At 51.3% G+C, this 139531-nt stretch overlaps 2 protein-coding genes across 2 annotated transcripts; one reads left to right on the forward strand and one right to left on the reverse strand.

Annotated features, from left to right (window-relative positions):
• Nucleotides 1-22503: 22503 nt before the first annotated feature.
• Nucleotides 22504-97281, forward strand: ENPP1 (ectonucleotide pyrophosphatase/phosphodiesterase 1). The gene is made up of 25 exons (XM_054393189.1): nucleotides 22504-22692; nucleotides 41270-41342; nucleotides 44575-44691; nucleotides 47920-48045; nucleotides 48191-48251; nucleotides 55901-55998; nucleotides 58682-58761; nucleotides 61062-61181; nucleotides 63090-63199; nucleotides 67229-67294; nucleotides 67585-67657; nucleotides 71741-71849; nucleotides 74313-74444; nucleotides 76763-76794; nucleotides 78607-78734; nucleotides 80901-80970; nucleotides 85270-85357; nucleotides 87954-88129; nucleotides 88600-88651; nucleotides 89895-90049; nucleotides 92510-92645; nucleotides 94225-94305; nucleotides 95459-95591; nucleotides 95947-96103; nucleotides 97019-97281. The coding sequence occupies exons 1-25, from the start codon at nucleotides 22504-22506 to the stop codon at nucleotides 97184-97186; spliced, it is 2730 nt and encodes a 909-aa protein (XP_054249164.1). The 3' UTR covers nucleotides 97187-97281.
• A 34514-nt stretch (nucleotides 97282-131795) lies between these two features.
• On the reverse strand, nucleotides 131796-133720 carry CCN2 (cellular communication network factor 2). The gene is made up of 5 exons (XM_054393049.1): nucleotides 133670-133720; nucleotides 133351-133573; nucleotides 132971-133222; nucleotides 132526-132737; nucleotides 131796-132189 (listed from the first exon to the last, which is right to left on the reverse strand). The coding sequence occupies exons 1-5, from the start codon at nucleotides 133718-133720 to the stop codon at nucleotides 131893-131895; spliced, it is 1035 nt and encodes a 344-aa protein (XP_054249024.1). The 3' UTR covers nucleotides 131796-131892.
• Between the last annotated feature and the right edge of the window lie 5811 nt (nucleotides 133721-139531).

Here is a 139531-nt window from a genome sequence, read left to right on the forward strand (position 1 = left end):
GTACACTGCCTCATTCCCCAGGTGATTAACAGAGGTTGAACACTGCTGGAGCCAGGGCAGACCATCTGAGACTGCTCAGACATGGAGATGGCCCCAAGGCTGCCAGGCCAACCAGGCTCCATCAGGAATGCTTTTGGGAGCTGATGGGTTTAGTTCACAGAATCACAGAATGCATTGGGTGGAAAGGGACCCTCCAAGGTCAGCTTGTCTAACCCCACTGCAGGCATTTCCAACTGGATGAGGATGCCCAAGGACACATCAAGTCTGACCTTAAATATCCCCAGGGATGAGGCTTCAGCCACCTCTCTAGGCAGCCTATTCCAGTCTCTCACCACCTTCATGCTGCAGAACTTCTCCTCATGTCCAACCTGAATGTCCCTGCTCCAGTTTATTTCTTGAAGAGAACTGTTCTTGGTGGCAGAACACCAGGCTGTGGTTCTGTAGGCATGATGAAAGAGTTCCACAGAGTCACAGAATGTCAGGAGCTGGAAGGGACCTCAAAAGCTCATCCAGTGCAACCCCCTGCCAGAGCAGGATCACCTAGAGCAGGTCACACAGGAACACATCCAGGCAGGTCTTGAATATCTCCAGAGAGGGAGAGTCCACAACCCCCTGGGCAGCCTGGTCCAGTGTTCCATCACCCTCACAGAGAAAAGATTTTTCTTCATGTTTCCATGGAACTTCCTCTGGCTCAGCTTCCACCACTGCCCCTTGTGCTGGCATTGGGCATCACCCAGCAGAGCCTGACTCCAGCCTCTGGGCACTCTCCCTGCACATCTTTATCACCAGCAATGAGGTCACCCTCAGGCTCCTCCTCTCCAAGCTACAGAGCCCTCAGCTCCCTCAGGCTCTCCTCATAAGGAAGTTTTTTCCACTCCCTTCAGCATTTTCATGGCTCTGTGCTGGACTTTCTTAAACAGTTCCCTGAAGTCCTTTCTGAACTGAGGGCCCAGAACTGGACACAATATTCCAGCTGTGGCCTCAGCAGGGCAGAGCAGAGGGGCAGGAGAACCTCTCTGACCTACTGACCACAGCCCAGGCTGCCCTTGGCCTTCTTGGCCACCAGAGCACATTGCTGGCTCATGGTCAGCCTCCCACCCACTAGGACCCCCAGGTCCTCTTCCCTTTCACTGCTCTCCAGCAGCTCAGTCCCTGCCCTTCAGGTGTGCCAGGCTGTGTGTGAGCAGCTCACCACTGCTCAGCACAGGTGTGACCTGCAGCAGCTTCTGTGAATAGAAAATGCTCCATCTGAGCAACCCAAACCCCTTTTCCTAACAGCCATGGGAGGTAGCAACCTTTTTGTGCTTCTCTTGACATCACGAGCAGGAGGTGGCACAGAGCTCTCTCTGCAGCCTCAGGAGGAAGCAGTGCTGCAGGGGGAGAGAGAGCACTGCTGGGGAATGGCTGAGGAGACACAGAGTGGACAGGAAGGCAGCCAGGGAATGCCATTTCCACCTCTCCAGCCCTTCTGCTTTGGAGCTCTTTATTCCCACTGCTGCTTGTCTCTGGGAGGCAAGCTGACAGAGCTGTGTCTGCCCAAGCTGCAGCTGTGAATGCCATCTCTATCTGCTCCAGGCCACCTGCAGGGTGCCCTCACCCACCAAGCATGCACAAGTGCTTCAGGAAGCAGAGCTGCCTCTCCTTGCTCCTGAGGAGTTTCTCCTCAGTACCAGGCGAAAGGATGAGTTTGCTGCACCTGGGAGCAGACTGTCCTGCAGCAGCAGATTCCAACAGGATTGCAGCTCTCCTTCCCCTCTTGCCTAAGGGGCATTGTCCACATCTTCTCACCTCACCACCTTATCTTCCTCCACTTCTTCTGTTCAGATTAGAGATGCAGGGTGTCTCCCTAGCACCCTTAAGCATTTCACATCAGCTTCCAGTTCCAAGGGGGAAGAAAGGCAGAGAAAAAGCTCTGGCAGAACGTTCAAGCTTCTATTTCTTGGAATTTTGAAAAGCTCAGCTGCAGACCCATGGGAAAGGTGAACTCAAACTGTAGCTGCCTCTCATTCTTTCCACAGCACGAGAACTCTTGCCTCATTTCCTTAGTCAGGAGCTGGAGCACATTTCATGTGCTATGAGACTGAGTTTTATGAGCAGTGCAGAACTCTGGGAAGAGTTTTGCTGCACAGACACAGGAGCTGTGCTGGACAAAACCTTGTCTTCAGTTTGGTTCAGTAGATTTTCCTTTATGAACACTGACAGCAGCTTTCAGGCTCTGCTTGCCACACCAAGCATGCTTCTGCTGGCTTGGCAGCAAATACCCCCCTGCAGCCATGGGTCTTACAGGCACAATGTCCTTATCAATGACCTGGGGGAGGGAATTCAGGGCACCCTCAATCAGTTTGTGGATGACACCAAGTTGGACAGGAGTGTTGCTTGGGGGGCAGAAAAGTTCTGCAGAGGGGTCTGGCCAGGCTGGATCCATGGGCTGAGGTCAGTGGGATGAGGTTCAACAAGGACAAGGGCTGAGTGCTGCACTTGGGTCACAACAGCCCCAGGGATGCTCCAGGCTGGGGGCAGAGTGGCTGGAAAGTGCCCAGCAGAACAGGACCTGGGGGTGCTGGGTGACAGCAGCTGGAGATGAGGCAGCAGTGCCCAGGTGGGCAAGAAGGGCACCAGCAGCCTGGCCTGGGTCAGCAATGGTGTGGGCAGCAGGAGCAGGGCAAGGATGGTCCTCCTGTACATGGCACTGGGGAGGCCACAGCTTGAGGGCTGGGTTCAGTCTTGTGCCTCTCACTCCAAGAAGGACACTGAGGGCTGGAGCAGGTCCAGAGAAGGGCAACCAAGCTGGGGAAGGGTCTGGAGAACAGGGCTGGGGAGGAGCAGCTGAGGGAGCTGGGGTTGCCTAGTCTTCAGAAGAGGAGGATGAGGGCAGAGCTCATTGCTCTCTACAGCTCCATGCAGGGAGGTTGTAGCCAGGTAGGAGTTGGGCTCTGCTCCCTAAGTCTCAGGTGATAGAAGGAGAGGAAATGGCCTGAAACTGTGCCAGGGGAGGGTTAGGTTGGAGATGAGGAAAAATGTCTTTGGTGAAAGAGTGGTCAGGGGTTGGAAGAGGCTGCCCAGGGAGGTGGTGGAGTCCCCATCCCTGGAGGTGTTCAAGAAATATGTGGCCATGGCATTTAGGGATGTGGTTTGGTGGCCATGGTGGGGTTGGGTTGCTGGCTGGACTGGATGCTCTTGGAGGCCTTTTCCAAGGCAGACAATTCTCTGGTTCTCTGGAGTGACAGCAAACAGCAAGCTGCCTGGTGGGAAGGCAGAGAAGGAGCTGTAGGTGAGGCTTGTTTCAAAAGGGCCTGGGAACATTTCCTGGGAGGCTGTGGAGGGCAGGACTGGGCAGTGACTCCTCTTTGGAGCTGCCCCACAGTATCTGAACTCTTGTCTTCAGCTTCTGCTCTTCGGGCAGTGTGTGACTGGCTCTAGCTGCTGCCCAGCATCCTCCCTGTCCCATGGCTCCTGATTCTCATTTCTCTGACTGCTGTGTGTGCCTTTTCCTCCTCCCAGCCTCAGCCACATTGCTCCCCAGGAGCTCTGCTCTTCAGCTTCTCCAGGAAAGAGTCCCCAGCCCTTTCTCCAGCTTCAGCACTTAGCTCAACTGGTTTTGTGCCAACCAACCTCCCTAAAGGATTACTCTGGAGTCAAAGCAGTGTGTGAGCTCCCCACTCAGTCTCTGGGGCTGTGACCACAGCCACCCAAGGCTTTCTCAGGTCACAAGCCATGCTCCTTCTGCACTCAGGACCTGCAGAAGGCTGGGTGTAAAAGTGAAGGATTTAGTCCTCAAACTCACCTTACTTCTGCCAAGAGAGCAGGGTGAGCTATGGGAAGCCCAGAAATCATCATTTTCAGTAACAAGAGCTTTGACAACACTGTGACTGTGCTCTGAGCTACTGACATCACCCAAAAGTCATTCTGTGGGTGAGACAACTGCTGGCTGCTGGTCTGAATGACTTATGGGTGAGAGCTAAGTGAAGCTCCTTGTAGGAGATGCCATAAAGCTGGATGGGTCCCAGCAGTATCTGTGCTCTTCAGTATCTTCATGGATTACAGACTCATAGAATCACAGCATGGCTCAGGTTGGAAGGGACCTCAGAGATCATCTACTCCATCCCCCTCCATGGGCAGGGACACCTCTCAGACAGACTCAGCTGCTCAAGGCCTCATCCAGCCTGGCCTTCAACACCCCCAGGGAGGAGGCAGCCACAGCCTCCCTGGGCAACCTGTGCCAGAGTCTCACCACCCTCCTGCTGATGAGTTCTTCCTCAGCTCCAGTCTAACCCTGCTCTTCCTCAGCTTCAAATCATTCCCCTTTGGCCTGTCTCCAGACACCCTCAGGAAAAGTCTCTCTGCAGCCATTGGAAGGCAGCCAATCTCCCCTGCTCCAGTTTAAAATGACTGTCCCTTGTCCTGGCACTCCCAGCCCTTGTCCAAAGTCCCTCCCCAGCTCTCCTGGAGCCCCTCCAGGTACTGGAAGGCTGCTCTAAGGTCTCCCTGGAGCCTTCTCCAGGCTGAACAGCCCCAACTCTCCCAGCCTGTCCCCACAGGGGAGGTTCTCCAGCCCTCTGATCATCTCTTTGGCCTCCTCTGGACCCTCTCCAGCAGCTCCAGGTCCTTGCTGTGCAGGGGGCCCCAGGACTGGAGGCAGTGCTGCAGGTGGGGTCTGAGCAGAGCAGAGCAGAGGGGCAGAATCCCCTCCCTGTGCTGCTGCTCTGCTCTTTCAGCCCCAAATGCTGGAACACTCCTGATGAATGGCAAAGGCAAAAGGGAATTTGTCTAACTCACTTCTGGGATATCTCAGGCCCTTTCTGAACCTTACTGTAAGAGGGAGTTTATTTCTCCACCAGAAGAGATTCTCTCTGCCCTAGGCTGTTTTTATCCTGTGATTAATGCAAGATAACTGCAGAGGGGACTGGCCCTGACAAACCTGATGTGCTCTGGCTCCAGCCTCTGCTGCATGAATCCCTGAGCCCACAGCCCACTGCTCCAGCCAGGCTGCACAGCTGGGAGACAGCTGCAGCATGGGATGAGGACACCTGGACATGGCCCTGGTGTGTTGTGTATGCTCAGGGATGTTGCTGGCTGACATCATGGACTGTTTGCTGAGGGTTGGGGTTAAGTGAAGAAAACAATGATTTCCTCCTGCTTTAAACTGCTCCCTCTCATTTCCCAGCTGTTGTCCACTTCCACCTCTGGCATCGTGGAATCCTAGAATGCTCTGGGTTGGAAGGGACCTCCAAAGCTCATCCAGTCCAACCCCCTGCAGTCAGCAGGGACATCCTCCACCAGATCAGGTTGCCCAGAGCCCTGTCCAGCCTCACCTTGAATATCTCCAGAGATGGAGCCTCAACCACCTCCCTGGCAACCTGTTCCAGTGTTGCAGCAGCCTCCTGGTGCAGAACTTGTTGCTCACATCCAATGTTTTGTGATTTGCTAGCTGCAGATTCCAGCTGGAAATTAGAAGACAGATTCACAGCAGCAAGCTCCTGGAAGAGTTACTAAATGGAAACTGCAAGGGATAAACAAAAATACCTTTAGGAAAGAGCTTGGTCAGGTGTGAATCAGCCTGAACTCCAAAGTCAGGATAACAGGAGATGCCTCAGTGACTCACCTGGATCTGTGTTGTTTTCCTCAATGAATAATGACTACATGAAAGGCAAAAAAGGAAGGGCATTTTTACTGTAGCAAGGTCATGCAAGGTCTGGCCCATGGGACAGTGCTCAGGGAGGTTTAGCAGACATGGACACCAGAAGGCCTCATGGCCAGAGACTTGAGAAACTTCCCTGGCTTGATTGCAATTGAGATAAAAAGTGTCTGTGCTGTCAAGGCTGTGTGAGCCCAGCTCCTGCTGCCATGGAGCAGCTCTAGATCCCACTCTGCTATCACTGCCTGGGAATCATAGATTCATGGAATCACAGAATGGGTTGGGTTGAAAGGGACCTTAAAGCTCATCCAGTTCCAACCCCTGCCATGGGCAGGGACACCTCCCACCAGCACAGCTTGCTCAAGGTCTCATCCAGCCTGGCCTTGAACACCTCCAGGGAGGAGGCAGCCACAGCCTCCCTGGGCAACCTGTGCCAGTGTCTCACCACCCTCACTGCCAAGAATTTCTTCCTCATCTCCAGTCTCAATCTCCCCTCTCCCACCTCAAAGCAATTGTCCCTCATCCTGTCACTCCCAGCCCTTGTCCAAAGTCCCTCCCCAGCTCTCCTGGAGCCCCTCCAGGTACTGGAAGGTTGCTCTAAGGTCTCCCTGGAGCCTTCTCTTCTCCAGGCTGAACAGCCCCAACTCTCCCAGCCTGTCCCCACAGGGGAGGTTCTTCAGCCTCTGATCATCTTGGTGACCTCCTCTGGACCCTCTCCAGCAGCTCCAGGTCCTTCTTGTGCTGGGGGCCCCAGAGCTGGAGGCAGTGCTGCAGGTGGGGTCTGAGCAGAGCAGAGCAGAGGGGCAGAATCCCCTGCTGAACACTGGCACAGCCAAGCTGTTCCCTACTTGCTTCCCATCCAGCTGTGTCTGTGAGGTTGGGCAGTTGGTGTGTGGATGCCTGAAGCCAAAGGCTGTGGGGGGGGGTGGGGGGGTGGGGGTCCTGTATTCCAAGGGTGAGTTGCAGTGCAGCTCATCAATAGCTCCTTCCTGTACTGACTTTGGTGACTGTCTGCAAGGCACTAGCAAGGATGTGCCAGGGAGAGCCTCTCTGAAGTGTAGGGACAGGAGATGCCCTGCTGAGCCAGAAAATGTCTCTACAAAATGTCTTGAGCAGTCAGGGGGAAAAGGGCATGGAGAGAATTGGTCAGAAAAAGCTTAACAAAAGTGAGCTGGGGTTCTGTTCTTGTTGGGTTTGTAGGAGTCAGTCAGCTCCCTGCCAGGAAGTCATTTTGCCAAGGCTGAATCTGCTTCCAGTGGTGTGCCAGCACAACCTTGGCAGCCAAACAGTTTCCAGAAGAAGGTTAGATGCCAGGACATCATCTCCATCACCTTCCTTCAGGCTTCTCCTGAGCTGACAACCAACCTGAACTCAGTGAGCCCTGGCTGACAGCCAGGCTGCTCTGTGGCCGAGCTGACAAAATCCAGGGCTGGGGCAACTTGTGGGCACAAGCTTGGGGCTGGGTTTTGTACAGCCTGAATGAGTCTCTTCAAAGCCAACCTGCTGCATGTTCTGTTGCCTTTCTGTCTGCCTTCTCTCCCCATCTGAAAGGTGGCTCTGACTTGGTGCAGAGTGTGAAATTCTGAAGCACTAAAAATTCTCCAATGACAAGAAATTTTTTCCAGCACAGCATTTCTGTCCTGACTTTCCCATTCAGCACATCCAAAACTCTTGCTGTGGGCCTTGTTCTCTTTGCCAAAAGCCTATTCCAGCTCCTCACAGAAAAGAGATGTGGATTCCAGTTGGAACACGTACAGAGACTGGGGCAAGGTACCCTGAATGAAGAAGGGGATGGAGGCTGTGGTAGTTACTGGAGCTGCTCAGCTTTCTTTGCAGAGAAGCTGCCTTGCAGGTCATTCCCATCTGAGCAGCCTGATCTAATGTGAGGTGTCCTTGCCCGTGGCAGGCAGGTTGGAACTCGGTGATCCTTGAGGTCCCTTCCAACCCTGACAATTCTATGAATCTGTGATTTCTATCCATGGAGAGCAGGCAGTCAGAAGGTGCAGCAGAAATGCAGGAGGCCAGAGGCAATTCATTGTTTCATGGGGAGCTAGATGTGAGAGCTGCTTGACCGAGTGACTATTGCATGGCTGTCATTAGAATCACAGAATGGGTTGGGCTGGAAGGGACCTTCAGGATCATCCAGTTCCAACCCCCTGCCATGGGCAGGGACACCTCCCACCAGCCCAGCTTGCTTAAGGCCTCATCCAGCCTGGCCTTGAACACCTCCAGGGAGGGGGCATCCACAACCTCCCTGGGAGGACAAGAGCTGGGTCCCTGCCTCTGTGTTGCTTTGGACATAGAGTGCAGCTGTTGAGCAGCAGCACCATTGTCTCACCAGTGGCAGAAGAGCACCAAGCTGCTATGCTGGCTGCTGGGAGGCCCTGTCTGCCTCTTTGAACACTGGCAGTCTTTAAGAGTAGGTGGAAAAAAAATTCTACCTTTGTGCCTACCTTTCCATCATGTAGGGGACACACAAAGAGGGACAGGGATCTGCTGGAGAGCGTCCAAGGGAGGGCTCCAAGGATGCTGAAGGGACTGCAGCACTGCCTGGGGAGGAGAGGCTGAGAGCCCTGGGGGTGGTTAGTCTGGAGAGGAGAAGACTGAGAGGGATCTGATCAATGTCTATCAATAGCTGAGGGCTGGGGGTCAGGAGGGAGGGGACAGGGACAGGCTCTGCTCAGTTGTACCCTGGGACAGGACAAGGGACAATAGATATAAACTGCAGCACAGGAGGTTCCACCTCAGCATGAGGAGGAACTTCTTCTCTATGAGGATCCCAGAGCCCTGGAGCAGGCTGCCCAGAGAGGTTGTGGAGTCTCCTTCTCTGGAGCATTTCCAGCCCTATCTGGATGTGTTCCTGTGGGACCTGTGCTGGATTCTCTGGTCCTGCTCTGGCAGGAGGGTTGGACTGGAAGATCTCCAGAGGTCCCTTCCAACCCCTCACCTCCTGTGATCCTGTGTAAGATAAACATCAGTGGCTGAGAAATAAACTGAGAAAGAGAGAAGTTGGTGCATGTGCTTGAGCCCATGCATGAGCTCAAACTGATGTGCTTGAGCTGGGGATTTTGATACCATAAAGGGGAAGAATGAGCAAACTAACTGCCTTGTAGCCTTCATCAAACTGTTATTCCAAACACCTTTCCTGTAAGCCTTGTAAAGATTTGGCATTTGCATAGTCAGGGCACAATTAATGATCACTTGTAGGTGCTCTTCACACAGACCTGAAAAGCAGGTGTCTGGCATGCACTGGGAGCCTTCAAGCTCACACAGAGAGGAGCAGAGCAACAATCTCCTTGCATGCTGAAAACCCTTTCCACAGAGATCTGTCTGCCTACAACTGGTGCAGAAGCCAAGCAACACCAGGATCTGGTGACAGGTAAGGGTTTGGGGAAGCAAAGCACAGACTGAAGGGAATACAAGGCTGAGGTGCTGGTGGGATGTCCTCTCAGTGCTTGGGATTCATCTCACCTTGTTACCAGCACCAACTGAGCAGTTTCTGTTTGGAACTGGTGGCTGTGGGCAGAGCCCAGGTCACAGTGAGAGGCCCAGGTGTGGATCCTGTGTAGCAGGCTCCTCTTCCTGATTGATCTGAGCATTGTTGAGTTGGATTTCCTCCTGTTAGAGAGATGTGAGACAGGGCTGGGGCTCCTGTACTACAGATTGTGGTAGTGAAGAGGGCTGTGACAAAGGCCAGGGGAAAGGTCTCCGTGAGGCATTGGCAAAGAACCTCTGGCTTGTCTCCAGAGGAACCCAATCTGTGCTTCTGATCTGCACTTACAGAATCCTCCCTTTGCTTTCTAAGAACATCAAGAGGAGCAGGGAGCTCTGCCTGAAGTGTTCCTTGTTTCATCATTGATTGTCCATGCTCTGAAAGCCCACAGGGCATGGTGGATTGCTAAACCAGAACATGGGCAATGACTTCTGTCAACTGAAGTTCACCACTGCTGCATCTTCAGGAACTGTTTGCCCTACTCCTGTCCTCCTTGGAGAGCAATTCAAGGCAAAGCACACAGGCTACATTAAAAACAGGATTTGAGATGCAAAAGATAAAACCATGTCTAGCTGTTGGAGTCATGGTTTAACCATGCCACAGAGCTTTGCTGTGAGCCAGCTTGCTGTCCATGAACATCACCATGGCTAGCAATACAGAATCACAGAATCCATTCACTTGGCAGAGCCCTCCAAGCTCATCCAGTCCAGCCCTCCACCAGCACTGCAGGGTCAACACCAAACCATGTCCCTAAGCACCAGCTCCATGCTGCTGGAACACCCCCAGGGATGGTGACTCCAGCACTGGCCTGGGCAGAACATTCCAATGTCTGAGAGCCCTTCCAGTGCAGAAATATTTCCTGAGATCCAGCCTGAGCCTCCCCTGGGGCAGCTTGGAACCATTTCCTCTGCTCCTGTCCCTTGCCACCAAGGAGCAGAGGCTGCTCCCTCCTCACTCCAACCTCCCTTCAGGGAGCTGTAGAGAGCAATGAGGTCTCCCTCAGCCTCCTCTTCTCCAGCCTGAACTCCCCCAGCTCCCTCAGCCCCCTCCTCCAGCCCAGGGGCTCCAGGCCCTTCTCCAGCCTCACTGCCCTGCTCTGCACAGGCTCCAGCCCCTCAATGTCCTTCCTGCAGTGAGAGCCCAGAGCTGAACACAGCACTCGAGGTGTGGCCTCCCCAGTGCTGAGCACAGGGAGAGGGTCACCTCCTGTCCCTGCTGCCCACCCTGCTTCTGACCCAAGCCAGGATGCCTTTGGCTTTCCTGGCACACCAAACAAGTCTAGAGAGTTAACTAACAAAGAAATACCTTAGCACAGCTGCTTTGCCATGGTCCCAATATCAGCTATCAGGGCTGTTCAGGGGCTTTCTCTGAGGCTTTTCTCTGGTGCAACTCAGAATAAGAGCAGAGTGACCAAGTGCAACAACCCCAGGGCGAGTTACCAGCCTGGAATTGGTAGATACCATCCAAAGAGAAGCCATTCAGGAGCTTAACCAACTAGTCTGAGACAACCTGACTTACCAGTAAGTTGCAAACTCTGTGGCCAAATGATCTGCTTCATATTGCTCTTGGAACATGCCATGAAAAAGGAACCCTAGACAAAAATAAACATTCACTAAAAATATGCCATGGCTCCTTCTGGGGAGAGGATAAAATGACTTTTAGACACCACTGACATCCTGGTTGAGTCAATTCAGCCTCCCTTAAAATACAGAGTTTGGGTGAGTTGAACATACTAATTTTTAAGTGGTGACAGTCCAAGGAAACATCCCTGTAAGATGTAAATTAATAGAAAAATTGACAGACAAAATGAGCTTCACAGCTTTTCTCTGGAGTTCTTTGCCTGCTTAATTTCATCCTCTTGCCTTTTGTGCCCTTTACCTTTTCCCCAGCTTTTTGTTCCTAGCAGAAAGAGAAGATTTGAGAAGGCAGCACTGGTCCAGAGCCTGCATTCCACATCCTTTGGTGTGTGATGCTCAGCCAGGAGGTGCTGAGTAATGCAGACTTCCTCCTGAGCCAGGAGGGACTGCTGAGAAAGTGCACAAACAAGGGTTGGCAAGGGAAGCAAATGCTGCAGGAGCAAATCTGCCTCTGACAGCTGAGGATCATCTGCTGGTGGCTGCTCCATGGGAGGGAATTGTTGATCTAGTTTAATGCAGAGGACTGCAAACCAAAGAGTTTGTTAACACTCTTGATGGAAATGATCTGGGAGCTTTATAAAGGACAATCAGCTCTGCTCCTCAGAAGGTTATTTGCAACCCCAGCTGAAACAAAATGTAGGTTGAGCAGTGAGTGAGCTGTGAGGCTGCTGCATGAAAGCCCTGGAGCAGGCTGCTCAGAGAGGTTGTGGAGTCTCCTTTGCCAGGGACTTTCCAACCCCACCTGGATGTGTTCCTGTGTGCCCTGCCCTGGGTGACCCTGCTCTGGCAGGGGGGTTGGACTGGATGATCCCCAGAGGTCCCTTCCACCCCCTTCCCCTCTGTGATTCTGTGAACAAGGAGCAGCTGCTCTGTTTGGCTGTCCCTGCTGGCTGCAGGGAGGTTGGACTGGATGACCTTTGGAGGTCCCTTCTGGCCTGGGCCATTCTATGATTGTATCAGGGCCATGACCCTGCTGCTGGTGACAAGGTCATTTGCTCAGCAGTGCAGCAGGGAAAAGTCCCTGCCTGGCTGTAAAGTGAATTATACAGATGAGAGAGAGACCACCAAGCATGAGGTACAGCCACATACACACAGTGTATGGTGTGGACAGCAGGGAGATGAAGCATCCTGTCCTCCATCAGTCCCACCACAGAACACACACAGAACTGAGCTGGGACTGCCTGTGTCTGAGAAAGGCCTGGGGCTGCATCTGGAGAGGCATGGGACACCTCATTGCTCTCTACAACCACCTGAAAGATGGTGTGGAGGGGTTGGTGCTGGGCTCTTCTCACAGGGCATTAGCCATAGAACAAGAGGGAACAGCCTCAAGCTGCACCAGGGCAGGGTTAGACTGGACATTAGCAAACATTTTTCCCAGGAAGAGTGGTCAGGGACTGGAATGTGCTGCCCAGGGAGGTGGTGGAGTCACCAACCCTGGATGTGTTTAAAGATGGTTTGGATGTGGTGCTTGGGGCTATGGTTTAGGGGTGAGCCTTGCAGAGTAGGGTTCTGGGTTGGACTTGGTGATCCTGAGGCTCTGTTCCAAGCTGAATGTTTCTGTGATTCTGTAACCCCCCTGGTGCTGTTACTCTGCTTCTCCTTCTCTTAGGGGCTACAGGAAGGTGTGGAAGCAGACTGGGAGGACTGCTGTATGCACTGTGCCTTCACACTGACTGCAGGACCATCAGTGACTAACTCACCATGTGTCCCTCCTTCAGGACTGGTTTAGCAGCTGGTCCCTAGGGTCTGACAACCTCAGCTGCAGACCTCAGCTCTCCTTGGCCACCAGCTCTTTGTCCATCAAAACCATTATGACTCTTCACAACACTCAAATTCTGCTCTGAAAGCAGGGCAGGGGCTTAATTTGGCAAGATGGCAAAGTACAGCTTGTGATGGTGGAGAGCAACCATTTACAAGGGCCTGTGGTGACAGGATGAGGGACAATGGCTTTGAGCTGGGAGAGGAGAGATTGAGACTGGAGATGAGGAAGAAATTCTTGGCAGTGAGGGTGGGGAGATGTTGCCCTGGCAACTGGCACAGGTTGCCCAGGGAGGCTGTGGATGCCTCTGTCCTGGAGGTGTTCAAGGCCAGGCTGGATGAGGCCTTGAGCAAGCTGGGCTGGTGGGAGGTGTCCCTGCCCATGGCAGGGGGTTGGAACTGGATGAGCTTTAAGGTCCTTTCTAACTCAAACCATTCTGTGATCTTCTGGGCTTCTGATCATGCCTAGGGCACCTCATATAGGCTGTGAACCAAGCTGGGAGGAATGCACTCCCTGGCATTCCCTGCAGCCTGAATTAGCTGCTCTTCCTGTTCTTGGCTGTGCCCAGCTCTGGTGAACCTCTGAACAGTCCTTTGATGATGACTGGGTCAGGCATGATACCCCCAGGCCAAAAAGCAGCAGGGATTCAGCAGCAGAGACCCTCCTGGAGGCTTCATGCTGGTTCTCAAAGAAAGGGCTGAGTGCAGTGCCCTGCACTGGTGATCACAGGCTGGAGAACCTCCCCTGTGGGGACAGGCTGGGAGAGTTGGGGTTGTGCAGCCTGGAGAAGGGAAGGCTCCAGGGAGACCTTAGAGCAACCTTCCAGTACCTGAAGGGCTCCAGGAGAGCTGGGGAGGGACTTTGGACAAGGGCTGGGAGTGACAGGATGAGGGACAATGGCTTTGAGGTGGGAGAGGGGAGATTGAGACTGGAGATGAGGAAGAAATTGTTGAGAGTGAGGGTGCTGAGATACTAGAACAGGTTGCCCAGGAAGGCTGTGGATGTCCCCTCCCTGGAGGTGTTCAAGGCCAGGCTGGAAGAGGCCTTGAGGTCTAGTGGGAGGTGTCCCTGGCTGTGGCAGGGGACTTGGAACTGGATGATCTTGGAGGTCCCTTCCAAGCCAACCCATTCTAGGATTCTATGATTAAAATGTCTATGTGGGTCTTGTTCCTGAGCAGTGCTTAAGCTTTCAAAAGTCTTTGTGCACAGAGATGTCAGGATGGCAGTGAGGGTTGTGATGGGCAAGACACCAGAAACATGGAATATTTGTTGTGGTCATGCCTCCCAAGCAAAGAAATTGCACAGCTATTGAAATTGGAAGCTTTGTGAGTGTCCTTTTATGGAGGAGACATCTGATCAAAACAACAAAATGTTTTCAGCAGGTGTTTGGTCCTAGTGAAACTGATGAAAGCTGCTGCAGGCAGTGGAACATCTCCTGTGAGGCCAGGCTGAGGGAGCTCTGGGGCTTGGAGCTGGGAGCAGAGGAGCCTGAGGGCTGCCCTCATGGCTGGGGATAAAGATGTGCAGGGCTGGAGCCAGGCTCTGCTCAGGGATGTCCAAGGACAGCACAAGGGGCACTGGGGGCAAGCTGGAGCAGAGGAGAGGTTGTGGGAACAGAAGGGAAAACTTTGTCCCTGTGAGGGTGCTGGAGCCTGGAGCAGGCTGCCCAGAGAGGTTGTGGAGTCTCCTTCTCTGGAGACTTTCCAACCCCACCTGGATGTGTTCTGTGTGCCCTGCCCTGGGTGACCCTGCTCTGGCAGGGGGGTTGGACTGGGTGATCCCTGGAGATCCCTTCCAACCCCTCATGTTCTGTGATTCCTCTACCATTTGGAGGAGGAAGTTGTCATCTCTGCAATGCAGGAACATCCTGGATTGCTGGTGCCTTGCTGTGTTGTCCCTCCAGCAGATGTCAGGGTGGTTGAAATCACCCATGAGGACCAGGGCTTGTGACCTGGAAGCCACTTCTGTTTGCCTGTGGAGGGCCTCATCTGCTTGGTTCTGCTGGTCAGGTGGCCTGTAGCAGACCCCTACCATAACATCTCCTTCCCCTGTCTTGCGTTTAATCTTCACCTGTGCCCTCTCAACCAGCTCATCAGCCTTCCCCAGGTGGAGCTCCACTGATTCCAGCTGCTCACTGATACAGAGAGCAACACCTCCTGCCCTCCTGCCCTGCCTGTCCTTCCTCAAGAGCTTGCAGCTGTCTGTCCCTGCATTCCAGCCATGCAATCCCCCCACCAACTTTCACTAGCAGCCTCTATGTCCTGGCTGTCCAGCAGCACAGTGCCCTTAAGTCATGGTAGTAATGGTAAGATTAATGATGTTTAATGGTAATAATGGTAAGATTAATGATGTTTAATGGTAATAATGGTAAGATCGATGATATTTAATGGTAGTAATGGTAAGATCAATGATGTTTAATGGTAATAATGGTAAGATTAATGATGTTTAATGGTAATAATGGTAAGATCGATGATATTTAATGGTAGTAATGGTAAGATCAATGATGTTTAATGGTAATAATGGTAAGATTAATGATGTTTAATGGTAATAATGGTAAGATCGATGATATTTAATGGTAGTAATGGTAAGATCAATGATGTTTAATGGTAATAATAGTAAGATTGATGATGTTTAATGGTAGTAATGGTAAGATTAATGATGTTTAATGGTAATAATGGTAAGATCGATGATGTTTAATGGTATTAATACTAAGATAAATGATGTTTAATGGTAATAATAGTAAGATTGATGATGTTTAATGGTAGTAATGGTAAGATTAATGATGTTTAATGGTAATAATGGTAAGATTGATGATGTTTAATGGTAGTAATGGTAAGATCAATGATGTTTAATGGTAATAATGGTAAGATTGATGATGTTTAATGGTAGTAATGGTAAGATTAATGATGTTTAATGGTAATAATGGTAAGATTAATGATGTTTAATGGTATTAATACTAAGACCAATGATGTTTAATGGTAAGATCAATGATGTTTAATGGTAGTAATGGTAAGATCAATGATGTTTAATGGTAATAATGGTAAGATCAATGATATTTAATGGTAGTAATGGTAAGATCAATGATATTTAATGGTAGTAATGGTAAGATCAATGATGTTTAATGGTAGTAATGGTAAGATTAATGATGTTTAATGGTATTAATACTAAGACCAATGATGTTTAATGGTAAGATCAGTGATGTTTAATGGTAGTAATGGTAAGATCCATAATGTTTAATGGCAATAATGGTAAGATCAATAACGTTTAAACTCCTGTCTTATGCCTTCACCATTTTTCTCTGAAGGCAGTAACAAGTCATGCTTCTCTCCTCATCCTACTCTGCTGTTGCAGGGAATCTCTTGGGCAACAGCAGATGTTACACCACCAGATGTTTCCTGTTAAACAGACAACAAGTTCCTGGATCTCTTGTGCTCTGTTAAAAGACTGCAATAAACAACTTGCACTGTGACTATCACAGCCTTTTTCTGTCTCATTATTATTTTTCTGCCAGTTCAGAGCAGCCAGTCTGAGAGCATCATTCTGAGTAGTTTTCAAAACTAAAGATACTTTCCTGAATCTTTTGATGACATTTTAATATGTTCATATGGAATAGATGTTGCTCCAGCAGCGAAATACAAACGTGGCCTGCCATGCACTTGCTTCCAGGGTTGGGTGCTGAGCAGCTGCCCAGGAGCCAGCAGTGCCCTCCTGCAGCCCAGCAGGCAGCTGTGTGCTGGGCTGCAGCCAGAGGAGTGTGAGCAGCAGGGCAGGAGAGGGGATCCTGCCCCTTGACTCTGCTCTGCTCAGACCTCACCTCCAATCCTGCCTCCAGTTCTGGTGTCCCCAGCAGAAGAAGGACACAGAGCTGCTGGAGTGAGTCCAGAGGAGGCCACAGAGATGATCCAAGGGCTGGAGCAGCTCTGCTGTGAGGCCAGGCTGAGGGAGCTGGGGGTGTGCAGCCTGGAGAAGAGAAGACTCCAGGGGAACCTTAGAGCTACATGAAGAGAGCCTGCAGGAAGGCTGCAGAAGGACCTTTCCTGAGGGTGTCTGGAGACAGGCCAAGGGGGAAAGGTTTGAAGCTGAGGCAGAGCAGGGTTAGACTGGAGCTGAGGAAGAAGTTCTTCAGTAGGAGGGTGGTGAAACTCTGGCACAGGCTGTCCAGGAAGGTTGTGGATGTCTCCTCCCTGGAGTTGTTCAAGGCAAGATGGGGTCAGAAGAGGGTTATGCAGGTTATGCTCTTTGCTGCAGACTTGCTAACAAACAGACATTTGGTGGAGACTTGAGCAAGGCAAGGGAAAAAAAGTGCAAAGTGCTGCAAGCTCTGAGCTGCAGCAGTGCAGAGCACTCCCTGTTTACCTTTCTCTCCAGTGACATCACTTCTGTTTGTGTGCTCTGCAGCTGTGACACTGACAAGCTAAGCTGAACGGCAGGTTAAAAGGGACCATCCCTGATGAGTCCCTTCACAGCCCTGGCCCTGCAAACACGAAGCTAGTGTCACCTCTTGCTCTCCCTTGCCATTTGGTGAGGCAGTGTGATCCAGCCAGGGCTGGAGCTGGCAGCTGTGCTGGCAGCAGCTCTGCCTTCCTCAAAAGCTCCCTTGCTCTCTGTTGAGCTGGCCACAGCCATTTGGAGTTTGGATCTGCAGCTCCAGTAGTGCCTGCAATGAATTCATTGCACAACAATGTCCCTTGTCACCCATTTGTTACAATGGCATTGGCTGCTCTTGAGCCATCTCCTCCCAAGGAGAGCAAGCTGCACATTTCTGAAGGTTCAACACTGGAGATGTTTTGTCACTTAGAACCACAGAATGGTTTGGGTTGGAAGGGCCCTTCAAAGCTCATCCAGTCCAACCCCCCTGCAGTCAGCAGGCACATCCCCAACTAGATCAGGTTGCCCAGAGCCCTGTCCAGCCTCACCTGGAATATGGCATGGGGCCACAACAACCTCCCTGGGCAGCCTGTTGCAGTGTTCCACCACCCCCATGGTAAAGAACTTGTTCCTCACATCCAATCTCAATCTGCTCTGCTCTCATTTCAAACCATTGCCCCTGGTCCTGTCCCTGCAGGCCTTTGCAAACAGTCCCTCTGCAGCCTTCTTGTAGCCCCTTCAGGCACTGGCAGGCTGCTATTAGGTTTTCCTGGAGCCTTCTCTTCTCCAGGCTGAACACCCCCAGCTCCCTCAGCCTGTTCCCACAGGGGAGGTTCTGCAGCCCCCTGAGCATCTTCCTGGCCTCCTCTGGCCCTGCTCCATCAGGTCCATGTCCTTCCTGTGCTGAGGGCTCCAGAGCTGGACACAGCAGTGCAGGTGAGGTCTCAGCAGAGCAGAGCAGAGCAGAGGGGCAGAATCACCTTTGTCCATCTCTGCCCATGCTTCTTCCTCTGGTATTCACCAGAAAAGACTTTTCACCTGATTTCCTCAGGGTCAAAACTCATTCCTCTCTGGTTTTCCATCCTTCTCTTGCCTGCAGTCCCTTGACACCTGTCTGTTGCCAATATGAGTGTACTCCTCACTGGCAAGTTAATTATTTTCCTTGCTGGTTAATTATTTTCCACACTTAGGCTGCAACACCTTAACTGTTGGTATTGACACAGAAGGGAATGACAGACCTGAGGGTGTTTCATGAATATTTGTGCATAGAGAAGTGACTGTTAATGAAGGGTTACTGGATGAATAACTCCAAGGTTAGCTCAGGCTGCACAATATCCTTTCTCTAGAAAAAAAAAAAAAAAAGGAAAAGCTGTTTTTGTCTGTGATGTAGTTATCCATAATTTCCATTGAATCATCAGCCACAGAGTGGCTCACTCACACAGCACGAAAAGGAGATTTCTAGTGGACTTATTCCTAAAATTAAGCAGAACATTTCTTTCTACTCATAACATGAAGCTGAAAAATCAAGTTTTCATTATTAGTAAAACAAAAAACCTCAAAACTTTTAATTTTCTATGATTTTTATGATTTGATTTTTTTTTTTTTTTTGGTGAAGGGAGAAGGCATTTGCTCTTTGGCCAGCGTGACTGGAAGTAAGGCAAAAGACTAATTTAAAACAGGGCATCAGCAGGAGCTTTTAATTAAAAGATAAAGAATTATCATGGAATGGCTTAGGCTGGAAGGGATCTCAGAGATCATCTACTCCAATTACCCTGCCATGGGCAGGGACACCTCTCAACTAGACTCAGCTGCTCAAGGTCTCATTCAACCTGGCCTCCAACACCCCCAGGGAGGAGGCATCCACAGCCTCCCTGGGCAGCCTGTGCCAGAGTCTCACCACCCTCAGACTGAAGAACTTCTTCCTCAGCTCCAGTCTAACCCTGCTCTGCCTCAGCTTCAAACCATTCCCCCTTGGCCTGTCTCTAGACACCCTCATGAAGAGTCCCTCTGCAGCCTTCGTCTAGGATCCCTTCAGGTACTGGCAGGCAGCTCTAAGGTCCCCCCAGAGCCTTCTCCTCCCCAGGCTGCACACCCCCAGCTCCCTCAGCCTGGCCTCACAGCAGAGCTGCTCCAGCCCTTGGAGCATCTTTGTGGCCTCCTCTGGGCTTGCTCCAACAGCTCTGAGTCCTTCTCCTGCTGGGGACACCAGACCTGGAGGCAGCATAATAATAACTGAATAAGCATAATAAATAAAAATAAATGAGGTTGTCATAAATAAACATGAGGTTGTGATAAATAAAAATAAAGGAGGTTGTTATTTCCTCATTCAATTAAACCCCTCCCCATTTGGCCACTTCACTTCTCAGGAGTGTTATAAAATTACCAGTTTACATTTTTTCAGCAGTTCAAATGTCCCAATCCTTGCCTGTGCAATAAGTCAGCTGCTCAGCGGGGCAGCTGTTGGAAATGCTGCATCAGAGGGAGCTGGACAGGCTGCAGAGCTGGGCCCAAGCCAACCTCAGGAGGTTCAACAAGACCAAGTGCAAGGTCCTGCAGCTGGGTCAGGGCAATCCCAGGCACTGATACAGGCTGGGCAGGGACTGGCTGGAGAGCAGCCCTCAAGAAAAGGCCTTTGAGATGCTGGGGGAGGAGAAGCTCACCAGGAGCCAGCAGTGAGCACTTGCAGCCCAGAGAGCCAAGCAGAGCCTGGGCTGCATCAGGAGAAGTGTGGCCAGCAGGGCCAGGGAGGGGATTCTCCCCCTCTGCTCTACTCTGCTCAGACCCCACCTGGAGCTCTGGGTCCAGTTCTGGAGCCTCTGTTCCAGGCAGGATCTGGAGGTGCTGGAAGGTGTCCAGAGAAGGGCCACAAGGATGAGCAGAGGGCTGGAGCTGCTCTGCTCTGGAGACAGCCTGAGAGAGTTGGGGTTGTGCAGTCTGGAGAGGAGAAGGCTCTGAGGAGACCTTCTTGTGGCCTTCCAGTGTCTGAAGGGGGCTCCAAGAAAGCTGGGGAAGGACTTTTTAGGATCTCAGGTAGTGACAGGATTGGGGGGAATGGAGCAAAACTAGAAATGGGGAGATTGAGATTGGATGTTAGGAAGAAGTTGTTCCCCATGAGGGTGGTGAGACACTGGCACAGGTTGCCCTGGGAGGTGGTGGAAGCCTCATCCCTGGAGGTTTTTAAGGCCAGGCTGGACGTGGCTCTGGGGTTGGAACTGGATGATCCTTGAGGTCCCTTCCAACCCTGACAATTCTGTGATTTTATGATCAGTGCAATGAAGGAGACTCTGGAGTTCATTTCTCACAGCTTTTGTTGCCTCTTTCTTGTGATCAGGTGGAGCAGTGCAGAGGTTCTGCAGACTGCACCTGTGGATCCTCCTTAGCTGACACCAGGCAAGTGCAGGCAGCCCTGCAGGAAGCTGCCCCAGGCTGTGAGGAGGCAGAGCAGCAGTTATGCAGATGCCACACTTAGACAAGGATAAGTGGAGTGGCAGCCTGAGTGTGCAACTCAGCTGAGACAGAAAACAGAGCAACACTTGGACAGGGACCAAAGCCACTTCAAAAGAAATATGGATTCTGTCAGAAGCTATGCAAATGCCACTGAGAGTTAAAATAAATTTATCTCCTCAAGCCCTAGGAAATCAAAATCATCATCACATTATAGCTGAAAGACTCAGCCTGGCAATGCACATTGCTCTGCACATTACAGCACGGTAAGAAATGGAAAAGGAGGTACTTTAAGCAATTTTAAGCTTAAGCACACTTTGAGAGTCTTGATGCTGCTGAACACTGAAGCTGGGGAAGGGTCTGGAGAACAGGGCTGGAGAGGAGCAGCTGAGGGAACTGAGTGTGTTCAGTCTCGAGGAGGCTGAGAGAAGAACTCATTGCTCTCTACAGCTCCATGAAAGTAGGTTGGAGCCAGGTGGGGGTTGGTCTCTTCTCCCTAGTCTCAGGTGATAGAAGGAGAGGAAGTGGCTTGAAATCGTTCTAGGGGAGGGTTAGGTTGGAGAGGAGGAAAAATTTCTTTGCTGGAAGAGTGGTCAGGGACTGGAACAGGCTGCTCAGGGAGGTGGTGGAGTCACCATCCCTGGAGATGTTCAAGAAAGGTGTGGCCATGGCACTTGGGGCAATGATTTAGTGGCCATGGTGGGGTTGGGTTCCTGGTTGGACTGGATGGTCTCAGAGGGCTTTTCCAAGTGAAAAATTCTATGATTCTGTGAGGCTGGAGAAGGGCTTGGAGCACAAGGCCTATGAGGAGCATCTGAGGGAGGTGTGGTTGCTTAGCCAGGAGGCTGAGGGAAACCTCATTGCTCTCTACAGCTCCCTGAAAGGAGGTTGGAGTGAGGAGGGAGCAGCCTCTGCTCCTTGGTGGCAAGGGACAGGAGCAGAGGAAATGGTTCCAAGCTGCCCCAGGGGAGGCTCAGGCTGGATCTCAGGAAATATTTCTGCACTGGAAGGGCTCTCAGACATTGGAATGTTCTGCCCAGGGCAGTGCTGGAGTCACCATCTCTGGGGGGGTTCAAGCAGCATGGACCTGGTGCTTAGGGACATGCTGAGCCTGCAGTGCTGGTGGAGGGCTGGACTGGGTGAGCTTGGAGGGCTCTGCCAACTGGATGGACTCTCTGACTCTGTGACTCCCACATCTTTCACAGCCACCGTGCCTGCCCAGATACAAGGAGACTCAGAAGTTTATCCAAACATGAATCACACTCTAAAGCACCTCCTGCCCTGGCAGCACTCAATCCAAACTCACCCCAGATGACATAGGACCAGAGGAAATGACCTCAGGTTGTGCTGGGGGAGGTTTACATTGGGTATCAGGAAAAATTTTTACACTGAAATGGTTGTCAGGCATTGGAACAGGCTGCCCAGGCAGTCATGGAGTTCCCATCCCTAGACGTGTTTAAAAGCCGTGTAGACGTGGTGCTGAAGGAAATGTTTTTCAGTGCTGGGCTAACGGTTGGACCTGATGATCTGAAATGTCTGTTCCAATCAAAACGGTTCCATAAATGGCCCTGGGAAGGGCGTGAAGCCGCCTCCGGAGCTCCCGCTCCAGTGTGCGGGCACCCGGCTGGCCTTAGCGCCTCCGGCGGGGTTTCTGAGGGCACTCGGGGGACGGGAGGGGAAACCCGGGCCTGGAAAAGGCAAAGGCTGGGAGAGCAGCACCTACAGCCTGCGGAGACAGAAGCGCTGGCGAGCAGGGCTCAGGGCGCAGACGCCGCAGGGGCTGCCTGCCTCTGCCGGCACCCTACACCTCCAGCCGGGACTGCCCCGGAGCCGGCCGCGCCGCCGCCCCCACTGGCTTCCCGCGGCGGGGCCTCGGCAGTGGAAACTTTCCCCGCGCTCCTTCGTAAACAGCGTCGGCCGCCACCGCCGGCTGCTGTTTCGGAGCTGCCCGGAGTCAGGACTGGCCGCCCGCTACCGCCCTGCCCGCAGGGACACCCACCTGCAGCCAGCGGGAAGCGGCCGGGCGGGCACCGGGGCGGGCACAGCCCCTCCGCTCCCGGCCCCGGGGATGCCCGGCGGCGGCCGCGCTGCCGGGCGGGGCGGGGCCGGGCCGCCACGTTATTAATAGCAGTGTCCGCGGCGGGCGCAGGGCAGAGTCGCGGGGATCATGCAGGGCAACGGGCAGCAAGCGGCGGCGAAGGGCCGTGAGGGTCACCGCGGCGGCGCCGAGGCGGCTGACGGCGGGCTGCAGGCTGCGGCCGTGCCCATGCTCCCGGCCATGGAGGTGGCCGAGGAGCCGGAGAAAGCCCCCGGCGGAAAGAGCAAGGATCCCAACACCTACAAAGTGCTCTCCCTGGTAAGGGCCGGGGCTCCGCGGCGCGCCCCGGCCGCCCCCTGCGTGAGGAGGCGGCGCGGCTGAGGGCAGGTGGTTCTCTGACGGGGCTCCGGCTGTGCAAGCCTCTCCTCAGCCCCTCGGGGATCGTGGCAGTGTCTTCAGAGCCTCCCCCGGAGCATCTGCTGGCGGTCTGGAGCCGCTTCGGCAGCGGAACCCGCGCTGGGCTCCCGCAGCCTGCCGGCTCTCGCCTTCCCGCGCCAGGAGCGGCGCTGAGCGGAGCTGGGCGCCTGCGCGGCCGCAGTGCGCGGAGCACCCTCTGGAGAGGAGGGCTCTGGACTCCACCGGTTGTTTATTATGCTCTGCTGACAGCGCCCGGGGTGGAATCACCTCGGCCTTGCCTAGTGTCCGTGGTGTCCTGTCTTCGTCAAGCGGTGTGAGCTGTTTGGGGTGGGGACACACCAGGGAAAACAAATCAGGGGAGAACAGGGAAGTAAGGCTCGGAAAGCTAAAGCGTTCGAGAGCCAAAAGGATGAAGTACCAAAACTTGATTTTCATTGAGTTTGAAGTTTGTTTGCAAGTGGTGCTTGGAGCCACGCTCAGCATTGGGCCCCAGCAGCCAAGTCCATTGTTAGCAGGTAGGTCACTTTCCAGTTTTAGCCAAGCTGCTGTATTATAATTATCCTCCCTGCAGAGATGGGAAAATAAAGACCTTCCAGACTGCCTGGAGTGATCATTATGAGGCTAAAATCGTTATCAGGCTGCAAGCACTGTGGCATTCTTGTGAGGAAGTTCATTGGAACTGCAGCAGGCTTTATCCTGTCTATAGATCCATAAGCTGTCCTCACCCAGTGCATGAGCACACAGGCATCAAGCTGCCTTCTCACATTCACCTGGAGCTTAATAATCTGCTTACTGCTCCATAGGAAGTGTTCACCATGTCATAGTGACTCTGTGTGGCTCCTGCTTTCTGACGTAAGGGGTGGTAGGCTGCAATGGAGACATTGAGGGGCTGGAATGTGTCCAGACAAGGGCAGCAAAGCTGGGGAAGGGTCTGGAGAACAGGGCTGGGGAGGAGCACTGAAGGAGCTGGGGGTGTTTAGTGTGGAGAAGGGGAGGCTGAGGGAGACCTCATTGCTCTCTACAGCTCCCTGAGAGGAGGCTGAATGAGGTGTGGGTTGGTCTCTTCTCCCTAGTCTCAGCTGATGGAGAAGAAATGGCCTGAAATTGTGCAGAGGGGGGGTTAGGTTGGAGAGAAGGAAAAAATTCTTTGCTGCAAGAGTGGTCAGAGATTGGAAGAGGCTGCCCAGGGAGGTGGTGGAGTCCCCATCCCTGGAGGTCTTCCAGAAAGGTGTGGCCACGGCCCTTGGGGATGTGGTTTGATGGCCATGGTAGTGTTGGGTTGCTGGTTAGACTGGATCATCTCAGAGGGCTTTTCCAACCCAAGCAATTCTGCAATTCTATGATTTCCAAGTTTATGTCAACTCTGCTGATGCAAAGTCTCCTTAAAGGTAGTGCTTTGTAGCTTTTGTTATTTTGTTGTCTTCTGGGGAGGTTGGGTTCTGCCATAAAAGCCTTTTCTAGTTGGATAGTGAAAGCAGCTCAGCTTCTTTCAGGCTTAAAAATAGACACTAATAGTGGGAAACAATCATACTATTCCAAACCTAATGTCTTTACTTTGAGCTCTTCAGTCTCTAATACAACAAAATAATGAGAAATATATAGCCACTTAAAGAGTGCCTTCTGCAGTGTGCTGAGGTCAGCTAGAACTTGTATAGCACTATAAGTTAAACCACTCTTCTTTAAATGAAAGGCAGTGTAACTCTTAAGTGCTCTTACAAGCTGCTCTGTGTTTTTCAGCTGGTTCCAGATGCAGTGAGATGCAGTGCAATATAAGTGGCTGCTTTCCAGGAGGTTAGGACAAGGGGCAATGGATGGAAGCTGCAGCACAGGAGGTTCTACCTCAACATGAGGAGGAACTTCTTCACTGTGAGGGTCACAGAGCCCTGGAGCAGGCTGCCCAGAGAGGTTGTGGAGTCTCCTTCTCTGGAGCCTTTCCAGCCCTGTCTGGATGTGTTCCTGTGTGACCTGTGCTGGATTCCATGGTCCTGCTCTAGCAGGGAGCTTGGACTAGAACATCTCTAGAGGTCCCTTCCAACCCTTAACATCCTGGGAGCCTGTGGTTACTTTCCCTTTTGGACAGTTAGTGAACTCTCCATCAGCCTGAGGGCTAAGGCAGTGGCTGGGACAAGGCCAGATAATGATCTGTGAGCTGAAGGCAGTGAAGGAGGCTGTGATAAAGATGGCCTCTCTGGGAGCCTCTGCACAGATCCTGGTTGTCTTTTTATCTAGCAGTGGAAGTCAGATATGCTGACTTGGATCCAGGGACAGGTAAACCCAGAAAAGATTCTGTTTGTTGTGGGTTTTTTCCTATACTCAGCACTTGTTAGCTCCCAGCTGGAGCACTGTGTCCAGGCTGGAGCCCTCCACTACAAGAAAGATCAGTTCAGCTGGAGCATGTTCTGCACAGTGTGCCAGGATGGTTTGGGGCTGGAGCTTTTCTCCTGTGAGGAGAGGCTGAGGGCCCTGGGGTTGCTCAGCCTGGGGAAGAGATGGCTTGGGTGAGGAACACCTAGCAGCAGCCTTCCCATGTCTCTGATGATGGCAGCAAGAAGATCCCACTTGGGCATATTTAGCAGTCTTGTCCCTGCAGTGTGTCTTGCTGCTTCAGTGTCACTCAGCAGTTCCCAAAGCCTCAATCCTTTCAATTTCTCAGGGGGTTGTAGCTTTCCCTGCCCCTGTGCCTACCATTCAGGCACCAGGTCTTTTGTTCCTGAAGCAGATTTTGCTTGAAAACATCATACTTGTGACTTCCCTTGTAGGGAAATTGGAGTCCCCCATCTCTGCAGGTGTTTAAAAGGCAGAGGTGTGGTGCTGAGGGACTGGTTTAGCACCAGGCTTGGCAGAGTCAGAGGATGGTTCAACTCAATGGTCTTACACCATTCTGGTTCTGTGGAGCCAGGCCTGGTGGTGATGTGCACTGCAGGAGAACGAGACCTTCGCAGTAAATTGAAAGAAGAGAAGTTCTTGCTGGGTGCAGAGGGGGAAATCTCCATGTGGATGGCTAGGTGTTGGAACAGGTTGCCCAGAGACATGGTGTTGTCTCTACCCTTGGAAATTTTCAAGGCTCAGCAGTATAAAGCCCTGAGCAGCCAGGTCTGAATTCAGTTTTGACCCAGCTTTAGGCAGGAGGTTGGACTGAAAACCTCTTGAGGGCCCTTCTAGCCTTGTGATTTTATAAAGCTGTTTTCAGTTGTCCATTGGTCTCTGTATTGTTCAGTGTGTAAGACCGGGATCATAACTCCCCAGAAATCATAAGTAAGGCAGTCTTGGCCCAGGGGAGAGGATCTCTTGTCAATTAAAGTCATAGAATCAGAGAATGGTTTGGGTTGGAAGGGACCTTGGAGACCATCTATAGCAATCCCCTGCCATGGGCAGGGACACCTCTCAGCTAGACTCAGCTGCTCAAGGCCTCATCCAGCCTGGCCTTGAACACCCCCATGGAGGAGGCATCCCCAGCCTCCCTGGGCAGCCTATGCCAGAGTCCCATCACCCTTATACTGAAGAACTTCTGCCTAAGCTCCAGTCTAACCCTGCTCTCTGATTTATTGCCTTGACTTACATTGAACATAGAATCCTAGAATGGCTCAGGTTGGGAGGGACCTCAGAGCTCATCTACTCTAACCTCCTGCCATGGGCAGGGACACCTCTCAACTGGACTCAGCTGCTCAAGGCCTCATCCAGCCTGGCCTTGAACACCTCTGTGGAGGAGGCTTCCACAGCCTCCCTGGGCAGCCTGTTCTCATCACCCTCATATAGAACCTAATTCTACTCTCTTCCAGTTTAAAGCCATTGCCATTATTTGGTGGCATGGCAGCTCTGCCATTGCTGCAGTCAGGAGAGAGTCTCACTAGAGAAGAGTTCTGTTGCCTTCCCAAGATCTTTTCTATGAGTCCTGAAAGTTTTGCATCACTGTCTTCCAAAACAGCCTAGAGCTGATGACTTTCTGCTCCTACAGGGAAGGATGGATGTGCTTGGCCAGGATTTTGGAGGCAGCTATAGGTTTGTTTTTTGGTTCTTGGGGTTTTTCTGTTGGTGGTTTTTTTTTTTTTTTGTTTGTTTGTTTGTTTTTCTTCCCCCATGGAGATGAAGGTGTGGGAAGAATCTTTGCTTCTGTAGATGCCTGGAGGATTTCACATCTGTCTGGTTGGTTTCATGCTTGTGGTTTTCCTCCTAAATATCACAGTACTTTAGAGATTGGAAGGGACCTCCAGAGATCATCCAGTCCATCCCCCTGCCAGAGCAGCATCACCCAGGGCAGTCTGCACAGGAACACATCCAGGTGGGTCTGGAATGTGTCCAGAGAAGGAGACTCCACAACCTCTCTGGACAGCCTGCTCCAGGGCTCCAGCACCCTCACTGTAAAGAAGTTTCTCCTCATGCTGAGCTGAAACCCTCTCTGTTTGTCTCCATTGTTCCTTGGCTTATTGCTGTGCACCACCCAGCAGAGCCTGGCCCCCTCCACTTGACACCCACCCCTCAGCTATTGATAGACATTGATCAGATCCCTCTCAGCCTTCTCTTCTCCAGACTAAACAGCCCCAGGGCTCTCAGTCTCTCTTCACAAGGGAGATTCTCAAGTCCCCAAATCATCCTGGTGGCTCTCCCTTGGACTCTCTCCAGCAGGTCTCTGTCTCTCTTGAACTGAGGAGCCCAGACCTGGACACAGGACTCAAGGTGTAGCCTGACCAGTGCTGAGTACAGGGGAAGAATAACCTCCCTTGTCCTGCTGCCCACACTATTCCTGATCCAGGCCAGGATGCCATTGGCTCTCTTGGCCACCTGGGCACACTGCTGGCTCCTGTTCAGCTGCTGTCACCCAGCACCCCCAGGTCCCTCTCTGCCTGGCTGCTCTCCAGCCACTCTGTCCCCAGCCTGTAGCACTGCTTGGGGTTGTTGTGGCCAAAATGTATAACCCTGCCCTTAGCCTTGTTAAATCTCATCCCATTGGCCTCTGCCCACCCATCCAGCCTGTCCAGGTCCCTCTGCAGAGCCCTCCTACCCTCCAACAGATCAACTCCTGCTCCTAACTTGGTGTCATCTGCAAACTTACTGATGCTGGACTCAATCCCCTCATCCACATCATCAATAAAGATATTGAACAGGATGGGGCCCAGCACTGATCCCTGGGGGACACCACTGGTGCCTGGCTGCCAGCTGGCAGTGGCACCATTCACCACCACTCTCTGGGCCTGGCCCTCCAGCCAGTTCTTGACCCATTTCAGAGTGAATCTGTCCAAACCATGAGCTGCCAGCTTTGCCAGGAGCTTCTTGTGGCAGACAGCGTCAAAGGCTTTGCTGAAGTCCAGGCAAACTACATCCACAGCCTGCCCTGCATTCACCAGCTGCTAACCTGATTGTAAAAGATCAGGTTGGTCAGGCAGGACCTGCCCCTCCTAAGCACTGGACCAAGGGCTATACCTGAAGCCTTAGTTTGGGACACCTGGGCACCAGGTTCAATCTTCTAACCATTTTTTGCCTGCAGCAAACAATTGCACTTCAGCCTGAGTTGTGCTGGTTTGCTTTCTGCCTTGCCTTTTTGTCCCTTTCTGAGGAAGGAAGAGCAGTCCTGGCTGAAATTATTTGCTCCTGTGAGTGTTGGATTGAGCTTGGAGGGGGCTTTTGTCTTCCAAGAAACTCCACCCAGCTTAACAGCAATATTAAAGTGACTGCAGAGTGGTTTCTGTTTTTTATAGCATAAAACATTCTTTGGTGAAATCAGAAGTGAAAACTACCAGGGGAGGGGTTATCATAGTTCAAGTAAACTGGGAAGTGCTTTTGGTTCAGAAATATTAAAGCAGTTCTTGGCCAATCCCCAGCAGTTTAATGTTTTCTAGGAAACTATTGCTATGGGAGGAAGCAAGGCTGCTTTACTGGAAGTGCCTTGCCTGGCTGCCATCAGCACTGCCATTCTCCAGCTCCAGTGGTGGCTTCCTTGGAACTGAAGACACAAAAACTGGTGCTTGACAAAAAAGCTTCTTTATTTTGGATTGCATTTGCTGGTGACCTTGTTTAAATGCATCAAATGCGAATGCAGCCCTTAGTGAATAAAATACACACAACAGAATTGTTTCAGTTGGAAAACATCTGCTGGAGAGGGTTCAGAGGAGGCCACAAAGATGATCAGAGGGCTGAGGACCTCCCCTATGGGGACAGGCTGGGAGAGTTGGGGCTGTTCAGCCTGGAGAAGAGAAGACTCCAGGGAGACCTTAGAGCAGCCTTCCAGTACCTGAAGGGGCTCCAGGAGAGCTGGGGAGGGACTGTCCAGTAGGGCCTGAGGGGATAGGACAAGAGGCAATGGTTTGAAACTGGAGCAGGGCAGATTTGGGTTGCGATCAGGAGGGAGTTCTGCACAGTGAGGGTGGGGAGACACTGGAACAGATTGCGCAGAGAAGTGGTGAAGGACTCATCTCTGGAAACTTGATGTGTCTCTGGGCAGCCTGCTGTAGTTGGAGGTGTCCCTGCTGCCTGCAGGGGGTTGGACAAGATGCCCTTGGAGGGTCCCTTCTATGCTGATGCATTCTGTGATTCTCCTTTCAGCATAGACACAGCAGTGTGGGGGTTCAGGACAAGACACTCTTCTGTGGCTGAGCTGGAGGATTTCAGCCATCTGGGAGGCTTTGGCCACCCTCCAGAGTGCAGTGTGAGTGCTTCTGGCTTCCTGGCCTCCAGCTGGAGTGCAAAGCTTGGAGCAGGCTGAAGTACATCCATGTGTGTCACTTGTGTGCTCCTGGCAATACTGCTGGCTGCTTGGCTGCCTGAAAGCATCCAGGTGGTGCCTAGGCACTGAAGTGGAGACTGTCTGCTGGTGGATTAGGCTGTGGTGGGCTAGGTACAGCCATTTGGTCTGCTCAGGCCAAACCAAGGAGTGATATGGGGCATGAGTAGTGTCCTATCTGCTCAGACTCCCTGCAGGGGCTCTCAGAGCTTTGACTCAGTCCATACCTCAGGGTTTTCATTACCTGTCTTTGATTTTGCAGTTACAGCCTTTGACAGCAGATGAGGGCAAACAGTGCTGAAAGAGAAGATGAAACTACCCAGGCATGACCACAAGGCAGACACAGGCAGTGGGTTCAGTGACCAGGATAGCCTCAGCATACCTGAGCAGGTGAAGCACAGCAGGTTTGGGGCTGCTGACAGCTTCAGCCAGAGTCTAGGCTGCTAGATGAAGACATGGCCAAGGAAGGAAGTAGAGTCTGTGAGCTGTGAGGGTCAGTAGAGTGCTTGGCCAGGAGGAACACCAGTCCAGTGTGGCTGTGACACAGCTCAGGCAGGGGACAGAAGCAGAGCTAAAACAGTGAGGGGTGACTGCTGAGACTCCTCCTGAGGCTGGCTGAGGATTTCCCAAACAGTGCTCTCACTGAGGCACCATCAGGGCACTGCCCCAGGCACAGGCAGCCGAGCTGCTGGGACAGGGAAGTGTGCCTGTGGGCTGAACACCTCCTCCACCTGGTTCTGCAAGGCTCTGGGTGCTAAAACAAGAAACACTGAAGAGTTTCAATGGATGCTATTGCTGTAGAGATCATTATCAGCTGGAATTCAGTAGAGTTCAGTTAGTGTGCTCTGCTAGATCCTGATCAGGCAAGGCCAAAGATGCACAGATTGTGCAGGGCTTCCTTCCAGCTCCTGCTCTTCATATTTTGCCCTTGGCATTCTTTCACCAGTATCAGTAGAACTTCACAAGGACTGAATTGTTCTTCTTTGACCTACCGTGGAAGCCACATTTCTGCTGCTTTCAACTGCAAGGAGTGGTGGAACAAATTAAAGGCTTGGAAAGCATGAAAGGGTTGCAAAGTTTCTCACTTGGGCACTGGTACGAGAAATTAATACATTGGCAAACAGAATTGTGGCATCACAGAAGGGTTTGGGTTGGAAGAGACCTTAAAGATCATCCAGTTCCAACTCCCCTGCCATGGGCAGGGACACCTCACACTAGATCAGGTTGCTCAAGTCCCCATCCAGCCTGGCCTTGAACACCTGCAGGGAAGGGGCATCACCTCCCTGTGAGGCCAGGCGGAGGGAGCTGGGGCTTGGGGCTTGGAGCAGAGCAGCCTGAGTGCTGATAAAGATGTGCAGGGCTGGAGCCAGGCTCTGCTCAGGGATGTCCAAGAACAGCACATGGGGCACTGGGGCAAGCTGGAGCAGAGGAAGTGCCACAGGAACAGAAGGGAAAACTTTGTCCCTGTGAGGGTGCTGGAGCCTGGAGCAGGCTGCTCAGAGAGGTTGTGGAGTCTCCTGCTCTGGAGACTTTCCAACCCCACCTGGATGTGTTCTGTGTGCCCTGCCCTGGGTGACCCTGCTCTGGCAGGGGGGTTGGACTGGGTGATCTCTGGAGGTCCCTTCCAACCCATAACATTCTGTGATCCACAGCCTCCCTGGGGCAACCTGTTCAAGTGTCTCCTCACCTTCACTCTCAAGAATTTCTTCCTCATCTCCTGTCTCCATCTCCTCTCTTCCAGCTCAAAGCCCTTGTCCCTTGTCCTGTCACTACAAGCCCTTGTCAAAAGTCATCCCTGTGGCCATCCCCTCTGGGCTGTGGATAAATCCTGCCTTTAGAGGAGGTTCTGTCTGGCAGAATTTGCCTGCATCCCCTCAGTGTCCCATGGGGATGAGGCAGCCGTGCATTTAGGAGTTTTAGAGTCATCCATAGTGCAATGGTGTTTTGAAAGCAGGCCAGGAGCTCTCTCCAAACAAGGTAAGGGTACCCTGAGTGCAGTGAAATGCAAAACCCCACCTTGCTGCACAGGTATGGCACAGGGCACCTGTGTCAAGAGTGTCCTGTAAGGATACTTGAAAGTCAGTGAATTTCCTTGTCAGTGGGATGTGGGTTCAAGTGGGTGGCTTTTGGCAAGTGGGCTGCTGTGTAACTGTTCCATATGGAGCAAGTTAGCTGAGGAGAAGAGGGAAGTAAGGAAGTCATTGAGCAGAGTGTGGCTGGCAGGCTTAGGGAGGTTCTCTTCCCCCTCTACTCTGCCCTGGTGAGACCACGTCAGGAGTACTGCATCCAATTCTGGGCTCCTCAGTTCAAGAGAAGCAGGGATGGACTAGAGAGTGTCCAGGGGAAGCTACAAGGATGCTGAAGGGCCTGGAACACCTGTGTGAGGAGGAAAGGCTGAGAGCCCTGGGGCTGTTTAGCCTGGAAGAGAAGGCTGAGAGGAGAGCTGATCAATGGTTACAAATATCCGAAGGGCAGGGTAGAAGGATGGGGCCAGGCTCTTCTCAGTGGTGGCCAATGGTAGGGCAAGGGACAATGGGCACAAACTAGAACACAGGAGGCTCAACCTAGACATGAGGAGAAACTTGTTTCCTGAGAAGTACGGAGCAGCTCTGGAGCACGCTGCCCAGAACGGTTGTGGAGTCTCTCTGGAGAGATTCCAAACCCACCTGGGCACATTCCATGCGGCCTCATCTAGGTGAACCAGCTTTAGCAGGGGGCTGGGCTCGATCTCCAGATGTCCCTTCCAACCCCTATCATGCTCTGATGAGAAAAGATGAAATATTTGCCTTTCTGAGGAAGGCAAAGCAGGAGCCTTGGCCCAGTTCTGCTGTGCAGTGGCCGATTGGCAGCCCACAGAAATGCCTTCTAATACGTGGCAGTGTTTGGGTCCAAGCTGCTGCTCCAGCTGAGGTTTTTGTTGTCCATGGAGTAACAAAAGATGAAGTTGTAATAGCTGCTTGCATGGAAGCCACTAATTGAACCCAGACATGAATCTGTGTTGTGCTGTTTCCTTCTGGCATGATCAGGTGGGGCAATTCTTGGGTCCCTTTCTGGCTGAAGTCTGTTTCCATGCTGCAAAGCATCAACATTTGATAGTCTGCCTTTTGTTTTCTGAGGGTCCATGTTCAGAGAGTGCAGAATTCTGTCAGCCCTGGCTTTTGTTTTGGGGAAATGACCAAAGGATGTAGGACTAAAGCTGTGCCTGTGGTTGGTATCTGTGAGCTTAGTCAAGACCTGTACTGAACTGCTTTGGAACCTGATTTGTCCAAGCTTCTTCCCATACCACTTTGTGGAGATTTTTTGCCCTCCTTGCATTCTCACTGTGTCAGAGACCTGTTGGGGTTGGAGGAGACCTTTGAGATTACCAAGTCCAACCTCTCCCCCAGAGCTCACAACCCCACCCCTGCTGCTGAGCCACTGCCACTGCCCCACGTCCCTCAGCACCACATCCATGCAGCTGTGAAACCCCTCCAGGGATGGGGACTGCAGCACCTCCCTGGGCAGCCTGGGACAGTGCCTGAGAACCCTTGCTGGGAAGAGATTGTTCCTAATCTCCAACCTGAACCTCCCCTGGCACAGCTTGAGGCTGTTTCCTCTTGTCCTGGCACTTGTTGCATGTAAGATCAACCTCCACCTGGCTCCAACCTCCTTTGAGGTAGCTGTAGAGAGCACAGAGCTCTCCTCTCAGCCTCTTCTTCTCCAGACTGAACACCCCCAGCTCCCTCAGCTGTTCCTCATAGGACTTGTATACAAGGCTGTCCACCAGCTTAGTTGCCCTTCTTTGGATGCACTCCAGCCCCTCAATGTCCTTCTTGTAGTGAGGGGCCCAAAACTGAACCCAAGTACTCACCAGTGCTGAGCAGAGAGGAGCAACCACATCCTAGACCTGCTGTCCACACAGTTCCTGATCCAGGCCAGGATGCTGTTGGCCGTCTTGGCCACCTCAGCACACTGCTGGCTTGTGGTCAGCTCTTTAAGTCTTCCTCCTCAGCCTAATGGTGCTGCCATGATGGCAGCAGCACCATCATCTGCCATGGAAACCTGGAGGTGAATGTAGGTTTGCTTGGCGTATCTGGGGGTGTGCCCAGGAGAAGCAGCCCCCTCCTTACACTGTTGTCACAGCTCCCATGACAGCACTGCACATGGGAACTGCTTTAGTTTATGGAAAAGGGAGTTTTGGACTGGGAAGAGCATGAAGGTGGATTGGGTATGGAGGGGCAATGGTTTGAAACTGGAGCAGGGCAGAGTGAGGTTGGGCATCAGGAGGAAGTTCTGCACAGTGAGGGTGGTGGAACACTGGAACAGGTTGCCCAGGGAGGTGGTTGAGGTCCCATCCCTGGAGATATTCAAGGTGAGGCTAGACAGGGCTCTGAGCAGCCTGATCTAGTGGAGGATGTCCCTGCTGACTGCAGGGGGGTTGGACTGGGTGAGCTTTGATGCAACCTCATGCAGTCTGTGAATCTGTAGGTTCTGTGAAGGCTCTTTATAGGTCTTACGCTTGAGCTTGAGCTACCTTTCCAACATTCTTGTCCTTCAAGTGCCCCTGGGTGATAACAGTGATAACAGTCTGGAGAACATCCAGAAGAATCTGCAGGAGCAGCCGACTTGGCTGCTGCTCTGAGAAGCAGACCAGCACTGTGTCAGCTCTGCAAGGCTTTGCCTGTAAGCTCCAGCTTTCCATCCTCTGGCTTCAGGATAATTCAGTCACCTTCAGTGTTTCTGGGTAGCCAGGGCTACTCTCCTCCAGAGCTCTAGGTGTGGAATGTGGGAAGCGAGTTTCTGAAGAGCACAGAAGTATTCATGAATGTGGAAAGCAGAGATGAGTGGTGCAAGGAGCAGCTGGTGCACTTGTTTGAGTGCTGATGGCTTGTCTTTTCTGGGTGGTTTATTTAGGTGTGGAGCTGTGCTGGTGTGAGTGAGCAGCCAGCTCCTCGCAGCTTAGGGAATGTCACTAAAGATCCTCTGCTCTTGAATGAAACTTGGCTGTTGAGGAGGGCTATCCCTTGGTAAAAATAACTCCAGACCTTCTTCCTTATGGGCAGACCTGACAGAACTGTGAGAGTGGGAATGGGAAACCACTGCTTTGCATTGCTGCCTGGTTAATTACGGAGTCGCTGGTGGATGTGGCTTAAACCTCAGAGTGCTAAGTTCTGCTGGGCATGGAACAGCAGGGGTGAAGAAAGGAAGATGAAAATCATAGATTGACAGAATGGTTTGAGTTGAAAAGGACCTTAAAAACCATCCAGTTCCAAACCCCTGCCATGGGCAGGGACACCTCCCGCCAGCCCAGGTTGCTCAGGACCTCATCCAGCCTGGCCTTGAACACCTCCAGGGAGGAGGCAGCCACAGCCTCCCTGGGCAACCTGTGCCAGTGTCTCACCACCCTCACTCTCAAGAATTTCCTTCTCATCTCCAGTCTGAGTCTCCATTCTCCCAGCTCAAAGCCATTGTCCCTCATCCTGTCACTCCCAGCCCTTCTCTAAAGTCCCTCCCCAGCTCTCCTGGAGCCCCTTCAGGTACTGGAAGGTTGCTCTAAGGTATTCCTGAAGCCTTCTCCAGGCTGAACAGCCCCAACTCTCCCAGCCTGTCCCCACAGGGGAGGTTCTCCAGCTCTCTGATCATCTTGGTGACCTCCTCTGGACCCTCTCCAGCAGCTCCAGGTCCTTCTTGTGCTGGGGGCCCCAGAGCTGGAGGCAGTGCTGCAGGTGGGGTCTGAGCAGAGCAGAGCAGAGGGCAGAATCCCCTCCCTGTGCTGCTGCTCTCCCTGCTCTGGATGCAGCTCAGCACACAGCTGCCTGCTGGGCTGCCAGGGACCATTGCTGGCTCCTGGGGAGACTGTCACCAACTGACACCCCCAAGGCCTTCTTCTCAAGAGTGCAGTTGAGTACATGGTAGGCAAAGAGTGAGGAAGATCAACACAGAAAGAAACTTAACTGGGAATGGTTCTTCCTTAGAAGAAAAATCAATGCATTGTTTGCTAGAGAGGAAGAGAAGAGTGGAAGTGGGGAAGAGGAGAAGAGAAAGGGACAGTGGTGTAAAGGGACAGTCTGTGTAAAGGAAGAGTAAAATACGATAGCAAAAGACAGGTGTCAGTGGCTGAGGCTGCTGAGAGGTTTGTGTGTCACAACCTGTGCAGTGGATCTGTCTGCTTGGGGTGCAGTGGCTGCAGCCTGTGTGCTTGCAGGCTTTGCTCAGCCAGCAGCTCCCCAAAACCACTGCTGGAGAACTCTGCTCAGGTGCAGCTCTGGAGCTGAGTGAGGGCAGAGATTCTGTTCTCTGACCACGTTACCCTATTGCCATCTGCCCAGCCCAAAATAAAAGGCTGTGGAAATGGTTTTTGGATTGCAGTTTTCCAGACACTCAACCACCTCTTCCCCAGCCGCTGGAGTGTTTACAAAGCTAAGCTTTAATTGCTTCCTCCCACGTCAAGGAAGCAGTGATGGGGCAGATTCATCCCTAGATGACAAGGGTTCTGCAGTCCAAAACAAACTTGCTAAAAAATATTTTTGAAACAAAAGAGGACACTTTCTGCTCTGCACTTGTTACTGTGTTGATCTACAGCCTGTCCTGAGACACTGGATTAACCCCAAATCTGATGGTTTGGCCTGGCAATAGCCCAAATTACAGACCATAAACAGTTTGTCTGCTGCCTCTCTGCAGAAGGAGACCAGCTGCTTTCAGTTCATTTGCCTTCCTCCTAGCTGCCGGAGTCACAAATCCTTTCTGCAATGCACCTTTATCTCAATTCATAGCCTCACAGAATGGTTTGGGTTGGAAGGGACCTCAGAGATCATCTACTCCAACCTCCCTGCCATGGACAGGGACACCTCTCAACTAGGCTGCCTCATCCAACCCAGCCTTGAACACCCCTAAGGTGTTCCAGAGTCTCACCACCCTCAGACTGAAGAACTTCTTCCTCAGCTCCTGTCCAACCCTGCTCTCCCTCAGCTTCAAACCATTCCCCCTTGGCCTGTGTTCAGATACCCTCAGGAAGAGTCTCTCTGCAGCCTTCCTGTAAGATCCCTTCAGCTATTGCAAGGTAGCTCTAAGGTTCCCCATGAGCCTTCTCTTCCCCAGGCTGCACACCCCCAGCTCCCTCAGCCTGGCCTCACAGCAGAGCTGCTCCAGCCCTTGGATCATCTTTGTGGTCTCCTCTGGACTCACTCCAGCAGCTCTGTGTCCTTCTTCTGCTGGGGACACCAGAACTGGAGGCAGGATTGGAGGTGAGGTCTGAGCAGAGCAGAGCCAAGGGGCAGGATTCCCTCTCCTGCCCTGCTGCTCACACTCCTCTGGCTGCAGCCCAGCACACAGCTGCCTGCTGGGCTGCAGGAGGGCACTGCTGGCTCCTGGGGAGCTTCTTCAGCCTGTCAAGCTCCTTCTGAATGCCATCCCTGCCCTCCAGTGAGTCCAGCTCACCACTCAAGCGTGGTGTCATCAGCACACCTGCTGAGGATGCACTCAGTGCCTCTGTCCATGTTGCTGACAGAGATGTTAAAGCAATTCTGGCTTTTTGCTTTGAGGGCAAGAATGTGGGGGAGAGAGAGGGGAAAAGATGTGGTGCTGGGCTTTAGAAAGACAGAGTAGACAGGCAGGCATTAGGGTGGCAGTGTGGTTGTAGGGAGAGATTTGAGTCTGGTGCTTGCAGCAGGATGCTGCAGGGCTCTACTGAGGTTCTGGAGAGTAACTCTTACACTACACATGCAGCTGTTTGTTTATACATAGGTGTAACCTTTACACAGCAGACCTCAGCATCCCACACCTGAGCTACTTGTCAGGGAACTAAATATTGGTGACCTACCTGTTGCAGCAACAGCAAGAAACAAAGTGGGTTAGTTCACAGCTGGGCTGCAGCAGGGAGATGACTTTCTGTACCTGGGCAACCTTGAAACCTGGCTTGAGTATTCCTTGTCATCTGCAGAGCTGATCTGAGAGCCTTTGCAGTGAGAGCAGATCAGCTGTTGGTGTGACAGCTCTTGCTGTGCCTAGCCAGGAGCGCTGCTCTTGGCCAGCATTAGTTGTTCCACATGGTGCCAGCTGAACCCCTGATCAGCTGTGTGGCTGATCCCCATGTGGCTGGAGTAATTCAGGCTCCAGATAAAGCCTTGGTTGAAAGCTTTAAAGATTAAGCTGCAATTGCGTGGTGGAGAGCACTAGATTAGGGCTGGGTGGCAAATGATTTACCTCTGAGTTTACCAGGTTTGTGAGGGTTCTTCATTGAATGTGAAAGAGGGGAAGGAATGGATTTGGGAGGAGGGAAGGAAGGAAAAGGAGGAGACAAAAGGAAGGAAAAGGAGGAGAGAAGGAAGGAGAAGGAAGAGGGAAGGAAGGAGGGGGAGGAGGGAAGGAAGGAGAGGGAGGAGGGAAGGAAGGAGAGGAAGGGGGGAAGGAAGGAGAAGGAAGAGGGGAGGAAGGAGGGAAAGAAGGAAGGAAGAAAAAGGAAAGAGGGAGGAAGGGAAAAGGAAAGAGGGAAAGGAGGAAGGAAGGAAAAGAAGGAAGGAGGGAAAATGAAGGAAGGAAAAGAAGGAAGGAGGGAAAATGAAGGAAAGAAGGAAAGAAAAGAGGGAAAGAAGAAAAAAGGAGAAAGGGAGGAGGGAAAGAAAGATGAAGGAAAGAGGAGGAACGAAGGAAAAGGGATGGAGGGGAAGCTTTAGTATTTTGCAAAAATGTTTTTAAGACTAAACTTTAAGCTGCTGAGCCTCATGTTAAGAAAAGGGCTTGAATGTAATTTCAATTCCTTGTAGGTGGCTGTAGCATGCCAGGTAAGGACCTGGCCCCCGTCTTCTCTTGTGTGTATAGAAGAAATTGGAGAACAGAAGTGGTTTGTAGTAGAGACTCAGCATTTGCTGTGGTTTGTGATACTGAGGTTTTCCAGAGGGCTGCTTGCAGTAAGCACAGGTTGCTCTGTTGCAGCAAGCAGCAGTCCCATGTTGTGGTGTTCCCTACCCAAAAGAACGTTCCTGTGCCTCAGTGAACATAATCCTCCCCTGTTGGGGCTTGTTCAGATGAATTATAGTCATAGATGTATAAAACAGAAAATCTGCAGAACAAAAAGCTCTGAGTTTGTAACATTTGGTGCCAAAGTCTCAGGAATTCTTTCTGAGAACTTGAGTGAAGCTTTCCCAATTTTAGCTGGGAAGTGTTGCAGGACTGCCCCTTTGCAGGGGCTTTTAGTTGCATTTTGTTTTTTACATGGATTTGGTGGCACAATGAAATTTCTGGGTTGTAAACACACCTGACCTACACTGAAGCTCCAGAAGGGACTGTGAATGCTCCACTTGGTGACACTGCAGTGTGGTGTCCCTACAAGGCTGCTTTAGGTGGTGTGAGTCCCAGAGATCAGGTAGCTGTTTGACAACATGTGAGTAAAGCTCCTCCAGCTAGAGCAGCTGTGGGTTGATTTGTTTCACAGCCTGCTTGTGGTGACATGTCAGGAATTGATCAGATTAGATCCCTCAGGGGTGGGTGCTGGGACCAGTGCTGCTTAACATCTCTGTGGGTGACATGGGCAGTGGGATGGAGGCAGCCTCAGCAGGTTTGCAGATCACACAAAACTGTGTGGTGTGGAGGGAAGGGATCCATCCAGAAGGACCTGGGCAGGCTGGAGAGGTTGGCCCAAGCCAACCTCATGAAATTCAACAAGGCCAAGTGCAAGGTCCTGCAGCTGGGTCAGGGCAATCTCAGGCACAGATCCAGGCTGGGCAGCCTTGGGGAGGAGGCCTTGGGGGTGTCAGTTGGTGACAAACTCCCCAGGAGCCAGCAATGGTCCCTGGCAGCCCAGCAGGCAGCTGTGTGCTGAGCTGCATCCAGAGCAGGGAGAGCAGCAGCACAGGGAGGGGATTCTGCCCCTCTGCTCTGCTCTGCTGAGAACTCACCTGGAGAAAAAAAATTGTTATTATCCTTTTAATTTATAGATTATTTGGAGATTCCATTTGCTTTTAAAAAGCCAACTGGAGAACATTTTATTTCACATTGATAATATATTGTCCTTCCACTTCCAACAGGTCCTGCTACTAAGAGCAGAGTAGAATTCATAGAATCCTAGAATGGGTTAGGTTGGAAGGGACCTTACAGCTCATCTAGTTCCAACCCTCTACCATGGGCAGGGACACCTCCCACCAGCACAACTTGCTCAAGGCCTCATCCAGCCTGGCCTTGAACACCTCCAGGCAGGAGGCATCCACAGCTTCCCTGGGCAACCTGTGCCAGTGTCTCACCACCCTCACTGCGAAGAATTTCTTCCTCATCTCCAGTCTCAATCTCCCTTCTCCCAGCTCAAAGCCATTGTTCCTCATCCTGTCACTCCCAGCCCTTTTCAAAGTCCCTCCCCTGCTCTCCTGGAGCCCCTTCAGGTACTGGAAGGTTGCTCTAAGGTCTCCCTGGAGCCTTCTCTTCTCCAGGCTGAACAGCCCCAACTCTCCCAACCTGTCCCTATAGGGGAGGTTCTCCAGCCCTCTGATCATCTTCATGGCCTTGTCTGGATCCACTCCATCAGGTCCAGGTCCTTCATGTGTTGAGGACTCCAGAGATAGACACAGCACTGCAGATGGGGTCTGAGCAGAGCAGAGGGCAGGATCTCCTCTCTCCATCTCTGGTCAAGCTGCTTTGGATGCAGCCCAGGCTGCCCCTGGCCTTCTGTGCTGCCAGTGCCCATTGCTGGCTCCTGTCCAGCTTCTCATCCATTGCTTGAAAGCAATTTTTCCTCAGAAAACAATGACTGGAAAGGTGACAGCTACGTCCTCTCCTCTCCATACCTCCCCAGTACTTCTGAATAGGATGGTCTGTGTTCTAACACTGCCTCTCTCAGGGCTTTGGCAGGGGTTTAGGACTTACCATGTTCTCTGCTTGTGTAGTGCCATCCGAAGTGCATTGCTGCTCTCGTGGCCTCCTCATCGCTGTACAGACATGGGTAATGTGTACTGTTCTTAAAAGAAATGTGTGCACCATCTCCAGTTCTTAATGAGGTTGAAAGGAATCTTCCCCTTGTTTTGGCAGGCATAAGATCTTACTACCAAAGTGCTGGACAAGGCCAGGATGGTGCTTGTCTGATAACTTCAATCCCTTCAGCATCCAGACTAACCCTGGCCATACTGTCTGCTCAGTGTAAGACTCTATGGTCTGTCTGATGTCTCACAGTTGCTTCCCATGGTATAGACCAACCTCTCCTATGAACTGGATACTAGGAAGTGGGACAAGGTTTTCCTGACTAAGAAAATTATAGGTACCGCTCAAGGACCATGGCTTCTGTTTGTTGTCTGTGGTCAGTGGCCAACCTTCACCTTCTTATAGCAAACCTAGGAGGAAGGAAGAAGGGAGCAAAGAAAGATTTCTATATAATGGATGTGGGTAACCATAAACATCTTCATTTTGGTTCGTGAGAAAGAAATACCTTGTCATGTCTGCACTCAATAGCTTGGTAAGATACTCATGAGGCCTTGAGCAGCCTGGGCTGGTGGGAGGTGTCCCTGCCCATGGCCAGGCGTTGGAGCTGCATGATACTTAAGGTCCCTTCCAGCCCAGCCCATTCTGTGAATCTATGAAATAACACACAGGGCCAGTTTGGAAAATGCTTGTGGTCATGCACCATAACAACATAACTACTCATGAATGAGAACTACTTCTGAAAGCCTCCTCATTTACAACTTTCTCAACTTTGGGACCTTTCTGTAGCATTATGGAGAGAAAAAAAAAAAAAGGGGGTGGGGGGTTTGAAACCATTCACTGCTCATTTAAGATTGATTTTTTTTTTTCTTTCCTGTCCCACAGGTACTCTGTGTCTGCATGTTAACCACAATCCTAGGATGTATATTTGGCCTGAAACCCAGCTGTTCAAAAGATGGTAACTGACAGGCCTTGCTTTTAGCAAGACTGCTGAGCAAATCCTTTGGGCTCCTTTGGGTTTTGTGGTGGGTTTGGTTTGGTTGGGGTTTTGTGTGTGGGAGAGGGAATTTGGTGTTGTTTTCTTTGGGTGTTTCTGAGTTGTTCATATTTGTTTTGGCCTTTTTTGGCCATTCTGGGTTTTGGCCTCTCTGGGTTTTGGCCTTTCTGGGTTTTGGCCTCTTTTAGCCTTTTGGGTTGTTGGCTTTTGTTGTTGTTGGTTTGGTTTTGTTTTGTTCGTTGGTTTTTTTCTTTTTGACCAGTTTGAGTTTGGGCCCTTTTTGGGTTTGGGCATTTTTGGCCTCTTTGGGGTTTGGGCATTTTTGGCCTCTTTGGGGTTTGGGCCATTTTTGGCCTTTTTTGGTGTTTGGTCCTTTTTTTTCAGGTTAGGTCTTTTTTTGCCTTTTTGGTTTCTTTTTGGTTTTGTTTATTTGGTGGTTTGTTTTTTGCTGTTGTTTTTTTTTTTTTCCCCTTTTTGGCCTTTCTGTTTTGTTGTTCCTTTTTCCTAAACTAGCTTTGCTACCACCACCCTTTCTTGCTGGAGGCAGAGGACTGGAACTCTGCTGCTTGAAGCAGTTAGAGCTAGAGAGCCCTGAAGATCCTGGGAGCTAAAGCTGTGTTGTGCTCAGCTCTTGTGTGTGGCCATGGGAGAGGCAGACTGAGCCCAGCACTGTCTGCTCTGGCAGCTTCCCTGCATCCCAAGTGTCACTGTGGTGATGTCACAGGGATGGCTTTTCTCAGTTCACTATCCACACACAAAATCCAAATAACCCCCCCCCACCCTAACACCAACGTTTTTTATTTCATGTTGTCCTCAAACCTTTTTTTTTTATTATTATTATTTTTTTCAATTTTTCCAGTCAATTATGAGGGGGGGAAAAAAATAAAAGTTGTGTTTTTATGGTTAGAATTGTAGTCTGAAAATGTTCCTTGTGGAATTTCTCTGGCTGTTTTCTGTCCTGAAAAATATGTGGGTTTTTTTTTTTATACTGGTGAAGTTTCTTCAGGTAGAAGGTTACAAAAGATATTTTAAGAAATGAAGTTTTGCCTTTGGGAACAGCTGTCTAGAATAATTTTGAAGGTGAGCTGTTTAACAAGCAGGCCAACCATGACCTTAAAATGCAATCCAGATTATTAATTCCCCACTATAATCTTTTTTTTTTTTTTTTTTTTTTTAGGGTTTTCCTCACTGTTACAGCTTTGCAATTTTGGCTCTTTACTATCTCATCTTCCTAATGCCATACGCTAAAATTCTTGAGAAAAGGAGCCAAAGATGTTTTTACCTTACTCCCTTCTGTTGAGACCACACCGGGAGTGCTGTGTGCAGCTCTGGTGCCCCCAACACAAAAGGGACACAGACCTGCTGGAGTGGGTCCACAAAGATGATTAGGGGGATGGAGAACCTCTGCTATGGGGACAGGCTGGGAGAGTTGGGGCTGTTCAGCCTGGAGGAGAGAAGGCTCCAGGGAGACCTCAGAGCTGCATTTCAGTATCTGAAGGAGACCTAAAGGAAGCCTGGGGAGGGACTGTTCAGAAGGGCCTGTGGGGATAGGATGAGAGGCAATGGTTTGAGATTTAGGTTGGACATCAGGAGGAAGTTCTGCACAGTGAGGGTGGTGAAATACTGGGACAGGTTGCCCAGAAGTGTGGTCGAGGTCCTGCCCCTGGAGACATTCAAGATCAGCCTGTTCCAGTTGGAGATGTCCCTGCTGACTGCAGGGGGGGTTGGAGAAGATGAGCTTTGAGGGTCCCTTCCAACCCAATGCAGTCTGGGAATCTGTTGATTACAGAGGATAAGACTGATCAACTCCTTAAGTTATGTTAATCCTTCATGCCACCAATAGTACATTTTTATTTCAGGCAACCCCAGACCTTTTTTTTTTTTTTTTTTTGGAAATAAGGCTAAACCAAAAGGAAGCCAGGGAGCAGTGTATTCAAGTTCAGGTCTTCCTGTGTCTGGGGTGAAAAAGTGCTTGCAGCCCAGAAGGCCAAGGGCAGCCTTAGCTGCATCCAAAGCAGCATGGCCAGAGATGGAGAGAGGCGATCCTGCCCCTCTGCTCTGCTCTGGGGAGACCTCACCTGCAGTGCTGTGTCCAGCTCTGGGGCCCTCAACACAGGAAGCACATGGACCTGATGGAGCAGGGACAGAGGAGGGCCATGAAAATGATCATGGGGCTGGAGCTCCTCTGGTATGGGGACAGGCTGAGGGAGCTGGGGGTGTTCAGCCTGGAGAAGAGAAGGCTCCAGGCAGCCTAATAGCAGCCTTCAAGAGGCTACAAGAAGACTGTGAAGGGACTGTTTGCAAAGGCCTGCAGGGACAGGACCAGGGACAACGGCTTCAAACTAGAGCAGAGCAGATTGAGATTGGATGTGAGGAACAAGTTCTTTACCATGAAGGTTGTGGAACACTGCAACAGGTTGCCAGGGAGGTGGTTGGGGTCCCATCCCTGGAGATATTCAAGGTGAGGCTGAACAGGGCTCTGAGCAACCTGATCTAGTTGGGGATGTCCCTGCTGACTGCAGGGGCATGGGACTTGGTGACTTTTGGAGGTCACTTCCAACCCAAACCATTCTGTGATTCTATGTTTCTTGAAAGAGTATTTCAGCCATGGCACAGCCCCATGGACTAGGGCTTCTCCAGTTCCAATGATGTGTTTGAAGACAGTGCCAGCAGGGCATGAGCATGTGGGAGCTGCAAGCCTAGCCACTGCAGTCTAGATTCTAATGTTTAATTATAGTAAGTGGAACGCTGTCAGACCCTAGATAATCAGCACTCTGCCAAAGCATCCAGGGCATCCTTACTGGAAACCTGGTTTCGGATTGCCTCCAGTACAGCTCTTCTGTGTTCTGCATGACTGCACCCCTGTCTTCTGGAGATAGAGAAGGGCAAGGACAGAGTTGGAGCCTTCTGTTTTCACTTGTTTCTGCCAATAAGGAAACACCACATTCCTGCTGAACCAGAAAAGAACTCTTTGTTCAATATGATCAAAAAATATTTTTGTTCAATAAGAGAAAATAAACAGTCAGTTGGATCAGGACTTGCCTTTTCCTTTGGCTGCCACTGCTTTTGCAGCCATCCTGTAAGCTGTGGGCTGCCTAGCTGTGTCCTTCCCCAGGCTGACCTGAGTAATTTCTTTTCCATGTTGGGTGCTCTGGCCTCAGCCACTGACATCTGACACTGTCCTCTGTTACAGTGAAAACCTGCAAGGGGCGTTGCTTTGAAAGGACCTTTGGAAGCTGCCGTTGTGATAGAGACTGTGTCAAGCTGGAAAACTGCTGCTTGGATTACCAGGAAACATGTATCCAGCCAGGTGAGGATGGAGAGGAGCTGAGGGAGGTCCCTGTTGTGGGACCTGGGCCAGCTGTGCCTGTGTGAGCACTGCGGTACTCTGGGGCTGTCACCCCTGGCTGCTCTCGGATGGGCTGCAAGCAAAGGCAGCTGCTGGTGGTTCTGTTGCCAGTGCTCTCCTCCTCTCTGAGCTCCCTCTGTTGCAGCCAGTGGTGATGGTGGTACTGGGAACCCCCGTGGTGCAGCTGCTGCTGTGGACAAGCCCAGCTTGTGTTTCAGCCAGCTGCCTGCAGAGGAGCTGCCATGGCAGCAAGCTGCCTGGCCTGTGGGGAAGGAGGCTGCCTCTGCCCTCTGCTGCTGCCCTCTCCCTAGCAGGAGAGGAACAACTGGAGGTGCCAGCCAGCCCTTTGTTCTGCCAGGGGGTGAGAGAACAGTGCCCTGCATCGTGCCTGGCCTCCAGAGCAGCTGCTGGGCTGTCAGGCCAGCCAGGAACAGAAATGCTTTCTGTAGTTTGGTGTCATCATCCCCTGAAGAGGGGGCAGGATGGAAGTTCTGAAAGCTGCTGGCTTTCCTTACCCAGCTACTCATGCCCTCTGCTTTGGAACTCCCTAGCCTGAGTGTGCAGCAAGGGTCCTGTAGTGGGCCTGGGACAAGGCAGGATGACAAAACAGATTGCACTGGTGGAGACAGTTGCAAAGTGAGAAGCAATTCTCACAATTTAGCAGAAAGCAGAGATGTGAAAAGTGCCATGGAGCCATTTTCCAGGGAGAGCTGCAGGTGGTAACATGAAGGCCAGAGCCTGGCTGCTTCCTCTACTTCAGTTTTGCCCTAATCCTTCATATGCAGCATTCTTTTCAGTTAGCTCTTTATTTTCACTCTCCTTTACATGCATTCCTAACATTTATCAGTGTAGTTTCATCCTGAAGTGAAAAATTCCAGTGCTGACTCAAAACTAACTGATGAAACTGAGCTCAGATTTCTGCTTCAGCTGGCTGGTACTGAGTGGTCCTCTAAATTGCACCAAGATTTTTGCTCATGGAGCAGTTGCATGGGATTTACTCTCCACTTTGCTTCATTGCACCTGGTTTAAGAATTCTTTAAAACCAAACTGCTGTCTGTCTCAGCACCAAGAATGAGATTTCACTCTTTGATGCTGTTTCTTTAAATTGATGAACCTTAACAGTAGTATCCTGTAACTGGAACCATAAGAGATGCTGCTGTCTCTCACAGTAGAGACCTGATGTTGGGGGAGTTACTGAAGTTAAATATTCATGAAAGTGAGATTCACATCCTGAGAATCCAGACTGGGTGCAGAGTGGGTTGAGAGCAGCCCTGAAAAAAGAGGCTTGGGGGTGCTGGGTGCTGAGCAGCTCCCCAGGAGCCAGCAGTGCCCTCATGCAGCCCAGCAGGCAGCTGTGTGCTGGGCTGCAGCCAGAGGAGTGTGGGCAGCAGGGCAGGAGAGGAGATTCTACCCCTTGGCTCTGCTCTGCTGAGACCTCACCTCCAATACTGCCTCCAGATCTGGTGTCCCCAGCATAAAGAAGGACACAGAGCTGCTGGAGTGAGTCCAGAGGAGGCCACAAAGATGCTCCAAGGGCTGGAGCAGCTCTGCTGTGAGGCCAGGCTGAGGGAGCTGGGGGTGTGCAGCCTGGAGAAGTGAAGACTCCAGGGAGATCTTAGAGCTGCCTGCCAGTACCTGAAGGGATCCTGCAGGAAGGCTGCAGAGAGACTTTTCCTGAGGGTGTCTAGAGACAGGCCAAGGGGAAATGGTTTGAAGCTGAGAGAGAGCAGGATTAGACTGGAGCTGAGGAAGAAGTTCTTCAGTCTGAGGGTGGTGAGGCTCTGGACCAGGTTGCCCAGGGAGGTTGAGGATGCCTCCTCCCTGGGGGTGTTCAAGGCCTTCCAACCCAAACCCATTCATGATTCCAATTGCTAGTGCTGAATGAGGATCACTGATTGTCCTCTTCTCAAAATCTCCTCTGAAATTTGGCGTGGGTGACTTTCTCTGAATATTCACTCAGGTGATGAATTCATTTATCTTTATCCTCACTGACTTTGAAGGATCAACTTGTGTTAAGAAAGCGAGATCACCTTGGAATCATGAGATGTGCTGCAAATCAGTGTCATTCAGGAAAACAAAATAAATCTCTACTAAAAGCCCCATGGAAGCTGAAGTCAGCAGATCCTACTGTGAGCTTCTGCCTCTCAAAGAGTGGCAGAGTAATGCCTGTGCCTAAGAGGTGCTGAAAGGGGCTCAGGGCCTGGTGGTGATTTGTGAAACCCAAGTGCAAGTCAAAAGAAGTCACTGCTGCTCAGTGGCTTTTAGGCATTCCAGATTCAAACTCCAGTTTGATTGTTTGGAGATGATTATTTTCCTTCCTGGGAGCTGCTTTGTGGTGTGCATTAAGCACCCCACAGAACTGAGCATATTTCAGGAGGGCTGTGAAGGACTCTTTCTGCTCTGTGACCTTTGTGACTCTGTGGCACGCAGTCCTGCTCAGGTGGCAGTGCACTTGGCTTGCTTAGCCATGGGGGTTGCTGTTTTCCCGGGTGCCAAAGCTTGCAGTGTTGTGCATGTTGGAGTACCTCAGTGTCCTGCTTTTGAGCCACGAGCCACGAGGGCAAATGGGCAAAAAGTATTCTACCCCCAAAGGGGAAATAAAGACACTTGGGTGTTAAATGGAAACGCTACTTACAAAAGTAAATGGAAAATACAAAAGATATAAAGGAAACTACAGACACTGTATGCAGCAAGTCAGAAGCAGCCTCAGCCCTGTTCTCCAGTGGGGCCTTGCAGGCATCACTAGGCCAAAACCATCCCAGACCAGGCCCCAGCCAGGCCAAGGCCTTCAGCCCGGGGTAGGCCCAAAGTTCCCCCCACACTAAGCCTCCTAGGTCACAGCATCCCCCTTCCCCACAGAGCAGAGGCAGGAGCTGCTGTAATGCCCAGAGAGAGCAGGGAGAAAAGGGCAGAGCTGGCTGTGAAAGCAGCTTACATCGGGGAAGGCAGTATTATGGGATGGGATGGCAGTTTGCAATATCCTGTGTCCACCCTCTGTGCACCATCTGCCCCCTCAGCACTCTCTGGTACCCTGGAGGACTTATCTCTGTGGTCCTCAACCTACACCACTCAGGGCTGTTTCTCAGTGAGACACACATTTGAGACAGAATTTAACACTCAGCTTACTAATTCTGCACTTAGCACTGGTATTAACCATTGTGCTCCCCTTCTCTCCTCTCTGTTTCTTAGCCCACATATGGACCTGCAATAAATTCAGGTGTGGAGAGAAGAGGCGACCAGAGTACCACTGCTCCTGTTCAGATGACTGTGTGGAAAACCAGGACTGCTGTGTCAATTACCAGAGTGTTTGCAAAGGTAAATACCCTCAGCAAGTCTCTGCAGTCCTTCCTGTACCCATATATGTATGAAAGGAGCAAGAACATGATACAGCTTTAAAAGCATGCACTAAAATGACTCCCCCCTTGCATTTGTCAGTAAGAATGTGCTGTCTTGTTTTAAGGAGAGGCAAGCTGGGTTGAAGAAGAGTGTGAGGACATTACTGAACCCCAGTGTCCAAAAGGGTGAGCATTCTGCATCTTTGCATAGCTCTGCTCTTTGCTTATGTGCCGTTTTGGAAACTGTTTGCCCTTCTGTGCCTCCCTAGGGCCTGCTTGCCTGCCTTCCCCACAGCAGGAGCGGCTGGCAGACAGGGCACACCTGCTCAGCCTCCTCTGGGGATGCTCACTAGTAGATCAGGTTGCTCTGTCCCAGTAGCACCTACACTTCCCAGTTCTTGCCTGAACCCTGCTGCCTCACAGATTTGTGTGTTCTGGGCAGCTCTGCCTTCTGCCACCCTCACTGTTTGCCTTCTGCCACCCTCACTGTTCTAAATGTGCTCCAGTACTCCCTAAGATTTTTGGGACCCGTCCAGCACTCTCAGGCTTCTAAGGCTGTCTCCCTCCCCTGTCACTTCTAAAGACCCTTCTACTTCCTTGCCCATTCCAGCCCCACAGTTGCAGAATGTGGGCAGATCACTGTGCCAGTGGGACAGCATTCGAACCAGAGGACTGTTTTGATTGAAAGAGACCTTTTAAGATCATCAACTGTTAATCCAGCACTGCTCTCACGTATAAACCGTGACCCTAAGCACCACGTGTACACATTGGATAATCAGTGACACAGAGAGTGAGAGTCCTGCATCCTTGGCTGGGAATGATGAGACTGAGAGCAGCCCTGCAGAGAAGGACTTGGGGGTGCTGGTGGGGGAGAAGCTGGACAGGAGCCAGCAATGGGCACTGGCAGCACAGAAGGCCAAGGGCAGCCTGGGCTGCATCCAAAGCAGTGTGGCCAGAGATGGAGAGAGGAGATCCTGCCCCTCTGCTCTGCTCTGGGGAGACCTCACCTGCAGGGCTGGGGCCAGATATGGGATCCTCAACACAAGAGAGACACAGACCTGATGAAGAGGGTCCAGAGGAGGCCACAAGAATGATCAGATGCTGGAGAACCTCCCCTGTGGGAACAGGCTGAGAGGGCTGGGGTTATTCAGCCTGGAGAAGAGAAGGCTCCAGGGAGACCTTAGAGCAGCCTTCCAGTACCTGAAGGGCTCCAGGAGATCTGGGGAAGGACTTTTGACAAGGGCTGGGAGTGACAGGGTGAGGGACGATGGCTTTGAGCTGGGAGAGGGGAGATTGAGACTGGAGATGAGGAAGAATTTCTTGGCAGTGAGGGTGGGGAGACACTGGAACAGGTTGCCCAAGGAGGCTGTGGATGTCCCCTCCCTGGAGGTGTTCAAGGCCAGGTTGGAAGAGGCCTTGAGGTCTAGCGGGCGGTGTCCCTGCCTGTGGCAGGGGGTTGGAACTGGATGACCTTTAAGGTCCTTCCCAATCCAAACCATTCTATGAATCTATGAATCAGCCCTCAGGCTCAACCAGTACAGCAGAGCTCCCAACCAGGACCAAACCTGCCTTGTTTGTGCTACTTTTGCTGCTAGATATTGACTGCACATTCTGGTTGTGTGTGTAAGTTATTAATGGAAGTGACTTAAACAGTCTTGCTGGAAAAGTTTTGCACTGGAAAATGGTTTGTAGCTATGTTGTGGGGATGAATTCAATTCAGTTATGTTCTTGCCTGAGAAGTATCAAAAAAGTATAATCAGAAGTGTTTTCATTTTGCTTTTGGAATGATGGTGTGTTTGGGATAGTTCCAGTAAAGGAAAACTGGAGTTTTGTTCTCTCTCAGGGCTTTTTTGACTTAAGCTGTTTAAGTTGTGCTGCATTTATTCATTGCAGTTATAAGACTGTAGAAAAAAAAAAAGAAGCAAACATTTTTTTAAATGTTTTTACTCCAATTAAATATTTCTCAAACTGATTCATAGCAAATAACAAACATTGAGACTTCAGAGCCTTCATCAAGAAAGAAATAGAAGCTTCTGTCCAACTTGGAGTCTGAGTCTTCTGTAAGCCACCATGTAGGGCTGTGGTAGTGAGGCAGTTCTGGGAGGTTTTGCCACTAGCTCCTGTTCTGAGGTCAGAGCTGTTCAGGACTATGCTCCAAGGTCATATAATCATTCAGGTAGGGAAAGACCCTTGAGATCATCAAGTCCAACCACTGACCCTACTCTGCAAGGCTCACCCCTAAACCATATCGCCAAGCACCACATCCAAACCATCCTTAAACACATCCAGGGTTGGTGACTCCACCACCTCCCAGGGCAGCACATTCCAATCCCTGACCACTCTTGCTGGGAAAAATGTTTACTAATGTCCAGTCTAACCCTGCCCTGGTGCAGCTTGAGGCTGTTCCCTCTTGTTCTATGGCTAATGCCCTGTGAGAAGAGCCCAGCACCAAGCTCTCCACACCTTTCTTTCAGGGAATTGATTTCCTCAGTGTAAGATCAGGAAGCTGTTCCTCCCAAGGACTGGCTAGAAAAGCAGAAGCCTTGTGCAGCTCTTCAGTCCAAGCTCATGGAGCTGATGGGGTAGGGCAGCTCCTGTTGTTCCCTGCTTTGTAGGGCTTCTTGTTATTCAGAGCCTGCTTCAAGGACATAGAGAGTAATTCTCCTGAAATTGTTTTAGTCCTGGCAAAGGCAGAGATGTTGCAATAAAAGCCAAGGCAGGAAAGGATGATGTGTGGTCAGAATTGAATCAAACAGTGTTGACTGAGGGCTCATCTCAGACTGTTAGCACACAAGCCTCTGCTAAACTACCAGCTCAGTAAACAGTCTCCTGCTTCCTGTGGTGGGGCAGGCAGCAGCACAGGTAACTATAGCTCAGTGCTCTTTGTGAGCCCTCACCCTCCAGCTGGGACTCAGGAGCACAGCATGCTGGCTGCAGTCACCTTGCTGGGGTGGCTGTGCAGTGCTTTCAGCTGGCTTTGCTCTGGTGTAGGGTGGGCAAAAGGCAGTGCAGTGTTCACTGAGAAATCCTCCTGATCGCAGTGAAGCTGAGCCAGGGCTTAACATGGAGTAGACACCTAAGGCTCTCCAGGGTTCTGTTACTCAATAGGATTTCATCTTCCCAGGCTATAAGATTTCAGGGAAGGGCTCTTCCCAGTGTGCTAGACGTGAAATACTACTCTGAGAGTTCAACCCTGCTTAAGCACTTTATCCCAGGGCTTAGCTGGATGGTTTTCCTGGTGTCTCAGTGTCTTCTGCTGTACTTCAAGCTCACTGCTGTTTATTCTGTTGTCACTGAGCTGGAATTGCTGCTGATTCCTTTCCTCTTGTATTTGAGGATTGCTGCTATGCTTCTAGTTGAGGCTTTACTCTGCTCTGCTGAGACCCCACCTCCAATCCTGCCTCCAGTTCTGGTGTCCCCAGCATATGAAGGACATGGACCATTGGAGTGAGTCCAGAGGAGGCCACAGACATGATCCAAGGGCTGGAGCACCTCTACTATGAGGCCAGGCTGAGGGAGCTGGGAGTGTGCAGCCTGGAGAAGACTCCAGGGGGACCTTAGAGCTGCCTTCCAATAGCTGAAGGAATCCTGCAAGAAGGCTGCAGAGGGCCGTTTCATGAGGATGTCTAGCAACAGGCCAAGGGGGAATGGTTTGAAGCTGAGGGAGAGCAGGGTTAGACTGGAACTGAGGAAGAAGTTCTTCAGTCTGAGGGTGGTGAGACTCTGGCACAGGCTACCCAGGGAGGCTGTGGCTGCCTCCTCTCTGGGGGTGTTCAAGGCCAGGCTGGATGAGGCCTTGGGCAACTCAAGTCTAGCTGAGAGGTGTCCCTGCCCATGGCAGGGGTTTGGTGTAGGTGATCTCTGAGGTCCCTCTAACCTGAGCCATTGTGTGACTGATGTGCAGCTTTGTGTGTAACTTCTGTGCTACGTAGTGGAGAAGCTTCGCTTCCTGTGCTGTGTGCAGGCAGCAGTGTAGGTGGGAGACAGGCAGTTTCCTCTAGAGTATATTTAGCTTTCCAAGGGGACTTGCTTTTCTTTTATTTCCCTTTCCTTTCTTCTGTGTTTTTCTTTTGGTTGTGGTCTAACTTGCCTGCAGTGAGGCAGGTCAGCTTGGCAGTGCGCTCTGCAGTTCCGGGCTCTTGACCATGCCCACTGGTGAACCTTGCTGCCTGCATGGTGTCTCCATAGAAGCCAGTTTCTAGGAGGGGATAATCAGCAGTGCATTTCCTTCAGTGTGGAGGCAGGATGTGACTGTGGTCTATGCATTTACCCAAGAGCTGTGAAACACCCTTGTTAGGCAGTTTGCATACAGCCAGCATGAATCACCAGCAGGCCCAAACCTTGGGCCTCCCAGGCTTGCCAGCTCTCAGTGGCATATGGTTGGAGTAGCAAGAGGGACATTGGCTACCAACAGCAAACAGTGATGGAGGCTGCTGCTGTGGTTCAGAGCTGAGCTCAGGTCAGTTTTTCATGGGGGTTTACTCCAGAGGTGGTGCAGTTTGCCATGGTCAGTCTCGCTCTGCTTCTCTGAGCACAGGGGTGGTCACTAACCAGGAGTTTCAGCATGTGCAGAGCAGGAGAGCAGGGCTGGCCATGCTCCCGGGCTGTGGCAATGCTGTGTTTTGCCAGGTTTAATTTGACATGTGCCAGAGGGTCAGTAGCTGGGTTTGCAGACAACCAAAACATGTACTTAGCAGTTGGCTGCCTTGGAAATGCCAAACCAGAAAGGGTTGCGTAAAGTCCCTTTCTAAGGAGTTGCCTTAAATTTGGGTTGGGCTTTTTTTGTTTGGGTTTTTTGGTGTTTTTTTAGATGTAGACTTGTCAGTAAGTAATAGTGCCCAGGCTTTGCCTCAGCTGAGCAGTCTCTGCCTCAAAATTTGTATTTTTATTGCAATAAACTTTGCAGTGAAGATTTGTAGACCTCTGCATTGGAAGGAATACATTTGGGAGGAGAGGTGGAGAAGGCATTGCAAGAGTTACAGAGATCAGAATCTGTGGTGTGAAAAATCCTCATAATAGGTGCAGAGGTGATACATGGAGCTTCCCTGCTCTGTTCTGCCAAACAGCTTGAATCCTGGTCTGAAGGTCATGGAGTTATTGTTCTCAACTAAGTTCCCCTACCAGGATGTTGAAAAGATTGTGTTAAATTTACCATAAAGGGAAGCCAGGCCTCACACAGGCTCCTCACAGCCTGGAAGCAGCTTTGGGCCACTCCACTGGGGCAGGAGAGGCTGCTTGTGGTTATCTGGCAGTGGGAGGCTTTAAATACTGTGAAATGGAACTGAAGACTGCCAAGGTTTGCCTGATCCTAAAGGTTGAGGTTAGTGCCAGGAAGCAACAGCTGCAGTAAGAGCTGTGGGCAGTGGAGAGAGACTGTGGCTGCCAACACATCTGGGTGCCTCTGGTTACTGACCTGGATCAACAACAGCCCCATGGAAGCTCAAGGCTAGGGGCAGAGTGGCTGGAAAGTGCCCAGCAGATAAAGGCCCTGGGGGTGCTGGTGGAGAGCAGCTGAAGGTGAGGCAGCAGTGCCCAGGTGGGCAAGAAGGGCACCAGCAGCCTGGCCTGGGTCAGCAATGGTGTGGGCAGCAGGAGCAGGGCAGGGATTGTGCCCCTGGACAGGGCACTGGGGAGCCACACTTAAAGTCCTGGGCTCTGTTTTGGGACCCTCACTCCAAGACGGGTTGGAGCAGGTCCAGGGAAGGGCAACAAAGCTGGAGAAGGGTCTGGAGAATAGGGCTGGGGAGGAATAGGGCTGGAGATGAGGAGGCTGAGGGGAGGCCTCACTGCTCTCTACAGCTCCCTGAAAGGAGGTTGGAGCCAGGTGGAGGTTGGGCTCTGCTCCCTAGTCTCAGGTGATAGGAGGAGAGGAAATGGCCTGAGACTGTGTCATTGGAGGGTTACGTTGGAGATGAGGAAAAATTCTTTGCTACAAGAGTGGTCAGGGATTGGAAGAGGCTGCCCAGGGAGGTGGTGGAGTCTCCATCCCTGGAGGTGTTGCAGCAAGGTGTGGCCATGGCCCTTGTGGCCATGGTTTGGTGGCCATGGTGGGGTTGGGTTGCTGGTTGGACTGGATGACCTTGGAGGGCTTTTCCAACTGAAACAAGGCTGTGACTCTATGATCTTGCAAATGCATCTTAATGTTCTGCCTGGGGTCTAAGGTAGGTTATGTCATGCTTCTGACTGTTGTCCAGCTTGCCCATCCCAAAATCATTGCAATCACCATGTTTGGGTGGCTTGGGTGCAGTCAGTTTGTTTGACTGAAGGTGATTGTTTCACTGTTTGGCTGTTTTTGTGTGACACCTGGCTAAGGAAACTCAACATTTTATGAACAGTGTTTCTTTCCAGTCCTCACTCTTTTATTTTGGGAAACTGGAGTGAAACAAAGTTTTGAAAAAGAAATATTTTCACTTTACACTTCATAAATATGAAAAGGGAAAAGGAGCTTGCAGTTGGCATGTGGAATCAATTCAGTTCCCTTCTGTGGATCTGCACTTTCAGGGGCTGCTGCTGCTGCACTGCAGTCATTTCACTGGTTTCTTTTCAGTCTGCTATGTCCTCATATCTATAGATCAAACACAGGATAGTTTTTTCTTTCAAGGAGGACACTACTGATGACTGTTCCTGTCTGTGATGCAATATTAAGTTTGAAAGAAACTGTTCAGCAGGACTGAAGCTGGGAGCAATTGGCCAGCAGATGGAGAGAGGGGATTCTGCCCCTCTGCTCTGCTCTGCTGAGACCTCACCTGCAGTGATGTGTCCAGCTCCAGAGCCCTGAACACGGGAGAGACATGACCAGAGGACTGCAAAGATGATCAGGGGACTGGAACACCTCTGATGTGAGGACAAGCTGAGAGAGTTGGGGAGAAGAGAAGGCTCCAGGGAGACCTTAGAGCTGGATTTCAATATCTGAGGGAGCTCCAGGAGAACTGGGGAGGGACTGTTCAGAAGTGCCTGTGGGGATAGGATGAGAGGCAATGGTTTGAAACTGGAGCAGGGAAGATTTGGGTTGGACATCAGGAGGAAGTTCTGCACAGTGAGGCTGGTGAGACACTGGAACAGGCTGCCCAGGGAGGTGGTTGAGGTCCCATCCCTGGAGACATTCAAGATCAGACTGGATATGTCCTGAGCAACCTAGTTGGAGATGTCTCTGCTGACTTCAGGGGGCTGGACCTTTGAGGAGCCTTTCCAACCCCCTGCATTCTCTGATTCTGTGTCAAGTTCCAGGCAGAAACTGTAACAATGTCACAGGGGGAGGTGTTTTAGTTCAGAGCTTGGTTCTCCTTGGGTAAATCCTTACAAGATGGAAGAAGAGGTGGATGGAAGAAGAGGTGGGTGCTGGATTGATTTAACAGATCCTGTCCATTGGGCTTCCTTAGTTTTGTGCAGTGCATCTGTAAAAAGATAGAATCCTTTCTTCAGCTAGGCTGCCGGTGGTTCAGGAGTGACCAAGCAAAGCCATGGCCTTAGCTCCCACTTGGAGGTGAAAGGGGCTTGCAGGGGCTGAGCCTTGCTCCAGTGAGGCTGCTCTCAGCACAAGGAGTACCAAACCCACCCATGGCTTCCAGGAGCCTCTGGCCTTATTTATGTCACAGGTGTTTGTGCCTTTGCCACAGTTTCCCTGAGCCTGCCCTCCTGCAGCCCTCAGCCTACCAGCTCTGCTCACCTCTGTGCCAGCCTGGGCACCTTCCTGCTTGGGAAGATTTTCTTCCTTGGCCTGCTCTGGTATTCCATAATGAGTGTCACTGTGACTTGGGGGAAACTTTCTTGTAATAAGTGCTAGGAAATTATTTCTCAGAGTCTGTCTTTTAATACTGCAATTTCTGTTTGTTCAGATTCACCAAGTCTCCAGTGTTGCTGTTTTCATTGGATGGCTTCAGAGCAGAGTATTTGCAGACTTGGGGTGGACTTCTACCTGTCATTAGCAAACTACGTGAGTAGTGCCACTGGCCAAGCACCTGAAACCCCAGGGAGGCAGCCATGCTTCCTCCTCCCAGGCCTCACTCTTCCTCCATGCAGATGGAAGTTGTTGCCCTATACAACAACAGTGCACAGAGAGGTGTGGGAGTGTGGGAAGAGCAAAGGAAGGATGGGCATGAGGAAAGGCTCTCTGTGCTTGCAGTGAGCCCATGCTTTATTAGGGTGTCAGGTAGTGATGGGGCTAGGGGGGATGGAGCAAAGCAAGAAATGGGTAGATTCAAATTGGATGTCAGGAAGAAGTTCTTCACCATGAGGGTGGTGAGACACTGGCACAGGTTGCCCAAGGAAGTGGTGGAAGCCTCATCCCTGGAGGTGTTTAAGGCCAGGCTGGATGTGGCTCTGAGCAGCCTGATCTAGTGTGAGGTGTCCCTGGCCATGGCAGGGGGGTTGGAGCTGGATGAGCCTTGAGGTCCCTTCCAACCCTGACAGTTCTGTGATTGTATTCTTAAGCAGCCTTTTCTGCAGTTAGGAGAGGGCTGCTTTGTGCTATCAGCTTCCTTTAGCTCTTCAAAACAGACTCAGTTTTTGCTCTTAGGGGCACATTGCCTCATCTTTAGGTGGATGGCTTTGAAAATGGAAAACAAGGTAGGAAAGCAGTTGGTTATATTTGCAAAAGAAGCTGGAGAAGGAAATACTAAGGACCAGAAGATCTGGAAAGGCTGCTAAAAATGTGCTGAGTCTGAAAAGAATGCTTCATGTAAATAGAAATTAGAGCCTCAGAAGTACCTATTTTTTCCCTAACTTCTGTAGTGTCTTTCTTAACTTTGTAGTCTCTAAGTAACTTCAGATAATTTTCCTGTCTCTCTTCTGGCTGTGGTGTGTAAGGAGCTGATGGCATTTTTTGTTGGAAATTGATGTCAATCTTCTTGTCAGTCAGAAATTACTGCCTGGGGATGGCTGGTTTCAGTTAAACTAAAAATAAATCAGTAAAAATCCTTCTTCTTGTCCAGTGGTTGTTACCACTTCATCTGTCCCAGAGGGTAACAATTCACAGATGTAGCTGAGGCTTTAGCTTTTTTTTTTTTTTAGAGACATTTGGAATGATTTCATTAAACACAGTTACAAAAGGTCCAACTGAAGGAGACTTGCTGGGCATGAGGAGAGGTTGGCTGCTGCAAATGGTTATAGCTCTGCCTCAGAGACAGGACTTCTGTCGGACTTCCAGGCTGCCACATCCCCAGGGAGGCTGTGGATCTACCCTCCCTGGAGGTGTTCAAGGCCAGGCTGGATGAGGCCTTGAGCAAGCTGTGCTGGTGGGAGGTGTCCCTGCCCATGGCAGGGGGTTGGAACTGGATGATCTTGAAGGTCCCTTCCAACCCAAACCCTTCTCTGAATGACTGAATGGAAAGTTTCTGCATTCTTTGGTCTGGACAGGCTGCAGTGCAACCCCTCTCATTGACTCTGTAATGAACTCGTGTTCTCTTTCCACTGAGCCCAGGCTAAGCTGGGAGCAGTAAGAAATACCAGGATCTTAGTATCTTCATCAAGGCACTTCACTTCTCCAGGGCCAAGTAGCTTTTGATGGTCAAAACTTAAAATTGGAAAGCATTCTAACCCCAGAACATCTAACGAGACATGGTTGAGATACATCAAAATAAGGACCACTCTGGGGAAAAATATGATTTCTGCATGACTCTGGAGCATTGTTTGGGGATCTGATAGAAGACTGTTATAAGACTGTGGTGACAGGATGAGGGACAATGGCTTTGAGCTGGGAGAGGGGAGATTGAGACTGGAGATGAGGAAGACATTCTGGAGAGTGAGGGTGGTGAGACACTGGCACAGGTTGCCCAGGGAGGCTGTGGATGTCCCCTCCCTGGGGGTGTTCAAGGCCAGGCTGGAGGCAGCCTTGAGCAAGCTGTGCTGGTGGGAGGTGTCCCTGCCCATGGCAGGGGGTTGGACCTGGATGATCTTGATGGTCCCTTCCAACCCAACCCATTCTGTGATTCTATGGTGCTAAGTACTACAGCTTCTTCAGCTTTTTCTTGTTAGAAACCTATGCTCTCTATGTTTTTTTGGTGGTTTTTTTTTCATCATAGGAAAACGGCAGGGGAAAAGCTCAGATCAGGCAAATTTTTTTCAGTAAGAGAAAAACAGTCTTGTGAATGAAAATTGGTGGCACTGAGATTTGTAACATAGATTTGTAGAGGGACTTTTCATGAGGGTGTCTAGAGACAGGACAAGGGGGAAAGGTTTGAAGCTGAGAGGGGTTGGACTGGAGCTTAGGAAGAAGTTCTTCAATCTGAGGGAAGTCAGACTCTGGAATAGGCTGCCCAGGACAGTTGTGGATGCCTCGTCCCTGGATCATGATCAAGACCAGCCAATACTAGTTGAGAGATGTCCTTCCCCATGTTAGGGGGTTTGGAGTAGATGAGCTCTGAGGTCCCTTTCAACCTGAGCCATTCTGTGCATATAATTAGTCAGCTTCTAATTGAATGTGGGGAGGAACATGGAAGGTTAAGTCCAGAATGTTGAAGAATGCAAACCATCTGGAAAGAGTTTGGGGCTGGTTTTCCTTTGTATGGGTTTGTTTTGCTGTTGGTATTTATTTTATTAGGTATATGTCTTCATAAGAGAAACTTGCAAGGGGGTTGATTTCTGTCCTTTTGCTGATTTTTCTTCCTTCCTCCCTCTAGAGAAATGTGGGACATACACCTCCAGCTTGAGACCAGTGTACCCTTCAAAGACCTTCCCCAATCATTACTCCATTGTCACAGTAAGAGTTCTTGTCTATGATGTTTCTCCTTCTGAAGAGCCTGTTCACGCTCAGGGTGTCTCCAAAGGAATATATCTTTGATGGATTATTGCAGCTGAAATTCCCCCCCCTCCCCACTGACAATAACCAGGCTAGCCCAGTCTGGAAGCAAATGAAGGCTGTATTTACAAAGCAGAGTCTAAAATCTACAATGAAATGCAATGAATATGTACAAATATACAAAATTCACAACATTCACAAATATATACAATCAACAGAAAAGCACAATCGATCTCCCTTTGCTTCCCCACAAGGGGACCCTCCCAAAGGGGCCTCTCTCTCTCCCAGGAGCTTCCCCCCAGACCCCCTTGGACAGAGAAGCAGAGTTAGTTAAGCAGAAAGTTGTTAACTTAGCTGCCAAGGTCAGTGTGTTATCTTCAGCCAGAAGAGAAGAAGAAACAGCAGCCAGACAGCCCAGCAACTGCCCCCACTGCCGAACACAGAATGTGCAGAGTGCCTACTTTGTTTTGGGTAATAGTTCTTAAACATTTCTATCTATCCAATGGAAGTGTTTAGAACAATCTGTTATTTTGCTTTCTTACACCCAATAGTGACTTATTTACATTCTTTCACTTTCTCTGTTCTGAACTTTGCAAGGAAAAATTAAAAAGACAGTTTCAAACCATCACACAACCCTAGGGTTTGCCTGCAGACCATGAAAATGTGCACCCTGCACTTTTCATCGGATGCAGCTGAACAGGTACTGTGTAATGCAGCAGCCATTTGATCAGATCTCATCTGGATCTGATCTGCTCTGATCCAATCCTTCCCAGAGGAGCAGCTATACCTTCAGAGGTGGAAGGTCATGCTGCTTTCCAGCTCCTCCTGTGTGTAAATATTTCCACTGAACTGCAGATTGCCCTGGAAGCTGAGAGCAGCAGACTGCTCTCAACTGCCAGCCTTGGTCTGCTTCTTTAAGGCAGCTTGGCATGAGACATCCAAGAGTACTGAAGGAAGGATTTGAGCCTAACACTGATGCTGACCCTGTGATGGACTGCACCCAAACCTGAAAGGCAATGTCACAAAACTCTTCTGGTAAATTTATCACCTCCTGAGTAGAGGAGGAAGAATAAAAACAGGTTTTTAGCACCACATGCAAGGTTAGAACCCAGCAGATCCTTCTTGCATTCGTTGTGTTAGAACTGGAATTCAATCAGATACTGGAGGACCTGCAGCTGCTTCTCTTCCCAGGTGGTCAGGCCTGTGTCCTGGTCTGTGAGCAGCACAGGTGGCAGTGATGTGATCAGTGGTGTCATCCTCCCAGAGAGCCTGGACTAAGTGCATTAGTCATGCCCTGCAGCTGTGGGAGAGTGTCCCTAAACACAGCACAGGGCTTTCCCTGCTCATGACAAGCAGCAGGCCCTAGTGTTTATCAGGGTCCTGCTGGTGTTACCTCCTTTAAGGTAGAAAGGAGCTCAGTGCTTGCAGGCAGAGCACTGAGCTTGTTAAAATCACCTATCCTATGCCTCTGACCACAGCTTTCACTATTTGGGTCATGGTTATCCCCAGCTGGAGCTCTCTGCTCCTGCTGTGCACCTCTCCCCAGGTACAATGGAGGTCCAGCACTGGTCCATGGCCACTGGTACTAAAGATGCAGCAGATGAGCTGAGAGGCTGCTTCTCAGTGGGATCCCAGGGCAGGTTGCTTGCCTGTGTGTTTTAACTGCTTCTCACTGAACAGCAATTATGAATTGGAAGGTAGAGCTTGGTAGCAGTGGTAGGCTGAAAGAGTTGGGGTGCTCAGCCTGGAGAAGAGAAGGCTGTGGGGAGAACTTAGAGCTGCATTTCAGTACCTACAGGGGACCTCTAGGAAGGCTGGGGAGGGACTGTTCAGAAGGGTCTGCGGGGATAGGACAAGGGGCAATGGTTTGAAACTGGAGCAGGGCAGATTTAGGTTGGATGTCAGGAGGAAGCTCTGCACAGTGAGGTTGGTGAGACACTGGAACAGGCTGCCCAGGAATGTGGTGGAGGCTCCATCCCTGGAGACATTCAAGGTCAGACTTGATGGGGTGCTGAGCAACCTGCTCTAGTTGGAGCTGTCCCTGCTGCCTGCAGGGGGTTGGACAAGATGACCTTTGAGGATCCCTTCCAACTCTATGCAAACTGTGAATCTGTGATGCTGTTAAATTTGGATCTGGAGCTGCTGGAGGGTAGAAGGCACACAGAGATTATTCAGTGCACGTTTGTCTAGTGGCCTTCTGTTTGTGTAGCCAGAAGGTTCTTCCTCTGTACCATTGCTACAAGGTGTGCTTTCAATTCCAGGGGCTGTATCCTGAATCTCATGGTATCATTGATAACAAGATGTATGACCCCAAGAGGAATGCATCTTTCACCCTTAGAAGCGAAGAGAAGTTCAACCCACAGTGGTACCAAGGGCAGCCTGTAAGTATGGGTGCAGTGCTGGGAGTCTGAAGCAGCCTGCTCTTACCTAATAGCTCTTGCATGTGTGGGGATGTTGAAAGAGTACAGAGGGTACCCCTGAGCCAGCCAAGAAGCATTACTCAGCCTGATGAGGAAGTCCCAAAGGAGAGCTGCAAACAAACAAACCAAGTGCAGGTCTTGTTGCACTTACTGACATATTCCCTAAGGAGGAAACCAGCTTAAAATAAGTAATAGGGATAACAGCTGGTGTCCCACTGCTGAGGTGAAGTGGGGTTGCAGTTAACTTCTCTGAGGAAACTGCCAGGCCAGTTGGTGTTAGAACTGAGCAGCAGGAGAGGTTTACTCCCTGTCTCAGGTCCTGCTAGGGCTGAAGAGGCAGTCTGGGGGAGGCAATGTCTTGGTGCCATCGTTCAGCAGACAGGAGGCAGCCATCAAAATGGAGTGGCAGGGGAAGCTTGGGTGGCTACCAACCTGCAGAGTGAAAAGGGGACAGATGTGACTGTGGAGTCCTGTGGGAGGTTCCTGGGGTTTGTTTTGTGTTCTGCTGGGATCACAGCATCAGTGGGTAAGGGGAGAGCAGCTGATGTCACCTTCCTGGGCTTGTGTAAAGCAGCTGGTTCTGTCCTGCATGGCACCCTAGCGTCTGAACTGGAAGGACACAGACCTGAGGAGTGGTGTACTTGTGGATAAGGCTGAAGGCTGCACTCAGAGTTGTGGTCAGCAGCTCAATGTGACAGGTGACATCCCTCAGGGGTGGGTACTGGACCAGTGCTGTTTAACATCTCTGTGGGTGACATGGGCAGTGGGATGGAGGAACCCTCAGCAGGTCTGCAGGTAATGCCAAGCTGAGTGGTGTGGTTGACAAGCTGGAGGGAAAGGATCCATCCACAGCGACCTGGATTGCCCTGACCCAGCTGCAAGACCTTGCATTTGGCCTTGAACATCATGAGGTTGGCTTGAGCCCAGCTTTGCAGCCTGTCCAGGTCCCTGTCATGTGTTGGAGAGGTTGTCCCAAGCCAGCATAATGAAATTCAACAAGGCCAAGTGCAAGGTTCTGCAGTTGGGTCAGGGCAATCGCAGGCACAGATCCAGGCCGTGTGAAAGTGGCTTTGGAGCAGCCCTGAAGAGAAGGTGTTGGGGTTGCTGCTTGATGAGGTGCTTGATATGAGCCAGCAATGGTTGCTGGCAACCCAGCAGGCAGCTGTGTGCTGAGCTCCATCCAAAGCAGAGAGAGCAGCAGCACAGGGAAGGGATTCTGCCCCTCTGCTCTGCTCTGCTCAGACCCCACCTATAGTACTTCATCAAGTTTTGGGCCCCCAGCAGAAGAAGGACCTGGAGCTGTTGGAGAAGGTCCAAAGGAGGCCATGAAGATGATCAGAGGGCTGGAGACAGGCTGAGAGCTGTACAGCCTAGAGAAGAGAAGACTCCAGGGAGACCTTGAAGCAGCCTTCCAGTACCTGAAGGGGCTCCAGGAGAGCTGGGGAGGGCCTTTGGACAAAGGCTGGGAGTGCCAGGATGAGGGACAATGGCTTTGAGCTGGAGAAAAATGGGTTTAGATTAGACATAGGAAGAAATTCTTCCTCCTGAGGGTGGTGAGACACTGGAACAGATTCCCTAGAGAGGTTGTGCATACCTCATCCCTCAAAGTGCTTAAGACCAGGTTGGATGAGGCCTTGAGCTACCTGGGCTGGTGGGAGGTGTCCCTGCCCATGGCAGGGGGTTCGAACTGGGTGATCCTGAAGGTCCCTTCCAACCCAACCCATTCTGTGATTCTATCAGTGTCCAAAGGGCAGCAGTCAACACTTGCAGTGTTTGTTGTTGCAGGAGGGTGCAGAGCTGTGTGGGTGGAGGTGTGTCTGGCAGCTCCCAGGGAGCTGCACTGCTGAGGGTGCTGGTTCTCCCCTGCAGATCTGGCTCACTGCTATGTACCAGGGGCTGAAGGCAGCCACCTTCTTCTGGCCAGGCTCGGACGTCGCCGTCAACGGGAGCTTCCCCAGCCTGTATGAGATCTACAATGGGTATGTCAGAGCCTGTGCCCTGGGGGTGTTCCACTGCTGCAGGCAGTAGTGGTGCTTAGGGACATGGCTTAGTGCTGGCCTTGCAGCACTGGGTCGAAGGTTGGACTGGATGAGCTTGGGGGTCTGTTCCCACCCAAGATACTCTGTGGTTTTGTGAATGCAGAATTATTTTTCCTTCGTGCTCTCCTAAACAGCTTGACACAGCATGAAGAGGCAGGATCCAATTCACTCTGTTGCAGTAGAATGTAGATTCTTTATGCAGTCATTTTGTCATCCCTCAACAAACATCCTGGGGTGGATTAGAAGGGCTGTGGTCAGTAGGTCAAGAGAGCTTCTCCTGCCCCTCTGCTCTGCCCTGCTGAGGCCACATCTGCAATATTGTGTCCAGTTCTGGGCCCCTCAGGTCAAGAAGGATCTCAGGGAACATCTTGAGAGAGTCCATCCCAGAGCCACAGAGCTGCTGCAGGCAGTGGAACATCTCCTGTGAGGCCAGGCTGAGGGAGCTGGGGCTTGGAGCTTGGAGCAGAGGAACCTGAGGGCTGCCCTCATTGCTGAGGATAAAGATGTGCAGGGAGGATGGAGCCAGGAAAGATGTGGATGGATCAGCTCTGAGAGCAGCTGGCTTTGAAGCTTCAGTGCTTGCCTGGGTTTCTTGATAAAAGTCCTCTGTAGGTGTGTTCAGGGTCATCCAACCCACACCTCATAGAGTGACTGCCTCAGGTCTTGGCATGACTCTGCCTATGGGAACTGCACTTTTCCTGTGGGCTGTGGTAAAGGCTTCCAATCGGAAATGATTTCAATGGCAACTTTTAAAATGCACCCTGTTAAGGCAGTTGTATTTCAGCCAGGGCTGGCTCTTCACTGCTGTTGTGTTCTGCATGATGAACATTTTGCAGAAATTTGTTCTCTTACTTAATCATCTCAGGTCAGGCTTTTCCTTTCTGTCTCCCTAGGGTTACTTTACCTCCCCACAGCTTTCACACAGTATGGCAAATCTCATTCCTGACTTACTGCCTATGATTTTTTGTCTCTAGGAACTTCTACCTTGTTACCTGAACCTGTGTTCATTAGCAGAGTTGGTGGCTTTGTGGGTGCCTCACACTGCTACAGACCAACATGCTTGCTGTTGGGCTGCTCCATTAACTCATCTGCTTGGTGACATTTTGCTATGAATACAGCAGAACTTGTAATCTGTTTAAAAATTTAAAAGAACCACAACAAAAAACCCCAGACAAAACCAACCAACCAACCAAAAGAACCCAACAACCACCAACCAACCAACCAAAAGAACCCAACAACCACCATCCAACCAACCAACTACACCCCAGCAAACAACAAAACAACCAGCCAAACAGAAAACCAAACTAACAAAGCCCGTAGGGAAAAACAAAACCCAAATGAAAAACCCAACCACCACAAAAAGCCCAAGCCACAAACACTTCCTGTGCCCCAGAACAACAAAACACAAGACAGTAAGAGCAACAAACCCCCCCCCAAATCCAAGCAACCAAAACCCAAACCCCCTAACAAAAAGCCCAATCCTCACCAATGCAAAAAACCAAAACCACAAGCATATCCCAAAGAACCTCTGACACCCAAAACAACAATAAAATTAAACCAACAAGAACAAAAAAGCCCAAACAAGCCCTGAAACCAACCAACCAAACAGGACAAAACAACAACCAAACCAACCCAACCCCATACTAAACCAACCCAACCAACCAACCCAACCCAACCCAATACTAAACCAACCCAACCAACCAACCCAACCCAACCCCATACTAAACCAACCCAACCAACCAACCCAACCCAACCCAATACTAAACCAACCCAACCAACCAAACCAAACCAACCCCATACTAAACCAACCCAACCAACCAAACCAACCGAATCCAATACTAAACCAACCCAACCAACCAAACCAAACCAACCCAATACTGAACCAACTCAACCAACTAAACCAACCCAACCCAATACTAAACCAACCCAGCCAACCAAACCAACCCAACCCAACCAACCAAACCAACCCAATACTAAACCAACCCAATCAACCAATTCAACCCCATACTAAACCAACCCAACGAACCAAACCAACCCAACCCCATACTAAACCAACCCAGCCAACCAAACCCAACGAACTCAACCCAATACTAAACCAACCCAACCAAACTAACCAAACCAACCAAACCAACCCAGCCAAACCAACCCAATCCAATACTAAACCAACCAAACCAACCCAATACTAAACCAACCCAACCAACCAGACCAAACCAACCCAATACTAAACCAACCCAACCAACCAAACCAACCCAACCCCATACTAAACCAACCCAACCCCATACTAAACCAACCCAACCAACCAAACCAAGCCAACCCAATACTAAACCAACCCAACCAACCAAACCAAACCAGCCCCATACTAAACCAACCCAACCCAATACTAAATCAACCCAACCAACCAAACCAAACCAACCCAATAATAAGCCAACCAAACCAACCCAATCCAATACTAAACCAACCCAACCAACCAAACCAACCCAATTCAATACTAAACCAACCCAACCAACTAAACCAACCCAACCCCATACTAAACCAACCCAACCAACCAAGCCAACCCAACCCCATACTAAACCAACCCAACCCACCAAGCCAACCCAACCCAATACTAAACCAACCAAACCAACCCAACCCATTACTAAACCACCCCAACCAACCAAACCAAACCAACCCAATACTAAACCAACCCAGCCAACCAAACCAAACCAAACCAACCAACTAAACCAACCCAACCCAATACTAAACCATCCCAACCAACCTAACCCAACCCAATACTAAACCAACCCAACCAACCAAACCAAACCAACCCAATGTTAAACCAACCTGTACTGAATAAACTAGTCAAAAATGTCTTTTAAAATTTTATTGGGAATAAGCAAACAAAGAAAGCAGCACACTGGGCTGAGAAAAAGGCACTAAAATACAGCAAAAGCAATAGTTTTTCTTTCCTTCTTATATAGCTATCTCATTTACATAAACAAGCTCATGTTAAATACAAGGCAGGGATATGACAATGAGATATATGAGAATGTTCTGAAGTGCTTGGGAGAAAGAAAAAAAAACAGGATCAGAGAGTAAAACAATCTTTCTCACAGAACGCTGGAAACCTCCTACATTCTTATCTGACACACACATTCCAAGGCAGAGCCAGGCAAGGCCACCTTTATCTATGCTCTGTCTAGTAAGAGGTCAAATCGAGCCCCTTAGAACAGCTTTTACGATCTTCCGAAAGAAATTCACTAAAGGTAACCCTTCACTTGACACAAATCACATATTCCTCCATGAGTATTGTAAAAATATTCACAACCAACCCAACCAACCAAACCAAACCAGCCCCATACTACACCAACCCAGCCAAGCAAACCAAACCAACCCAATACTAAACCAACCCAACTCCAAACCAAACCAACTGAAGTTCAGACCAACCAAACCAAAACAACCCATCACCAAACCAACCAAACAAACTGAAACAACCTAACATCAAACCAATCAAGCAAAACAAAGCAGTGAAAAGACCCCAGACACCCCCAACCCCAACAGGACTGCAAACCTGCCTGTGATTTTGTACCCTGCAGCTGTGTGTAAGGAACAGGAGCACTACTGGGCTCTGTTTTGATGCCATTGCAACCAGTGTGGACAGCATTTAGTGAAGCTTTACATCAGGCCATGAAACTGTAGGGCCAGAAGCAGTCAGCAGAGCTGAACTTTACTCCTGCTCTACAGCCCCTCAGGGCATGCAGCTGAATTCCATGTTCCCTGCTAAGGCACAGTGATTTTGTACTAGGGCACTAGCTGAGAGGTGTCCCTGCCCATGGACTAGAGGAGCTCTGTGATGCCTTCCAACCTGAGCCACTCTGATTGTTCAGCTGTTGGAAGACATTGTTTTCATAGACTGATAGAACCGTTCAGGGTAGGAATGCAGCTGAAATGAGCTGGCCCAGTGTTGGCTGATCTTGTCTTGTTCTGCTACAGCTCCATCCCCTTTGAAGAAAGAGTGGTGACAGTGCTGCGCTGGCTGCAGCTGCCTGAAGATGAAAGGTAGGAGCACAACTGCAGGTGTAAGCTGCTCTTGGAGTGGTGTTGCAACTAATTCCTTTGTGCCTGTGAGTTCTATTGTGGGCAACACCTTAGCCATTACTGTAACAAGGGGCAGATATTATTGGGTGCCAGCATAGTTCTGTGACTTCAGTAACTGTTATGGGGTTGGGTTGTGTTGTTCTTTGACGTGTCCTTCCTCCAACATTTGATAGCCACTGTTGAAATATGATCTCTTGAAACTCTCTCTCCCTGTATGTAAAATGTGACATTTTTGGTACTGTTTGATGTAGACCACACTTTTACACTCTGTATTTAGAAGAACCAGACTCCTCAGGCCATCGCTTTGGACCAGTAAGCAGCGGAGTAAGTAGCTTGTGGGGTTTTGTAGGTTCTTGACTTTTAATGTATTCTTTAATGTGAAGCTTTGCTCTGACCCTAAGCTTCTCTAATCCCTGTTAATTTAACCAAGCCCATGCTCACTGTGCTTATTAAGAAAGAAATTTGTGAACAGACAGCCCATCCCCAGCTAACATTGACACAAAGCTTGTTTAGCAACTCTTCATTTTTATTTGCTTTATTTCAATAACTTTTAAAGGGCTGAAGACTATTTGGGTATGAAGTCTATTTGGGTATTTTGAGACACTGGCACAGGTTGCCCAGGGAGGTGGTGGAAGCCTCATCCCTGGAGGTATTTGCAGCCAGGCTGGAGGTGGCTGTGAGCAACCTGCTGTAGTGTGAGGTGTCCCTGCCCATGGCTGGGGGCTGGAACTGGATGAGCCTTGAGGTCCCTTCCAACCCTGATAAATCTATGATTCTATGAAGTCTGATTAGGTGTGAAGCCTGTTTGGGGATGAAGTCTCTTTGGGGATGAAGTCTCATTGGGTATGTCTTCTATGTGGTTTTTGTCTAATCCTACTAATTCTTTATGTTGGTTGTGGTGGGGGAGGGCAACAAAACCCCAAAACCACACAGAGGGGACAGAAAGTTGTGTTTTATAGAAAGAGCAAGAGCAGAGATTTTTCCAGCAGTGGGCCAAGTATTCAGGTTGTAATTGTCCTTCATTTCCCTCCAGTCTCTGTGCACAGCTTAGGTTCTTACCAACCTGTAGTTAAGTTCTGTGCCTCCTTGGAGGGGATGTTCCCTTGTTTGTACAGCTAACAAGGCTTTGGGGCTCCTGCTGTTCTCCAAAGCACCGAATAGCTTTGCCAACCAAACCAAAGTGAAAAATGCAGATTGGAAAGCTCTTGGGAATTCAGGAACTTTGTACAATTCACTCACTTGGAGAAAGTTAGGGCATCTTAACTAAGTGTCTTACCTTGGTGACAACAGTGAAAAGCTCTTGCACTTTCTCTTGCTGTGTGAGCAGTTACTGTTGCTGTAAGGAGCTGCAATGTGAATGTGCAGCAGGTTGCTAGTTGGAGCTGCAGTGTAGGTACCCTGATTGCATGGATGTCCCTTTGGTGCCTGAGTGGGCAGAGGATGTCAGGAATGCTTTGCAGAGAAAGACCCTAGAGCTGTGTAGTCTTTCCAGGGGCAGCTCTTGGTTGTTCACACTAAGCAGGACATCCTGCACAAGTGTCTCAATGAGGCAACAACTCCAGAGACCAGTTCAGGTTGGGGGCTGAGCTGTGGCAGAACAGCTCTGGAAAAAAGGACCTTGGAATCCTGGTGGCCAACAGGATGGCCATGAGCCAGCAATGTGCCCTGACGGCCAAGAAGGCCAAGGGCATTATGGCTGGATTAGAAGGGCTGTGGTGAGTAGGTCAGAGAGGTTCCCCTCCCCCTCTACTCTGCCCTGCTGAGGCCACATCTGGAATATGGTGTCCAGTTCTGGGACCCTCAGTTCAGAAAGGACCTCAGGGAACTGTTTGAGAGAGTCCACCCCAGAGGCACAGAGCTGCTGCAGGCAGTGGAACATCTCCTGTGAGGCCAGGCTGAGGGAGCTCTGGGGCTTGGAGCTTGGAGCAGAGGAGCCTGAGGGCTGCCCTCATTGCTGGGGATAAAGATGTGCAGGGCTGGAGCCAGGCTCTGCTCAGGGATGTCCAAGGACAGCACAAGGGGCACTGGGGGCAAGCTGGAGCAGAGGAGGTGCCAGGGGAACAGAAGGGAAAACTTTGTCCCTGTGAGGGTGCTGGAGCCTGGAGCAGGCTGCCCAGAGAGGTTGTGGAGTCTCCTGCTCTGGAGACTTTCCAACCCCACCTGGATGTGTTCTGTGTGCCCTGCCCTGGGTGACCCTGCTCTAGCAGGAGGGTTGGACTGGGTAATCTCTGGAGGTCCCTTCCAACCCCTCATGTTCTCTGACTCTGTGATGACTTCATTTAAAAGTCCTTTCTCTGGTTTGTTTCCTTAGCAAGCATTCAAAAGCAGCTCCAGTGGCTGTGCCTATGCAAGGGAGCTGGAGCTGCAAACCCCTGGACACTAGCAGTGCTGGACTGGTAGCTTTTCCTTGGGCTGTTGTAGTCCCTTTGATGTAGTTTGCTCTGAGACTAGTATCAGTCACAATGTCAAGGAAAGTTTGCTGCAAGGTCTCTCCCAACAAGCATTTCAAGGATGAGCATTTTGCAGGCTTGGATTCTCCTGGTCTCTTCAGCCCTCTGATACTGTCCCATCAATATCTATACTCTTAGGCATTCCCTCTTGCCATTAGCTGTGCCCTGCTAATGCAAAAAGCATTCGTCATCTCATACTTGAAACCCAGGCTCAGTGACTGTCATCTGGGCCAGAGAGTCACAGAATGGAAGGAGATGATTGAGTCCAACCCCCCTGGCAGAGCAGCATCACCTAGGGCAGGTCACACAGGAACACATCCAGGTGGGACTCCACAGCTTCTCTGGGCATCCTGCTTCAGTTCTCTGCCACCCTCACAGTAAGGAAGTTCCTTCTCATGTTCAGATGGAACTTTGTGTGTTCAGGTTTATGCTCATTACCTCTTGTCTTGTCACTGGGCACCACTGAGCAGAGCCTGGTCCCATGTCCCTGACACCCACTCCTCAGATATTTGTAAGCATTGATGAGATCCTACTCAGCCTCCTCTTCTCCTGGCTGACCAGCCCGAGCCCTCTCATCCTTTCCTCATCACAGAGATGTCCCAGGCCCCCTCAGCATCTCAGTGGCCCTGTGCTGGACTCTCTCCAGTAGTTCTTTGTCCTTCTTGAACTGGGGAGCCAGAACTGGACATAATACTGCAGGTGAGGCCTCATCTGAGGGGAAGAGTAGAGTGGGAAGAGAAACCTCCCTCAACCTGCTGGCCACACTCTCTTAATGCACCCCAGGATGCCTTTGGCCTTCTTGACCACCAGGGCACATTGCTGGCTCATGGCCATCCTGCTGTCCACCAGCACTTCCAGGTCCTTTTCCCCAGAGCTGCTCTCCAACAGCTCAGTCCCCAGCCTGTACTGGTCCATGGGGTTGTTCTTCCCCAGGTGCAGGACTCTACCCTTGCCCTGGTTGGATTCCATTGGATTTCTGCCCTCCCAGCTGTCAGCCTGTCCAGGTCTCACTAGATGGCAGCACAGCCTGAGAGGTGTCAGCTACTGCTCCCAGTTTGGCACCATCAGCAAACTGGTTGAAGGTCCACTCTGAACCTTCAGCCAGTCATTGGGGGGTGTTTGTTGGGGGCTTATGGTTTGGCATTTTGTTGTTATTGTTTGGACATTTTGTTTGGGAGGTTTGGTTTGGTGTGGTTTGGTTGTGCTTTTTATGTTTTGGGGTTTTTTCTGCTGTTTTGGGTTTTGTGTGTGTGTGGTTTTTGTGGGTTTGGGGGTTTTTTTGTGTGTTTTGTTTGTTGGTTTAGGGTTGGTTTTTTTGTTGTTGTTGTGGGTATTTGGTTTGGGTTTTGTTCTGGTTGTTCTTTTGGTTTTTTTTTTAGTTGGGTTTTTTTTTTCTTTTTTTGCTTTTTTTCTTTGTTTTCTCCACATCTTCAGCTGCAGTACTGCACACAAATGCACAGCTGTGTGGGGCCCAGAAAAGGCTGGAGCCAAGAGCTGTGCAGTGCCTGTGCAGGCTGCAAATGGAAAGAGCCCTGAGCAGGGCAGGTGCTGAGCAGGCTGCAGGCTCCATTTCTGGTTAGCAGCATAGGTGTGGCTGCTGAGTCCGTCCTCAGTGGCTGTGAGGACTGTGCAGCCACAGAGTGAACAGCTGAGAGTGGCAGGAAGGGGCAAGAAGCAGGTTTCACAGGGTGGTGGAAATGCTGTGCGTCTCTTGTTCTCGCTGTCCCTCCTGTTAGTGTGCTCTGGATATGCTCCCTGGCAGGACTTGGGGGCTGCTGCACAGTTGTAGGTCCCTTGTGTCCTTTGTCTGAGCTGCATCCAGCCTTGACTGGTCTGTGAGAGCAGCTCCTTCTGCTTTCTTAGCACACAGTGCTACAGTTTAAATGTATTCACTCTCCCTAGAAATGGTTTCTAATAGCACTGATTAACACTTTGCATTGCTGGTTCTGTCCTGCAGGTCATTGTGGCACTACAGAGAGTGGACAGCATCGTAGGGATGCTGATGGATGGCCTCAAGCAGCTGAACCTGCATAAATGCCTCAACATCATTGTTATATCAGACCATGGTAAGCAGGATTGTAGAAACCAGCAGAATTCTGAAGAGCTGTTCGTAGAAAGCAGCCTTCTGGGATTGTACCTGAATGTCTCTGGCAAGGGAAATGCAGAAGTGATAGTCAGAAGCTACATTTTATGTTATCAAGATAGTGGAAGAGATAATCAGTGAGAATCAGACTGTTCTGTGGGGGGAGGGGGAACAAAAAAGTGGATAACATAGGGAGGGATTAGATAATCATAGAAACACAGAATGGTAGGGGATAGAAGGCACTTTTGGACATCAAGACCAACAGCCCCTGCTAAAGCAGCATCACCCAGGGCAGGTCACATAGGAACACATCCAGGTGGGTTTGGAAAGTCTTCAGAGCAGGAGACTCCACAACCTCTCTGGGCAGCCTGCTCCAGGCCTCCAGCACCTTCACACCAAAGAAGTTTCTCATCCTGTTGAGGTGGAACCTCCTGGGTTCCAGTTTGTGTCCACTGTCCCTTGTCCTACCCCAGGACACCACTGAGCAGAGCCTGGCCCCTTCCTGCCACCCACCCCTCAGATATTTTTAACCATTGATCAGCTCTCCTCTCAGCCTTCTCTTCTTCAGACTCAACAGCCCCAGGGATCTCAGCCTCTCCTCCTCACACAGATGTTCCAAGCCCTTCAGCATCCTCAATTTTCATATTCTATTCCTTATTCCTCTTGTGATCTTTAGCAGCTGCTAAATAGAATAAAAAGGGTGGACTGTAAAAATGAGATTGGCTTTTATTCCTGTAACTCCACTGCACAGCAATACTTTACAGTTAGCTGAAGCAGTTAAACTAGAAGCCAGAGCTTCCTTTCAGTTATCAGTTGTGAATATCAAACTTTGCTTTATATCTGTGGTAGCTTTTCTGTATTGCTGCAATTATGTCTATAATCAGTTATCTCTTTTACCAATATTTTTTTTCTCATTATTTTCCTGACAAATTAAATAGAAGCTGTTGAGGGGTTTGGAAGGCATTGTATGGGAAGTGGCTGAAGGAACTGGGATTAGTTCCCAGTTGGGTGGAGAAGAGGAGGCTGAGGGGAGGCTACAGCTCTCTACAGCTCCCTGAAAGGAAGTTGGTGCCAGGTGGGGGTTGGGCTCTTCTCCCTAGTCTCAGGTGATAGAAGGAGAGGAAATGGTCTGAAATTGAGCCAGGGGAGGGTTAGGTTGGAGATTAGGAAAAATTTCTTTGCTGCAAGAGTGGTGAGGGACTGGAAGAGGCTGCCCAGGGAGGTGGTGGAGTCCCCATCCCTGCAGGTGTTCCAGAAAGGTGTGGCCATAGCACCTGGAGCCATGGTTTAGTGACCCTGGTAGTTGGGTTATGGTTGGACTCAATGATCTTTTAAAGGTCTTTTCCAACCTTAATGATTCTATGATTCCATAAGCATGCTTGCCTGGAGCACAGGACTGCATTGCAGAACTCTTTGCCCTTAGGAAGGATCCAGGGCAAACAGCTAGACAGGTTTACACAGTATGTACAAATCAGTGGAGCCTAAACACATCAGGAATTACCAAAACTAGGAGTTCAAATGTAATAAGCAGCTCAGAGCCCCTTTGATTTCTGGAGGCTGATAAGAAGGAGCAGTGGGAGGAAAGTCAGTCCATAGCTGCTGTCTTTGTTGGGTGTTTCTGTAGACATGTGGCTGAACAGTGCTGGGCTGGATAGTCACAGATTGCATTGGGTTGGAAGGGACCCTCCAAGGGCATCTTGTCCAACCCCCCTGTAGGCAGCAGGGACATCTCCTACTAGAGCAGGCTGAGCAGGGACACATCCAGGCTGATCTTGAATGTCTCCAGGGATGAGGCCTTCACCATACCTCTGGGCAGCCTGTTCCAGTGTCTCACCACCCTCATGGTGCGAAACTTCCTCCTGACATCCAACCTAAATCTGCCCTGCTCCAGTTCCAAACCGTTCACCCTCATCCTATTCCCACAGGCCCTTCTGAAAGTCCCTCCCCTGCCTTCCTGGAGGTCTCCTTCAACTACTGGAAGGTTGCTCTAAGGTCTCCCTGGAGCCTTCTCTTCTCCAGGCTGAACAGCCCCAACTCTCCCAGCCTGTCCCCATAGCAGAGATGCTCCAGCTCTGCGATCATCTTTGTGGCCTCCTCTGGACATGCTCCAGCAAGTCCATTGTGTCCTTCTTGTTTTGGGGGCCCCTCCATCACCCTCTCCTTAGCCTCATAAGATTTCTTTCCCTTGAGAGAGGAAATAGATCTCTTTACTCAGCTGAGTGTCTCTCTCAGCTGAGGACATGGCTATTGTGTGAATCTGAGGAACGTTTTGGTTTCTTCCATGTGTGACTGTTGTGGTCTCCTTGCACCGCACATCTTGAGGCTGCTGATAAAAAGCCCTGAGAAATTACATGTCTGACTTCTACCCCTTAAGTTCCATGTCTCCTTCTCAAGGCTACTTTACAGTGGTATTCCCATTTTAAGGTCCAATCTGTTTCCTTTGCAGGGATGGAGGCAGGGAGCTGCAGAAGAACAGCATATCTGGAGAGCTATCTGGATGATGTTGAAGAGTTCATCGTGGTGCCTGGGCCTGCAGCTCGCCTGAGACCTAATAATGTTCCAGATGAGTATTTCTCTTGTATGTAATTGCTAAACTGATTCTTGTTACTCAATTCTGTGACTTGGTGCTTTCTGAATGGAAACCTAGGAGCCACATAATCCATTGGGTGAAGGTCACTTAGGGACAACCTGGATGCTGCAGAGGGACTATTGCAGAGGCCTGCAGTGATAGGGCAAGGAGCAATGGTTTGAAATGACAGAAGAGCAGATTAGGAACAAGTTCTGCACCATGAGGCTGCTGCAACATTGCAACAACTTGCCCAGGGAGGTGCTTGAGGCCCCATCCCTGGAGATGCTCAAGGTGAAGCTCAACAGCAACCTGATCTAGTGGAGGATGTCCCTGCTGACTGCAGGGGGCTGGGCTGGGCTGGGCTGGATCACCTTTGGAGGTCCCTTCCAACCCAAACCATTCCATGATTCTGTGATGATGAAGAGGAAATACTGAGTAGTGCACCCTTGTTTGTAAAGGCCATTTGATTTGACAGCTCTGAAGTTGTCTGTGAGTCCTACAGATTGCTTTTGCAGGCTGCCTCAGAGTGCCCAGATGCAAATGCTCTTGCCTTGTCAGTGGTCTTCCTTTGAATCACATCTTTGGTGCTCAGGACACACCAAAGAGTTTCCCTTCTTATGTCTCACCTCATTTCTTGATTGACCAGCTGATAGCTTTGGTCTATTTCTATCTGAAAGGGTTGGTGCCATCCTTTGGTTATTATTGAATGAGTATTACAAGATATTTCCCAGTTACTACAAAATTACCTGACAGCAGTGGAATAAACTGCAAATGAAGATAGAGAAGAGAATAAACCTGAGGAGGACTGCTTACAAATGTTAACCTTTGATTGTGCAGACTCATTGTAGGTGAATATTTCAGGCCTGCAATTTTGGCTATTTTTTCATGTTGAGTGGTCTGGTTTGAGGCCAGACAGATCCTCTCTTGCCCCGAGAAGGACAAAAGAATGACCCTCACCCAAATGGATTGAAGAGTGATGGAAAGTTTAAATGGAAAAGCAATTGGTGAAGCTACAGAAACTCCAAAGCATAGTGGCAAAGATAGCCCAAAGCGTCCAGAGTCCCTTACACAACACCCAAGGACCTCCCAACTCTTCCCTTCTTCCCACCTGAGGGTATACCCAAAACCCCCAGGGCTCTTTCTTCCCCCCCACTGCTAGGCTGGTCTCAGGCTGGCCAGGTCTGAGACTCTCCCCCTTCTCCTCCTGGCATTAGGTCTAGACAGGCCTAAGAGGCCTTGAGATACTCCCCTGCCATTCCCTGATCCAGAGCATCTCCCATGGGAGCAGAGAGGGAAGAAGGAGAAGGAGAGTGACTTTGCAGATGGACTGACAGGGGTCAGGGTTCATGGGTAGAAATAGGCTGACTCCTGTGCCCACCTGCTGGCTCAGGCACTCAGGACACGGGGGTGTAACTTACATGGCAGTGACGGGAAGCACCCAGCCTGAACTGCCACAAGTGTAGAAGTTTCCTTTATGTTTCATAGTTGTTTTTTTCCTGTCTAGATTATTGTTTTCTCTGCCCTTTAAAACTCATAAGCCTCAGCCCCAATGACTTTAAGTCCTGTTTACCTCATTGCTTGATGCTATTCTAAGCTGTTTTAAATGTTTCCTTGGGGAGGGTGGGAGACACATGCAGCTCCAGGTTCTCCATGGAGAGAACAAAGCTGAGGAAGAGAAGGAGCAGAGTATCTGCTGCAGTCTCACCATGAAGCAGCAGAGCTGCCTTTGCACACTGCCTGTATCCATGTAGGAATCAGGAATGCTCCCATGGCCAGTGCAGCCCTTTTGCACCTCAGTCAGGCACTGGACCTCAGCCTCAGGACAGTGACTGTGCAGAGCAATCAGCCTGGCTCCTACAGAATGTCAAAGCCAGGGAGGTCATGGTTCCTTTTGGCTTTGGCCTCAGCAGCTGAAGCTTCGCCAGCTTGCACTTGGCTCTCTTTCTGGGGACCCTTGCCAGGCAGAGCTGCTGTCCTGAGAGTTGTCTTTGTTTCTTCTTCCTTAGAAGTATACTAGCAAGCAGGAAGAATTCAGCATCTAGTTGCCTCTTGGGTGAAAACTTATCTTCCTGGGTTATTTTTGGAACTGTAGCTAAACTCTGAAGCTGTAAATAAGTAAGCAAAGGGAAGAGAGGCTGTGAACTTACAACTTCTTGAAAGCACAGTTGAATTGTTTTGCTCCTTGTGGCTTTAATGCTGGAAAAAGAACTCCTTATGTCTAGGATATGTTTGAAACTCAGCTGGCTACATGCTGTGTTGGGAGGACTTTCATTTGACATTGTTTCTTTTTAACTTAGGTGACTAATTCTTACATGTGATTCTTCCAGTTGATTATGAAGGCATTGTCAGAAACCTCACAGTAAGTGTCACCTTCTCTGCTCTTCACCTTCATTCCTACTGACATGCACAGGTGGTTTGTAGTGGCACTGGGATAATCACAGAGCATCTGGGCTTTGAGTCAGTGGTTTTCCTTGTGCTGTACAGTCAACAGCAACAAAAGCATCTCCAGACAGGAGGAGGGAAGGTCAAAGCTGAGGAAGGTGTAACCTGGCTGTCTGTGGTTGTGCATTCACAGGATCACAGCTCACAGGATGTTAGGTGTTGGAAGGGACCTCTGGAGATCAAGCCCAGCCCCCCTGCCAGAGCAGGACCATAGGATCCAGCACAGGTCACACAGGAACACATCCAGACAGGGCTGGAAAGGCTCCAGAGAAGGAGAGTCCACAATCTCTCTGGGCAGCCTGCTCCAGGGCTTTGTGACCCTCCCAGTGGAGAAGTTCCTCCTCATGTTGAGGTGGAACCTCCTGTGCTGCAGTTTATATCCATTGCCCCTTGTCCTAGCCAGGGGTTTGTGTTCATTTCTCTTCACTAACTCTAACACCTTGCTCTTCAAACTGCTAAACTTGTGGATCTGGATATATTGGCTGGGGGCAAGGGCAGTGGAAAGCTCAGCTCCGTTTCCTGGACAGCATAAGATCTTTCTCATGCCTTTTTGAACTGCTTTGAGAGAGGATGTTGGGCTTTGTTGTTGTTGGAGGAGAGCAACCAGACTGGGGAAAGGACTGGAGGGAAAGTCTGATGAGGAGAGGCTGAGGGAGCTGGGGGTGTTCAGCCTGGAGAAGAGGAGACTCAGGGGAGACCTTATCACTCTCTACAACTACCTGAAGGGAAGTTGTAGTCAGGTGCAGGTCAGGCTCTGCTCCCAGGCAACTTTTGACAAGAGGAGAGAGCATGGCCTGAAGCTGTGCCAGGGGAGGTTTGGGTTGGATGCTAGGAAGCAATTCCTCATGGAAAGGGCAATCAGATACTGAATGGACTGCCCAGGGAGGTGTTTAAGGCAAGACTGGATGTGGCACTCAGTGCCATGGTGTGGTTGATGTGGTGGTGTCAGGTCACATGCTGGGCTGGATGATCCCAGAGCTCTATTCCAGCCTCAATAATTCTGTGGTTCTGTGATTGTTTGTCTGCTTAATACCTGGCCTCTGCTCTCATCCCTGCACCACAGTCTGTGTTGTCAGTGAGAGCTGTGCTGGGTGCAGAGATGGCATCACTGCTCAGGCATCCCAATCTCAGAGGGGTTCTTTGCTTGGCTGGGTCTTTTTTAAATCATTAATGGGTATTAATTGGTGGGAAATGCATTTGCCTCTGAGTGACCAATCTCAAAACCTCCTGAATGTCTGTTACTTTCTGTAAGACAGAGCTACTGCACTGGGCGGTCTGTTACCACCTGTGAAAGTTTTGTGATGTTCATGGGCAGCCTGAGCCAGTTGGAGATGTCCCTGCTGACTGCAGGGGGGTTGGACAAGATGACCTTTGAGGGTCCCTTCCAACCCAGTGCACTCTGTGGATCTCTGAATCTGTGTCTCAGTGTGATGTTGTATTAGCTCTGGGCGGTGCTGTTTGCTTCTGTACAATTGTAACCAAAGATAAGGTCAATTATGTCATAACAAAGAAGTATTCTTCTAATACCCATGGAAAGCAAACCAGTTAGTGTTTGGTGTTTCATAGCTATGAATGTTTGTGCCCCAGCCTCTGTGACCCCAGACCAGAGTCCCATTGTCCTTAGTGGAAGTTACTGCAGCTCCTTTGCAAATGATTGCTTGGTTAGAAGGGTGCATGAGGACAGCAGCAGTCTGAGATGTGCATTTCCTCTTTCCTTTTCACACTGCAGTGCAGAGACCCAAAACAGCCTTTCAAAGCCTACATGAAGCAGCAGCTGCCCAAGAGGTTCCACTACTCCCACAACGACCGCATCGAACCCCTGCACTTCTATCTCGACTCCCAGTGGCAGCTTGCTAGGTAAGTCCAGGTGTCAGTGCTAGGTGAGTCCAGGGTTTGGTGCTAGGTGAGTCCAGGGTTCGGTGCTAGGTGAGTCCAGGGTTTGGTGCTAGGTGAGTCCAGGTGTCAGTGCTAGGTGAGTCCAGGGTTTGGTGCTAGGTAAGTCCAGGGTTCGGTGCTAGGTGAGTCCAGGTGTCAGTGCTAGGTGAGTCCAGGGTTTGGTGCTAGGTAAGTCCAGGTGTCAGTGCTAGGTGAGTCCAGGGTTTGGTGCTAGGTGAGTCCAGGTGTCAGTGCTAGGCGAGTCCAGGGTTTGGTGCTAGGTGAGTCCAGGTGTCAGTGCTAGGTAAGTCCAGGGTTTGGTGCTAGCTAAGTCCAGGTGTCAGTGCTAGGTGAGTCCAGGGTTTGGTGCTAGGTAAGTCCAGGTGTCAGTGCTAGGTGAGTCCAGGGTTTGGTGCTAGGTGAGTCCAGGGTTTGGTGCTAGGTAAGTCCAGGGTTTGGTGCTAGGTGAGTCCAGGGTTTGGTGCTAGGTGAGTCCAGGGATTGGTGCTAGGTGAGTCCAGGGATTGGTGCTAGGTAAGTCCAGGGTTTGGTGCTAGGTAAGTCCAGGTGTCAGTGCTAGGTGAGTCCAGGGTTTGGTGCTAGGTAAGTCCAGGGTTTGGTGCTAGGTAAGTCCAGGCGTCAGTACTAGGTAAGTCAGGATTCGGTGCTAGGTAAGTCCAGGTGTCAGTGCTAGGTGAGTCCAGGGATTGGTGCTAGGTGAGTCCAGGGTTTGGTGCTAGGTAAGTCCAGGTGTCAGTACTAGGTAAGTCAGGGTTCGGTGCTAGGTGAGTCCAGGGTTTGGTGCTAGGTAAGTCCAGGTGTCAGTGCTAGGTAAGTCCAGGGTTCGGTGCTAGGTGAGTCCAGGGTTTGGTGCTAGGTAAGTCCAGGGTTCGGTGCTAGGTGAGTCCAGGTGTCAGTGCTAGGTGAGTCCAGGGTTTGGTGCTAGGTGAGTCCAGGGTTTGGTGCTAGGTAAGTCCAGGTGTCAGTACTAGGTAAGTCAGGGTTCGGTGCTAGGTGAGTCCAGGGTTTGGTGCTAGGTAAGTCCAGGGTTTGGTGCTAGGTGAGTCCAGGTGTCAGTGCTAGGTGAGTCCAGGGTTTGGTGCTAGGTACGTCCAGGGTTTGGTGCTAGGTGAGTCCAGGTGTCAGTGCTAGGTGAGTCCAGGGTTTGGTGCTAGGTACGTCCAGGGTTTGGTGCTAGGTGAGTCCAGGTGTCAGTGCTAGGTGAGTCCAGGGGTTGGTGCTAGGTGAGTCCAGGGTTTGGTGCTAGGTGAGTCCAGGGGTTGGTGCTAGCTAAGTCCAGGGTTTGGTGCTAGGTGAGTCCAGGGATTGGTGCTAGCTAAGTCCAGGGTTTGGTGCTAGGTGAGTCCAGGGGTTGGTGCTAGCTAAGTCCAGGGTTTGGTGCTAGGTGAGTCCAGGGGTTGGCGCTAGCTAAGTCCAGGTGTCAGTGCTAGCTAAGTCCAGGGGTCGGTGCTAGCTAAGTCCAGGGGTCAGTGCTAGCTAAGTCCAGGGGTCGGTGCTAGCTAAGTCCAGGGGTCAGTGCTAGCTAAGTCCAGGGGTCAGTGCTAGCTAAGTCCAGGGGTCAGTGCTAGCTAAGTCAGGGGTCAGTGCTAGCTAAGGCCTAGCTTTTCCCCTCCAGACAGCTGCTGGAGCCTGCTGTTACTGCTTGTGACAGCAAAGGGATGTTGCAGAGGCACAGTGCCTGCTTTTCTCTGCTGGTCACTGGCCTGAGGATGCTGAGTTCCAAGCTGGTAGCTGTGATCCTCTCTGTGCTGAGCATGCAGGCAGTGGCAGGCTGTGTGACACAAGTGTTAGAAACTCTCTGTCACACCTTGCCATGCCTTAGGAGCTTCCCAAGGGAGTCCTGAAAGCTAAGCATATGCATGGCTGCTCAGCTGAATCAGCCTGACACAGACTGAGCCTACTCGACTAAATGCCTCTGAGGGACTCCTGGGAATTCTGAAGGGACAAGAGACAATTAACATTGCAGTTTTAAAGCATTTTCTTCCAGAGCTTAAAGTCTTCTGTTCCCTATGGACAAGCCCCTGGGAATATGTAACCATTTAACTAGACAATGCATTACTGAATGGCTACTGAATGGCTTTGATCTGAGATGCTTTGTGTGGTGTACAAACTGGGCATTTTTCACAGGAAACCAGCTGAGGTCAAAAGGTGCACAGGTGGATTCCATGGCTCAGACAATCGCCTCCCCAGCATGCAGGTGAGGTGCAGGCTTCTGCTGGCTCTTACTTTCAGCTCCTCCTTTTGTGCTTGCTTGGTGCTGAGATGACTTCTTGTTTAAAACAACATCTGTGTCCCACTTCCATCTACAGTGAAGGAAGTGAGGCACTGTGGGACTGCTGCTGTGATGTGCTCGGTAACCAACACAGGCTGGGGGGCAGAACACAGGCCAGAGCTGGGCAGAACCCCAGCAAGCCTTGCCCCAGAGGTTTTGCTGTGCTGGTGAGAGGATGAAGTTGTGCCAAGTTGTTTTATTGTGACACTAAAAGCAGGAAGAGAGAACTAATCAAATCCTCAAATATAGTAATTGGAGAGCTCCTGAGAATTCAGCCTGGCAGGTCACCTCCAAGTGAAAGCTGAGTCAGCTGCAGTATCAGATCACGTTCCTTTGGGCTTTATGTGGTCGAAAATGCTTTGAAACTGCTGAAGGCAGAAGCTGCACAACTTCTGACCAACCTGCTCCCCTGCCTGACTGTCCTGCTGCTGCAAATTGCTTTAGCTGTAGCCATGCAGAACCTCTCTGATGTCAGTTTATGCCTCTGCCTCCTGCTGTGTAGTACTGAGGAGCATGGCTCTGCCTCCTTGATGGTGTGGTAGTTACTGGGGACTGCCCTTAGGCCTGCCTGAAGCAGTCTGTGTCTCCATGCTGAGGAAGCTCTGTTCCCCTAAGGGCAAGGCCTTCAACCCTCAGCCACCTTGGAGGCACTCTGAATCTGCAGTGGCTGTTCACTGATCCCATCCTTCTGCTGGAGGTGCAGTAGCCAGCAGGAGAGTAGAAAGACAATATCCCCTCCCTCAGCCTGCTGCCTGGAATGCTGTTGGCCTTCATTCTGCCAGGGTATGCCACTGGCTCATGTTTGGCCTCCTGTTCACTGTTCCACCCAGGCTCTGGCAAGCAAAGTTGTTCCCAAGCCAGTCAGTGCCTGATCTGTAAGGTTGGTTCAGTCTGAGTTCTGGGTTGCCCAAGAACAGAAGGAACAGGCTTCAGCTGCAGTAAAGAGCTGCTTTGGGTATTGGAAAGGTTTGGGGTTTAGAGCATTAATGAGTACCTCAGTTTGCCCTGGGAACCTGTGGAGCTTTCCCCCCCAGGAATTCCCTAAGGACTTCTCAGAGAAGCATCTTTCAGAAATGACAGAATTCCTTTGGATTCTGTTTTACAGCACTTGACCAAATGATCTCCCAGCTCTGGGGTTTCCCTGTGTCATGGTAGATCATGCATCAATTTTTGAGGTAGTCTGCTCAGGACAGGCCATGGCAGTGATGTTTAAAATGAGGAGAGTCTCAAAATTCTTCTCTTTAATGAGAAAAGGGAAGGTGTGATAGGGAAGCATGAGACTGGATCCTTAATCCACTCCATCTGATTTGGGGAAGTCACTTAACCTATCCTTCTGCTATCAATAAAGTGAAAATAAAATTAAATAAAATGCTTTCAATGAAATGGGGACATCCAGAGGGACCTGGACAGGCTGGAGAGGTAGGCTCAGAAGAACCTCATGAGGTTCAATAAAGCGAAGTACACCTGGGTCCTGCACCTAGGATAGGGCAATCCTTGACATCAGGCACAGGCTGGGGCTGATGAGATTGAGAGCAGCCCTGCAGAGAAGGAATTGGGGGTGCTGGTGGGGGAGAAGCTGGACAGGAGCCAGCAATGGGCACTGGCAGCACAGAAGGCCAAGGGCAGCCTGGGCTGCATCCAAAGCAGTGTGGCCAGAGATGGAGAGAGGAGATCCTGCCCCTCTGCTCTGTTGTGGGGAGACCTCACCTGCAGGGCTGGGGCCAGATATGGGGCCCCCAATGCAAGAGAGACATGGACCTGATGGAGAGGGTCCAGAGGAGGCCACAAAGATGATCAGAGGGCTGGAGAGCTCCCCATGTGGGGACAGGTTGAAAGAGTTGGGGTTGTTCAGCCTGGAGAAGAGAAGGCTCCAGGGAGACCTTGGAGCAGCCTTCCAGTACCTGAAGGGGACCTCCAGGCAGGCTGGGGAGGAACTGTTGGAGTGTTCAGAAGGGCCTGTGGGAATAGAATGAGGGTGAATGGTTTGGAACTGGAGCAGGGCAGATTTAGGTTGGACATCAAGAGGATGTTTTGCACCGTGAGAGTGGTGAGACACTGGAACAGGTTGTCCAGGGATGTAGTTGAGGCCTCATCCCTGGAGACATTCAAGATCAGCCTTGATGCAGTCCCTGATCAGCCTGCTCTAGTTGGAGGTGTCCCTGCTGCCTGCAGGGGGTTGGACAAGATGCCCTTGGAGGGTCCCTTCCAACTGATGCATTCTGTGACTCTGTGAAGGCAATGCTCTTCATTTCAAAAAGCTGCTGAGCTGCTTGTGAGGTACCTGGCACTCAGTGAATGTGAGAACACATCTAGGAAGAGAACCTTGTGTTAGGAAAAGGTGCTGAAAGCAAGTGTGGTGAAAAGCCCTATGTGGGCCATGTCCCACTGATTGCTCTCAGAAGCCCCATTTTTCACCTGCTGCTGGCACCAAACTGCTTTAAAAAAAACATTAGCCTGAACCTGTGTTCATCTGGTATCACTCTGCCAGGACTGTTCTTCTCCCCAGTTTCACAATGGCAATGCTGCTCACAGAGTTACCTTAGTAGTGGCTTACATCCAGCAAGACCACCTGGTGCCAGCTGAGTATCTTCTCTCTGCTTCAGTTTGTGGAAATTCTCTCAGGAGGTTGACTCTGCTCAAGAGGTTGACTCTATTCAAGTGTTTTGCCAGGCTACAGGTTGCCTGTTGACAGAATCTGCTCCTCTGCTCCAAGCCCCAGCTCCCTCAGCCTGGCCTCAGCAGCTGCCTGCAGCAGCTCTGTGGCTCTGGGATGGACTCTCTCAAGCAGTTCCCTGAGGTCCTTCTTGACCTGAGGGGCCCAGAACTGGACACAATATTGCAGATGTGGCCTCAGCAGGGCAGAGCAGAGGGGCAGGAGAACCTCTCTCACCCCACTCACCACAGCCCTTCTAATCCAGCCCAGGATGCCTTTGGTCTTGCACATTGGTAGCTCAGGGGCATCCATCAGGACCCCCAGGTCCCTCTCTTCTGCACATCTCTCCAACAGCTCAGTCCCCAGCCTCTCCTGGTCCATGAGGTTGTTCTTTCCCAGATGCCAGGCTCTACCCTGCCCTTGTTTGGTTTCATTCAACTTCTCCCCACCCAGCTCTGCATCCTGTCCAGGTCTGGCTGAATGGCAGCACAGCCTGAGGGGTGGCAGCACAGCCTGAGGGGTGTCACCCCTGCTCCCGGTTTGGTGCCATCAGCATTCATAGCATCCCTGAATGATCTTCAAAGATATGCAATTTATCCTTTTGTTGCTCAACTTACAGGAACGCCAATTTCACTTCTTTTGATTCCCTGCAACAACAGAAAGCTGGCAGCATGCTCATGCCTGGTTTGGTTCCAGTTAGGCTTGTTGAGGGAATGATTAGTCTGCAGGTTTGAGTATCAGGAGCTGCAGGATGGCAGCTCAACAGCAATCAGTTTTCAGCCTCTCTTTTTGCCATGCTTCTGTGAGATGTGAGACAATTGCAGGGCTTGCAAAGATTTTTACCCAGGCAGGTGCTACAGGGTGCAAAGCACCCATCCCTTACTCAGTGCCTGGGTGCTACAGAGGGATGCAGCCTGTTTCACTCCATCAAACCCAAGCTGGATCTCTTAGGGTAAATTCAAAGCCAGGCTTCTGGGCAGCAGCTGAAGCATTTGCTGCCCTTGCCTCCTGCAGCAGAGGCAAATCAAGGAGGTTGGGGAACTGAACCAGAAGGAAAAGAGCCAGCAGGAGGGAAAAGCTGTGTGAGCTGGCTGCACCCTGGGCTCAGGTTCACTGCATGCTTACACCATAGCTCCTGCCAGTGCAGCTCAGGAAGTGGTGCAAGGAGAAGAAAGAAGAGCTGCAGAGCAGGCATAGCAGCCACTGCTTGAACCCTGCTGCCAGCAGATGTTTGCACAGCCCTGAGAGCTGCCAAACTGCTGCCAGGGCATGAAATCTGAGGGTTATTTTGGCTCAGCATTTCCACTAAAACTCTTCAAGTGCTGAGGAAAAGGAGTTCAGCTTCTTCAGCAGCAGATAAGACAACTTTCCAAGGCAGCAGGGGGTTTCCTGTTGCTCTCTCAGTACTTTATACAAACTATTTTTAGACATTTCTTTTTTTTTTCTCTAGCTTCAGACTATGTTGGCAAAATTCAGTTATTGGAAGAGAATGCCCTGTGTGTGTGTGAAGCTATTTTCCATTTAATTTCTTTAAACCAGAGTCCTGCTGAGCTTGTCTCTCTAAATCCTAGGCTGTCTTCATTGGCTTTGGACCAGGGTTCAAGTCTCATACTCAAGTGGATCCATTTGAAAACATTGAAGTGTACAATTTAATGTGTGGTGAGTACCCCTTGTGGGGGCATCCTTTGGGCAGTCAAATAGTGGCCTCTGGGCATTGGAAGGCTTCCAATAACAGAGGGTTAAGTGTCCTTAGCAAGTTGTCCTCAGGACTTGCTGTTGATTTTAACAAGTAAAAAGCTGTTTGTGTTTCTGAGAGAGCTCTGAGACAGCTCCAGCAGCTGGACAGCTGGTGCCTCTTGAGAGGCTGACACTGGAGCATGTCCAGAGAAGGGCAGCCAGGCTGGGGAAGGGTCTGGAGAACAGGGCTTGGGAGGAGCAGCTGAGGGAGCTGGGGGTGTTTAGTGTGGAGAAGAGGAGGCTGAGAGGAGACCTCATTGCTCCTCCCTGAGAGGAGGTTGCAGTGAGGTGGGGGTTGGGCTCTGCTCCCTAGTCTCAGGTGATAGGAGGGGAGGAAATGGCCTGAAATTGTGCCAGGGGAGGGTTAGGTTGGAGAGGAGGAAAAATTTCTTTGCTGCAAGAGTGATCAGGGACTGGAACAGGCTGCCCAGGGAGGTGGTGGAGTCCCCATCCTTGGAGCTGTTCCAGAAAGGTGTGGCCATGGCACTTGGGGCCATGGTTTAGTGGCCATGGTGGGGTGGGGTTGGGTTGGTGTTGGCCTGGATGCTCTCAGGGGGCTTTTCAAACCCAAACAATTCTATGCTCTACTGATCAACCTTTCCACTGGGCACTCCATGTGTTCCTCTGGCTGCCCCAGAGCTGGCACTTTGTCCTGCCACTGCTCAGCCTGAGAACCTCACAGTCTCTCTGCCATCCAGGGCCATGTTTCTCCCTCACCTCAACCCACAGGCTTTATTAGGTTAATCCCTCAGGGGCTGTCATTCAGGCAGAACAATAAATACCAAACACAGCCACAGCCACAGGTGCAGCTGCCAGGCAGCTCCTTTCCAGAAAGCCTTTCTCAGTCACTGCCTCTGCTTCCTAATTAATTCCTTGTATTTTGCCATGACTTTTCTTGTTTGATATTTTCATTACCATGGTTTTAACTTTAGTTACTTAATAGCAATAGATTTGGAATTCAGATAAAAATTTGATTTAGTTAGTTTAATTTTGTTTACTTCACAGAATCACAGGAAGTTAGGGGTTGGAAGGGACCTTGAAAGATCCAACCCCACCTTGATTCATATAATAAACTTCCTCCCAAACTTATCATGTATGAATTAGCTGCAAGTTCTCTTCCCCTCAGATGAGGCCTCACCTGCAGGATTGTGTCCAGTTCTGGGTACCCCAGTTCAAGAAGGACAAAGAACTGCTGGAGAGAGTCCAGCACAGGGCCACTGAGCTGCTGAGGGCACTGGAACAGCTCTCACCTGAGGAGAGGCTGAGCCCTGGGGCTGGTTAGCCTGGAGAAGAGGAGGCTGAGGGGGACCTCACTAATGCTTACAAATACCTGAGGGGTGGGTGTCAGGGAGGTGGGGCCAGGCTGTTCTCAGTGGTGCCCTGTGACAAGCCAAGAAGTGACCATAGGAAGTCCCATTTAAACATGTGGAGGAACTTCTTTACTTTGAATGTGGCAGAGCCCTGGAGCAGGCTTCCCAGGGAGGTTGTGAAGTCTCCTTCTATAGAGACTTTCCAGACCCACCTGGATGTGTTCCTGTGTGACCTGCCCTGGGTGATCTTGCTCTGTCAGGTTGCTGGACTCAATGATCTTCAGAGGTCCCTTCCAACCCCTACCATTCTGTAATTCTTTTCACTTTTAATGCTTGTTCTGTCCCTCTTTACAAGCAGGCTAACAGAATCACAGAAAATCACAGAAACACAGATTCTGTCAGGTCCACCCAGGGCAGGTCACACAGGAACACATCCAGGTGGGTCTTGAAAGTTTCCAGAGCAGGAGACTCCACAACCTCTCTGGGCAGCCTGCTCCAGGGCTCCAGCACCCTCACAGTGACAAAGTTTTCCTTTCTGTTCCTGTGGCACCTCCTCTGCTGCAGCTAACACCACCCTAAGCCCTAGCTAAGGACAGATGTGCTTCCCTTTAAAGGGGCTCCATTGCTTTCCCTCTGGGGGTTCTGAGCAGCAAGCCCTGCTAGCTCATTGCCTCTGCTATAGCTGTGACCACAGCACAGGCAGCAGGGGACTGCAGTCTTGCTCCTCACTGCAGGAAGGACATTGAGGGGCTGGAGCCTGTGCAGAGCAGGGCAGTGAGGCTGGAGAAGGGCCTGGAGCCCCTGGGCTGGAGGAGGGGCTGAGGGAGCTGGGGGTGTTGAGGCTGGAGAAGAGGAGGCTGAGGGAGACCTCATTGCTCTCTACAGCTCCCTGAAGGGAGGTTGGAGTGAGGAGGCAGCAGCCTCTGCTCCTTGGTGGCAAGGGACAGGAGCAGAGGAAATGGTTCCAAGCTGCCCCAGGGGAGGCTCAGGCTGGAGCTCAGGAAATATTTCTGCACTGGAAGGGCTCTCAGACATTGGAATGTTCTGCCCAGGGCAGTGCTGGAGTCACCATCCCTGGGGGTGTTCCAGCAGCATGGAGCTGGTGCTTAGGGACATGGTTTGGTGTTGACCCTGCAGTACTGGTGGAGGGTTGTGACTGGTGTGATGGACTCTGTGATCCTGTTACTATCACTTGAATTCTTTCACAGATCTGCTTGATTTGAAACCAGCCCCAAACAATGGAACTCATGGACGCCTGAACCATCTCCTGCGGAATCCTGTGTACATCCCCCAGCACCCCAAGGAGAGAAGCCACCCATCTGAGTGCTCTGTGGTGGGACACAGAGCCTTCTCAGTCAGCCCTGGCTGCTCCTGCAGGGGCAGGGTGAGTGCTGCAGTGGCTGCAGGCATCTGTGGTGGATTTTCCAGTGTTTATCTTTACCTTGCAGTCTCCTGCTTTTGATTCAAAGTCAAGTCTTGCCTTGAGGCCAGTGGGTTCCAGCTGTGTTTGTGTTTTGCAGCTTGCTTATTTAAAGTCACACTCAGCTCTGAAGAGCCACCACAGAATCAAGCTTTGATGCAGCAAGCAGTCAGCTCTTGCTTGCTTCTCTTGGTTCTGTGCAAACTCCCCTCCTGTGTCTGGGTTGTGGCTTCCAAGGCTGTGGATTTGCTTGTGGCAAAACCAATTGGCTTCTGCAAGTTCTCCACAGCCCTTGTCCAGGAGATGCCAGTGAGATCTGTGTAGGGGTAACTTGCAGGGCAGTGTGACTCAGTGCTTTAAGGTGTAGTAGTGGCTCACAACAGAGTTTGTAGAACTCCAGCTAGCATTTGAGTGTCTGTGCTTTGTGCTTGCAGGGGTTGCCAGTACAGGACTTTGCTCAGCGTTTGGATTTCACCCGGGCAGAAGGTAAGAGCTGTGCACAGCCACAGCTGTGACAGAGGTCAGGACTGGGGAGAATGGAGCAAAACTACAAGTGGTTGGATTCAGATTAGATGATAGGAAGAAGCTCTTCCCCATGAGGGTGGTGAGACACTGGCACAGGTTGCCCAGGGAGGTGGTGGAAGCCTCATCCCTGGAGGTTTTTGCAGCCAGGCTGGATGTGGCTGTGAGCAACCTGCTGTAGTGTGAGGTGTCCCTGGCCATGGCAGGGGGGTTGGAACTGGATGAGCCTTGAGGTCCCTTCCAACCCTGACAGTTCTGTGATTCTGTGATTCAGACATAAAAATTGTTCAAAATACAGAATGTTTGATGTCCAGGCTGCTGAGCAGCTCACAAGGAGATGAGGTAAAAATGCTTTGAAATGCTTCCTGGGTCTCTGGTTCTGAAGTTGTGAAGCAGAGTCCTGCTGAGCCATCTGCTCTCAGGTGAAAATGTGCCCTTATACCTGGGGGGCATCAGCAAGAGTGTGGCCAGCAGGTCAAGGGAGGTTCTCCTCACTCCTCCTCTCTGCCCTGGTGAGGCCACATCTGGAGGATTGAGTCCATTTCTGGGCTCCCCAGTTCAAGAGGGACAGGGAAGTACTGGAGAGAGTCTGGGGGAGGCTATGAGGACACTGAAGGGCCAGGAACCTCTGTGTGATGAGGAAAAGCTGAGAGCTCTGGGGCTGTTTAGCCTGGAGAAGGCTGAGAAGGATCTGATCAATGGTTACAAATATCTGAGAGCTGGGTGTCAAGAAGGGGCCAGGCTCTGCTCAGTGGTGTCCTGGGATAGGACAAGAGGCAATGGACACAAACTGGAACCCAGAAGGTTCCACCTCAACATGAGGAGAAACTTCTTTGGTGTGAGGGTGCTGGAGGCCTGGAGCAGGCTGCCCAGAGAAGTTGTGGAGTCTCCTTCTCTGGAGACTTTCCAACCCCACCTGGATGTGTTCTGTGTGACCTGCCCTGGGTGATCCTGCTCTGGCAGGGGGTTGGACTGGGTGATCTCTGGAGCTCCCTTCCAAACCCTAACGGTCTGTGATTCAGTGTGGATAAAGAGCATTCTTGCTGTGCAGTCACTGTGACTTCTCCACTGCTTGGCAGTGGAAAACTGAGGCTGCTTTAGGGGGAGAGCAGTGGAAGCTGCTCTGCAGCAGCTCTGACAGCACTCAGTGTGCAGCAGAGGAAGCTGCTCTGCAGCAGCTCTGACCCCAGCACTGCTCCTCCTGCAGCTGAGAGGGTGGAGCAGCTGACCTTGCCTTACGGCCGGCCCCGGGTCCTGCAGCAGCGGCACAGCTACTGCCTGCTGCACCATCCCCGCTACGTGAGTGCCTACAGCCAGGACTACAGCATGGCCCTCTGGAGTGCATACACCATCCACAAGCAGGTAAGGACAGGAACACACCTTAGAAGCCACCATGAAAGGTAAAAGGCTTGAGTGTCAGTTATTGCTGAATGCTTCTTAAATCTGCTCCTGACATTATCCTGGGCTGCATCCAGAGCAGGGAGAGCAGCAGCACAGGGAGGGGATTCTGCGCCTCTGCTCTGCTCTGCTCAGACCCCACCTGCAGCACTGCCTTTAGGTCTGGGGCCCCCAGCAGAAGAAAGAACTGGAACTGCTGGAGAGGGTCCAGAGGAGGTCCTGAAGATGATCAAGGGCTGGAGAACCTCCGCTGTGGGGACAGGCTGGGAGAGTTGGGGCTGTTCAGTCTGGAGAAGAGAAGGCTCCATGGAGACCTTGGAGCAGCCTTCCGGTACCTGAAGGGCTCCAGGAGAGCTGGGGAGGAACTTTTGAGAAGGGCTGGGAGTGCCAGGATGAGGGACAATGGCTTTGAGCTGGGAGAGGGGAGATTGAGACTGGAGATGAGGAAGAAATTCTTGGCAGTGAGGGTGGTGAGACACTGGCACAGGTTGCCCAGGGAGGTTGTGGCTGCCTCCTCCCTGGAGGTGTTCAAGGCCAGGCTGGATGAGGCCTTGAGCAAGCTGTGCTGGTGGGAGGTGTCCCTGCCCATGGCAGGAGGGTTGGTCAAGATGACCTTTGGGGGTCTCTTGCAACCCAAAGCATTCTGTGATTATCTCCCAGGGAGCTGGGAATGACCATGTGAAATAAAAAGAGGAATTCTGATTGAGCTTTTCTTCACTTTGCTGTGTCAGTGAGGATTGCTTTTGCTTCTGTGCTGTTTCTGGGAGCTGCAGCTTTACCTTCAGAAGAGCAGATGCACCATGAAGTGAGGACTCCCCTGGCATTGGTCTCAAAGCCCTGTGAGTCTGCACAGCAGTGTAGCTCTGCTGTAGCAGCCTGCCCCTGCAGTCTGGTCTCCACAGGAGCTTTGAGGTCTTAAAGCAGGATTTGAAATCTAGAAGGAGCCTTTTGTAGAAACATTTTCTGGGCTATCTTGAACTGTTCATGTGCTGATCCAGTTCTGCTCAAGGGGATGATCCTGTTGGGGGGGGGGGTGAGGGGGAAAAGAGATGAATCTGAGAGGTGAAGATGAATCTGGTGTCTGCTGTTGTGCCCCCTGTGCTGAGATGCAGAGGTTGATGCACAGCACTGATCTTGTGGATGGATGTGGAGTTCTTTTCAAGTCTTTCCTATTCAGACAGAATGTAGAAGCTTTGGGCCACTCCACTGGGGCAGGAGAGGCTGCTTGTGGTTATCTGGCAGTGGGAGGCTTTAAATACTGTGAAATGGAACTGAAGACTGCCAAGGTTTGCCTGATCCTAAAGGTTGAGGTTAGTGCCAGGAAGCAACAGCTGCAGTAAGAGCTGTGGGCAGTGGAGAGAGACTGTGGCTGCCAACACATCTGGGTGCCTCTGGTTACTGACCTGGATCAACAACAGCCCCATGGAAGCTCAAGGCTAGGGGCAGAGTGGCTGGAAAGTGCCCAGCAGATAAGGCCCTGGGGGTGCTGGTGGAGAGCAGCTGAAGGTGAGGCAGCAGTGCCCAGGTGGGCAAGAAGGGCACCAGCAGCCTGGCCTGGGTCAGCAATGGTGTGGGCAGCAGGAGCAGGGCAGGGATTGTGCCCCTGGACTCAGCAGTGGTGAGGCTGCACCTTGAGTGCTGGGTTCAGTTCTGGGCCCTCCCTCCAAGAAGAACACTGAGGGCTGGAGCAGGTCCAGAGAAGGGGAACCAAGCTGGGGAAGGGTCTGGAGAACAGGGCTGGGGAGGAGCAGCTGAGGGAGCTGGGGGTGTTTGGTGTGGAAAAGAGGAGGCTGAGGGAGACCTCATTTCTCTCTGCAGCTCCCTGAAAGGAGGCTGCAGTGAGGTGGGGGTTGGGCTCTGCTCCCTAGTCTCAGGTGACAGAAGGAGAGGAAGTGGCTTGAAATCGTGCCAGGGGAGGGTTAGGTTGGAGATGAGGAAACATTTCTTTGGTGCAGGAGTGGTCAGAGATTGGAAGAGGCTGCCCAGGGAGGTGGTGGAGTCCCCATCCCTGGAGGTGTTCCAGAAATGTGTGGCCATGGCACTTGGGGCCATAGTTTGGTGGCCATGGTGGGGTTGGGTTGATGGCTGGACTGGATGATCTCAGAGGGCTTCTCCAATGATTCTCTGGTTCCATGACCAGGTACACCTAGAGCAGCTCAGGTTGTCTCTAATGGGCACTTCCAGGTTTCTTCTCTGAACACATTTTGAACTCAGCTGAGAAGCTGCAGTTCTGCTCACTTCATTTCCAGGTGATAGGAAGTTCATGGAGGCCTTTTTTCCCCTTGGCAAGAGGGGAACAATTCTTGCATCTGAGCTCAGTCCCTTCACTAAGTTAAAAGCCACTGCAGCTAAATCTTTCAAGGGAGGGAACCTCTGTAAGGCAGCTGTGCCCTGCAGCAGTGACACTTTCTGCTTGTTCTCTAGGACCAGTGGCTTTCTGCTGCAGAAGATGGCTCCAGCTGCTTGCACAGGGATGTTCGTGTTCCTCTGAACCACAGCCAGAGCTGTTTGTTTTACAGCAGCCATCCTGGCCTGACGTATGGACTCCTTGCTCCTCCAAGTAAGTTCTCTCCTTCCTCTGCCAGCAGAGCTGATTGCAACGAGTTGTGCTGTAGCAGCTGTGGTCCTGGTAACTGCCCAGAGGATGAAGCAGTAGTTGTGAATTGTTGCAGTTCACTGCAGCCTGTGAGAAAGGAGAGCATTTGGGGCACTCCATCACTGGGGGGTGCTGGGGCTTGTCCCATGTACTACTTCCTGAAAGCTTTGGAGCTTCTCAGGCTCTTCAAGAGGCATCTCATAGAAGGAAGTGGAAGGAAGATGCAAACCTTGAGTCAAGTCTGGTAGGCTATGACATTGCCAATCACCTGCCCTGTGAGGAGAGGCTGAGGGAGCTGGGGGTGCTCAGCCTGGAGAAGAGAAGGCTGAGAGGAGACCTTATCACCATGGACCACTGCACACAGGGTGGCTACCAGAAGACTGCTTTTGTACAAGGAGTGCCATGGCAAAGAAAAGGGGGGATGGGGACAAGATACTGCTGGGGACATTCCTATTGGACTGCAGAGGAAAATGTTTCCCAGGAGCACAGTCAGACACTGGGATCAGCTCCTAAAGGCAGCAGAAGAGTCCCCTGCACTGGGCAGTTTGAGACACAGCTTGGCAGGCTGCTGGGCCAGCTCCTTACAACTCCAGCATCACCACAAGACACAGTTTCATGTCATTTCCCACAGAACCAAAATGTTTTTAACAAGACTAAACACAGAAAATTACCCAAACTGTGAATTCATAAACGAGTCTGAGGGACAATCCCTGAAACACACCTGCTGCTTGTCAGAGAGCAGAGCATGCAAATCAGGCACAGAATGCAGCCACTTGGAAGGGACCTCCAAAGGGCATCTTGTCCAACCCCACTGCAGACAACAGGGACACATCCAATGACAGCAGGTTGCTTAGGGACACATCAAGTTTGTCCTTGAATGCCTCCAAGGACAGGGCCTCAAGCACACCTAGGAGCAACCTGTCCCAGTGTCTCCCCAGCCTCACTGTGCAGAACTTCCTCTTGATGTCCAACCTAACTCTGCCCTGCTCCAGGTTCAAACCATTGCTCCCTGTCCTGTCCCCACAGGCCCTTGTCAAAAGTCCCTCCCCAGCCTTCCTGCAGGACTCCCTCAGGTATTGGAAGGCTGCTCTAAGGTCTCCCTGGAGTCTTCTCTTCTCCAGGCTGAACAGCCCCAACTCTCCCAGCCTGTCCCCGCAGGGGAAATTCTCCAGCCTCTGATTATCTTTGTGGTCTCCTCTGGACCCTCTCCAGCAGCTCCAGGTCCTTCTTGTGCAAGGGGCCCCAGACTGGAGGCAGTGCTGCAGGTGGGGTCTGAGCTGAGCAGAGCAGAGGGGCAGAATCCCCTCCCTGTGCTGCTGCTCTGCCTGCTCTGGATGCAACCCAGGTGCCTGACAAGTGCTGCTGCTGCTGCTTGTGAGGTTGTTTGTTTTGGATGTACTGAAATTAGCATTTGGACATCTATCAGCTTTGGAAAGCAAGTTGGAGCTGACTGAACTTCAGTGTCAGTGCAGCCATCTTTACCACATGCCAATGCAAGTCTGCAGTGACAGATCCAGGCAGGAATTGTTGTGTTCTGTTGCAGACTTCATGACAGAAGGACAGAGGCCTCACTCCGATGCCTTGCTCAGCAGCAACGTCGTGCCCATGTATCCTGCATTTAAAGGTACTGTGGCTGTGTGCCTGTGCCGGGCACAGCTGAGGGCAGCAAAGGCTGCTGGGGGGGTGCTTGCTTCCCAGCCATGCCAACCATCCCCAGCTGAGCTGCTTCCCCAGCTGTGGCCTTCTGACCTCGGGGAGAACTTCCTTGAAGTGGGATTATGGAAGGCCCATGGTGTGAGCTCTCTGCATGGCAGCACAGTGTGAGAGTCTGCAGGCAAGGTCTGACATTGCTGTTTGCATTTCCCTGCCTACCCAGACAGGAGATACCCTGTAGAACCCAGACACCAGAGAGAACTTCGTGAGTTACATTAAGGTCCAGCTTAGGAATGTCTTCTGTCACTGGGTTTCCAGGCAGGAATCTAGGGGCTCAGTCACTAAGGAAAGAGGAAAATGATTGTCCCTAGTAGGAAAGATGAAGAGCTGGACTGTCTGGATGAGAGGGAGTGTGAGATGGTTGGCTGAGAGAGGCTAAGCATATTCCTGGTGAAAAAGAAGAATAACTAAGGCACTTCCTCTGTCCTGTTTTTTTATTAATGGAATAATGATCAACCCTTAGCTGTAATTAAAAATATCATAGAGTCCTGGAATGTTTTGGCTTGGAAGAGACCTTAAAGATCATCCAATTCCAACTGCCATGGGCAGGGACACCTCCCACCAGCCCAGGTTGCTCAAGGCCTCATCCAGCCTGGCCTTGAACACCTCTGGGGAGGGTAGATCCACAGCCTCCCTGGGCAGCCTGTTCCAGTGTCTCCCCACCCTCAGTGGGTCGATCTTACCAGCAGGACACTTCGCCCTGGCAGGTGTGGAGGTAGAAGTCAGCCAGGCCAGCTCGATAGCAGGGCAAGACCCAGGCACGCTTGGTGTTGTCTCACCTCCCTCCTCTGCTCTCTGCATGATTTGCTTTCCAAGGAAAGAAGCTCAGGGCCACAGGGCAGCAGCATCTCTGTGCCTCAGTTTTGTGGTTGGGGTGGCTGTGAAACCACACTGCCAGGAGGTGCTGCAGTGCATGCTGCTAGGTGAGCTGCAGCCACAGTGCTCTGTGTGACTGAGGCTTTTTCTGGCTGATGCTGTCTGCCTGTGCTCCACTGAGAGCTCTGCAGAGCTGCACTGACAGCTTTTGCCTTGGGGATTGTCCCACTTCCATTTCTGTGTTTCAGTCCTCTGGAACTACTTCCACCAGCAGCTGCTGCCAGGGTATGCTGCAGCCAGGAGCGGAGTCAACGTGGTCAGTGGGCCTGTGTTTGATTATGATGCTGATGGGCTCTATGATACCCCAGAAAAGGTGAAAAGGTGAGGAACCTTTCACATCCCAATCCTTTGGGTGATACCTTGTGAGTGAGGCAAGGGCTTGCCCATGCTGCCATGGGTGATACCTTGTGAGCAGGCAGTGTCCCACTACAAATCTGTGGGTACAGCACAACTGGTTGAGGCCAGCAGGCAGGTGGTGTTTTGGGCTCGGGCTGCACTCTCCACCTGCTTGGGATTCATTTTCACAGTCTGTTGCTCTGCCTCAGCAGACTTGTTACTCAGATCAGCCCACAAACCACACTGGATTGGCAAAGTGGGAATCTGGAATTGACAGCTGATTGCTGTCCTTTGTTCTTTGTCATCTGCTGCCTTTACTGAAAGACCTTTTGTGTTTCAGGCACCCCAGGAATTCAGAAGTTCCAGTTCCAACTCACTTCTTCATTGTCCTGACCAGTTGTAAAAACACCTCTGAAACTCCTCTGGCCTGTGAAGGGTCTCTAGATGCCTTATCCTTCATTGTACCTCACAGAGAAGACAACAGTGAAAGCTGTGCAGTGAGTACTCTTGTCAGTCCCCACCAGCACCCAGACCACTCAGCTTGTTTGGCTTGGCTGTCATAGAACCATAGAGTGTTAGGGGTTGGAAGGGATCTCTGGAGATAAGTCCAACCCCCCTGCCAGAGCAGGGTCACCCAGGGCAGGTACCACAGGAACACATCCAGGTGGGGCTGGGAAGTCTCCAGAGAAGGAGACTCCACAACCTCCCTGGGCAGCCTGCTCCAGGCCTCCAGCACCCTCACACCCATGAAGTTTCTCCTCACGTTGAGGTGGAACCTCCTGGGTTCCAATTTGTGTCCATTGCCCCTTGTCTTATCCCAGGACACCACTGAGCAGAGCCTGGCCCCTTCTTGCCCCCCCCCCCCCCCTGCTTCTTGCCCTCAGATATTGATAAGACATTGATCACATGCCCTCTAAAGATTCTTCAGGCTCTCAGCCTTTCCTCATCACACAGCTGCTCCAGTCCCTTCAGCACCCTCATAACCTCTCTTGGACCTTCTCCAGCAGTTCCCTGTCCTTCTTGAACTGGGGAGCACAGAACTGGACACAATACTCCAGATGTGGTCTCACCAGGACAGAGCAGGGGGGAAGGAGAGCTTCCTTAGCCCTGCTGGCCACAGTCTTCTGAATGCACCCCAGGATCCCATTGGCCTTCTTGGCCTCAAGGGCACATTGCTGTCCCATACAGAACTTGCTGTCCACCAGCACTCCAAGGTCTTTCTCCATGGAGCTGCTTTCCAGCAGATGACTCTGGTCTGTACTGGTGCCTGGTGCAGGACTCTGCACTTGTCTGCCACCAGCTGCTGCTCCCTGTCTCCATTAAACCACCCAGACATCTGCTGCTGCTTCACTAAGTGCCTGTCAGAGACCCCCATGTTTTATAACCCCTTTTCCCCTGCTCTGTCCCAACAGGCTGGCAAGGCTGAGGCCTTGTGGGTTGAAGAGAGAATGAAGTTCCACACAGCTCGGGTCAGAGACGTAGAGCTGCTCACTGGACTCAGTTTCTATCATGACAGGAAGCAGCCACTGTCTGAGATTTTGCAGTTAAAAACATATTTACCCTATGCTGAAGTGAACTGAGTCCTTCCTGTGGAGTGCTGCTGCCATCTCTTTCACAGCTGGTTTGTAAATAGACTTTTTCATGGATGAAGACTTTTTCTAGGTTGTTTGTTTTTTTTTTTAATAAGCTGGAACCTTCATTGAGACCTCTGGACCAAAATGCCAGCAGGGAGGAGAGTGGGTGCCATATTTGTATCTCAGGGACTCCTGATGTGTGCAACACAGGATGGCAGCTCCTGTCATTCCCACTTGAATGTGGTAGAGTCATGCCCATTGTTCAGTGCCAGCAGTGTTTGATCATCACAGCCTGAGAGACCACCAAAAATGTTGCCTTTGTATGCACTGGAGGGGGAGAAGTTGCTAAAGGATGGCTTTAGATCAATAGAGCTAATTAGCAAACACAGTTCTGCCAAAGAACAGCATTCCTGCTAATCACTGAGATCCAGACACCACCACCTGTCATTGCAGTCTTCCTTGGAGCATTCTGAACCTTGGCTCTCACAGACTGATGCAGCCTTGTGGTGCAAGAAGCCCCAGGGAGGCTGGCAGGGCTGGGAGCTGGAGCTTCCCTAGCAGGGGGGAGATGCCTGGCCAGAGGGGTGTGGTTAGGTGGGAGCCTTGGGCTGCTGCTGCTGCCTGTGGGGCCTCCAGCACTGAAGGAGGACTTGTTGCACAGCTTGCATGATGTAAATGCATCCCCAGAGTGAGCAGGTGCAGGCTGTGTCCAGGGGAGGGTGCAGCCAGTGGAGGCTGCATCCAGTCACCTGCAGATCAGAAGAGAGGAGCTGAGGACTGTGTCTGGTGTGCCAGCAATAATGATCTCACTGCCCATGAGACTTCCATTTGATTAAAGGCCTGTGCTCTCTTGAAGCAAAGATGTGTTCCTCAGGCTGGTGCATGGTGTTGTCAGCTGTGGCTTTGACACCCCCTTGCTGTCAAGAGCAGGCCATCTTGCCCTGGGCTGGTTAGGTGACCTGCTCCAGTGGCACACCTCAGCACCACAGTCAGTGCCCACAGGGCACTCAGTTGGCCCCAATCCTGGCTGTGTTTGTAGCTGTTCCTGGAGCTACATCTTCCTACGGCTCACACAACTGGCTCCTCTCAGGGCACACACTGCCAGGTGCAGGTTCTGAGGAAGCTTCTGATGAGCTCTCTTGGGAGCTGTCAGGCTCCCAGCCGGCTGCTGCAGGCAGTCAGGAGTGCAGGACCTCCCTCCTCGCCCAGTACCTGTGCTGCTGCTGCTGCCATGCCCCCACTCTGGCTGAGGCTGCTGACCAGAGCTGGCTCTGTGGAGCTGGCACAGCCACACCTCTGCTCTTCTGGCAGGCAAAGAAGAGAATGCACCACGCACAAGAGGGACAGAAGGAGGAAGAGGCTGTGCCTGAGCAGAGGGGTGACCACCTCACTGCTTGGCCATGGATGGTGGAGGCTGGGAGGCAGTGGAAGCTTTTCCAGTAGGGCTGCAATCCTGGGACCATTTTTTCTTTTAACCAAACCTCTTCTCTTGCTCTTCTGTTGCAAGCATGATGTATTTTTTTTCCCTTGAAGTAGTTTCACTGTGTGAAATTCAGATGTGTTGTAGCAGCCCCTGGTTGTAATACAACTGTGACAGCCTGATTCAGTGTAACTGCTTTGTACCTGCCTGTGACCAATAAAACATCAGTCCCAGCCTGCTCCTCCTGACCCTTGCTGTACCAAAGGCACCTGGCCTGTGCCACATCAGGCATTTTTAGGGGGTGAGGAGGGAGTTGCTTCAGTTCCTGCTCTTTGAGTGGAAGATAACTTCTCCTCCAGCTGGCGTGTTGAATTGTTCATTATTGGAAGGGGAAGGCAGGAAGCTGGTCAAGAGTGTAGAGTCCTGCAACTGGGTGGGGGCAATCCACAATACCAGTCCAGGCTGGGGGCTGAGGAGATTGAGAGCAGCCCTGCAGAGAAGGACTTGGGGGTGCTGGTGGGGGAGAAGCTGGACAGGAGCCAGCAATGGGCACTGGCAGCACAGAAGGCCAAGGGCAGCCTGGGCTGCATCCAAAGCAGTGTGGCCAGAGATGGAGAGAGGAGATCCTGCCCCTCTGCTCTGCTCTGGGGAGACCTCACCTGCAGGGCTGGGTCCAGCTGTGGGGCCCTCCACAGAAGAGAGACACAGACCTGATGGAGAGAGTCCAGAGGAGGCCACAAAGATGATCAGAGGGCTGGAGAGCCTCCATGGGGACAGGCTGGGAGAGTTGGGACTGTTCAGCCCGGAGAAGAGAAGGCTCCAGGGAGACCTAATAGCAGCCTGCCAGTACCTGAAGAGGCTACAAGCAGGCTGCAGAGGGACTGTTCCCAAAGGCCTTCAGGGATAGGAGAAGGTCCCTGGTTTGAAATGAGAGCAGAGCAGATTGAGATTGGATGTAAGGAACAAGTTCTGCACCAGAAGGCTGCTGGAACACTGCAACAGGTTGCCCAGGGAGGTGGTTGAGGCTCCATCCCTGGAGGTATTCAAGGTGAGGCTGGACAGGGCTCTGGGCAACCTGATCTAGTGGAGGATGTCCCTGCTGAGTGCAGGGGGTTGGACTGGATGATCTTTGGAGGTCCCTTCCAACCCAGACCATTCTGTGGTTCTCAGCAGATGAGGCTGGGAAGCATCACAGCAATGCTGTCAGACCTGACCCTCAGCATTCAGTGTGGTGGTTCCCTAATGCCAGCTGCTCTCCAGTCTGACTTGCTTGCACGTGGAGACAGTGGAGGGGCAGACCAAAGCTCATCAGTGTGAATGTGCCTAGCAGTGTTGTGTGGCACCAGGCATTCTCAGGGAGGCACCAGGAGCTGCTGAGGGCTGCAGGTGGTGCCCACAGATACATAGAATCATAGAACTGTCAGGGTTGGAAGGGACCTCAAGGCTCATCCAGTTCCAACCCCCCTGCCATGGCCAGGGACACCTCACACTGCAGCAGGTTGCTCACAGCCACATCCAGCCTGGCTGCAAAAACCTCCAGGGATGAGGCTTCCACCACCTCCCTGGGCAGCCTGTGCCAGTGTCTCACCACCCTCATGGGGAAGAACTTCTTCCTGACATCCAATCTGAATCTCCCCATTTCTAGTTCTGCTTCATTCCCCCCAGTCCTATCTCATTTCCTGATACCCTAAGAAGTCCCTCCCCAGCTTTCCACACCACACGGAAGGTGCTGGCTAGTGTCCATCTCCTAAGCAATGACTTTTGGTACTGACATTAAGGTACTGAAGGACAGCTGAGGAGGGGGTGGCAGGAACCTTGATGGGTTGTTAAAGGCTGTCCCAGGCTGGAGAGAGTTTATCTAATCCTCGTGCCTGTTAGGGTCAGGAAGAACCTGACAGGACCTGAAGTTGCAGCAGGGGACATCAGGTTTAGGCCTGTGTCTGCTGGCTACTCAGGACAGTAAATGAGTCAGAAATTATTTGGGACAGGCAGCCTTGGCACACCTGAGAAGCCAATGGCTCTGGGATGGTGAGGTAGGAATGACAGTGGCAGAGGACATCTCTGGGTGCTTTGGAGAGCAGCTGCTTCGGAACCAGCCTGGCTAGCAGCGGAGAGAGAGCTCTGGGGGTATGCTGAGGGTTTCCCTCGGTCGGGAAATGCCAGGGAAGCAGAGAGCTGCCAGCAGCTGCCAGCTGTCTTGGGGACAGTCTGAGAAGGGCTATCCAGAGGCAAGGCGGGAGATCAGAAGGGTCTGTAACTGGGACCAGCCGCCCGAAGCCAGAGCAGCTTCGGGACCGGCCTCGCCAGCAGCGCAGGGAGGGCTCTGGGTGTGCAGGGCGCTGCCGCGAAAGGGAGGTGCCGGGGCCGCAGACGCTCACGGGAGCCGGCAGCTGTGGCGGGACAGGCCGAGGAGGCCTGAGCGTTGCTGGGCGACGGCAAGAGGCTGGAGCGGGCGGTAACGGCTGCAGCCCGGCCCGGGGGCAGTTCCGCTGGAACCGGCCTGGCCGGCAGCGGAGAGAGACCCCTCAGGGGGGAGCCTGAGGGTTCCTCTTGCTCGGGAAACGCCAGAGGAGCAGAGACCTGCCCGCGGGGACAGCCTGACAAGGTCTGGGCATTGCCAAGGAGGGATTGGCTGCCAGCAGCGAGACCAGCCCTGCTGGTGTCTGCTGCGGGTGGTTCTCCCGGCCTGCCCTACACCAACGTCCACAGAGAGCTGAGGAATGCTGGGGTTATTGCACAGCTGCAAATAAGGGCAGGCAAATTGCCCTTCCCCTTGAGTACACCTTCGGTACTGTTCTGTCCCTCTGTGGGTAGCACATCCCTCACCTCCACATAGAGGTGTAGTGGAGCAGGCACAAGAAGCAGGCAGAGTCTGCTTCAAGGAAGAGGGATCCTAAGAGAGGTGATGGTAATCACATGCTAATGAGTGTAGTTTGCAGTCACCTGGATGGTAATCACATGCTAATGAGGGGAGTTTGCAGTCACTTCGATGGTAATCACATGCTAATGAGGGGAGTTTGCAGTCAGCTGGGTGGTAATCACATGCTAATGAGGGGAGTTTGCAGTCACTTCGATGGTAATCACATGCTAATGAGGGGAGTTGGCACAAGGCTCATCTCAGGCTGCTCTATATCTAACCAGTGACCTGCTTATTTGTCTGCTCTCTTTGGCCAGATGGATTTCCCTCCTTTTCAAGGCTTTTTTTACCTTGTTGCTTCGCAAGACTTAATGGTCTTTAAGCAATGATGAATTCATTGTTTCTCAAGCTCCATGGTCTTTTGCCTGCCATTGATTTATTCCTTATAAAGCTTTTCTGTGTCTCATTCTTGCTGCTATGAATAATTGTTGCATATGATTTTGATGCACAGCAGCCAATTACACTTCTAAGACATCCCAATAACATGCAGCCAATCAATAAAATCACAAACTGAGAGGGTTTGTAATAAGCTTTGCAACCATCCAGCTGGGGGGAATCCCATTCCATGTGATATTTGATTTAACCATAGAATGATAGAATGGCCTAGGTTAGTAGGGACCTCAGAGATCATCTGCTGCAACTCCTGTGCCATGGTCAGGAGCACCTCTAGACTTGGTTGCTGAAGGCTTCTTCCACCTGTTTTCCATGCCTGTTCTCAGATCTCTGAGATCTCTGTATGATTGCTGAATGTTATCAATCTGTTGGCTCAAATGTTCTATCTCATTGAGGATGTGGACAAAGCATCTAAGGCCAGCTGAATTTGCAGGGCCATGACAGAGGTCCCATTCATTGCATCCTCAAAGCCTGGAATTCTATCCTGGTTGCCTTGCTAGAGCCTTGATCTGTTCTGTTAGATTGTGTAACCATAAGCAATTCTGAAATAATTAGAGGGCTAGACATAGATTTTGATCCCCATCCTACTACCCTTCCAGTCAAAGGGCACTGCCACAGATCAGTAGTGTCTCTTAATTTCCCCCATCATGCAGATGTCTTTCTCCAGAAAGGGCAGAAAGTTACCATCGCTAAGGTGATTTACTTCCTGGACAGGTCAAAGGGAACTGTGTGGCCCAAGTTCCGTCATGGATCCAGCATGGATTCAGGAGGGGCAGGTCCTGCCTGACCAACCTGATCTGCTTTTATGATCAGGTTACCTGCCTGGTGGGTGCAGGGCAGGCTGTGGATGTAGTCTACCTGGACTTCAGCAAAGCCTTGGACACTGTCTGCCACAAGAAGCTCCTGGCAAAGCTGGCAGCTCATGGTTTGGACAGATTCACTCTGAAATGGGTCAAGAACTGGCTGAAGGGCCAGGCCCAGAGAGTGGTGGTGAATGGTGCCACTGCCAGCTGGCAGCCAGGCACCAGTGGTGCCCCCCAGGGATCAGTGCTGGGCCCCATCCTGTTCAATATCTTTATTGATGATCTGGATGAAGGAATTGAGTCCAGCATCAGTAAGTTTGCAGATGACACCAAGTTAGGAGCAGGAGTGGATCTGTTGGAGGGTAGGAGAGCCCTGCAGAGGGACCTGGACAGGCTGGATGGGTGGGCAGAGGCCAATGGGATGAGATTTAACAAGGCTAAGGGCAGGGTTCTACATTTTGGCCACAACAACCCCAAGCAGTGCTACAGGCTGGGGACAGAGTGGCTGGAGAGCAGCCAGGCAGAGAGGGACCTGGGGGTGCTGGGTGACAGCAGCTGAACAGGAGCCAGCAGTGTGCCCAGGTGGCCAAGAAGGTCCATGGCATCCTGGCCTGGATCAGCAATAGTGTAGCCAGCAGGACAAGGGAGGTTATTCTTCCCCTGTGCTCAGCACTGGTCAGACCACACCTTGAGTCCTGTGTCCAGGTCTGGGCTCCTCAGTTCAAGAGAGATGTTGAGGGACTGGAAGGTGTCCAGAGAAGGGCAATGAAGCTGGGGAGGGGTCTGGAGCACAGCCCTGTGAGGAGAGACTGAGGGAGCTGGGGGTGTTTAGCCTGGAGGAGGCTCAGGGGTGACCTTATTGCTGTCTACAACTACCTGAAGGGAGGTTGTAGGTGGGGGTTGGTCTCTTCTCCCAGGCAACCAGCAGCAGAACAAGAGGACACAGTTTCAGGTTGTGCCAGGGCTGGGTGTTAGGAGGAAGTTCTTCACAGAGAGAGAGATTGCCCATTGGAATGTGCTGCCCAGGACAGTGGTGGAGTCACCATCCCTGGAGATGTTCAAGAGAAGCCTGGATGAGGGAAGCACTTAGTGCCATGGTCTATGTCATAAATGCCAAAGCCAAACAAACTTTGAATTTAAAAAGGTTTATTTTGAAAGGGGCAATTTAAGGCAACAAAAGGCAAGCAAACAGCGCTGGGTGCACTGTGGAGTAATCACTCCACCAATACACACACACTACACGATCTAACTCCTCTTTAAATATTCTATTCCTGATACCTCTTCATCCCAAAAGCTGTGTTTAATCAAATGAGTTACAGGCATATTGCACAGCTGTAGTGAGTGGTGTTCCAGTGGTAGTTTAGTGATGTAATCCTTCAGCTGGTCAGCAGCAGGTCTCACCCTGGTTGATTACATCCAAGATCCTTCTGATTGCCATTATAATGTCTCTGTTGGCATAAGCCTTACTCCCAGTTCCTGTTCCCATGTTTTCCTGCCAGCAGCCGACTCTTCCTTGAGCAACTTGTTACTGTTATATCTCGACTTTGCTACAGAGGCTATTTTTCACACAGACTGTTAGCTTCCCTTAGTTGTGCTGATATTTCACTCTACTGTGATGGTTTGAAACTGTCTTTTTAATTTTTCCTTGCAAAGTTCAGAACAGAGAAAGTGAAAGAGTGTAAATAAGTCACTATTGGGTGTAAGAAAGCAAAATAACGATTGTTCTAAACACTTCCATTGGATAGATAGAAATGTTTAAGAACTATTACCCAAAACAAAGTAGGCACTCTGCACATTCTGCGTTCGGCAGTGGGGGCAGTTGCTGGGCTGTCTGGCTGCTGTTTCTTCTTCTCTTCTGGCTGAAGATAACACGTACTGACCTTGGCAGCTAAGTTAACAACTTTCTGCTTAACAAACTCTGCTTCTCTGTCCAGGGGGGTCTGGGGGGGAAGCTCCTGGGAGAGAGAGGCCCCTTTGGGAGGGTCCCCTTGGGGGGAAGCAAAGGGAGATCGATTGTGCTTTTTCTGTTGATTGTATATATTTGTGAATGTTGTGAATTTTGTATATTTGTACATATTCATTGCATTTCATTGTAGATTTTAGACTCTGCTTGTAAATACAGCTTTTCATTTGCTTCCAGACTGGGCTAGCCTGGTTATTGTCGGTGGGGGGGGAATTTCAGCTCACACCGACACATCTACTCTCCAGGCTTCTACATAAATGCATTAAAGCAAACAGAATCTACAATGAACAGCAAAGGCAAACAATAAAGAACACTTCACACAAGTTACACCAGCATATTCCACAATTTTCTGCATATAATTCCCTGTCTCACTTCTTAGTACCATGTCCTTATTTCACACAATACCACTCCACTCCTCACAGGCTAGTTGACTGGATAGGGCTGGGTGTCCGGTTGGACTGGGTGATCTTGGAGGTCTCTTCCAACCTGGCTGATTCTATGATTCTAAGTTCCCTCACTGGGCAGTATGGCCCAGTGGAAGCTGGAAGCACTATTTCTTTTTCACAGTTTCTCTCTGTCTCCTTTCTCCTTGTCCCAGATAAGTAAGAGGTGAATAATTCTGGCACAAACACACTGCTCTTAAAGCTCTAGCTGCTGCCTCTAGTCTTTGGCCTTCAGACAGGGTAGTGTCACAGTTGTAAATTTGTGTACAGTTCCAGTTCTAAACTTCAGGGCCTTCTTTCCTATATTCATGGATGTTCTCTAACAGTAATTTGTTTTCATCTCTCCCAGGTTGTTTTTTTCCTATCCAATACACCAAGGTGTGGGCTGCATAGGAAGCTATTTGCCCTCTTCAGCTGCTTTCCATACCTTTGGCAGCTGCATTCCCCGAGGGGAGTGGTTCTAAGATGATGAACCTTTGGTTAGCTCTGTAGTGTGGGTAATATTTACATGCCAAGATGAATTTTCACTTCCATTTCCAGGCATGGTTTGTATCCCCAGTACATGAATCTTTTCCAGCTTGAAAGGAAATTCTGCGCTGCCTGATGCAGTCTTTAAAATTGCCCTCCAGGCTGAGTTTTGATCTAGGCTTAAGACTCCCCAGTCTGTTGGGGAGGATGCTGATTCAGGCAATGGGAGACAAGCAGGAATTGGACTAAGGTGGATTTTCCCCAAGGGCTGGATGAGTTGCAGTATTGAATTCCCTTTGGTTTTAGCCTGCATAAAGCAGATTATGAAGAGAAATACTCCCCTCACAGTAACAGGGGCAACTTAAAGAGTCCAAGAGTAAAAGAAAGGTCACCAGAAGCACAAGAAGAGTTGATTCTGTCAACTCCAGCTGACTGTCAGAGCACACAAGTGGTGGCTGCTCCATCCAGGCTGGAAGCGGACAGCCAAAGGTAGCCCTGGCGTGGGCCAGGGCCAGGCTGTGCTGCAGCAAAGGGGCAGTGGCACAAGCAACAGAGGCAGGTGAGCAGGGCTGCTTGGTGACAGGAGCAGGTCTCATCAGGGACAGAAAGGAGGCAGGTCAGCAAGGGCTGTCAGTACCCCAGAGCCCTGGCCCTAGGCAAAGGAGGAGACATATTGTAGAGCAATAGAAACACCTTTCCCCTGGCATAGCCAGCTCTGGTCTGCACAGAGATCAATAGCTATAGTTTATCAATAGCTATAGTATATCAATATCAATAGTTGCTGTGCTCCCCAGGAAGGATGGGCCAGTGGAATGGCACTAGGTGGTTCTGCATCAAAGGGCAGGGCTCATCCTTCCCTTTTCTCCCAGCATCCATCCTAACTGGTGCCTGAAGCAGTTCCAGAGCCTGCTATGAGAAGTTTCAGCTTCTTTATCCCATTTTGATAGGACTGAGTATTGTCTTCCTGCCTGTAAATTTGGTTTAAAAATTCTTATTGTGACACTGTGTCTGTGTTCCTGAATCAGTTCAACCTAGTAAATATTGTTAGGAAGTCCCTCAGTAGTGCCAGTACTCTCTCACCAGACAATAAAGCAGATCCAGGTTTGCTTAACAGATGTGTTAAGGTGTTATGGCCTTTTTCATGTTCACTAGAGGGTCCTCTCAGTCAAATACATTTATTGCTGGCCTGTCTTGTGGAAATCTCTGGTGAGCTGAACCCCAGAAAAGGACATTTCTTCTTTGGCTCAGTCTTTAGGCTGTGAAAGAGCTGAATGTGGGCCATGAGGTATTTCCCCAAGAAAGGGCAGTGACCTTCCTGGCTCTGTGGTTGTGAGGGCATTGTCTGAATATTTGCTAGCAGGACAGGTTCATAGCAGCCACTGGCAGTTCATTGTGGCTGTGGAAAGATTGGAGAGCTGTTTGCTGCTCTGTGATGCTAAGGGCTTTGTGTATCAAGCCAGAAGCTGCTGCGAGTGAAGTTTGGTTCTGAAAGGGCTGTTTGGGGAGGGGGAAAGAGGAAAAGCAGAAGTAGGGTGTGTGTTTGTTATGAATTGCAGATCAGTGTTGCTGCAATCCTGCAATGCCAAGGTGGCCTGGGGTTAGGCCAGGCAGAGGCCAAGCTATCCTTCAACCAGCAAAGCACAGAAGAGGGGCACTGATGCCACAGGAATTTTTCAAGGCTGTGTGATTTTCCCCTGAGGATCCTTCCTTGGGAGAGATGAGTAACATGCTGCAGGAAGCAATGGGCCTACACTTGTTCAATCTGACGGTGTAATTAGGACTGATTTCTGTACAGCTGTCTCCCTGCCCCTCTCAGCCTCCCCCAGTTTTAAGGGAAGTGCCCTGAAGAGCTTGGGTGAATAGGAGCTCTCTTGATTTCCATTCAGGTTTGCCTCCTCAGCTTGTGTTTGGAGGGGCTAAGCAGCCTTGTAGCATTTGAATCAGGAGGTAGGTTCTGGAGGAAAGGTAATAAGCAACCTGACTCCACTAAAGTTTCTGTATGCAGTTGATGAAGGATCTTGGCTCTATTTACGTTCTCTCTTTACAATAATTCTGTATTTACCACATAGGCTTTTGTATCAACAAGAGTGGCAAACAACTGGAAGTGCACAGAGTCTCTGTAGAGTACATCACACAGAGAATCACACACAGAATCAACCAGGCTGGAAGACACCTCCCAGTCCAACCAATCACCCAGCCCCAAGTAATCACCCAGACCATGGCACTCTGCCTCAGCCAGGCTCTTCTTAAACACCTCCAGGGAGGTCGACCCCACCCTCTCCCTGGGCAGTCTATTCCAAGGCCAGTCTCTCTGTCTGTGAAGAACTTCTTTCTAAGGTCAGCCTAAACTTCCCCCTGCACAGCTTGAGACTGTGTCCCCTCCTCTGCTGCTGGTTGTCTGGGAGAAGAGCCCAACCCCCACCTGGCTACAACCTCCCTTCAGGTAGTTGTAGAGAGCAATGAGGTCTGCCCTGAGCCTCCTCTTCTCCAGGCTAAACACCCCCAGCTCCCTCAGCCTCTCCTCATAGGGCTGTGCTCCAGACCCCTCCCCAGACCCCTTGCCCTTCTCTGGACACCTTCCAGCATCTCCACATCTTTCTTGAACTGAGGAGCCCAGACCTGGACACAGCACTCAAGGTGTGGTCTAACCAGTGGCAGGGATGACTTCCCTGCTCCTGCTGGCCACACTATTCCTGATGCAGGCCAGGATGCCATTGGCCTTCTTGGCTACCTGGGCACAGGGCTGGCTCCTGTCCCACTCTATCTGGCCACTCTCCAGCCACTCTGTCCCCAGCCTGTAGCACTGCATTGGGTTGTTGTGGCCAATGTGTAGAACTTGGCACTTAGATGTGTTGAATCTCATGCCCATGGACTCTGCCCACCTGACCAGCCTGGCAAGATCCCTCTGCACAGCTGGCAGATGAGCTGCAGTTTTGCCTCTGATGTTACTGTTGCTGCCTCTTTCCTTCCTTCTGCTACTGCTGCCACTGCTGTTGCTGCTGTTGCCTCTCTTGTTGCCTTGCCCCTGCTGCTGCTGTTTCCTCTGCTGTTTCCTCTGCTGTTTCCTCTGCTGTTGCTGCTGCTGCTGCTGTTGCCTTTGTTGCTGCTGTTTGCCACTGCTTTTGCTGTTGCCTCTGCTGTTGCTCCTGTTGCTGCTACTGTTGTCTCAGCTGCTGCTACTATTGCCACTGCTGTTATTGTTGTTTCTGCTGCTGGTACTGTTAATGCTGCTGCTGCTGCTGTTGCCACTGCTGTTCTTGTTGCCTCTGATGCTGCTGTTGTTGGTTCTTTAGCTGCTGCTGACACTTGTGCAGTTTCTAATACTGCTCCTGTTGCCTCTGCTGCTGTTGTCTCTACTGCTGTTGCCACTGATCTTGCCATTGCCTCAGCTGCTTCTTTTGCTGTTGCCTCTACTGCTGTCAATACTTCTGCTGTTGCTGCTGCTATTCCTGTTGCTGCTCTTGTCTCTGCCACTGCTGGTGGTGCTGTTCCCTTTGCTGCTGCTGTTGCCACTGCTCTTCCCATTGCCTCTGTTCTTGCTGCTCTTGCTGCTACAGGTGCCTCTGCTGTTGCTGCTGTTGTTGCTACTCTTGTCTCTGCTGCTGCTGCCACTGCAGTTGCTTCTGCAGCTGTTGCCACTGCTGTTGCTGTTACCTCTGTAACAGTAAAAGCAACAGCAATGATATCAGCAACCTCAGCAGCAGCAGCCTAAGGGGAAGAATTAACAACAGCAGCAGCAGAGGCAACAACAGCATCATCATCATCTGCAGCAGCAGTAGCAGCAGGAGAAGAAGAAGAAGATGAAGCAGATGTAGAAGAAGGAGAAGGAGAGGAAGAAGAAGAGGAAGGTTCAGCACTGGCAGCAGCAACAGCGGTGGCAGCAGCAGCAGTGGTAGCAGAAAAGTCAGCAGCAAAAGCAGCAGTAGCAGCAGGGGCAACAGCAGCATCAGCATGAGAAGAAGGAAAGGAAGAAGAGGAGGAAGAAGAAGGCAAAAGAGAAGAAGAAGCTTTAGCAGCAACAGCAGCAACAGCAGCAGCAGAGGCCACAGCAGCAGAAGATGAAGAAAAAGGAGAAGGAGAGGAAGAAGAAGAGGAAGCCTTAGCATTGGCAGCAGCAACAGCAGTGGCAACAACAACAGCAGCAGCACAAGGAGCTGTGGCAGCAGCTGCAGCAGCAGCACAAGGAGCAGTGGCAGCACAGCAGCAGTGGCAACAGGGGCAACAGCAGCAGCAGTAGCATCAGAAGAAGAGGAAGCAGAAGAAGATTTAGCAGTGGCAGCAGCAACAGAGGAAGCACAGGCAAGAGTAACAGCTATAGCAAGAGCAGCAGCAGCAGAGGAAGAAGATGATGAAGAAGGAGAAGGTTTGGCATTGACAGCAGCAAGAGCAGCAGCAGCAGCAGGCAGAGCAGAGGCAAGAGCAGTGGCAGCAGCAGCAGGGCTGGAGGTGATGCAGGCGATGGTTGCTGCTACTGTTAATGCTGCTGCTGTTGGCTCTTTAGCTGCTGCTGCCACTTGTGCAGTTTCTGCTGCTGCTGCTGTTGCCTCTGCTGCCGCTGTTCCTGCTGCTGGTGGTGCTGTTGCCACTGCTGCTGCTGCTGTTTACTCTGCTGTTGGCTCTGCTGCTGCTGTTGTGCAGGTTCTGCTGCTGCTGCTGTGCATTTTCTGCTGCTGCTGCTGTTGCTGCTATTCATTCTGCTGGAGGTACTGCCATTACTGTTCTCTCTGTTGCTGCTGTTTTCGCTGTTGCTGCTGTTGCTGCTGCTGCCACTGCTGTTCCTGTTGCCTCTGCTGCTGCTGTTGCTGCTATCGCCTCTCCTGCTGCTGTTGTTTTTGCTGCTGCTGTTCTTGGTGGTGTTTCCACTGCTGTTACTGTTGCCTCTGCCAGTGCTGCTGCTGCTGCTACCACTGCTGCTGCTATTGCTGCTGTGGCCTCTGCTGCTCTTGCTGCTGCATCCTCTGCTGCTGTTGCTGCTTCCTCTGCTGCTGCTGTTCCCTCTGCTGCTGCTGTTCCCTCTGCTGCTGCTGTTGCTGTTGCCTCTTCTACTGCTGTTGCCTCTGCTGCTGCTGTTGCCTCTGCTGCTGCTGTTGCCTCTGCTGTTACTGTTGTCTCTGCTGCTGATGTTGCCTCTGCTGTTGCTGTTGCCTCTGCTGCTGCTGTTGCCACTACTCTGCTGTTCCTGCTCTGTTTTTGTTGCTGCTGTTGCTGTTTCCTCTGCTTCTGCTGTTGCCTCTGCTGCTTCTGCTGTTGCCTCTGCTGCTGTCAATGATTCTGCTGTTCCTGCTGCTGTTGCCTCTACTGCTGCTGCTGCTGTTGCTGGTATTCACTCTGCTGGAGGTACTGCCATTATTGTTCTCTCTGTTGCTGCTGTTTTCACTTTTGCTGCTGTTGCCTCTGCCACTGCTGCTTCTGATACTTTTGCCTCTGCTGATGCTGCTGTTGCCTCTGCTGCTGCTGTTGCCTCTGCTGCTGCTGCTGCTGTCAATGTTTTCTGCTGTTCCTGCTCTGTTGCTGTTGCTGCTGCTGCTGTTGCCTCTGCTGCTCTTGCCTCTTCTACTGCTATTGCTGTTGCTGCTGTTTACTCTGCTGGAGGTACTGCCATTACTGTTCTCTCTGTTGCTGCTGTTTTCACTGCTGCTGCTGTTGCTGCTACTGCTGCTGGTGCTGCAACAGTTCTTCCTGTTGCCTGTGCTGCTGCTGCTGTTGCTGCTATTCACTCTACTGGAGGTACTGCCATTATTGTTCTCTCTGTTGCTTCTGTTTTCACTGTTGCTGCTGTTGCTGTTGCTGCTGCTGCCACTGCTGTTCCTGTTGCCTCTGCTGCTGCTGTTGCTGCTGTTGCTTCTCCTGCTGGTGTTGCTGCTGCTGCTGCTGCTCTTGGTGGTGTGTCCACTGCTGTTGCTGTTGCCTCTGCTGCTACCACTGCTGCTGCTGCTGCTACCACTGCTGCTGCTATTGCTACTGTTGCCACTGCTGTTGCTGTTGCCTCTGCTGTTGCTGCTACTCTTGCCTCTGCTGCTGCTGTTGTGGCAGGAGCAACAGCAGCAGCACAAGGAGCGGTGGCAGCAGCAGGAGCACAAGGAGCAGTGGCAGCTGCAGCAGCAGTGGCAACAGCAGCAGCAGTGTTAGCAGAAAACTCAGCAGCAAGAACAGCAGTAACAGCAGGGGCAACAGCAGCAGCAGTAGCATCAGAAGAAGAGGAAGAAGAAGAGGAGGAAGAAGAAGAAGAAGAAGAAGAAGAACAAGAAGAAGAAGAAGAAGAAGATTTAGCATTGGCAGCAACAAGAGCAGTGGCAACAGCAGCAGCAGCACAAGGAGCAGTGGCAGCAGCAGTGGCAACAGCAGCAGCAGTGTTAGCAGAAAACTCAGCAGCAAGAGCAGCAGTAACAGCAGGGGCAACAGCAGCAGCAGTAGCATCAGAAGAAGACGAAGAAGAAGACGAAGAAGAAGAGGAAGAAGAAGATGAAGAAGAAGAAGAAGAAGATTTGGCATTGGAAACAAGAGCAGTGGAACAGCAGCAGCAGCACAAGGAGCAGTGGCAGCAGCAGCAGCAGCAGTGGCAAGAGCAAGTTCAGCAAGGGCAGCAGCAGCAGCAGGCAGAGCAGAGGCAAGAGCAGGGACAGCAGCAGGGCAAGAGGAACAGCAGTGGCAGCAGCAGCAGGGCTGGAGGTGATGCAGGCGATGGTTGCTGCTACTGTTAATGCTGCTGTTGTTGGTTCTTTAGCTGCTGCTGACACTTGTGCAGTTTCTGCTGCTGTTGCTGTTGCCTCTGCTGCTGTTGCCTCTGCTGCCGCTGTTCCTGCTGCTGGTGGTGCTGTTGCCATTGCTGCTGCTGCTACTGCTGCTATTGCTGCTGTGGCCTCTGCTGCTGTTGCTGCTGCCTCCTCTGCTGCTGGAGATTTGCCATTATTGTTCTCTGTTGCTGCTGTTTTCACGGTTGCTGCTGCTCTCACTGTTGCTGCTCTCACTGTTGCTGCTGTTGCTGCTGCTGCCACTGCTGTTCCTGTTGCCTCTCCTGTTGGTGTTGCTGCTGCTGCTGCTCTTGGTGGTGTTTCCACTGCTGTTGCTGTTCCCTGTGCCAGTGCTGCTGCTGCTGCCACCACTGCTGCTGCTATTGATGCTGTGGCCTCTGTTGCTGAAGTTTCCTCTGCTGCTGCTCTTGCTTTTACTGTTCCTGCTGCTGTTGCCTTTGCTGCTCTCTCTGCTGCTGGTACTGCTATTGCTGTTGTCACTGTTTTTGTTTTGATTGCCTCTGCTGCTTCTGTTGCTGTTGCTACTACTGCTGCTGTTGCTACTGCTGCTGTTGGTGTTGCCACTGCTCATGCTGTTCCCTCTGCTCCTGCTGCTACTGTTGCCTCTGCTGCTGCTGCTGCCACTGCAGTTGCTTCTGCAGCTGTTGCCACTGCTGATACTGTTACCTCTGTAACAGTAAAAGCAACAGCAATGATATCAGCAACCTCAGCAGCAGCAGCCTAAGGGGAAGAATTAACAGCAGCAGCAGCAGAGGCAACAACAGCATCATCATCATCTGCAGCAGCAGCAGGAGAAGAAGAAGAAGATGAAGAAGATGAAGGAGTACGAGAAGGAGAGGAAGAAGAAGAGGAAGGTTCAGAACTGGCAGCAGCAACAGCAGTGGCAACAGCAGCAGCAGTGGTAGCAGAAAAGTCAGCAGCAAAAGCAGCAGTAGCAGCAGGGGCAACAGCAGCATAGGAAGAAGAGGAGGAAGAAGGCAGCGAAGGAGAAGAAGAAGCTTTAGCAGTGGCAAAAGCAGCAACAGCAGCAGCAGAGGCCACAGTATCAGCAGTGGCAACAGCAACAAGAGCAGCAGCAGAAGCAGCAGCAGCAGAAGATGAAGAAAAAGGAGAAGGAGAGGAAGAAGAAGAGGAAGACTTAGCATTGGCAGCAGCAACAGCAGTGGCAACAGCAGCAGCAACAGCAGTGGCAAGAGCAGCAGCAGCAACAGCAGCAGCAGCACAAGGAGCAGTAACAGCAGCAGCAGCGCGAGGATCAGTGTTAGCAGCAGCAGCAGTGTTAGCAGAAAACTCAGCAGCAAGTGCAGCAGTAGCAGCAGGGGCAACAGCAGCAGCAGTAGCATCAGAAGAGGAAGAAGAAGAAAAAGAAAAAGAAGAAGAAGAAGAAGAAGAAGAAGAAGAAGAAGAAGAAGAAGAAGAAGAAGAAGAAGAAGAAGAAGAAGAAGAAGAAGAAGGAGAAGAAGAAGATTTAGCATTGGCAGCAGCAAGAGCAGTGGAACAGCAGCAGCAGCACAAGGAGCGGTGGCAGCAGCAGCAGCAGTGGCAAGAGCATGCTCCGCAAGGGCAGCAGCAGCAAGAGCAGCAGCAGCAGCAGGCAGAGCAGAGGCAAGAGCAGGGGCAGCATCAGCAGCAGGGCAAGAGCAACAGCAGTGGCAGCATCAGCAGCAGGGCAAGAGCAACAGCAGTGGCAGCAGCAGCAGGGCTGGAGGTGATGCAGGCGATGGTTGCTGCTACTGTTAATGCTGCTGCTGCTGCTGTTGCCACTGCTGTTCTTGTTGGCTCTGCTGCTGCTGTTGTTGGTTCTTTAGCTGCTGCTGCCACTTGTGCAGTATCTGCTGCTGCTGCTGTTGCCTCTGCTGCTGCTGTTGCTCTTGATGCTGCTGTTGCTGTTGCCTCTGCTGCTGCTGTTTCTGCTGCTGGTGGTGCTGTTGCCACTGCTGCTGCTGTTGCTGTTGCTGCTGCTGTTGCTGTTGCTGCTGCTGTTTACTCTGCTGGAGGTACTGCAATTACTGTTCTCTCTGTTGCTGCTCTTTTCACTGCTACTGCTGTTGCTGCCACAGTTCTTCCTGTTGTCTCTGCTGCTGCTGCTGCTACTGCTGCTGTTGCTGCCACAGTTCTTCCTGTTGCCTCTGCTGCTGCTGCTGTTGATGCTATTCATTCTACTGGAGGTACTGCAATTACTCTTCTCTCTGTTGCTGTTGTTTTCGCTGTTGCTGCTGCTGTTGCTGCTGCCACTGCTGTTCCTGTTGCCTCTCCTCCTGGTGTTGCAGATGCTGCTGCTCTTGGTAGTGTTTCCATTGCTGTTGTTGTTGCCTCTGCCAGTGCTGCTGTTGCTGTTTGTTCTGCTGCTGCAGTTGCCTCTGTTGCTGAAGTTTCCTCTGCTGCTGCTCTTGCTTTTGCTGTTCCTGCTTTTGTCGCCTTTGCTGCTCTCTCTGCTGCTGGTACTGCTGTTGCTGTTGTCCCTGTTGTTGTTTCGATTGCCTCTGCTGCTGCTGTTGCTGCTGCTGCTGTTGCTGTTGCCACTGCTGCTGCTGTTCCCTCTGTTGTTGCTGTTGCCACTACTGCTGCTGTTGCCACTGCTGCTGCTGTTCCCTCTGTTGTTGCTGTTGCCACTACTGCTGCTGTTGCCTCTGCTGCTGCTGTTGCCTCTGCTGCTGCTGTTGCCACTGCTCTTCCCATTGCCTCTGCTCTTGTAGCTCTTGCTATTGTTGTCCCTGCTATTGCTGCTGTTGCTATGCCACTGCTGGTACTGTTGCCTCCTGTGTTGCTGCTACTTTTGCCTCTGCTGCTGCTGCCAATGCAGTTGCTTCTGCAGCTGTTGCCGCTGCTGTTGCTGTTACCTCTGTAGCAGTAAAAGCAACATCAATGGTATCAGCAACCTCAGCAGCAGCAGCCTAAGGGGAAGACTTAACAGCAGCAGCAGCAGAGGCAACAACAGCATCATCATCATCTGCAGCAGAAGAAGAAGATGAAGCAGATGAAGAAGAAGGAGAAGGAGAGGAAGAAGAAGAGGAAGGTTCAGCACTGGCAGCAGCAACAGCACTGGCAGCAGCAACAGCAGTGGCAACAGCAGCCACAGTGGTAGCAGAAAAGTCAGCAGCAAAAGCAGCAGTAGCAGCAGGGGCAACAGCAGCATAGGAAGAAGAGGAGGAAGAAGGCGTGAAAGGAGAAGAAGAAGCTTTAGCAGCAACAGCAGCAGCAACAGCAGCAGCAGAGGCCACAGTATCAGGAGTGGCAACAGCAACAAGAGCAGCAGCAGAAGCAGCAGGAGAAGAAGAAGATGAGAAAAAGGAGAAGGAGAGGAAGAAGAAGAGGAAGACTTAGCATTGGCAGCAGCAAAAGCAGTGGCAACAGCAGCAGCGGCAACAGCAGCAGCAGCACAAGGAGCAGTGGTAGCAGCAGCAGCAGTGGCAACAGCAGCAGCAGTGGTAGCAGAAAACTCAGCAGCAAGAGCAGCAGTAACAGCAGGGGCAACAGCAGCAGCAGTAGCATCAGAAGAAGAGGAAGAAGAAGATGAAGAAGAAGGAGAAGAAGACGAAGATTTAGCATTGGCAGCAGCAAGAGCAGTGGAAAAGCAGCAGCAGCACAAGGAGCAGCGGCAGCAGCAGCAGCAGTGGCAAGAGCATGCTCCGCAAGGGCAGCAGCAGCAAGAGCAGCAGCAGCAGCAGGCAGAGCAGAGGCAAGAGCAGGGGCAGCATCAGCAGCAGGGCAAGAGCAACAGCAGTGGCAGCAGCAGCAGGGCTGGAGGTGATGCAGGCGATGGTTGCTGCTACTGTTAATGCTGCTGCTGCTGCTGTTGCCACTGCTGTTCTTGTTGGCTCTGCTGCTGCTGTTGGCTCTTTAGCTGCTGCTGCCACTTGTGCAGTTTCTGCTGCTGCTGCTGTTGCCTCTGCTGTTGCTGTTGCTGCTGTTGCTGTTGCTGCTGCTGTTTACTCTGCTGGAGGTACTGTAATTACTGTTCTCTCTGTTGCTGCTCTTTTCACTGCTGCTGCTGTTGCTGCTATTTATTCTACTGGATATTTGCCATTATTGTTCTCTCTGTTGCTGCTGTTTTCACTGTTGCTGCTGCTGCCACTGCTGTTCCTGTTGCCTCTTCTGCTGGTGTTGGTGTTGCTGCTGCTGCTGCTCTTGGTGGTGTTTCCACTGCTATTGCTGTTGTCTCTGCCAGTGCTGCTGCTGCTGCTGCCACCACTGCTGCTGTTGCTGCTGCCTCCTCTGCTTCTGTTGCTGCTGTTGCTGTTTGTTCTGCTGCTGCAGTTGCCTCTGTTGCTGAAGTTTCCTCTGCTGCTGCTGTTGCTTTTGCTGTTCCTGCTGCTGTTGCCTTTGCTGCTCTCTCTGCTGCTGGTACTGCTGTTGCTGTTGTCACTGTTGTTGTTTCGATTGCCTCTGCTGCTGCTGTTGCTGCTGCTGCTGTTGCTGCTGTTGCTGCTGCCACTGCTGCTGCTGTTCCCCTTGCTGCTGCTGCTGTTGCTGTTGTTTCTGTTTCCTCTGCTGTTGCTACTGCTGCTGCTGTTCCCTCTGCTGCTGCTGTTGCCACTGCTCTTCCCATTGCCTCTGCTCTTGCTGCTCTTGCTGCTACTGTTGTCCCTGCTATTGCTGCTGTTGCTGTGCCACTGCTGGTGCTGTTGTCTCCTGTGTTTCTGCTACTGTTGCCTCTGCTGCTGCCATTGCAGTTGCTTCTGCAGCTGTTGCCACTACTGTTGGTGTTAAGCAGTAAAAGCAACATCAATGGTATCAGCAACCTCAACAGCAGCAGCCTAAGGGGAAGAATTAACAACAGCAGCAGCAGCGGTAGCAGAAAACTCAGCAGCAAAAGCAGCAAAGGCAGCAGGAGCAACATCAGCGTCAGCATGAGAAGAGGGAGAGGAAGAAGAGGAGGAAGAAGAAGGCAAAGGTGAAGAAGCTTTAGCAGTGGCAGCAGCAGTAGCAGAGGCCACAGTATCAGCAGTGGCAACAGCAACAACAGCAGCAGCATCAGAAACAGCAGCAGGAGAAGGAGATGAAGAAAAAGGAGAAGGAGAGGAAGAAGAAGAGGAAGCCTTCGCATTGGTAGCAGCAACAGCAGTGGCAACAGCAGCAGCAGCAGCACAAGGAGCAGTGGCAGCAGCAGCAGCAGTGTTAGTGGAAAATTCAGCAGCAGTAGCATCAGAAGAAGAGGAAAAAGAAGAAAAAGGAGGAGAAGAAGAAGGAGATTTAGCAGTGGCAGAAGCAACAGCAGCAGAATAGGCAACAGCATCATCATCATCATTATCAGCAGCAGCAGCAGGAGAAGAAGAAGAAGAAGTTGAAGAAGAATGAGAAGGAGAGGAAGAAGAAGAGGAAGGTTCAGCACTGGCAGCAGCAACAGCAGTGGCAACAGCAGCAGTGGTAGCAGAAAAGTCAGCAGCAAAAGCAGCAGTAGCAGCAGGGGCAACAGCAGCATCAGCATGAGAAGAAGGAGAGGAAGGAGAAGGCAAAGGAGAAGAAGAAGCTTTAGCAGTGGCAACAGCAGCAGCAGCAGCAGCAGCAAAGGCCACAGTATCAGCAGTGGCAACAGCAGCAGCAGCACAAGGAGCAGTTTTAGCAGCAGCAGCAGTGGCAACAGCAGCAGCAGTGTTAGCAGAAAACTCAGCAGCAAGAGCAGCAGTAACAGCAGGGGCAACAGCAGCAGCAGTAGCATCAGAAGAAGAGGAAGAAGAAGAAGGAGAAGAAGAAGATGAAGAAGAATGAGAAGAAGAAGATTTAGCACTGGCAGCAGCAAGAGCAGCAGCAGAGGCAAGAGTATCAGCAATAATAAGAGCAGCAGCAGCATCAGAGGAAGAATATGATGAAGAAGAAGGAGAAGAAGGTTTGGCATTGGCAGCAGCAAGAGCAGCAGCAGAGGCAGCAGCAAGAGCAGCAAGAGCAGCAGCAGCAAGAGCAGCAGCAGCAGCAGGCAGAGCAGAGGCAAGAGCAGGGACAGCAGCAGCAGCAGGGCAAGAGCAACAGCAGTGGCAGCAGCAGCAGGGCTGGAGGTGATGCAGGCGATGGTTGCTGCTACTGTTAATGCTGCTGCTGCTGCTGTTGCCACTGCTGTTCTTGTTGGCTCTGCTGCTGCTGTTGCCATTTCTGTTGCTGCTGCTCTTGGTACTGCTATTGCTGCTGCTGCTGTTGGTGCTGCTTCTGCCACTCTTGTGTAGATGTGCCAATGGGAGCAGGCAGCCCTCCAGCAGATGTGGTGCAGGGGTCTTTGTCTCCCCACCATGGGGCTACAGGAATCAGCAGTCAGTGAAGGTTGCTCCTGATGACCCCTGCAGCACCAATGGTGTAGAGAGACCCCGGGGTGAAGAAGTTGCCTCCAGAGAAGCTGTTGGCTCCAGCTTTAATTTGTGCCTGTGGTTTTGGAGTGTTGCAAATCAAGCACTGGGCAGCAGTGCCTGTTAGTCACCTGTGCTCTGCCCGAGCCTCTCTGACCTTTCCTCCAGCACTGATTCTTAAAGGAGAAAGCCAAAGTGTCTGACATCACCACCCAGTGGGTTCCCTTCATTTGGTGACACCGATGTGAGGGAATCACCAGCAGCAGGGCAGGAAGGGGCAGGCCCCAGGGCTAAGCACATTTCAGTCCCAAGGGTCCCAGGCTGCACAGAGAGCCTTGGGGGTATCAGGGCACTGAGAGATCTCCACAGGCAGCTTGTTCAGAGGGTCCCTGAGAGGCAATTTCATGACCAGGTGTGAGTCTGTGCCTTCCAAGGTCCCCATGAGCTGTTTCACTCAGGGAATAAAAAGCTTAATAGCATCAAAACGCTGAAGCCAGATCAAAGCAGAAGGGAGGCATCAGATCTGGTTGCTCTTTTTTCCTCACTCATTACCTGCATTGCTTGGAATGCACTCAGTGGTTATTTATGTTCCTGGGGATAGTTTTGCTTAGATTGGAAGAACACAGAACACAGGAAGGCAGACTGGAGCTGAAAATATGACAGCACAGTTCTTGGTGTAGAGGCAAAACAAACCTGGGTTTCCAAATCCCCCTGAATCTGTGCTTTGAAATGCAGCTGCAGAGATCCTAATGCCTGAGTTCTTCTAAGCTGTGATCAATAATTTCCTGATAGAGAATGGCTGCCTTGGTACAGGGAGTGCCATGGCAAAGACAAGGGGGCAGGGGAACAAGTTACTGCTGGGCACATTCCCATTGGGCTCCAGGGGGAAATATCTCCCCATGAGCAGAGCCAGCCACTGGGAATCAGCTCCCAGGGGCAGCAGTGGAGTCCCCTGCACTGGGCAGGTTGAGGCTCAGCTTGCCAGGGCCAGCTCCTTGCAGCTCTGCTGTGAGTGGTTGGAGCAGATGACCCTTGGGGTCCCTTCCAGCCTGGCACTCTGGGGTTCTGTGATTTCTGTTTGCAGGATTCCAAAGCCATTGGTAGAAACCAAACCAAGGGCAGGAGTCAGCCTCTCCATCCAGCCCCTGCCAAGCTGGGCACTGCTCAGCACAGCAGCCCCTGCCCAGCCCCTTGGCTTGCTCAGCACAGACACAGGAAGGGCAGTGCCCAGCCTGCAGCACACAGAGGTGCAGTGCAGCTGGCCCTGGGATGGGGCACCCACAGTCTGCTCCTTACCCTGAGAGAGCTCCACAGCTAACCTCAACTAGAATAGAGCAGACACTGCTGCTCAAATGTTTGCAACAGGAGGATCATCCAGAGAAAAGCATCACAGAGCTGTTCTGGGTGGAAAAAACCTTTCAGACCATTGAGGCCAACTCATAACCCAGCACTGCCAGGGTACCACTGAACCATGGCCTCAGCACCACAGCTACACAGGTTTGAAACTCGCCAGGGATGGGGACCCCACCACTGTGCTGGGCAGCCTGGCCCAGGCCTTGACAACCCTTCTGGGGAGGAAATTGTTCTTCATCTCCAACCCAAACCTCCCTTGGTGCAACCTGGAGCCATCTTCTCTTGTCCTGTCACTTCTTCCTTGGGAAAACAGACCAAGCCCCACCATGGAGGGTCTGGACAACACGGCTGGGGAGGAGCAGCTAAGGGTCATGGGGTTGTTGTCCCATGGGTAGGGACACCTCTGTTGTGGAGAGGGGGAATAGGGATGGAGGATGGTGATTATTAATTATGACTTATGAAAATATGAGTTATGGAATTGTTTATTATTATTAATATTCAATTAATTACTTTATATACATTGATTCGGATGCACGGATGTAATAATATAGACCATAACTGATTTAGTATTTACAATTATACCCAATTATAGTATTTACAGTCAATTTCTAATGAAGGGAACAAAAGGGTGCAGTTCCGCCACTTGTCCACTAGATGGAGACTCGACAAGACGCTTGCGGCTGCTAGCTATGTATAGAGATATTTATGATGTTATCACAAGGCAGGTTAAGCTGGAAATATCACGCGGCTATGCGTGGGCACTTTGAATAGAACATTACTAAATGTTACACACATGAAAGATACACGCAGCGAGACAAGTTGCCAGATCACGCGGGCTCGCTGGCTATCTGCTTCTGCCCGAGGTTGGCCCCGTTCAGGCGGTGCTTTCTTTCTCCCTCCCGTCTTGGGGAGGGGGGGGGCAAGGTTGGCTTTCTCCTCCTGCGGTCTGCAGGAAGGGCAGTTCGCTTCTTTGTCCTCCCGTGGTCTGTGGGGAGGGCCTGGCTCCCTGACCGGAGGACGGCTCAGGAGGGCCAGGTCTTTTCGGTGCTCGGCCCTACGATCGAGGGCAGTTTTCCCATAGGCAGGTCTCCGGTGGGGGCTGCGGTGACGCAATGCTTCCCCCCCTCGGCTCGGCTCGAGGTGAGCTGACTGCTGCTTCTCTAGGCGACTGCTTCCATTTAAATTATAATGGTACAGTCATTGCCTTGACTTCAATTGAGAGGGTATCTTTGCTCTCTCTTTCCCTCGGGGAAATCCCGGGTGTTTCGCCCTGATACGGGCTGCGGAGCGGCTGCAGAGGGCGGCTCCTTTCACTCCCGCGGTCTGCGGGGGCCACGCAAGATGCGTTTCTGCTTATGGCTGCTTAATTAGCTTGCAGCGTTTCTGGACAGCCAGGCTTAGGCTAGTCCTTCCCCATTTGGGTTACAGCTTACCCTCTCTTGGGGCTTCCCTCAGTCCTTTTCGACTGGGTCTATGTCGCTTCTGGCGACGGGGTCATCCTTTGCGGGTCCTCGATGCACGCTCCATGGGCTGGCTGCCATGTTCGCAGAGGCTTCCATTACGCTTGCGTGGGAGGCTTCTAGCTTACACAATCGTGAGGTGCATGATGGGTGAAAGCAAAGGAGAGAGCAACGTGGCACCAAAATGGGGCAATACTTATAGACACTCGAGGCTGGAACTAGCCAATGGGCACATTGCCAACAACCTGCTTCCACCCATAGAAAAGGTGAAGCTAGAATTATGCCCGTAGATGGACAGAGCATAAGCATGCCATTGAGATGGGTGCCTACAGTTGTTTATTCCCTTAGGAGACAGGCTGGCGCCTGAACCTTTTGTTCCTACTCTCCTGAAAGGAAGGTGGAAGGGGGACTTCCCAGAACATGTTGGGACAAGTTAGCTGGTATCTGGGGGCATAATTCTGGGCATGTGATGCCTTCATGACAACCTCCCACCAGCCCAGGTTGCTCAAGGCCTCTTCCAGCCCGGCCTTGAATACCTGCAGGGAGGGAACATCCACATCCTCCCTGGACAACCTGTTCCAGTGTCTCACCATCCTCACCCTCAAGAATTTCTTCCTCATATCCAGTCTCAGTCTCCCCTCTCCCAGCTCAAAGCCATCATCCCTCATCCTGTCACTCCCAGCCCTTGTCCAAAGTCCCTCCCCAGCTCTCCTGGAGCCCCTCCAGGTACTGAAAGGTTGCTCTAAGGCCTCCCTGCAACCTTCTCTTCTCCAGCCTGAACAGAATGTCACCTGTATTCCACGGTGTCTCTGTTCAGCTGACACCGCCCTGCTTAACGAAGCCAGCAGGAGCTGTCCCAGGTGAGAAATGAGCTACCCAGCCCCGACGAGCGCTAGGGACGAGAGCTAAGGAATTCCTTTACCTTGGGTCCCGAGCAGACCAGGCCTGTGCCGGCAGCAGCCACGAGGGGGCAGTGCGGGCCCAGGGAACAGCTTGAGCTCAGCCCTGCGTGCGGCACAGCAGAGCACGGCCGGGCTCTGGGGAGCTGTGAGTCTGAGATTGATTCAGGGGATCACAGAATGGTTTGGGTTCGAAGGGTCTTTAAAGATCATCTAGGTCCAAGCCCCCTGCCATGGACATGGACACCTCCACTATCCCAGGTTGCTCAAGGCTCTCCTGGAGCCCCTTCAGGTACTCCAGGCTGCTCTCCAGCAGCTCCAGGTCCTTCTTGTGCTGGGGGCCCCAGACCTGGAGGCAGTGCTGCAGGTGGGGTCTGAGCAGAGCAGAGCAGAGGGGCAGAATCCCCTCCCTGTGCTGCTGCTCTCCCTGCTCTGGATGCAGCTCAGCACACAGCTGTCTGCTGGGCTGCCAGGGACCATTGCTGGCTCCTGGGGAGTTTGTCACCAACTGACACCCCCAAGGCCTCCTCCTCAAGGCTGCTCTCAAGCAATTCTCTACCCAGCCTGGATTTGTGGTTGGGATTGCCCTGACCCAGCTGCAGGACCTTGTGCTTGGCCTTGTTGAACTTCATGAATCTGGCTTGGGCCACCCTCTCCAGCCTGCCCAGGTCCCTCTGGATGGATCCTTTCCCTCCAGTGTGTCAGTTGCACCACACAGCTTGGTGTCCAGCTGTGCATTAAGTGCTAGCTAGGTTAAGTATTAGAATATATTGCTGTAGTGTCTCCATTCTCTATTAACAGCATCATCAAACAGAAATTCTGTGCTCCAAAAAAGCCTCATCTAAACAGCAGTGTTTATCTCAGTGCACTCATGAAACTGAATGACAGAACAACTGTCTGTCACCCTGCAGTGCACAATCATTTTCTGACTAAAGGTCAGGTAGCTTCTGTGCTACTACCCCACAACAGAACCCAAACACTGTTTTAATGAAGTCTGATCAATCATCGTAAGAGAGATCTTAGACCAAACTGTTAACTGTTTGGAACAAAAACTCATTGTCTTTCAGCCTCACCAGCTGCCATAGAGCACCAGGGGATTTTATCAGGCAGCATTGGGGTTGTTCCAACAGTTGGTTGCAGTGATCTTGAAGGTCTTTTCCAACCTAAATGATTCTTTGATGCTGTGGTCCTGTGCTTGTTTGTCTGATTTTTGCTGAGCAGGCCAGATCTGTCTGTGGGTGCTTGCTGGCAAACACACACATTGCATCTAAATAAAACCTGTGGAGAATGGCCTGCAGGAGCCAAAGAGAACCTCACAGCTATGGCCTTTAACCTGCTTTGCAAGTGTATGAATTTAAAGCACTCTGAAGAGTAGAAGAGTCTTGCTTGCTTTCTGTTCATTGATTGCACAGAATCATTTGTACCCAGGGAGCCCTTGCACTCCAGGGGCTGGCTGTGACTCCATGCTCATGACAGGCTCAAAGAGGTCAGAAAAGGTAGAGCTAGAATTCCAGTAGTGTCCAGATGGGCACATCTGTCAAGTGCACAACATGATACACCTGTGCTAGCTCTGCATCCTCCTGGGAGCAGCCCCAGTGTGGGGTGGGTAAGGTGCCCCATGGTGACTAGCTCCTAGGGTAACTCCCCCAGCTCCTCTCCACCAGCATTTCCTCAGGCATCTAATGACTAAGTTAAAATCAAATGGCACTCCTACAGTACTGTTTGTTACACCCATGGAACAGCAGGACAAGCCAGCTGAACATAAGCCAGTGTGTGCCCAGGTGGCCAAGAGCACTACCAGCATCCTGCATCAGCAATGGTGTGGCCAGCAGGAGCAGGGATAGGATCCTGCCCCTGTGCTCAGCACTGGTGAGGCTGCATCTCCAATACCATATTCAACTTTGGAGCCTCATCACAAGAAGGACATTGAGGAGCTGGAGCAGGTCTAGAGGTGGGGAAAGGTCTGGAAAACAGGGCTGGGGAGGAGCAGCTGAGGAAGCTGGGGGTGTTTAGTCTGGAAAAGAGGAGGCTGAGGGGAGACCTCATTGCTCTCTACAGCTCCCTGAGAGGAGGTTCGAGTGAGGTGGGGTCAGTCTGTTCAACCAAGTAACAAGTGAAAGGATGAGAGGAAATGGCCTCAAGTTGCTCCAAGATAAGTTTAGGTTGGACATGAGGAAGAATTTCTTCCCAGCAAGGGTTCTCAGGCAACTGGAACAGGCTGCCCAGGGAGGTGCTGGGGTCATCATCCCTGGAGAGACTGAAGAGTTGTGTAGATGCAGTACTTAGGGACAGGGTTTTGTCAAGGGCTTGTCAGTGTTGGGCTCAATGATCTTAAAGGTCCTTTCCAATGTGAGCAGTTCTGTGGCTCTGACAAGCAGCAGTGCTGAGCTTCTACCACATGAAGCAAAGCAAAGTGTTGCTTTCTCTTGTCATGCTGCTCCCAGGTGGCTTCTCACAGGCATTAGCAATGCTGGGATCCATTTGGGATCACTGGTTGGGGCATGCTCTCATCTATGCAGTGCTTTCCAAAGTATCCGAGCAGCCTGCTCTAGTTGAGATGCCCCTGCTGAGGGGGTTGAACAAGAAGACCTATGATGCACTCTGTGACTCTGTGTGACATTGTCTAACACTGGAAGAGTATCTCAGCCCTGTTCTGAGTCTGTGTCCATCCCAGGCACTCACCACTGCCCTGGCAGGTTGTACATTTAGCTGTTTGTAGAACACTTTCTGTGCAATTTGTGCTCCTACAAGTGCTGGTTGGCAGGTAAAGGCCACAGGAGCTAGGCTGTGTCCTCTTGGAAGCCATCCCAGCCCTGTGCAGTTGCCCTAGCTCCATACAGCCCTAGGACATGTGCCACAGGAGGTCTAAACCCCTGTGAGTGCAGGTATGCTAGTTAGCTAGGCTGGCCTAAGGCCTGCAGCCTGGCTGGAAGGCTGCTTCTGAGCTGAAGAGCAGGAAAACACATTTCCTAGCTGCTGAAAGCTGTTAAATACCTGCTTTTAATAGGGCTAATTTAAAACAACAAACACTGCTTTGGACTGTGCATGTCTTTCAGAGGCCCAATTAATGGGGCTGGGTAAGGACTGGAGGCACCACTGGGCTGTGTGGACACTGTGGTCCTATGTTAGCAACCTTTGGTCCTGCCTGTGAGGCTGTGAAATGCTTTGTTCCTCACAGCACAAAAAGGCTGCTAGGGTTGAATGTTCTCACCAGCAGCAAACATGAGTCCTGCTGCCTCTGGCACAGCCCAGTGACAGCCAGCAGCTGAGCAACACTGCCCCAGACTCATCAGACCTTTCTGGGGACACTTCTCAGACCCGTCCTGCGTTGGCAGCTGTGGGGCTGTGGGCTTGGGCTGGCACAGTGCAGGGATGAAGCAGCCAGGGCTAGCAGAGAGGGCTGCAGGCAGCTGTTCTGCAGGGCAGGAGCAAGGGCTGGATCCTGCCGTGGAGATGGGCCCTTAGTCATGCTTCTAAACTCTGCTCAGATGCAAAATGTGTTGAAGGCTTTAGTACAGTTCGGGAACAGATTCCTTGAAAAAATTTCTGGCATTTCCTGGTTCCAGCCAGGCTGAAAAACACTGTGAGAATGTGGTGGGGTTTGTATGTCCATTTATGGACATGAAGCAAAGGAGGAAAAAAAAGTGGAAAATGAGAGGAAAAATAAAGTTAACTGAGCTGCTTCCTCTCTCGGATTCTTCTTGGGTTTGGGGCAAAGCTTTGCACTGGCATTGCAGCTCAGCTTCTCCTCTCTGACTGCTTCCATATGCAGGCAGAGTGTAACATCAGTGAAAGCCTCATTGAAGCCCTGATTGTAAAGGACCAAGGGGTTTGGTGGTGGGGTGCAGAGTCACAGGATCACAGGATGTGAGGGGTTGGAAGGGACCTCCAGAGATCATCAAGTCCAACCCCCCTACCAGAGCAGGGTCATAGGATCTAGGGCAGGTCACACGGGAACACAGCCAGATGGGTCTTGAAAGTTTCCAGAGAAGGAGACTTCACAACCTCTCTGGGCAGCCTGCTCCAGGGCTCTGGGACCCTCGCAGTGAAGAAGTTCCTCCTCATGGTGAGGTCTATCCCTGTCCCTCCTGAACTGGGGAGTCCAGAACTGGAGGCAATATTCCAGGTGAGGTCTCTCCAGGGCAGAGTGGAGGGGGAGGAGAACCTCCCTGGATCTGCTGGACACACTCCTCTGAATGCCCCCCAGGACCCCATTGCCCTTCTTGGCCACCAGGGCACATTGCTGCCCCATGCAGACCTTGCTGCCCACCAGCACTCCCAGGTCCTTCTCCACAGGGCTGCTCTCCAGCAGATCCCCTCCCAGCCTGTCCTGCTGCAGTTTATTCTTCCTCCCCAGGTGCAGGACTCTGCTCTTATCCTTGCTGAGCCTCACTGGGTTCCTCTCAGCCTGTCCAAGTCTCTGAATGGCCTCACAGCCTTTGGGAGGGTTGAAATATTTCATGCTTAAGTAAGAGCATTTCTGTGCTTTCTTCCATCCCATGTCCTGCTCAGTGTAGTGGGACAAGCCCCTTCATCAAGTGTGGTGTCTCAAAGAGCTGTGCTGGATGAGAAAGATACAAATGGTCTGGTTAAGGGTTTGCTATTTCTAGTGGTGTCCAGCAGGCAGTTTTCTCATCTGAGTCCCTGTCTTTGTGAGTCAAACAACTGGATACTGTTCAAAGCCTTATTTGTTCCTGTGTGGTTATGGGGCTTTAAAAGTAGCTCATTCTTGAAAAGTTTCTTAACTAGTGTCTTTTGGATGTTTCTTAGCTCTGGGGAATCTGACAAATTTCAGTCTGGAGAGCAGAGCCTATGAAAGGGCTCTAATCCCTGTCTGTTGTTCACATCTGCGTTGTGTTAGGAAGCTGAGCTGCAAAGCCAGGCACAAGTGCTGTGGTACAACAGCCTCAATTATGAGGGCTTGCAGTTAGGCCACCAATTACTGATACTCTGGTTTGCAGCCACCTTGAATTCTTGATTAATGACTGAGTGTCACTGATTACAGAAACATTTGGTCAACAACAAGTTCTGCATGGGACAGCAATGTGCCCTTGAGGCCAAGAAGGCCAATGGGATCCTGAGGTGCATTCAGAAGAGTGTGGCCAGAAGGGCAAGGGAGGTTCTCCTACCCTCCCTGCTCTGCCCTACTGAAGTCCCATCCAGTTCTGGGCTCCCCAGTTCAAGAGGGACAGAGATCTGCTGGAGTGAGTCTGATAGAGACTACAAGGATGCCAAAGGGCCTGGAACATCTGTGTGAGGAGGAAGGGCTAAGAGCCCTGGGGCTGCTTAGCCTGGAGAAGAGAAGGCTGAGAGGAGAGCTGATCAATGTCGATCAATATCTGAGGGGTGGGGGGCAAGAAGGGGCCAGGCTCTGCTCAGTGGTGTCCTGGGGTAGGACAAGGGGCAGTGGACACAAACTGGAACCCAGGAAGTTCTACCTCAACATGAGGAGAAACTTTGTTGTGAGGGTGCTGGAGGCCTGGAGCAGGCTGCCCAGAGAAGTTGTGGAGTCTCCTTCTCTGGAGACTTTCAAGCCCCACCTGTGTGACCTGCCCTGGCTGATCCTGCTCTGACAGGGGGGTTGAACTTGATGGTCTCTGGAGGTCTCTTCCAAACTCTAGCATTCTGGGATTCTGTGACTTTATAGAAGCTCTTTACCAACTGTTGCTGTTGCTGGAGATCCATTTGCAGGAGCTGGTCAGCTGAAGGAAGATCCTTTCATATATGACTAAAAGTAGAGTAGCAAACCTGCACAAGAAGGTTTTCTGAAGAGGTAAACATGCAAAGCAGACTTCCAAAGCAAGGTATTTTGGAGGAAGTGTGAATCAATGTCCTCTCCTGTGTGACTTTGGACTTTTTAATTCAAGTTTCACTCTTGCATCTCTGCATTTCAGGCACAAAGAATGAAGCAGGAAACCCTTTGATGGTTGAAAGGCCCCATTTAACCATTATTTAAGGTACCATAGATTCCCCAAAGGGTTTGGTTTTCCCAGGATACCTCTGAAAGAAAATCTTGCAAACAGCATGATGCCTACCAATGCCTTTAGGAGACCTGACACCAAATATTTAAATTAGTTTTATTTTGGGGGCTGGACAAGACGACCTTCAGGGGTGATTTCCAACCTGATACATTCTATAATTCCTTACCCTGAGAGATGAAGCCTTCAGAGGTCTAATACCTGTGCCACCTGTGGTGTAAAGTGGATGTTTCTGTCAGAAGAATACATGGAGGGAAAAAGGAGTGCAAATCATGTAATGCAGAGCAACACCTTGCTGAAGAGCTCTGCACATGAAGCACACATCCTCATTTTAATTCATAGTGGCAACAGCAAACCACAATTAAATATGTTGACAGGAGGCCTCTTCCATCCTGCTCCTCTGGCCTGTGAAGCAGTGTGAGGGTTTGTCAGGCAGCAGGCAAAGAAGCTGCCTCGTTGTAGTGCCAAGCAGAGGGCAGGCCATGGTCCCAAGCTGTTTTGGGGGAGCCCCTCTGTGGGTGTCTGCAGGTGGCCCTTCCTAAAGTAGAGCACTGCTGTGGTGCCGTGGCCTTGCAGCCCTGTGTGCCAGGCACAGCTGGTGGGCAGTGCAGGGAGGAGGCAGTGCTGTGAAGATTAGGTGTGTGAGAAACACCCAGAGCAGTGGGAGCAGTGCCTGAGAGAACCTCCTGAGCTGGCCGGGAGGCTCAAGAGGTCGATGTCCCAAGCAATGGCCTTTCACCACAGTGAGTGCTGCCAGGCTGTGGCAGAAGGCAGGGCAGAGCTGTTCATGAACAGGCTTGAGCAGCACCATAAATAAACGTTCAAGAAATGCGGCCATGGCGCTAGGGAACAGGCTTCAGTGGCCATGGTGGTGTTGGCTTGATGGCTGGCCTGGATGATCTGTAAGCTCTCCATCTCTTCAGGGCATTAATCCCATGCTGCCAGCTATGTTGTGCTTCTTCCTGCTCTTTGGATCCTGAGAGCTTTTCTATTGATGAGTAGGAACTGAGTCCACACACGTCCTGCTCGGGCTGGAACTAGGAAGGAGCTTTCTTCTCCTCTGGGGTGGAGCCACAGCAGCAGTTGGACAGCCAGTCCTTGGGCTTGTTTGAGCTTCTGAAGTGTTTCCAGGGTGAACTGAATGGCTGCATCGTATTCATAACCTGAAAATAAAAACAATAATAATAAAAACCATGGAGAGAGGAAAAATGCTGGAGAGTCTCAGGGAGTGTCAGAGACAGAGGCTACCCAAAACTGTTTCATATGGACACAGAAAGCCACTTCCTCATGCCAGGAAAATCCCTGGTAGTACTTTTAGAGGAAGGGGAAATGATTCTCTGGGCTTTGCAAAGCCTGGTGAGGCCTCTGACACAACTCCTGTTGACCTCTCATTAGTTTGGGGCTTTGTTGCCCACCACCAGTCAAAGCTGGTGTCAGCCTGCCCTGCTGCTAACGCTGGCTGAAAGTGATGGGGTTGGAAGGTGCTCAGGGAGGATGGACTGCTTTGGGAGCTAACACTCTTTCACCACCAGGAAATTCCAGCTTGAACCTGTTTGCCTGAAAAGGATTCTTGTTGGAGAGTGGGTGTTTGTTCTGAAAACAAGACCTAATGCTTCTAGTACAAAGGTTAATTTGAAATTCAAAGAATCCCCTTGGCTAATAACAGGACAAAAAATAGTCTGCAGGGCCTAGCACAGGGCTGCAGCTTTTCCTTCAGCTCTGAGGGGGACTCACAACAGGACTTGCACTGCTGTTTCCTTACCTGAGAAGAATGTTTGGACCATCACCAAAGTGCGTAGCTCTTACAGCACTTCTCATCTGTGGGCCTGCAAGAGTTTGAATCCGCAGTGAGCTCACAGGCAGAACTGTCCCATTTGCTCATCAAGTAGGAAGATAAACCCAGGCCTTTGCCAGCTGACTGCAGTGCTTTGTCCACCATTCCATGCTAAGGTCTTAGTTCAAGTCAAACCACTTCTAAGTTAGCCCCACTCTGCATTAAGGTGAAATCAGAAGATCTGAAGAGGCCTCTTCCAACCTTCATTCTTCTATGACCTGTGGTGCAGCCCTTTAGCTCATCACTGAGAATGCCACCCAGGGGCTTCTGGATTGGGCTCTTAGTGCAGATACTTTAACAACATTTCCTTGCCTTGGTGGAAAATAAACTTTACCCAGTGGCACACCTGTGTGACACTGAGCACGTTGTGTGGTGCACTCCAGCAGCAGCTGGAGGCTGTGGGGACCAGCTGGCCTGTTTGTAAAGCTGCCACATGTGATGCGTGAGGAACCTGCTGCACTTTCTAATGCAATACTCAGGCTTGGCAAAGCAAGCCTGGCCCTGCCCTCCCATCTAAATTTAGAAGCATAACAAACTGCAGTTGGTTCACTCCTAACAGAGCAAGTAGCCACAAATCATTAGCTTGTTGTTAAATGTGTGTGCTTCTGGGCAAAGATCCCACCATGCACTACTTGACTTTCGCCCAGTGCCCACCCAAGCCCTTTCAGCACCATCATAAGAGTACAGACTAAAGGTGAATGAAATACCAAGCCATTTATATAAAAAATATAAATACTTTATTTTTCAACTAAAAAGGTGCAAACATGTAACTTTCGGTCACACTTCTCAACAAATAAACTGTCCAAAGAGCCATAGTCAAAGGAGGAAACAAATGCTCCAGTGGAAAAACTGCTAGGCTACGGCAGAGCCCTTCTCCTTAAAGCCACTTGTCCAACAAAGTGGAAGTCAACAACATTTTGCCAGACGGATGCTTTGCAAAGCTCCTCAGCTCTGACAAGCTCCATCTTGATCTCAGCTCCCCCTTTGGCCCTGTCTGCAATTTCCACTGGAGTAACCATTTCATGCTTTGAATGCATTGTCAAAAATAAAAAGCTTGAATTCCTACCTATCTTGTTCCAAAAACCAGAAGGCTATCATTGACACTTCAAAGCATTAAACAAAGGCACAAAACTTTAAATTAATTTAGATAACTGTACAAATCTATGTACACAGACTATTTACAGTATTCATAAAAAGGAGCTTGTGACAGAGCAATGCCTGCCACCAGCTGTCCAGTCTAAGAGACATGATTCTGATTCTTGCTGGCCAAGCCACACGAATCAGGGTCAGAGCTGAACCGTGGCTGTCCTGACTCACAGGACACCTCCTGCTTAGCGCTCTGCTGGCTGCAAACATGCCAATGGTCTCCTTCTCAATTGCACTACTAGGTGAAGCAAGCTGTCCTGCATCAAGGGGACGTTTGCTCCCATCTGCTCTTCCTGCCTCTATTTCCCTTCACCCCTTCTTCACACCACCTCATGAGCAGCGTGCTCCGAAGCTGTGTCTTGCTGTGGTCCCACCGGTCCGGTCCGGTCCAGTCCGATCTGTTCCGTTCCACCTTCTTTCAAACCACCACTTGGGGTCAGTAGAAAAATTGTCTTTAAGTCACATGGAGCAGTATTGTTGAAATTTAAAAAAAAATAATAATTAAAAAAAAAGCTGATTTAAATGCCTTGTGCTATTGAATCGTGTTTACAAAATGAGATGCAAATCAGTTCAAGTCGAGAACCTTAGTTAAGAGTCTCCTCCCAGCTTTATGCCATGTCCCCATACATCTTCCTGTAGTAGAGAGACTCAAAGATGTCGTTGTCCCCAGGGCAGTTGTGGTGGCAGGCACAGGTCTTGATGAACATCATTTTCCTCTTCATGGTCTCCCCGTCGGGGCACTTGAACTCAACAGGCAGGGTGGCTGTTCTGTGGGGCGTGCAGCAGCGCCCATCAGTGCAGACCCCACAGAACTTAGCCCGATAGGTCTTGACGCTGGTGCAGCCAGACAGCTCAAACTTGATGGGCTTGGAGATTTTGGGGGTGCGAATGCACTTCTTGCCTTTCTGTCAGGAGAGAAGTGAAGACAGAAGGTTGAGAAGGTTGGAGGTTGGGCTTTCACACAGCACTAGGCTTGCGACCCAGGGCAAGCAGACACGCTCAGCCTTGCACTTTCATCAGAGCACAGTGTCTTGCACAGTGTTATTAAGTTACTATAAGGTGTGGAGGGAAAACTAAGGACATATTGTAAGCTGTTCTGCCACTGGGGCAAAACTCAAACTTCTAGGTAAACCACTTGAAACTGACTGCATCACAGCTCCACATTTTTTGGTGAGACACTGGGTTTTTACTAACAGATGGAAGCATCCTAGTAGATCACACATAAAGATGGGATTATTTACCTTGATGTTCTCCTCCAGATCTGCTTCACAAGGTCTGACCATGCAGAGCCTACTCTGCTTCTCCAGCCTGCAGAAGGCGTTATCGTTGGTGACCCTGGTTGAGATGCCCATGCCACAAGTCTTGGAACAAGCACTCCACTCTGTGGTCTGAACCAGGCAGTTGTCACGCATCATTGTTGGGTCTGGACCATATGTATCTTCCAGTCTGTAAGCTGCAGGAGGCAGACAACCAAGGTGAGCTCACCACCTGACCTCATGCCCTGCTAAAAGTTCTCTTGCCTTTCCTGAGAAATTCAGGCAGACACACTTATCTGTGGGGTGACTCTACTTGCTGCAGCACTCCCACTGCCCAGGTGCCCTGTCTGAACCCATCCCACCACCTTCAGCCTCCATGCACGTTTGCTCCTTCCCCCCAGGCTGCCGTCTGCCGGGTGCCCCCACTCACCAGCCAGAGCAGGTCCCACGGCAGTCTGCTCCTTGGCGTCGTCGCAAACCCACTCCTCGCAGCACTTGCCGGGGAGCTTCACCCGGCGCGGGTAGGGGCAGTCGGGGCTGGGCAGGCGCACGTCCATGCTGCAGAGGGGCACGCAGCCCACCGCGCCGTCCAGGCAGGTGCACTGGTACTTGCAGCTGCTCTGGAAGGACTCTCCGCTCCGGTATACCATGCCGCCGAACACGCAGGGAGCGCCGTCCCGAGCTGCGAGGGGCAGGAGGCATGGCGTGAGGCGGGCGGTGCGGCCGAGCAGCCACCCCGGCTCCCTAATGCTCCCCCCTGCCCCACCTCGTCCCGGTGCCCCGGGCGGTGGCAGCGCCAGCCCCACTCACCGGTGCAAACGCCGATTCTGCGGTTGGCGGGGGAGCCGAAGTCGCAAAAGAGTCCCTTGTGGTGGTCGCAGGGGTCGCGCTCGGTGCAGAGCTCGCCCAGCTGCTTGGCGCAGACGCGGCAGCAGCCACAGCCGTCGAGCACCAGGGAGACGCCGGCCGGGCAGACGGGGCCGGGCCCCGGGCCGCACTGGCACTGCCCGCTGCACTCCTGCCCCTGCGCCTCCTGCAAGCGGCGGGACACAGAAAGAGAGATGAGGGGGGGCGTCAGGGTCAGCAGCACCGGGACCGCGGCGGCCGGGGCAGGGGCGGCCGTACTTACCGAGCTGAGGAGGGCGACGAGAAGGGCTACGGCGAAGCTGGCAGGGCTCATCCCGCGGCGGTCGTGGGCTTGTGGGGGACGCGGTGTCGGGGCGCGGAGGTGAGGCGAGAGCCGAGGTGAGCTGAGGTGAGGCGAGCAGAGGTTCCGCTGGGCGATCCTCCGCGGCGGAGCGGCCGGGCCGGGCGGTGAGGAGATAGGACGGCGACCGGGCGGGTGGGTGAGAGGGTGCTGCGCTGCGCTGCGCTGTGCTGCTCCGCTCCGTTCGCCCCGAGCCTGGCGGGAGGTGGCTGTGTGACTGCCGAGAGCCGGCGCGGCCGCGGCTTTATAGGCGGCGGCGGCGCGGTGTCGCCAATGGGCTGAATGGGGCCGCGGACAAACAGCGACATTCCGCGCATTCCGCCGCGCCGCGCCGCGCCGCCCGCCCCGCCCCGCAGCGGCCCTGACCCCTGACTCCCGCATTCCTCCGGCTGTGCACACACACCCCCCAACGCGCCCCCGGCCCCTCCTACCTCACCTCTCTCTTTATTTTTCGTCCCGATGTTTTTCAGCCTGAGTCACCTCCGCTGCCAGCGCCGCCCGGCCACCCCTCCTCCCCCGCCCGCGCGTTATTCCGAGGGGGGCTACGGGCCGGTTGCCAGGGGCGGCCGGGGGAATCCGCTATGCCCTCCCTCCGCGCTGCTCATTCGCCCCCCGTCCGTTCCTCAGGCAGAGGGGTCGAGGGGCGGCTGGAGCCCGACGAGTTCCCCGGGGGCTTGCGACCTCGCCTAAGGGTGCCCGGTGCCCGGCGTCCAGCGGCCCCGGCGCTTTGGTCCCGCCGAGCAAAGGTATAATTACAGTAGCGGGTATAAATTGAGTCTGTGTGCCAGTGAATCATGCCGAGTGTCTGTGATGTGTTCCTTCCCTAATAGATGCTCTCTATGAATAGAGAGAGTGCCTGTTTACTCTGGAATAGTTGGCCCGGCGGGCACAGGCTGCAGCCTGGAAGAAGTGGCTATTCTTTCCCCAGGGCCTGTCTGCAGCTGTCATTTCTGAGCAACACCTTCCTCGCACATCCCTGCTTCCCAGCCTTGCCCATGGTCCACCCTGACATTACAAGAAGGCTCTGGCACCCCGCTGCGCTCAGCCCAGCCTTCGCCCTGTGGTTTGTCTCTGACCAAACACAAGACCCAAGCATTGTGGCTTGTATTGAGTCATTACAGATAACTGTTAGGGTTGGTTTTGTTGTTTTGTTTTGTTCTGTTTCTTTTTTTAACCAGGAGGATGTCTCTTCCCCCACGTCCTCACATGTCATTTGAATATGCAGTGATGTCATGCTGGTTGACCTCCACTTTTAACACATGGGCTGGCAGCGTTTTGGCTTCTGACCTCTAGAAGCATGTTAGTGTTTAACGAGGGAGATCAAGCTCAATGCATTTGATTCAGCAAACTGAAATCTGATGGACGTCTTAAAAGATAACCATCTCTGGCATGCAGGCTTTCTCCTTCTGCCACAGTCCCCCCACACGCAGCCATGCTCCCATGCTATGATGCAGCAATGTGCATGCACAGATTCTTGAGGCACAAGGAAACACTTTCCTATAAACCCCCAGTAGGCTGTGTTGTACTGTGAAACTGGTACTTGTGTTCTGCCAGCAATGTGCTGTGGCTGGGAAAGTCATTTGGATGCCATTTCATCAACTTGAAATTCTCTATTAAATGAAATGAGATCAGCTCTGAAACAACAACAACCAAAAATTCAATCCCAGAGGAAGAGTTATGGTAAATAATACATGGTCCTAAAGCCATGGGGCTCTTGAAATCTCTATTTACTTGAAGGGCTCCAATGGGCTCAGTGCTGGGTAAATAAGATGTGTACCAAACTATGTCTGACATGCATACCAAAATGCAAATGTAACCAGGTAAACAGAATGCCTTTTTTAAATGCCTAAATATGGTAGGGGAACATCAGAGAGAGAGAGGCTCTAGACATGTTTTATAACTTTCCATGTCAGAGGTTTTTTTTCAGGGAAACAATTTTATTAAACAAAACCTAAGAATCTCACTGACAGAAAAAGTATGTTTAAAAGTAACAAACCACCAGAAAGGCAGGAAACCCAAAATTAAAGGATAAATCTGTCCTGAGTCCTCACACTGCAGGCCAAGTACAGCAAGCCCCAGCTACTTGCTGCCCCAAGAGAAAAAAAACAAATAAAATAAACTTAAATATGCTTTTGGGCTTCAGAACTAATTCTGGTCCTGCACTACTGTCAAGTGGGCATTAGCCCAACACATTACACATTGTGCCAGCCTATGGAAGGGGGGAAGGAGAAGGTCCATCAGGTTTGCCTTTTCACAGGCTCACAGGATGTTAGGGGTTGGAAGGGGCCTCCGGAGATCATCCAGTCCAACCCCCTCCAGCACAGGTCACACAGGAATGCATCCAGGTAGGTCTTGAAAGCCTCCAGAGCACACTCCAGAACCTCTCTGGGCAACCTGCTCCAGTGCTCTGTGAACCTCACAGTAAAGAAGTTCCTCCTCATGTTGAGGTGAAACCTCCTGTGCGCCTTGTCCTATCCCAGGGTGCAACTGAGCAGAGCCTGTCCCCTCTCTCTTGACCCCCCCAGCCCTCACATATTGATAGACATTCATCAGATCCCCTCTCTGTCCTCTCCAGACTAACCACCCCCAGGGCTCTCAGCCTCTCCTCCCCAGGCAGTGCTCCAATCCCTTCAGCATCCTTGTAGCCCTTCCTTGGACTCTCTCCAGCAGATCCTTGTCCCTCTTGGACTGGAGAGGCCAGAACTGGATGCAATATTCCAGGTTTCCATTCTCATTATGGCAAAGTAGAGTGGGAGGACAACCTCCCTGGATTTGCTGGACATCTCTTAATGTACCCCAGAATCCCATTGGCTTTCTTGGCCACCAGGGCACATCTTGGTGTCTGTGCCACTAGGTGTGACCTTTGGGCACCTCCTGTGTGTGTGCAGGGGCACAGGGAGCCTGGAAGCAGAGATTCCAACTGATCTTCAGTTGATCCTTTCCCATGATAATATGCCATGAGCTGGAAGAAGTACACCTTGGCAGGGATGCATAAAATGGTTAAAATATCCCAATCCTGCCTTCCATGCAGCTGTTTGTACAGCACATGCTTTTAAGAGAGTATATTTTTTCTGCTGAAGCTAGGAATTCACTGCACCAGCCTGGCAGCCTTGTTTACACATCTATATAGGGTATGTGTGTGTCTACAGCAGCTTCAGTTGGTACAGTTCCTTGGGTGAAGCCTTGTAAAAGGTACAGGTGTGGATATGCCACATTCCTCCATCATGTTTTTCCTTCTTTTTATTTTTTTCCTTCCCTCCTCCCCCCCCCCCCCAAAAAAAAAAAAAAAAAGTCACTTGATCAGGTATCAGACATGCTGAAAGCCTGGCAAGGCTACAGGAAAGTGGCTAGACTTGGAGTGTTTGTGTACTTAAAGAAAGAATCTTGCACATTTTCAACCTTCAGTCACAGATATTTTTTTATAGGATCAGGCGGAGGTCTGCGCCATCCCTCAGAGCGGAAATCCAAGGCTCCCAGGGCAGCGGAGCGCAGGAATGCGGATCGCATCCAGCAGCCCTCCGCGGCGCACACACGGCCCCGGCAGGCTCGGAGGAAGTCTGCCCATATATGGCCATCTGCACCCTCAGCTCTTTATCCTCACCGTAGGCTCCTAGCCGGCTTCAAACGCTTCTGGCCTGCCTCAGCTTTTAATAAGCCAATTAGTTCCCTTCCCAAAAGGCTCAGCAGGATGTTTCTCAAAAGCTGTCATGCACAGATCTCCCCATCCGCAGGGCTGCAGTTAAAGGCATGTTAGCAGGCTGTTGTTCCTGCAGGACTTACTCTGCTAGCTCAGATCCAGAGTACAGATAAGGTAGATGTGTTCCATGGTGAACGTGGCTGCCTGCTATTTGTCTTTCTTAGAAGTCATCTTGTCTCTCATCCTGTGTATCTGTAGGCACAGAAAGCACTCACCAGTAGACTGCTGGCTGGGCTTTTCTGGAGGGAGGTGTGAGCTCCTGAATCAAAAGCGAAGCAAATAGAAGATTTAATTTCCCAGGAGCTGTCAGGCAGTCATCCACCCTGTGCCAGCTGTGCTGCTTGGTCAGAGTGAGGCATGTGGTGTAAACCTGCTCTGGAGACAGGACAGTGCTTGCCAGCTTATCTTGCCAGGGAAAGGCTCTCTGTCTTCTCCAGAGGGAAAAGAGCAAGAAGAATGGGTGGTGCGGAGGATAGACTAAGGCCTGTGGAAACCTTAGCTGCTGATCTGCTGGACCTAGTCCAGGTTCCTTGAGATCATGGGGCAGATTCTGCTACCATCAGCTAGGCACATTCACTAAATGCACTGCTGGCCATCAATATATTTGGACTTGAGAAGTCTGAGTCCACTGAGATAAACCTGCTCAGCCCTATGAGCAAAGCAAAGCCTTCAGGTGTGATTCCCCTTAGCAGATCCGAGTTCTTTTGTTTTCTGTCATCATTGTCGCTGAAGGTCCTGTTCTTTACGTCCTGACAGGTAGTATTGCCTTACTTCTAGAGGCACTGAGAGTGTTTCTTCAGGCTTCTGGTTTCATTCTGAAAAAAGAACTGTGTGTGCTCTTAATGATGCAAAGTGGTGATTGGCAGCAGAACAACCTAGATGAGTATTTAAAGCACCTGTGAAGATTTGTATGAAAGAGAGATTGTACCTAGCATGAAGGCAAAGGTCCTTTACCTACCCAACCTCAGGATGTTATTGTGAAGAATTCGCCGTGCATCTCACCAGCACTGCAGGAAACAGCTTTCACTGTATCTCTGCAGAGCTTGGCTGCATCCTCCTTTGCTATGGGGAAAAGCAGAGCACTGCCACAGCTCACAAAGGAGAGTAAGGTGGGAAGAGACTCTCAGTCTCCAATAATCTCCCTTGGCATAACCTCGCAAGGGAAGCAGTGGATTCTCCTACACTGAACATTTTTAAGACTCAACTTGCAGGGTGCTGAGCCAGCTCATTTCAACTCTACTATCACCTAGACAGGTTGGACGAGATGATCTCTGGGCTCCCTTCCAGCCTGGCATGCTGGGATTCAGTTTATTTCTCAGGTTTGCCTGAGGTTCATAAATCTCTCACAGTAGTAGTTCAAATGCTGGAGGGCTGTGGTGAGTCACTAAACACTCCTCTGGTAATTGTTCTAGAAATGGTTAACAGTTCATAGAAAGTGTCAGTGGCTTGGAGAGGAAACATGGCCAAGGACTTGACTCAGAACATCCACCAGAAACCCTTTGAGGTCTGTCTCTGGCAGGAACCACGTGGGAAACAGCTGGAGGAACTCTTCCTCCTCTTCTGGCCTGCCTTATTTGGGCAGGAATAAATCAGATCTGCTCATTCTGAAATGTCTGTGATTTTGTTTTCACTTCTCCAACCTGCTGCACTCAGGACCTGGTGGTGTAAGTGTTGAGGGCCTTGTGGGTTTTCCCCCAAAGCTTGTTGATGTTTAATTAAGACTTGACTAGATGAAGGACTTCACTCAAATGGGGTTTGCTCTGCTGTAAGCTGTGGGGTCTTTTCATTTATATTGTAGATGCTGTAGAGAAGTAGAGTCCTGTGTACAGTCCTGTGGGATACACCTGTCCGTGTTGTCCAGTAAGGTAGGATCCCTGTCTGTCCCTTCGGTGATGGTGAGCAGAGTGCTGGCTTTGGGGAGAGGGAGAGCACTGGCTATAATCTGCCTGAGTTCCCTGGCCTGGGTGCAGCATGGCATGGGCTTGGCTGCTCACACAGCCCTTCCTGAGACAGGGCAAAGGGGAGTCCTGCAGCTGGGGAGGAACAGCCCCAGGCACCAGCACAGGTGAGGGGCTGACCTGCTGGAG

This window comes from Indicator indicator, chromosome 27, assembly GCF_027791375.1.
Source record: "Indicator indicator isolate 239-I01 chromosome 27, UM_Iind_1.1, whole genome shotgun sequence".
Lineage (NCBI taxonomy): Eukaryota > Metazoa > Chordata > Aves > Piciformes > Indicatoridae > Indicator > Indicator indicator.

Excerpts from the sequence above, each read along its gene's own strand:
- CCN2 (XM_054393049.1), bottom strand. The coding sequence starts at position 133,720 with ATGAGCCCTGCCAGCTTCGCCGTAGCCCTTCTCGTCGCCCTCCTCAGC. Across the intron at positions 133,223-133,350 it reads CAGAATCGGCGTTTGCACCG|CTCGGGACGGCGCTCCCTGC; the intron begins GTGAGTGGGGCT and ends TGCCCCTCGCAG. Across the intron at positions 132,190-132,525 it reads ATCTGGAGGAGAACATCAAG|AAAGGCAAGAAGTGCATTCG; the intron begins GTAAATAATCCC and ends CTCTCCTGACAG.
- ENPP1 (XM_054393189.1), top strand. The coding sequence starts at position 22,504 with ATGCAGGGCAACGGGCAGCAAGCGGCGGCGAAGGGCCGTGAGGGTCAC. Across the intron at positions 61,182-63,089 it reads AGTGGTACCAAGGGCAGCCT|ATCTGGCTCACTGCTATGTA; the intron begins GTAAGTATGGGT and ends TCTCCCCTGCAG. Across the intron at positions 71,850-74,312 it reads CATTGTTATATCAGACCATG|GGATGGAGGCAGGGAGCTGC; the intron begins GTAAGCAGGATT and ends TTTCCTTTGCAG.